This window comes from Pagrus major, chromosome 1 (assembly GCF_040436345.1).
Source record: "Pagrus major chromosome 1, Pma_NU_1.0".
NCBI classification, from domain to species: Eukaryota; Metazoa; Chordata; class Actinopteri; order Spariformes; family Sparidae; genus Pagrus; species Pagrus major.
The window spans coordinates 27,903,045-28,038,490 of NC_133215.1; the positions used below are offsets into that span (position 1 = coordinate 27,903,045).

Consider the following 135,446-nt stretch of genomic DNA (forward strand, 5'->3'; position numbering starts at 1 on the left):
CCCTGAGGGATCAATAGAGTTCATTTCATCTTCCTCCTTTACCTCCTTTCACATCAAGGGAGCAGTAAAAATGTCCTCTGAAAGCAGTGATGCAGGCCCCCCGTCTGAGCTAATCAACTAACACAGAACGACATATTTTTACCTGGAAAGTGTTGCTCTGTAATTTCAATCAAAAAGCTGTGAGATGCATCATTTTGCAAGTTCTCCACTTGCTGTGCCTGACATATAATCAGTGAGCATACTGTTTACAGCTTAATTTGGATTAAAAAAAAAAAGTATTATTTTGAAATCAAAGGCACAATTTTTACCCAGAGAAATCTGTCAGACAAACAGGAGAGCAAACAGAAGGAAACCCACAGTCCTCAAGGTGCAACACAAATTTCTACGTTTGTACTATGCTGGGCAGTAATCCAAGTCTAATAGGTCAGCAGCGCTGTGGGATAAGGATCTGTAAAGTGTCTTTAGTCTAAGGGCCTTCGTTTTCACTGGAAGGCGATGCACTCGGCTGGGTGAATGCTCACACTCGTGCAGCAAGAGCTCACAAATACACAGAACCATGTACCGTGACTCTGACCTCCCCCTGACATGAAGAGGGCAGCGGCACCGAGGCGCGTCCAGGTTTGGAGGGCATGAATCAAGATCACCATAAACAGAATTAAAAAGAATAAATACTTAGCTATCATAGAGGCCGAGTGATTTATTCCACACATTCACAGCGCTGGCTCAACAGCGGCCCCCGAGAAATCAATATGTAATTATAGACATCCTACCCAGGGCCGTTCCTCTCTCAGCATCCACCTCCCACCACCTGCCCCGCACCAACACCACCCTCAAAACAAATGTCAGAACAGCACTGGGCCCGGAACAAGAAGAACAAGAAATAAAAGACTTCTCCCTGGTGAGCACAGCCGTGTGTTTTAGTGTGTTCACCGATTGTCCATGCACAGTGTTGTGTCTTGGAGCCATTTTGCATTTTCCTTTCTTTTGGATTTGATTCAACTGAGATAAAGTAAGGGATGCAATAGAAAGTAATAGTGGGTCCACACTGTGAGATACTGCGTCACAAAATGACACACAGCACTGTTAAAATAGTCAATTAGTTTAATTAATTATTTTTTCAGGCTGTGAAACCCCTTAATTCACCCTCAGCACAAACATTTTTTAATTTTATATCTTGTCTGACCTCGAATAAGCCAGAATCCAGCAACAGGTATAAGAATAACTATAATATCTGTATAGAAATAGCCAGTCTTCTCACTGATTGTCTTGTTTGCTGATGTAGGTCATACAGAGGCATCAGTCATGGTTTGGGGTTTTTAGTTCATTTACCTCTTGTAGGTTTTATCCTCATGTGTCATGTTTTGTTGTACACCTCCTGTCTCTGTGTGTTTTCCCACCTTTATTAGTTTCACCTGTCTCTTATTAGTCTTCTCTCCCTAGTGTAAGTCTGTGTTCTCCCCTCACTCCTCTTGTTTTACCTGCGTTGCTGCCTGTGTTGTGTGTCGTCCTGATTTCTACTTTTACTGTTCTGTTTTTGCTCTTAGATTCTTGCATTTAACAGCCCGCCTTATGTTTTCTTGATTCATCTGGGTTATTAAGGTACAACTAATGTTTATAATACTTTTAAATGCTAAAGTTTAATTAACTATAAATGTACCATTTATTAATGATGACTATTATAAAGTGTTTCTGTATGTTTAACTATCAAGAAAAACAATATATGAATGGGTCTTTGGATGACATATGTTTCTTATGTGCATCCTGGACTCAAAGTTCAGATCACTCTTCAGGTTTTGGTCCGTGGTGTCTCCTCAGAGTCTGCTGCAGTCACAGAGACGGGCCTCGGCGGAGCTGTATGGGCCCCGACACATTGATGAACAGCTGTACAGGTCTGAACTCTGCTCATCGCTCTGTGCTCACTCCCTGCTAAATCAATGGGCTAACCAGTCAATGCTTGCCCACACTCAAGCTATTGCCAAGCCCTTATCTGGCCCCGGCAGTTTAACACTGACCCCCACACAGGTAGCAGGAGACACACTAATCCATCTCTCCCAGGCCAGACAGACTCATCTCATCACATCCCAGCTATCTCCCTCCTCTCTATCTCTCCCAGCCTCACCCATTCAGTTACTCAAACACATTTTCTTTTCTCTGTTTCACTTTCTCCCTTCATGTCTCACACTGTTTCATTTCCCCTGTATCTATGTACTCATCCATTTCCCTGCTGCTGCATTTCTCTGTTTCCTGATCCATCTCTAAAACCCCCCTCCCGTCTTCCACGCCTCATCCGAGGCTCTCTGCCCGGCCTCCCTGCTCTCACCGTGGGTGCCTCCCGGTCTGGCCACGGGAGACGGAGCTCTGGTCAAATTGACACACACATCATTGCCTATCAATATCTGCTCTCAATGAGGGCTGAAATGATTGGGAACTGGAGCTGTTTTGATTCGCCTCCCCCTCCTTCCGCCTCAGGCTCCAGCGTTTGATTACAAAGAGCTTCTGTCGAGCTGCACAAGAACGACTGAAAATATCTCAGTATCCATAATAGCCATATGGAAGTGGAGTCATCCGATGCAACACACCTCTCAGATTATTGCAGAAAAACAAGTGTTAGCAGCAGATTGAGACTGCAGCAAAGCAGCAGACAGTGAGCGTTGGAAACGGCTATCGCTTATGGCGTTGTGGAAACAGTTAGCTGATGTGAGAGCAAAAGACAACATCTGAACATTCGAACATTCACTTCACATGAGCATTTTATCTTTGTGAGACTATGCTTGATAACAAAGCTCTGTAAGGGACAGTATGAAAATGATTGCCGTGGGGAGAAGGGCGTCTCTCATTCTATCTTACAAAAAAAGAGACCCTCCCCAGCCTCATTTATATTTTCACTGCACCTTCCTTTTGACATTGAAAAACAATGCAATACCTGCCCCCCATGATCCCAAAACACTGTATTCATAGCAAACATAACAAAGAGGTAAAAATACATCCATTCTCTAATGTTGAATAGAGTCGCTAAATAAATGAGTTTACATCCAGCAAATTTGCAAACCATGAACCCTGTTAGCTCGCAGCTGAATGAGCAAAATAGGAACAGATACCCTGCAATTTCTGTCGCCCCTCTCAGGATCCCAAATAATACAAATAAATATGAACTGCACCAGATTGTATTGTAGCCTGCACGAGGTCAGATATCTGAATGTCATAAACCAATTACATGATGTCTGAATTGCATGAGCAGGCGTGCTGGGGACAATGTTGGAGGAAATTGCAGTAACAAGAGAGCAGTTACATTAAGAGGCAGTATTTATGTGCTTAAACTGTGTCACTGCTGTTTGTGATTGTGTTTTTAGTTTTTATTCCTAAGTAATGAGCAAAAACACAAAAACACATGCTGCAGGCAGCAGACAAACCCCTCAGTTTGTTCAGTATTTGGAAAAATATCCCATTATTATGAGACGCTTAGTCATTGTTTTGAGATACTACTAAAATGTCTCATTATATTGACTTATAGGATATTTTTTTCTTCGCATTTTAATCTTCCTTAGAACTGAGCTCCATCTGACATCAGTGAGGTTTTCAGTTCATTGTAGCTTTGTGATCTTGAGGGTAGTCAGACTGCAGATGGGCGGACATGTAGCATTTAATAAATCTCCAACTATCTGAAATAAGCTGTTTTTTTCTCATTTCAACTTTTCTTTTCTATTTTCATTCATTGTGCATTTGAAACGGAATCAATAAATGTCAGTGTCGTGGCGCGAAAGCGACACTTAAGCGATGTGATGCAAGTCAGAATGATCTCTCGGCCTGTAGATTAATTTCCTGAACTGTGACAGTTATCGTAGAGTTCAGTCAGTTAATCAGACCACATGTGGGAAATAATACATTCTTTGATTTTCAACAAGCCAAGAAAACTTTCTTTTATCTGCATCAGCCATCCATCCTTTCATCCATCCATCAATTCATTTAGTCAACAGAACAAAAAACAGGAATGCTTTACTTCCAGATGAAATGTACAGCATGATAAACATTAAAATGCAAAAGGAAGACTTATAATAATAACTGCATAAAACAGAGTATTCATGCTTTGCCAAATTCTGTGTGTAGGATCTGCATTAGTACTCTCATCCTTCTCTCTCAGCTCTTTACCTCTCTATGGAGGGATCTGAAACACACACCCATCCCTAAAGCATAGATGGAAGCAAAGACTTGCCAAGAGAAATGCAGAAATAAGCTATTTGACAGCGGTAGCTTTAAATACTTCACATATGGGACCAGGGAAAAAATGTCTCACTGAGACTAACAACAAGTAAGGTGAAAGAGGGTGTGAGCAGAGAGTTTGGGAGGGAGTTCATTGTGTATCCAGAGCTTTTTAGGCCTGCTGTCGTACAGGATGTCTGAGGACAGCGATATGATACGCTGAATTGAACAAGAATTTAAGGGAGAGATATAAAAATTGAGAGTTTGGGAGAAGCGGGACAATGAAGTGAACAAGGGCGAATAAAGACACGGACAGGCAGGAAGGATGGGTGAAGGCGCTGGTGGATACTTCTAATCTTAACCGGAGTTTACAACAGTTTTACTATGAGCTGAGGCTTTTTTTTTTTTTTTTTAATCTTTTTTGCCCCTGCCCATCAGTCCGCCACTGAGTGAAGCAGTGGAGGCCGTATCGCCAGTAGGCATTGGCATTTAAGATTCATTATGTGCAACCGCGCCTGTTTCAACAGGGAGAAACTCAGCTGTCACCCTGATATATGATAGCAGTGTTTCCCCCTAAAAACTGACGGCCCACGGTAATTTGGTATTTAGTAAGTGATGTTTATCTGCCCTCATTCCCCCCCCCCCACTCTCTGTAATAGCTGCGTGTTGACATTCTGGTTGGCTTTAAGGAGCTACTGTAAATAAGCAAGATAAAGTCTCAGTGGATGTATTTGTGTTTTGAGAGGGACAGTTTACTACAGCCTCTCTGTTATCTGATGAAGTGACATCAGGTCCCATCAGCAGGTGTGTTGGACGCTGGCTTCCCGGGGTTTAAGAGAATATCTGCGAGTCGACAGACTGGACAATAGTTCTGCTAGTCTCAGTGCTTATTCACACAGGTGGTGTGATTTGAACAATCTATAAAGCTGGAGCTGCTGCAGTGAGGAGAATGTCTGAGTCAGTGAATGTCTCACAGAGAGTATTAAGCGTCTATTACAGACATCTGTGAGCTTTGAGGAGCCGCTTTAGCTGAAGTCAGGTGAAGGACGTTAAGGTAGCAAACTTCTTCGACGTGTGTCCCTTTGGACCGGAAAAGAATTCATGCCCGACCCACCCTGATGTAAAACAGTTCATTACAGTAGCACTAGTGCTGTAGCAGCAAGGGTTTTTGGATGCATTACATCATAATAGTTTGTTGGCAGATCAACCGATATTTAACCCAGCGGTCCTGGCCGACGCCACTCCAGTCCCAGCGTTGTGGGTTCTGGCAGACGCCACATCAGCCGGTGGTCCTCAGTTGGCGTCCCGGCTGACCTCCACCAGTGGTTCTCCATCGGCCTCCAGAGGACTGCCCTGCCCTGACCTCCTGGTCGCCCCCCGACTAATTCTGAAATGGCCGCCTGTGTAATTCATATTCAAAACAAATGGCGTGCAGCATATCATATCAGAGCTGTTATCAGAGCTAACTGTTAGCTAGTTAGCTATGATGATAACACTCCGCTTAGCTGACTCTGCCCAGACTGAGATCTTTGAGCACAGAAGCAGAGTTGTTGTTGTTGTTGTTTATTGGAACACAGTGGACAGGGACTAGCTGGTTAGCATGCTAACTTCAGTAGATATCTCAGCTATACAATAAATAACCATTTTTGACATTTGGTCAAAACTGTTATTTGTCATTATGTTGATAATTTTAATAATTTTTCGAATGTATGGAACTAAAATTCTTACATATTGCATCTTTAAAGAATCACTGCAATGACTTCAACACTGTATTGGCTATATGCTACAGAGGAAATACTGTTCACCATGTAGAACTGAAAAAAAAACTGCTTTCAACTGCCATTTTATTATAATATAGAGACTAAAGATTTCACTGAGCGTACATATTTTCTTTCTGTCAGGCTTCCTGACAATCATGCATCTTGAGTTATCCACCTTTAAACCCTTTCTCAGAATCTGAATGCCTGCCATTCTCGCAGGGGTCTTTTTATAGCCTAGCTGACACACCACAACCTCAGCCTGTAGTTGGCGTGCCAGTGTTTGTTTTGTGATAATGTGAGCATGAATAAATGTTACGATTGTGCTCATGTGTATGTGTGGCTGTGCAGCTGAGGTTACGATATATACATTCACTTGGCATGCACAGGCGTAACACAAAGAGTCTCTGTTTGTGTCTGCAGAGTCATATCAGCTATTTCAGCCTCGTCTCTCGAGCCTACATCAGATTCATCCGGCACTGTCCACTAGAGGCTTTTCCGCAACAGATCTTTGTACCAGTGAAGCAAAAAGGCCTCAAATCAGACCAGCTGCATCCTCTGCTTTGGGCTATGTGGCATAGATATGAAGGCAGCTCCAGTCTTCCTCCATACAGGCTGTTTTCATTCACCCCCAAGCAGAGCCGCGTACAGCCCAGCATGGCAAATCTCTGCTGGTTGCCTCGCAATTTCTCATCATCATTCCTCACCTGGGGAGCTGGATCCAGCCAAGGATGCATATGTGATGGGAGGCTGAGAGAGAGAGAGAGGGGGAGAGAACAAGAGGGCAAGAGAGAGGGAGAGAACAAGAGGGCAAGAGAGAGGGAGAGATGGGGAGAGGGAGATGAAACTTTCATGAGGCGCAGGGTTGGTGTGAGCAACCACAATGAAAATGCAAAGATTGAACTTTTCTCCAGGACTGAGGGCGGGGTGATGAGAGTAAAGACAGCCGGGGGGCACGTGGGTGAGGGGAGGGGAGGCAGGTGAGGGGCTGGGAGAGTCAGGGAGTGGAAATAGCCCCTGGATGTGAGGAGGGATGAAGAGGACAGGGTTTATCACTGGAATTCTAATCTCACCGCTTCTCTTCTTCTCCCACCCTCTTGTATTGTTTACCCCCTTTAATCTCCTCCTGTCTTTATTCCCCATCGCCTTCCTTTTTCATTTTTTTTTCATCCACCATCTCATTCTGAACCTCCTACTCCTGTTATTCAGCATCTCCACCGATGCTGCACCATCCTCCCGGACGTGGTGGGCGCAGGAACGAGAACTCTGACCACAGGCTGGAGGAAGCGTCAGGAGACCGGGGCTGGGAGGTGGCAGATGTCTTGGTGGTACCTTGGAGGATGTCTGAGTCCCCAGAATGTCTTCTATTGTATCTGTACGCACACACAAGTGCACCGGCTCCACAGTTCTCCCTGTCCGCATCATCTTGTCTCCCCTTTCCAGGAAGTGTGCGGTGCAGCGTTATGATCGATGGGTTGCGTTCTGAGACGGAGCAGCCCCCACTGTTTGTTTGTCTCTGTTACGCATGGCTGCAGAGTGACAGCTGGGACCGGTGCATGGTTGTGAGTCTGTCTGGCACAAGAAGTTGGGCCTCTTTGGTTCAACTCGTCTTTTGTTCCAAAGGAGGAGAGAGAAGAGAGTTTCACATGGCTCAGATATGAATACCCTTTGGTAAACCATATTCACTGTGGGCACTTGAGGAATTTTGAATATTACATGCTGCTGCCGGAATTTATGTCGTCCAAGCTTGATTATGCAGCGAAAGAAATCAGAGCGATGTTAGCTTTGCAAGTGTGTGTGTGTGTGTGTGTGTGTGTGTATCTAGGATGTTTGCCATCAGACGGAGTCTGTTTGAGGAGGGAAAAGAAAGCAGGGCAGGAGATGTGTGTTTAGCGTGTGTGTAAGGGGATGAACAATTTAAATTATTGCTCATCTCTGTGTGTTGTTTCATCTCCTGTGTGCACATGCTAATCCATGCTCTGTGTGTGTGTGTGTGTGTGTGTGTGTTTGTGTGTGTGTGTGTATGTGTGCTACCAAGGCATAAAAACAGAGCAATCAGCAAAAACAGAAGGAGATGTGTTTTCGATCTGGAAGTCTAACTCAGGAAATGAAAGGGGGCTTATCTGAGTTCATCTGATAATAAATTCCACTTTTATGGAACCAAAATGACACCATCTCCTGATCTTGACTGACGATGATTCTCGGAGTCACTCATTACCATTATCTTGGCACGGTGCACTGGAAATTAACCAAAACTACACTGATAAAACCACACACTGCAAACACTGTACCACAGCTAATCTGACAACATTTCCTGTGTAATCTAGTTCCAGAGGCAGTTCTGTCTGCCCAATTTGTGAGGCAGAATGATCACAAAAGACTCTTCTAATACCTGCCTCGCTGGTGACAAAAGTTTATTTTGATAGTAATCGACGTTTTGTTGTCAAAAATGACAAAACAGAGGAGAAGAGCGAGGGATGATAAGCTCGAGAGTTTTTGAGGAGGTGTTCTGCTTAAAGCACACATTTTTATGCTAAAGTGTTTTTTGTGTGTCAAAACACTGTAACATCCTTTGAAAATTATGACACCAATTATACCAATTCTTGTCACAGGCTTTGTTTTACTCTTTTCTAAGTTCTCCAAACTGAGTTTCAGTGTGAAAATCTCTTGATGAAAGTGAGCTATGAGTGTTAAAGCTGCATTATCTTGATTGTAGCCACCGGGGGCAGTATAATTTACAAAAGGACCCAACAAACACTACCTTGACATACTGTGTAACTACCATAGCATTTTATGTTATTATGGATTTGAAAATGTCTGAAAATATCCAGTTGAGCCCAGTTAAAGGTGCACTATGTAGTTTTGGGGAAGAAATTTTAATCAGAAGAGAAAGATCTTCATTGACTGATTTTTATGCCTAAACAAACTAAATAAACAAACTTTCATCATTTTCATGACCGAGTAAACTGAATAAACAAACTGACCTTAAAGGACAACATGATTTACTGTTTTACTTTGTTTATATGTGGCGGACCCTGCCACCTTAAACAGTGTTCTGGAGACCTTATTTTCTTCTGAGAACAGCTTGTTTATTCACTTATGGAAATAATAAATATTTCTGAGTTTGCATTATTACCTCATTAATATTGTAAATATAAGAATTCTGAGTTTGAATTTCTTCTCCAAAACAACATAGTGCCCCTTTAAAACTGATTTATCCTGAATTTTATATTTCATTGTGCTAAAGGTGCTGCGTTTCCTGCTGCAGGTTATTACAGTGCTCACTGCAATTTTCAATTAACAATAACTCCTTTCACAACAATAATAAAATTGAATTGCTGCTCAAGATTGAAAATGAAGAAAAGCAAATGGGCCGCCAGTTACTCTTCAGAGTCCCACTCTAATCTTATTTTCACATTGATTTTTGTGTTATCATTTTTGCGTCAGCTCTTTACCACATTTTCAACGATGAAACCGGCGCTGGTAATATCAAACCTCTGAACAGCGATGAAACACCCACACAGGTGTTTCCACTTGTGGCTAATTAGACCTCCACTCATCATCTTCAGCTGTTTTTGGCAGAAGATTTTATGATGTTTCAATATGTGAAAAATTCATTTTTATCAGGAAGCCATTCAAGTGTCTGGAGGAAAGTAAGAGAAAGAGCTCCTGTAGTCAAACAAACACATCCGCTGTTGGTGATCAAGCTAACACAGCTACAATTATCGTTGTACACCGGCTGTCACTGGTGAATAAGTAGACTTTTTTACATTTAAATAAATATTTAAATAAACATATGGGTGCTTTTCCATTGGCACTTTTGGCAAACCATGCTGATTTCCATTACGAGTTTAGCTGCGCCAAGTTGCGACGAGTCACACCCGAGATGCACCGTCTCCAGAGTCGGGCCAAAGTGACCCATCTCCGAGCCAGGTGTCTCGGCAAACCCTTGATGTCACCCCCCTTCTCCTCCCATACAAGCCTGTGTTGTGAGCCTCAGCTCAGGAGAGACCAGAGAGAAAAGACGATTTTAAAAGTCTCTGTGTGTTCAGCTCCCAGTCCTTTCATAGCTGCCAACTGAATCTCTGTGGTTTGAAGTTTAGTTTCTCTCCTGTGTCCCTGTTTGTACTTACAGACATCTGCTCTATTTTACCGCTTCACCATGATGTGTTTGTGCAACATTTTGCTGCCTCGTAATAAAAGCTCTTAAATAACAAAATAATGGATAATGACTCTTAATGTGAACATTTCAAAGCAAAATGAAATGTTACCAAATTAGCTGAGCTTTGCTAGCAGTGATTGTAGATAATACTGCAGGGTGGAAGACTTCTTTGACCTCTATTCACAGTCATGGATCAGCTGCTTTTAAAACTCCTCGAGTGTGTCATCCCTGCCTACACAGCGTGACAAACCAAGTCAAGCCAAACCAGCACATGTGTATGGAAAAGCTCCAATTGGCCACTATAATTTCTCCTAGACCAGCACCTTCCAAACACAAGTTAACCAGCACAATAATCTTAAATCACACTCACTTGCTTGTGGTCATTGTGTGCACCACATTGCTTTTGTAGCAGTTTCTCTGCCGAGGCACAGTTTCTAGAGACACTTGTAAACTTTACAGCATCGAGCTTTTGGTAGTCATGGCCCCGTTTTCCTTTTTTAGCAGCAACAGCTGAAGGCCAAGGTTTTCCAGGAAAGTGCCCCACTTGTGAGATTGTCTAGCTTGACAAGAATGACATTTGCCAGGCAAACTACTTGCCGTGCCTTTTTAGCAGCACGGTTAAGGTCGAGATAACTACATGAGGGACCGCTACATGGACCGGTGTTCCAATCAAAGCTCATGTCATCTGAGCTAGCATCGTCATTCTCATGCTCCAGTTGTACTTTAAAAGATCTGATTTATAAATGGCAGAAAAACAAACTCCTCATCATCAGTAGCTTCAGGTATATCTTCATTTCCAGAGCTGCTGCTCATCAAAAGCCTCCAATATCAAAGGAAACACTGCTCTGCACTGTACCTGTCACCCTGGTGCCGCACCATATTGTGATGGTTAGCTTATATAAGCAACCCTTTGCATGTCTGTATTTATTCATAGTAACAGTGAGACAACAGTGCCATCAGAGACCAAACAGGAAAACTCTACTAAGTAACAAGTTTTGATAATGTTTCAACATTAAACCTGCAAGACTTTTACCTAGAAATGAACATGGGTTACATCAAGCCCTTGTCAAACGAGTCTGCAGTATGTGGATGAAGCCTATCATGACTTTTTAAATCTGGATTTGGCAAACCATTAGCAATGCATTTTACTGCCGATGACAGTGATTGTGTAATTACTCTCACTGCCAAGAGGAGAAGACAAAAGTTCCAAACTGCATATTTAAAGCTGGAGTTCGGACGACTGTCGAAACCAAATTTGAATTTTGAAGGTATCCAACCAAAAAAATCCCTTCAGAGCCATTCCTCTGAAACACATGAACGCCCACTGCCTGACTACACTGACTACACGCGGACTGCCCGTAGCTCTCACTGGGGTATATGTCGCTATGTTCAACAAGCTCTCTTAGCTTGCTTATTCATATGAGTTAAAACATTAACAACTCTGTTAAATGCCACAATCGTATAAACACAAGCAAAGTACATATGTACCTCAGTCCAATCAGTTACGCCTTACTGCTGCAGTGTGCTTTGTGCTGACTGGTTTAGCTTGCCTCAGAGGCTGCACGCTTTGTGCTGATGTTTGATGTTGCTGGTGCTATAGCTCCGATCTATGGCTCAAGGCCTGTGTGCTTTGTGCTACTGCCACTGATGCTTACTCATTCTTTGGCTCGGGGGCTGTGTGTTTTGTGCTACTGAGATAGCTAAGGTAGCTACTGAAGAGCAGTCTCAGGGGCTGTGCCCTGTAAGCACAGCACATCATTGTCATCACTAACCTCACCCAACTACCTAATTTCTCCCTCAAGCTTATCATATTGAGCATAAACAAACATGGCTACTGTTATTAATCACCACTATCAAGCTAGTCTGTCAGTTTTGGAAATTTTTTGCTGCATTTTCGGCATTCAATTTGTTTATTGCTATCGAGATGTGAAGAGATTGTCTACAAATATAAACAAAAATGCTTTCAGAATAACTTACCAACCCTAGCTTTAAGCAGAAATCACAATCAGTCCGAGCCAGACAAACAAACAAACAAACAAACAAACACAAGCAGAGTGTATTCGCACAGTTGGTGCATATACACTGCTAGCTAGCTAACAGCTAACATGTATCTTTCATACCCTGGTTGTTTGCGTTAAATAAAGACCACAAAAACACTCTAACGGTCAAGTATGTGCACACACAGCTTTGTTTTCAATCATCTTTAGCTTTCCTCATGGGGGCTCAGCAGTCAGAATCAGGGCCAATACCTTTTCATTGCTGCAACCAGAAGCAGTTGTAATCCTCTGAAGCTACAGCAGGATTACCCTCATGCACCATCTCAGTCAACAAACTTGTGTTTTTTATTGAATTATTTACAGGATTTCGACAAAGGATTGGATTTTTGCATCGAGACTTTTGCACCTGGAAAATATTCATAAAAGACAACAGTTAAAAACAGACAATAAAAAATGTATCTGGCCGGCGGAACGATTGAACATACAGCAGCCCCGCGCCGACTCACCACCACCAGCATCCGCGGAGACATCAAACGATTCCTCATCGCAGTGGGGAAAGTTTTGAAGCTGGTGGAAATTATACCACTGAACACAGCTGTTGTATCATCATATCATCATCCTCATGAAACATACACAGGGAGATGCTGGCTGGCACGCAGGCTTCACACTGCTTTCGTGGATAGATAATGTATGACTGCTACAGCGCTCCAACTCAACATCCTGCAATATTAAATAGTCTCATCGTAGCTGTACACTTATTGTACATTTGCATGACAGATGCATATGCGTACACTGTTAATGCATTTGTGTAAGCATGTGTGAATGCATACATTATACTTACATGAGCACAATTAACTCCCACACAATGGAAACTATACACAGGCGCACAGATAACGATTGTCACCACCTGGTGCTCGAGCCTGAAGATAACAATATGCAGTATATTATCGCTCACTCACTTAAATATAAATGTGATCACAAACATACCACAAAACAGACGTGCATGAGTCCCAGGATGAGCACATATGAACATATGCATGCGCAAACACAAAAAAGCACACACGCATACACATCTCTCTGACACACACACCTGTGTATGCAAATAAATCCCTCCCCCCTTGAGACTCTCAGACATAAATACTTGCACAGGTAGCAGAGTAGCCTGGGGTTTTCTCTGAACCTTTCGTCTTAACCTTGATGTTCTCTCCAATTCCCACACATCTGCTTAACACGTGTAGCCCTGAGCATTCACTTCCGCCTGACAAGAGCAAATGGAGAGATGAGAAGAGAGGGAGAGAAGTATTGGGGGGGGGATCAGGTGTCTCCAGAGACTCTGATTGGCATTCAGAAGCACAGCTTCCCGTCCTCGTGCCCTGCATCCCTTAGAGGTCCACCAGGCCTTCGTAAGGTGTTGAGAAGCGGACCAGAAGTCCTTCGATGTTCCTTACAGATATCCTCGGTTCCCCTCTGACAGGAGTTGAATGGCTTCTCAGTGAGAGGCACGATGAATGATAATGATTCTCAGGTTTATCGGTGATTGGTTTTGAGTTCAGTTTGATTACAGATGGGGAATTCAGTTGTGAAGTTAATTGGTATAGCTCTTAATCCACTCAGATACTGACACTTTGATCACCAGCTTACGATCCTCAGTACATTTTAGGCCTTTAGCATTTGCATTATTGTTTTGGTGTACGCACTCACTCACCCCTCCACACTCACTCTCTGTGCAGCGTGTCTCTGCTGTAATATATCCAGCTGACATGTCTGGATGTTGAAATGTACAAAAATGCTAAATGTGGCTACATTTTATTCTCAACTGTCGGTGGAGAAATGTGTCTGAAAATTGCTGCTGCACTTACTGTCGTGGTTGAGGCTGACCTTTCATCAGTTGGGAAAGAAAAAGGTAACCTTTGCAACAAAGTACAAAGTAAATATAAGGGGTTTTCACCAATTTTCGCTGTGCTGAAAAGTTTCTTGCAACCCAATCGCAAGAATGAATGTTGGCAATGTACGTTTCATTTCAATTTTCTAATTTATGTTGTGACAACGCTGTGCTTATACACTGTTACACTTACAAATCTTGAGATGCATTCACTGGCTTCGCAGACTTCTTTGCCTGTAAGTCAGCCACCACCTCCTGATATGAACGCCGGGTCACACATAACGTGAACATGATATGACACGTGTTGTAGAAATGCCAGTATGATGCCACCTACAAATGTGAATGTATTAGCGGTTTGCAGAAATGTTAGCTGGGCCCGTTTCCTGTCTTTTTTTCTTTTTTGCATCCTATAGATGACGAGACCTTGTTCGTGTCATTATTACAGCCGAGCCACAGAGCATCAAACATCTCATTTTCAAATAAATAGATCCGGTGAAATAAATAGAAATAAATATCCGGTGATGTTTAAAAAGCTCCTCAAAGGCTTTTACATATTGTGTCTGTTTGTTTGAACTGTTTCCAAGTTGTGACTGTTGACACTGAATATTTCTCTCTGCAGAAGGTTAGAGGAGTCGTTAAGGATTCTTGACATACCGTCAGAACAACGGTGAATGTTGTTAAAAGACCTTCTGAGTGTTTCCAAAAAATGATGGGTATGTGTTTTCTGGCAGTTCTGCTTAGATTAGCTTGGACTTCAGTGTCCATGTCACGTACTAAAGCCTTAATGCCTTGAATAATACCTACTAAACAGCGCTTAGAGAGATATTTATTTCAGCCCTGGGAGACATCACAGACCTGGAGAAGCGAGGATGAAGGGCAAACATTTCTTTTATTTCTGGTCACAGACAGAGAAAATCAGAAGGAAATATCTTTGGTTACAGGAAGAACAAACCCTGAGTATTCCTGCCACTGTATATGATTGTGTGTGTGTGTGTGTGTGCATGGTGGGGGTGTTATTGCTCAGGGCAGAAAATCAAAGGGAAGAGAAAACAATACAGGCTATTCTCTCCATTCTCTCCCTTGGTGGTTCACAGAGGCCGGCTTTTCTGCAGAGATGCGCCGCCTTCTCTTAATATTTTCTCCCTCATTCGGTTCTTCTGTCCCATCTTTCCCTCTGTTTTTCTTCTGTGTTTTCTCCTCTGTCACTGTCTCCGTATCCCCTCTTTCTCTCACACTTTGTCCCTCTGGAGAAACAAAGCGAAGCTGTCTCAGCTTACTCAGGGGTTTGCAGCATGTAAGAGAAGGCTGCTTGTGCCTGTAACTTAAAACGGTGCCTAAAGTGAAAGGAATTAATAGTGACATGCCCCCAACGCACACACACACACACACACACACACACACACACACACACAGATGGGTAAACACACAGACACACGTCTTCTACAACTCATTTAGAGCATGCACATTCAAGTCATGCCCTCCTTGTAACAACACATCCTGGGATAGATGTTACTGCTCTCAAACCACTTCACCCCAACTCCCAGCTCGGATAAACAGTGCTTGTCATCTTGTTAAATATCCTCTATTGCTCTCTGTTTCCCGTCTGACTTTGACTGAGTCCTCACTCCATCATTCTTCCACTCCATCAACGTGATGTGACTTTTAAAAGAAGGAGGAGGAGGAGGAGGAGGAGGAGGAGGAGGGGTGGTGGGGCCCCTCGTGGACAGACTGGTTCCTGTCCGACCATTTGTAGCTTCCATTAGCCCGGCCCATGCAGCCTCACTGGTTTCACACTACATTTCCCTTCATTCACTTTAACACTCCATTGGGTCTCAAAAAAGAAAGGGGTTGGGTGTAATTGCATTTTGAGTGATGTTTGTGTCATTACCTTGCTTCAAAGTCAGCGACAACAACAACAATTTAGCGACACGCGCTCAGCCTGCCTTAAAAGTCGCAGCTGGCAATTTGGAGCGGAGATGGTCTCAGCCGAGAAATGAAGGCTGCGGGTTACAGGAGTCACTTTCAGCAGAGCTTAGCACTGATCACACATCCTCTCCAGTACATTAAAGCGCAACTGGAATTTAAAATCTCGTTTTTTTGGAAAGAAATGTACATTATAAAACACAGGCCTGTCTTTACACTATATTTTCACTATAAGAACTTGAAGGCAGCCACATTAGTTGACGTGACCGAACTCGACCCGTCCACGGAACTCTTTTCTCAATGACTAGACCTGGTCCAACGGGTCCTGAAGGATGTATGTAAGAGAAAGAGGATAAGGGAAGAACTAACTAAAACATCAAAAAGGGAAAAGACAATAAATAGTGAAAAGACAAACAACTACAAAGATAACAGCCATACAAACCCTACTCGTTCATGATAAATGTAGACACAACATGAATATGCATTATTTATATTTGGAGAAAAGAAAAGAAAAGAAGAAATAAAAGGGAGTTGAGATTTCAGTTTTTACAAAGGGGCAGAGGCAGATTCAGGACTTGTGAGGGTCAGGGGCAAAAATCAATAAGAAGGGCACCAGCTGTATGTGGTGGGGCACCAGTGTGCAGAAAGGGCACTGGAAGGGCACATGTTTTGTCCACTACAGGGCACCTACAGGTTTATCATGTTTTATCTACATGGACATTTCACTATTTGAAGACAATATGTCATGAATCAGCAGCATGAGAAATGCATGTTTCTCAATCTGTGATGGTCACATTGGTTTACATTGTTGTGCAGTGTTGTTGCTTCACATGGTTTTTAGGCTACATGATGTATTGAATACACTTGAGCATTGCAGCTGACAGCAGAGCGCTTTTAATCTGTTTTACTTGAACGCTGCTATTGTTTTGTCATTTGTGATTGTTGTCACACGGCCTGTTGTTACAACGGTGATCCCAACCTATTCCACTGCTGCTCCTATTATACATGCCTCCGATTTTTACAGCGTGATTTCCTCTTGGCATGATGATGCACAACACTTTAATGGCTGTGTTGAAGCGCGACTTCATTTATAAGCCAAGCAGATTCCAACAGTTGCATAAACACAGCTGTTGTTTGTTTTTGTTGACAAAGGCTTGCGAGTGCCAATTGTTCCTCCGTTTCAGATTCAAAAGATAATAAAATTATGTGCTCAATTTTGTACTCCAAAAGAGCTGCGGAGCGCTGACCAGAAATAGACTGCTGTCTGTCAGATTAATGAGGGGGTTGTTTGCCGAGGCGAGAGACGCTCAGCTGGACTGACTCATCAAATAACCGCGTTCCAACCCAAAACACAGCTTAGGTTCAACCTGTCAAAAAGTCAACAATCATCTCATGCTTTTGACGTCCTGCAACGGCACGGAGACCTGGCACTCGTCCTCGTTGCCTGTCGGCGTGCATGCGCTTCGGCCTGCAACATGCACATGCGAGCACAAGTGCAGACCGTTTGACCGTGGTTCTGCTGTGCTGTGCTATGCTAATCTGCTCAGACAACAGGACCAGCCGTGGCCAGAGGCTGTGGGCTAAGGACAGAAGGACCTTGACAGCGCTGAATCTGTGAGAGTGCAAGGATGCCTCCACCCACACTGACTGGTCGACCTCTCTCACCGCGTGACTGTCAAGACAATTATGACTGCGCCTGTAGCGTAGAATTAGATTTTTTTTTTTTTTTTTTACAAAAAAAAGGCTGACCTGGAATGTAGATAACCATCTCATGTGCGGGCTCAGAAACACATTGGGTATTTCGGCATCGACGGGAGCTGACTCAAATCTTCATGTCGGAATAAAAAGATGAAAAGAGAGACAGGCGAGCTTAATTGAGTGACAGGACGGTGAACACGATAGCAGCGTGACAGTAGCACAGAGATAGTAGAGGCGGAGATAAAAACCAAGAGAGAGGGAGAAAGAGAGCGAGAGAGATATGGGCAGGCAGCCAGTGGTGGCTCTGGAGGGAGGCCGGCAGTTGAACAGCACGTCAAGCAGCTGGTCAGTCCGCGCCATTTGCTATATTGGCCTTAAAGCACTGCTGAGATGAAAGCCTCCCACAACCCCAGCCCTCACACACACACACACACACACACACACACACACACACACACACAGAGACGCTTCCATATGCCATCCTCTGAGCACATGCACCTGCACTCCTGTGGCTAAAAGGCAACTACAATTATCACATAATAGATCTTTGCCCCGTCGCTGGAACCGAGCCAGCTGGATATCAGATGAACTTCTTCTTCTTCTTCTTCTTCTTCTTCTTCTTCTTCTTCTTCTTCTTCTTCTTCTTCTTCTTCTTCTTCCGGTGGATGTAAGCCCAGAGAGAGTGTGTGTGTGGGGGGGGGGGTTCACATTTGTGGGGTCAGTCCAATATTAGTAGTCCACATGGAGCAGATATCACATGCATCAGCTATAATAGCCCTCATTCATCACAATGCTCACCGAGGAAGACCGAGCTTATGCATACGGCGCTGCCCTGCCAAAGACGTATTGCTCGTTGTCAGCATGAGGGGCACTTCACAGATTAGATTCATCACTGACCTCATCAAGCGCACAAAGAAAACAAATTGGTGGAAAATGTACAATGTTTGTCATTAGTTGACATGTGGCCTATTTTCCAGCCTCTCTTGTCACTCCCTAATTTGAAGCGTAGACGCCGCGAGGCCGCCGCGCAGCGCAAAGAAATGTAGCGGCGCCGCTCCGACGGGAGCGCGCCTCAACTTGTATCTAGACAAACAAATCAATAAGAAGTCCACTCTGTTCCATTATCAGACAGAAAAGTAAACCACCAGCTCCAGCAGCGAGAGCATAGCAAGCAGCAGAGGAGAGTCGTGACGGGGAGGAGGAGGAAGAGAACAATATGAATTCCAAATTCATTTGAGAGCAAACACTTTACACTGGCATCTTATTGACTGAGGACAAGTTGGGTGGAAACTATTAGTGTTTAATGCTGAATTCAGCAGCGGCTCTGCACCACCAGAGTACCTCTGCAAAAAACATCATGGCATTAAAGTTTGACCTTAGTTCTGTCTGAAGTTTGGAGCAAACTTTGAAAAATTGATACGATATTTCTCTGTTCATGTCATCTCCAAGGTTGTACTCACTCCAACTATCAAGAGGCAGGATTGGTCTTTCAGGCCATCTGTTGTGTACTTGTTATATTTTTTTTTTGTGTTTGATTTCATATAGTCGTTCATGAATGCAATATTTGTCTTGGAGCGACTCCAGAACAACAGATTTTGATAGATGGTTTCCCTACAGAAAGGTACAAGAAGAAAATACTGTTGCGTAAAGAAAAAAGAAAAAAAAACTGCCTATAATATTCAAATCAGAAAACTTTACAGTTTGAATAAAGCTGTGATCTAAGTGTGGTAATTTGCCTCCGTAGAAGAGGTCACCGCTAATCAGCCAAACCAGCAGGGGCATATAATCTCTCTCACCTACGCAGCTGAAAGTTGGGCTGCTCTCAGGGCTTCTGTGGCTGGCACATACATTTCCCAGGCTCTCTCTCCCTCATTACCTGCCTCCTCTCCCTCTCTCTCTCTTTATCTTTTTCTCTAAACACAGTCTCTTGCCTCTCTCAAATCATCGCCGCTGTTACTATTTTTACCGATCTAACAAGGTTGCTTGGTCACAGAGGACTGTGGGGAGCTGCGAAGGAAGGAAAAATGTTCGCCGAGATCGAAGACGCAGACATGCTACTTCTGTTACGCCTGCCCTCGGAGTAAAGGGCCCTGGGGCTGAAAGTGGAGCCCCGCGAGATGGAGAGAGACAGGAGGAACAGAAGACAGAGCGGGAGAGGAGCCGCTGCAGTCCACAAGATGGTTGGACAGACTCTTAACCTTGAAGACGGATGAAAGGAATCAGCCCGGAGCTGAGTGAATAGAAGGAAAATCAGGGTTTAAATCAGGGTTGTGTGCTGTCGTTTGGGGAAGAAAAGCTGAACCTTTGAAAAGACTTTGATGTACTGAATAAAGAGGAACTACTAAGTAACTATTTGAACTGATCTTAGCCTCTCATCACCGGAAGCATCAGTTGATCTAATGATTGTTTTGGATTTGTGTCATCCCTCTGTGAATAGAGCCGGGCTGTTTCTCAAGAAAGCGAATATGTGCATTTCCCAAAATGTTGAGCTTTTCTGTTATGCCATACATCATGTACTTTGTTATTTAGGTAAAAAGCCCTGCAATGAAAAATAAAATTGTAAAGCTTTCAGTTTTTTGATGAGATTGTGTCCCATTAAGTCCAGTCCAACCCCTACCTTAGGTATAGTTATCTGATTAAATACACATACTGACATGAGTAACAGGGGGTCATGGGAGTTGTTGTCTTCCTTATCAAACGGCCACCATTGCTGAGAATATGTTTTTTAGTTTAGTTTATTTAGGAAGGGAAAGTGCAAATTACTAAAACACATACATAGGTAAAAATGCCAGAATTAGCTTAAACGCTATTTTTCATCTGTCGTCCCCTGACCCAGGTGTTAAAAAGGCTTCCTGAAATACAATGAAGCAAAAACTAAAATAAATAACAAAAGAAGGAGAACAAAACAGAGCATAGTTTTCTGTGGGAGATAGGAGCTCCTATTGGCGCAGACCTTTTACATGCAAAAGAACATACTGTATATACAACACTGATGGGAAGGAAAAAATGATAAAGCACAATAGGTCTCCTTTAAAGTTCTCCCAGGAAGCCATAGCAACAGGCGACCAAATGAAACACATCGTTACTTTGACTAATCTTGTGAATCTCTCTGGGTTTGAACACTGGTGGAAACGATTGGGATAATGTAAGAACACAGATAGTTTTACAGATGAGAAATGCAGAAATTCTATATATTACATCTAAATATTTAGCATTATGTTCGGTGTATACAGTTTATTAACAGGAATAATAAAGCTGTTGAATCTAGATGGCCATAGTGCAGGACACACTGTAGTTGAGATTGTACATTAGTGGTATGAAATTACAAAAATCAATTGACACACAGTGAACCTGGGGCTTTACGGGCCCCTCAGGGCAATTGGTAATCCCGCGTTGGTGTCAGCAAGGTTTATATTCAGCTCTGAGGCAATTGAGGTCATAGCTGTTGTTTTTCTTATATATATATATATATATATATATATATATATATATATATATATATATATATATATATATACATATATATATACATATAATAAATATTCTTTTATATATATATATATATAAAAGAATATTTATTCTTTTTCTTTGTGAAAGTTTGGCAAATGATAAGTAAACCACAAATACAAAGCTACCAAAAAATGAACAAATAAAAAATGACAAATATATTTAAAGACAAATAAATGCACCTTGTACCGACCATATATATATATATATATATATATATATATATATATATATATATTATATATATATATATATATATATATACATATATATAGTATTGTCTATGCAAGCTGACCTCACAGGTATGATACTGTGACAGAAAAACACCCACACCTTATGTGAGTCCAAAGTATCCTCATCGTATGTGGTGATGATTTCATTTTTAATAGAAATACTGTGTGAGCTAAGCTCTGAAGGGGCCAGGTCGTATGAAATACAATATCTTCCTATTTACATAGAGGTCAAACACAGTCCATTTGATATAGTCCACTGGCTTCTATGTCATATGAATAACTCATGCTCAGAGGAGAGGAGCAGACGTCAATGAACAAGAAGTCATTTTCAGTCAGTCTGTCAGACATGGAGACTCATTCAAACCTATTTAACTGTGCTTTACATTATGTCCGCTCAGCAAAAAAAAGAGGAGGGGCTAGATCTGGGAAGGATAAATTATTCAGTGCTTTAATGAAGGTGCGCAGGGCTGAATTTGCTCTGCAAAATGGTGCGTCCCCCAGAGAGGAAGTTCACTGAGTGACTTGGGACAAACAGAATAGCTGTAAGGTCACAGAATATCAATATTAATAGATGTAAAGCTACAGAGAGCTGTGCTATCCCCTAAAGGTTAATGCTACTGACAGGTTACATGACACGACATCCATACAGTCTGGCTAGGAGAGGGGAAGGTTGGTTTTAGAGGTGCCCTCTTTCTGGGACATTATTCCATCATGGTGACAACCTGCAGGGACCAATTAGAGCCCAAATAGACAACATGGATGCTGACAGACGAAAGCTGCTAGATGTTCAAATATCATTTCAATCATGTTACAAAAGAAAAACCTGCTGTAGCTTCTTTGTCTCAGCTCTGCAAGTGATTCTTGAAGGGTTTAGGGGAAAGTAATGCTAATACAGGGTGTTTGATTCTGTGTACACTGGCCATGCAATAACTTGCAAAGACATCTGACGTTAGATGCATTTGTATATATTGATGAATTTAAGGGCATCATTAGGAATGTGGTTGTTTTTTTCTTGAGATCTGTGTTTGAATACCTGTTCTTCTGTTTTATTGTGATTTTTTGTGTATCACGTTTCATACGTTGCATTTCACTATGTTGTGATTTTGTACGGCTGCTCCCTTGACCAGGTCACTCCTGTAAAAGAGATATTGATCTCAATGTGACTTCCTGGTTATGGTTCCTCTGTTATGCGCTTGCTCTTCCACTAATACAGGGGAAAAAAAGTATTTTATGGCTTTATGGCCACAAACTGTTCACACCAAGGAGAAAGAACAAATCAATTATCAGAACAAAAGACAACCTTTGATTGCTTCAATCGCTCTGGAAACCATAGTCGTAATCATTACAGTCGGTAATCCAGGTGAAAAAAATGACCCCCGCTCTCTTTTGACTGCTCGTGTTAAGAACAAACGTAAGATGTGATTTTACCAATGCTGTTTTAATAGACCCACCTACTGTTTAATGGCTATTAATGCAGTATATCACTTTAGAATGAAACTTCATTTCCCATCGAGTGAGCATTGCCAAAGCATAATAGCAGTGTCATTTTACGTGCTTCCTATCACCCTTAACGCGTGACAAGACTAAACCCGCTGATGTATTTGCAGTCGAGCCTCATTACATTTTTTGAAATGAGCACAGATTACATATGATTATGTTCCTCCACCACAAATTCAATTATGTGAATAGGACAAAAACCAGAAACGGCCTTTTCTCTTGAAGGCCGTGGCGCTGATTCTGCCTTATTTCCTCCCTCAGAAGACTCAACTGTATGTTCTCTGTACACTTTGAATGTCACAGAAAAAAAAAAACATTTTATCATGTGGAAGTCATTTCAAAAAGAGCTTCTTCCTGCAGGGACTGGATTTGGTGAGATTTTTGGTGCATATTTGTGCTCTCACTCTGCATGCTTTTGTTTTGCCTTTCCACTGCTACTGGAAGCCCTCTCGCTGTGAAATGAAGCCAGAAGGTGATGGAAGATGAAAAAGATAAAAATGCACTTCCCTCACCCTCGCAGGTAGGCAGAAGCATAAACAAAGGAAATAGAAATAGAGTGTACACACTGCCTGTACTGCTCCCAGTGTGTACAGGTGATGCTCAATTAAGGATGTGTAATTAAGCTTAAAAATCACATATGTCCCCAGTTTCCTGAAATACTTATAGGTTGCCTTCAAAACAGAAAAACACAGATGATTTATTTATTTTTGCTGGTAGATTTTCTTTTTTTGCTTCAAGGAGGCACGGTGCATACAGCGGAAAATTGGTAGAGAAGCAACAATAAGAAAATACTCCAATTAGACTGCTGTGATTTAACTATGAATAGCATGCCAATAATCAATCTTTTCATTCAAGTAAGTAAACAAGATATTTCACTATCTTAAAAAGAGAAAATGTCACAATGGTAAACAACATCTGCTGCTTTTGTTGCTAAGCAACAAAAACATGCTGGATCTATAACCGTGATGTGCTGATCCGCTAACTCGACAGTGGTCTTTGAACGGGACACTGGACCCAGAATGATGGAGATTTTGTCTACAACGGGACGTAAAACACTTTAGTACTACAAATCTGGAGCTCAGCCACATTCCAGACAACACACCAAATCGCCCGTCTGATGTGCAAATATCTCTCTACATCTTTTGATGGTCTTCCACTTTACTAAACAAATGGCGTAAAAGCACTGTCTTGTAGAAATGTTCTTTCAGCTGACTTCATTTTTCCTCATCTCTTTGCCCTTTTTGAAGCTGTGGCTCCACGTTATACTGGATGGTCTGTTTTCCCTGGTGGTGGTTTCAGCTTTGTACCTGATAAGAGGTGCTGTGTTCCTCCAGGATAAGCTGTCTGATGTGAGAAAAGCTTAGTATCCTGGAACACATCTATTTCCTCAGGAAACACATTCATGCACATGTGCACACGTGCCAGTGGAAACTGACATACAGCCATATGAGATAAGGTAACTGACTTCACATCAGCAGGCTCAGCTACCAAATGAGCCAATCGAAAACGGCGAGCTGTCACCAGTTTGCTACTGGCACTGACACCTCAAGGATGTGTCATATACTGGGGAAATATTTGGATTCACACTCCAGCCTTTTAAAAGCTTTGTAGTGACCTTTGTGACCCCTGACTGTGGTGGTATCAGGGACATAGAGCAATGATGTTGGTGTCTGCAAGTCCACTAAATGACAGTTTGCTAAGCTCCACACATAAATAGTAGATGTACCATCAAAATTCACAGTCATTTTTTAAACAGTTGGTCTAAACGGAGTAAAAGTATATTTTGTCAGCTGAAATGACGACAAATAAGCTGTAGCTTGTTGCAGAATGCTAATGCTAAAACTCAACTCCATGACGTCTTTCTCCAGCTGACCTTTTAATGTTTCCAGATGTTTTGTTTTATTTTTTGATTTTTTTAAAAAGAAACCCTCAAACAGATTTAAAATAGGCTCATGATGGCTACACAGCGAAGGCTACAGTACATGATGCAATGCTAGAAAGCTACATGTCATGGGGTAAAATATGGTAACACTTCATTTGTGATATAAGTTCCAGAAATGTTTCACTTTGGTAAAATTAAGACCCAAGCATGGTGAGACTTTTGTATGTTGCACTGGTTGCCAACCTACAAAACAAAGTTTAATATAAATAAAATGTTCAATGCACATAGTGTTTTATGTTTTTATTCCAAATGTAAAAATGATGGTCGTCTGAAAAGTATGAGGTTTGGTATCATTACATTGAATAATTTAAGTGATATATGTGTTCACATTCCCATCATGGGTCAAAACATTGCTAAATTTGGCTGAATTGTAAAAGCAAAAAGTGGCTTTAAATGAAGAGCCAAGCTGAAAGAGGCCGTTCTTCATGCTGAGCTGAGCCGAACGATCTGGCTCCCTACAAAGAGCCGGGACTCCCAACTCTAGTAATGAGGTGGTAATTACCAAGTCACATATCGGAAATTTCTTTAAAATTATCCCCAAATTACCACAATAATTGCCACAAAATGTAATGAAAACACCATTTAACAATAATATTCTGCTATTTTCCAACATGCAGTTATTAAAAGATGGTAATTCTTTTAATAACTGCTGGAACACATTTCTAGGAAAATTCTCCAACTTCTGCTCTCTCTCTCTCTCTCTCTCTCTCTCTCTCTCTCTCTCTCTCTCTCTCTCTCTTTATTTCTCACACACACATACTTATTATACACAGGTACTTAAATGGTAAGAGTGACATTAACTTGAGTGGTGTGAAGACAGTATTATGAGGGCTAAATAATAATAATATAATAAACTTTATTTATAAAGCACCTTTCAAAACCAGAGTTACAAGGTGCCTCGCAGGCAGACATTTAAATACACAGGATAAACAGGCAGATAAAAGACAGGTATATTAAGATGTTCAAATAACCACAATAAAAACAAGTATAATGAATAGAATTAAAAAGGGAAAATTAGGGAACATTTTGAAATGGGAACTTAGTCACTTGATTCTTGATTATGAAGTTGTATTTGTCGGTAAATGGTTACACATTGTGGCTAACTACATTTAAAAAAAAGGACATTAAGAAAATGTATCCCAAATTTGGACTGACCTGCTGAAGTGATAGAAATTGGTGAACTTCAATGTACTTCAATTTAGTGACCTTGCAAAGTTGGGCAGAAATTAGTTAGAAATGAAAATGGCATGATCAGCAGAAGTTAAGCAGAAACCAGTTGGAAATTTCCTGAAGATGTATTGAAATGTATCAACCGCTTAATTGGAAAATAGCAGAATATTATCTCTAAATCATGACGTGCTGGTTTTCAATAAACTTTGACGTAATTATATGGTAATTGGGGGTTATTTCAAAGACATTTCACGTTACTTGGTAATTACCACCTTCTTTATATAAAAATTGCAGACCTGTAAAATGAAATGTTACCCAAAAAGCATCAGCATCCTCATGTTCCACAGCAGCCTTATAAAAGTCAGCAATGCATTCAGCATTGTTCCTGTATTTCAGGGTAGAGCTATTCAGTCCTTGCATACAGTATTATGATAACAATGGTTTAATATATTCCTTGGCTGGTCTGGCATACAAGTTAGATTCATGTTTGAATGTTTGTGTCACTTGTAAAAGAGAGGAAGATTTGATGATGAATAATAACCGCCAAGTTTAGCAAACTATCAGACGAAGTGTAAACTTCCCTAAACTGTATAAAGAGCAGGACAGAGCCGCGAACATTACTGAACTCTGATATAGTGGCACATTGGCTCCCACACAGTGGATGTTCCTGTCATATTTTTTCAACATCTTTTTATTTCACAAGAATGTACAATAAGCAGCAACTGTGAGTAAACATAGCAGCCTCACAGAACACTGAATATCCCCTTATTCCCCGTCCCGTTCCTCCACCCACATATGCCCAAGTAGACAAAACAACACAGGAACAAAAAAAAGCAGACACACATAAGTTGTGTATGAGAAGAGCAGAACAACAAAAACAAAGAACTGTGACATTGCAAGTAAAAATAACATATGTCCATAATTTATGATGTGCATGAATCTGCAAAGGCTCACAACCAGAAACTGTTGACAAAATAAATATCTTGGATTCTGTGTTCAGTCCCGGTTCGATACCCAGCCGTGTTCACCATCCGGCTGGTAAACCTTGTGGAGGTGAGCAACTTTCCTCGTGATGACTCCCACAAAATGACCTGTTCAGAAATCACACTGCCAAGACAGATTCCTCCTTCATGTTGTTGATGGATGTTCCCGTCCTGAACAGGTGCTTTTCTGACCCAACCTGTCACCTCACTCAATAATGTAATTAACTTGAAAATAAAGCAGTACTTCTTGGTAGTTGCTAGTTAGCCAGGCACGCTAACGTTTGCTCCTCAGGTTCGAACAGCTGCTGAAAAAAATCTCCTGTGATTTTGTTTTGAAAAGGCGAAATAAAGCACCCTCCAAATGTATTAGCTCTCCAAGCACATCATTTCAACATGCAGAGTAATCCAAAGATTGATGCCCTGCCTGCTGTGCCAAGCTACTGTTGCTAAGTGATGATCAGACAATTGATGTCCGGGCGTGTATTTTTATTTTTTCTCCCAAGGATGGCGAAGTCACGTCCATCCGACCGATGAATTCAAACCCTTTAAAGCCTCAACCTAACCCTAACCTTTGTTGATTTGACGTCAGGGATATTTGTTGGCTATGACTGGATGAACAATGTTCATTAACTATTCATGACTTGACCTCGCCATCCTCTTTAGCACATGATCGCTTAAAACAGTTTTACACTTGAACCAGTGACGCTTTCACTCTTCAGGACGGTGACATTTTGACACACTTTGACACAGCCAGTGCAGATTGCCCGTGCCCTCGGCTGTCTGATGTTATGACATCTTGAACATTGCATGAACCTCCTGGCAGCTCTTTGCAGCCACATAAAAAAGTCAACAAATCTCTCTCCCTCCCTGTGCATACAGTCACATCAGCCTCGTACGAACCACGCCGGCTGCTTTAGTCTCTTGTCGTATCACAGTGGGAGAAAAAAGGCTCCCTCTGGTCCCCCGGGGCCATCGCTGTCAAGGACACCTGTCTGCTGCTGTGTTTCGCTGTGTTCTACTGCACTCCAGTCAGCACGCTGCCTGATTACATAAAACACTGAATGCATGAGAGTGTCCTACAGCGGGACGCCTAAGGCTTCAACAGTCATGTTGTGCAGCGCCTACCCCCGGCTCCCTCTCCCTCCTGTCCCAGACTCACTCCACCAGCTGGCTGCTCATCTGTCTCCCTCTCTGTCTCTGCATCGCCGTCTCTCTCAGAGGAGTCGGGGGGTTTGCGAGGACGGCTTTGCATGCTCGCTCGAGTCTCCCAGCGACTTCCTCTGGTCAGCCGATGTGTGTGCGTCTGTCTCTCTGAGTGACAAAGAGGTCGGCTCTAATTAAAATCAGCATTTGTTGCCGCAGGGAATGGTAACCATTGTTGTGGCCACAGTCGGCCCACTCGGTGCCCCAAGCAACAGAGCCACAGCTAATGAGAGGGGAAGACGTGGCTGTGCTGCCAGAGGAGCATGAGCAGCTCTCCGTCTCGTTTTTATTTTCCCTTTCTGTGTCTTTAATCATCTTTACATTGAGCTCATAAATGCTTTTGTTTTTCTGCTCCCCGTCTCCCTCCGACCCTCCACTCATCCGTCTCTCTTTGGCTCTTTGCTAATTTAGTAGACCTATAGGTGTACTTGCTATGCTTTGATTATGTTTTCCACTCCCTCTCCCGTTTTCTGACTTCACCCCCACTTTCCAATTACATCGAGTTTTGTCTTTTAACCGTTCTTCATCTCACTCGTGGTTCATTTTGCTCTCATTAATGGCGGCACGCGCGTCTCCTCCCTTGTTCCTGTCCTCCTCTCTCTCTTCTTTGCCGTAATTAACAACTTTACATTTCTTTCCATCGCAGCCTCTCTCTCTCTCTCCTGTCCCCCACTCTCTCTTGATGATTCGAGAATTAACATTTATAAGATGCTCAAACATCTTTGGAGTGTCTGAGAGCACATAAAGACGTTTTGAAATTCCACACAACATTTATCTGTCTGCGGTCTGCAGCCTTATCTCCGCAGCGTTGGCTCTGTTTGCCTGCAGAAATACCACCAAGTTAATAATTTGCGCTGCGATTCAAAATACTTCAAGAAAGCCGCGTGATGAGAATACAGATTAAACACTCGAACATGGATGACAGAATGGTTTGGCGACTCTTCTTTGTGACGAGTGCTGCAGTCTAACAGTGTTATGCTCCTGTCTGAATGATGGCCTGACATTAACAAATTACTCTCCCTCATTTTGCCTACGTTTGGATAGACTATACTTGATTGCTTCTGGTTGCGACTCTTTGATAGGAGAGAAGCATACAGGGATAAGCCTAACAAACGGTTAAGCTGAAAATGAACAGCTATTGTAAAAGGCCCATATGTAACTCTAAAAATGGCAGGAATGTCTAATTGCCACGTCGATTGTGAGACCACAAGGTCAGCGCCTCGCACTCTGAGAGAAATGTCTGCCTTTGTCTCCTGCAGAGCTGTTGTTTTGGGATTTACATGATATGCTTTGTCTGCGCGTCAGTCGAGGCATTCCTGGAGATGAAAACCACAATGCGGTGCTCAAAATGATAACTTCTTTTTCTGTGTTTCAGCAGCCACCGCAGCATATAATTCACTCCCCAATCCGAGGCGTGATATATGCAAAACTTTGGTCTGATGTCAAAATTCGCATCCAGCAATTTTCTTTTCTTTCCTGCCCCCAATTATCTTATTTTGCCCGACACTCAACATTAAACCGGCTATCAACATGTCAGAAAGCTACATCTACTGTTTACAGTCTTATTTATCCACCTCGATGGCTCGTTGCTGAGAAACAAAGAGGAAAGACAGACCAGAATCGCTTTGACCGTGAATAGCTTTAATCAGGGTGTCATTGTGTTTCTTTAGCGTTAATAAATGAAGTGTGGAGTCTATTCTCTCTCTTCTTCTTGTTAAATAACACTGTATCCTGTGTCCCAAAGCATTCTGAGCCTTGGTTTGCAAATAGCAGTTGGCCAAGGTCTACCTAGACATGAAACAAAGGAACAAAGTTCTTCTTCTGCTGTCAATTCAAAGCTTTTTAAATTAGGCCCTTTTTTTGTGGGCTGATAATCGTTTATCCTGGACTATCTGCAGACTTTAGTAGCCTAAAGCTCAATCACTTATTCAACACCACCGAGTAAACAGGATAAGTGCTTGGAGTCGGCAGTCTCTTCTTCCATTTACCAATAATCTGCAGTAACCCTCCCTTGTGTGTCGGATCTTGGTAAAGCACTCCAATCACAGTACAGCAGCTTTCATTCAAAGCACCAGTTCTTGTTTGAAATCACTGAATAAACATTTTTATTTACCTAAAGCGGAGACTTTAAAGAGACTCTGTGAGAATTATAGTTGAAAACATTTAGAAAATAACTAAAATCGTCAACAGAATGTGAATAAATAGCAGTTTTGACATCATGATGTCTTTGTATTATGTTGCAGAGATATCTGCCTAACTTAGCATGCTAACCAGCTAGCTGCGCCCCGTCCTGGTCCAAAGCTCCTGCGCTAGCGGTGTAAACACTAACGCTCCCCTGGTCCCCTGAGCTCCCAGTCAGGAAGCTGTGCAGCTAACTGAGCTAACTAGCCGAGGACTGCTACAGATGGCAGCAGTTAGCAGCTAGTCTGGTGATATGCTGCCCCCTTTTTGTTTTGAGCATTAATTTGACAGGTGGCAAATTCGTACATAATGCACCTTTAAGTATTTTACATGTCAATTTTCCATCTAATTCTATTCCATACGTTCAATATAAAGGGTCACATTTAATGTGAATTTTCTGTCACGTTGAGCCAATGTGTATAAATTCAATGACTACACATGTGATTAATTACAGGAGATAGAATAACCAAATGCACTACTTTTATATATAATACTTGAATAATAAATGCTTGAAAAACACATTATGTTTATGTAGAGGTTCCTCTAATAGCTGCTAAAAGCTAACTTCCTGTCCGTTTTGCAGTTAGCAGTCCCCTCCCTCCTCTCTACACCACCACACTTGCCGACTCCTTTCTTTATTTCGAGGCAGCTCTCTTTGCCTCTTTCTTTTTGTCAAGTGTATTTCTTCGTTTGGCCTGTTTTGTAGTATAAGCCGTCATTGGGAGTGCTGGAATTGGGAGCTTTCCCCGTTCCACCATTGCCGGTGCAGGTACCAGAACAGGAGGATCCCTCTCAGCAGACAGGACCGCCTCGTTATGGAGTTCTCTGTCCTGATTGGATAAATTGGGCAGGGATACCAGAAAATGTCTTTTCTCTTTTTGCATGACGAGGAGGAGGACGGACATGGGTGACTGACCAATTATTCTATAACAGTGATTACTGTTGGAATATCGAGCTATTTAACACTTATTTAAATAAGAAAATAACACTTACATCAGCTTTAACGTTATAATAATATAATAATTGAATAAACACATAATATTTATGTGTAAGTCTGCATTATTTAATTTAATCAGACCAAGTTTTGTAATATATGCACATTGACTCAACAAAGAAAAACTCTGCCTGAGGCAGATGAAACTGCAACCTTAACATCAGAGGTGTCTGTTTTGAGTTGGTGGAAGTTAAACATGAGCAAACTGAGACTTTAATCGATGGCTCTTGTTCATCACAGTGTCACAGTTGTCACTTAGGGCTTCCTCATGGGGCGATTCTAGTGTCATGTGTCAAGGCTTTAAAGCTGTCACATTCATACACCAAACAAATAGGGAGCGGCATGCCACTAGAATAACCGCTAACTGCTGCTGACTGTAGCTGCTGTTAGCTAGTTAGCTCATTTGACTGTGCAGCTAGCTGTCCTATTAGCTGACTCCGCCCAGACTGGGAGCTCAGAGCACCAGGGGGTGCTGTTTACTTCTTTTTTCTTTTTTCTGATTTCTGATTTTTTCTGGACTATCACCTCTTGAATTAAAAACTAGCTAGGGGGCTAACTGGTTAGCATGCTAACTTTAATAGAGATCTCTGTAACCCAAAAAATAGACGTCTTCGACATACTGTAACATCAAAACTGTGATTTGTTCACATTCTTTGGATCATTTTATTTAATTATTTAATGCTATAAAGTAAAATTCTTGCAAATTGCACCTTTAAGAGATAACTGGAAGATTTGAATGCATGACTGTGGTCAAAACCCCTTCTGCTTTAGTGTATATGACAGCCAAAGGGAAACACGAGACAAAACTATAAAGTAGAGATGAAGAGGTGTTGTTCAGACTTTCATGAAGTGTAGCAACAGCAACCCAATCCAGAGATGTGCTTGTATTCTGAGTCACAGCAGTGCTGGTGTCAGTCAGGCGGGCTCGGGCTGCAGCATCCTCTTAGGGTTAGTTTTATCACCAGTGCCACAAAATAAAATGATGTCATTATTTTTAATCCAATTGAAATCGAAAAGAATAATTGCCATGCATGAATGTTTGAAATGTTAAGACTTATTCTCAGCATAAAAAAGATTTACCAGAGCATGAAATGTGTGATAACCTTGGTTGGAGTCACCCTCCGACTCTCCAATGTCAGAAAGATCTTGAGCTCTTGAGTGTGTCTTTATGCACCAGCAAGTTGGTGTGCCAAGTACACTTCCCCCATAATGAATGAAGAATTCTTCATATATCTTCGAAGCCGTATTGAGAGCTGAGTGTATCCCACAATTCATCACAGTCTTTTGTGCCCCGTCAGTCCAGTGGATGGTCGTTAAATTACGAAGCTATGAGATGATTCACCATGTGGTAATAATGAACAGAAGTGAAGAAGAAAATCATCAAGCTCATCACATGTTAATGTAATTCTTCTCCATATGGATATGTTGTCTATATTGATGAATGATGAAAAGAACTATGTACACTGGCAGGACTATAACAACAAAACTTTTGGTGATTTTCAAAAAAGCAACAAGAGTTTTATTTATGTGAACAGCACTCCGAATAGAGAGTCTTACATAATGATTATCATCTCATCACGCAGTAAAAACTATCTTGTCCTTCAGTATATTGAAGAATATGTAACACCGGACATAACGAGTGATGAGTGGGCTTTCAGAGGTGTGCATTAAACCATGATGAATGGTGTGAGGCAGCCCTGACACATAACCTTTGGAGGCCTGCGATTGGCTGATTCAGTGCTTGAGGGAGAGCGTTTTTGGTCGACATCACTTCAGTCCCTATTTCACAACACTCTGGAGTCATTGCCGTCGGTACTTGAGTCACAGATTTAGCTGTAAGTTTATTTTTCGCACTCCATACAAAGTGCCCGAGCCTTACTTTTCAGAACAACTTCTTGACTCATAAGTCAAAGTTTAAGATTATTCTTCGGGCTGTTTCCTATACTCTTTATAACCGGCTGAGGTCTTAAGCTTGGCAGCGTCAACATCATCCTGCTACTGTACAACCCAGGAAGCAAAACCAAAATTACCTCCTTGGTGTAGGTGAAGTGTTGTGCTGCGTGTCAGCCAGAGAAGCTCTGCTATCTCTGTTACTCATGGTGTTTGCATTTCAATGGAGCTCAGGAAGCGTTTTTAACAAGCATCTCTGAATCACTCTGAAGAACTGAGCTTAAAGTTTGATTGGACTAAAAATATTCCCACCTCGGAGTAGGACTTGAGAGTTATTTATGAAGCCTCCTACACAAACTCTCTGCAAGTGCCAGACAGTCTCATGTGTGAATGAAATCATCATTTTCAGCTGTCTTGTAGTTTTTCCTGGTAATTACCATCTGTGGTCAAGACTAACACGATGATCTACATACAGTATGCAGAATTTAATGCAATTTTTAGTTAGTATATGTCGTGAGAGAGGCTTGGTTTTCAACATGGATTTATTTACAAGATGTCCTCCTCTAGGTTACAGAAATTATTCCATGTGAGCTATTCAGTGACAAATCCGGGGTTTGAGTGGCATCTTTTTAATCATGTTAAGCGCAAAGAAATGATTGAACATGAGGTCTTTTTGGAGCACTGAGGTGCAGTGAAGGAGCAGAATAATCACTGTGGTGGCTGCATATTTTACTTGTTGCAGTTCAAAGGTGCAATATGTTAGAAATCTAGTTGAAAACATTTTAAAATGTACTAGAATTATCAACAGAATGTGAAGAAACAAGTTTTGATGTCATGACGTCTGTGTATTATGTTGCAGAGATATCTACTAAAGTTAGCATGCTAACCAGCTAACCGTCCCAGTTGTGTGAACAAACACCAACAATTCCCTGGTTTTCTGAACACCAATCTGGGCCGCTGGCTGCACAGCTAACTGAGCTAACTAGCTAAACATTCAAAGTTAGCAGCAGTTAGCAGTTACTCTGGTGATATGCTGCTCCCTATTTGTTTGCAATATGAATTCAGCAGTTGGCACCTTCCATGTTACACTGCAATCATTTTGTTTTTCTGGAGAGTAGACGCACAATTGTGAGGCCATTATAATATCAGTAAAATAAATTAAAAAGAAGCTTATTTTATATTATGTTTTTTCTACATTCATTCATTCATTCATTCATTCATTCAGTTCAAATCCATCTGCTCTCTGATCAGGTCCCAGGTCAGCTCACAGGGCACTGGAGCTTAAGCTGAACCACATGTTCAAACTTAACTTGAAAAGTGTTTTTCAAATCTCCACTTATAATTGTTTTCTTTTATGTGGAACGGATGTCCATTGTTTATTAAAATTACCTGTTTGAATTTCTCTTTGTCTGCTCTTCTGTGCTGTACATGTATTAGCTATCTCTCTTGTGTTATGTGAGGATTAAAATACTGTGGATTAACAATCAAACACCTCCGTTTAATTAGAGTTTAACTACGCTGAACGGTTGTATTTGGCTGATGTGAAGCATATTTGTGTTGTTTGCAGGCACCTCTGTATTATTATTAAGTGCTCAGTCAGGTATAACAGAGCTTTCAGAAGCTTTCAGAGTGCTCCAGTCTTTTTCACGGCTTGGATGTTAATGTGAACGCTATTTACAAGTTTGAGATATGTGATAAATGTCATGTGTATACTGGTGGGGGAAAAATAATAAGGAAACCAAACAACCGAGTGTTACACTGGGGGATTTAAGCGTCAGCTTTAATAGTGGCTCAGAGCATTGGGCAGAGAGTTGCCCACAGTCTTTCACTACCCGCTAAATTAACACTCTTATTTTGTTGGTGTTTTGATGAGCTGGGTCGCGCCACGTAAGTGATTTAAAATGCATGCAATTGGTCTGTGAGGTTCAAAGGCTAAAAAAGCTGTGCCAGTTTAAATAGAAATGCTCTGTCAAAATGTTATAAGTTATGCATCCAGGTCTGGATGTGATGGCGTCTCAGTCCGGATCCAGTCAGCGGCCCAGGCTGTTAGTGGTCTCTGGGATGATGGAGATGGATGGCGTCCCCCATCGTCCCTCCTCAAATTGCCTACTGGCAGCTGGCAGCATACGGTACCCAACCAGGGAGGGTGTCACAGGGGACACATCTCTGAATCCACAGCAGCTACTGTACAGCACACAGCTGTAACTTACATCATGTGAGGCAGGAAAGGAAAATTACATTTTGCTGTTGGATTCCAGCTGGGATCCAGCGAGTGCGTGTATAAAATGGAGATTCTCTTGCCACTCTTACAGAGGCACTACAACAACGTCATTCAATCAGGTCCAAAAGGTGCCGAGGCAACAGAACTCCTGGCTACGCCCCTGTTGAGATCAGAGGCCTGATAATACTGTGGTGCACATTTCAACATTTGCAGGTATATGGTCATTATCAGAACCCTCTCATGGAGGGATGCTATAATTTAGAGAACAGACAGTCTGGAGCTTCATCTCTGTCTCCTCGCTGAGCTCCACCACACGGTGGCCCTGTGCCTCCTTCTCGACGCTCCTCCTCGCCTCCGCCACTGTAAAAGCTCAGCCTCCCTCCCTCCTCCCCCACCATCACCACCACCACCACCTCCTCCTCCTCCTCCTCCTCGTCCTCCCTCTACTTCCACTCCTTCCTCCCGTCGCGCTGCGCACAGCCACAGACGGTCCTCCAGCTCCGTGCAGCCCGGTGCGAAGATGGTCGGCGGCTTGTGTGCTCGCAGGTTGGCCCGCCGGTCTCGGTCCGCCCTGATAGCAGCCCTCACGGTGCTGCTGGTGCAGACGCTGATTGTGTGGAACTTCAGCAGCCTCGACTCCGGCGAAGACCGGGAGAACGGAGGCGCCAGCGTGCGGGAGAAGAGGGACCGGGTCGCAGGCAACAAAGCCGCCGGCAGCGACTATTTCCAGCACGGGGTCCGGCAGCGGCAGCGGCAGCGGCAGCATCTCCCTCCGCCGGGGAAGGGGACGGCTCGTCACATACAGCAGCCGGTAAGACAGGCAGGCGCTGCCGATGTATTCATATCATACCCCCGCTATTAAAGACGCTGTCTCGCCCGGGATGAAGCCCGGAGGGGTTGGCAGGCAGGTCAACACATCTACAGTTTGCGATTATTTTTTTTTATTTAAGGGGGGGGAGACGAGCGCACGGCCGGGCCTCAGAATGAATGAATGTTTGCTTGTTGTCACCGCTGCTGCTGCTGGGGACACGAGAGGATGTCTGAGCTCCTCTGAGCCGAGCAGCCGAGCATCCTGAGCCGTCTGGATGAGTCCAGACTCCAGGTCCAGTGTGTGAACTCAGCGGTGTAGTTGACTCCAGGCAGGAGTGATGAGCATGGCAGGGCAAATCCTCTTCACAAGACACTGGCTGCTCGACCAGCAGAGTCACTGACTGGGGCTGCAGCCTCTAACTGTCACGGTCTGTTTGGCGTTGTAAGTCCAGTACAGGAGCTGCATGGCTCAGCAGAAGCTGCCGTCTGAGCAAGGCCAGATTGAAACATAACCTAATTTGCAGAGTTGTTTTTTGATGAGCGCACAGAGATTAGAGCCATCTGCAGTTTGTGGAGGCACCGAGAGTTTTATTGGTGGTGGCAACATGAGACGCAAAGGTCAAGATTGTGGAGCAAATCTAATGAAAGTGAGCAAATGGAGTTAAAGATGGGATAGTGTCTGTTCAGGAGGAGAGGAGCTGATGTCGTGTTGCCTCTTCAAAATGTAAGAACCGGTCCCCCACTCCACTCATGCTCCCTGTGCCCAGGAGGCTCCACACACCGAGCAGCTTCCCAGCATGCCATTAATTTCCCCAACCTAATGTCTAGAATTAAATTCTCCAAAATTGGGCTTCTCACTTTTTTCGTGGTCTCTCAAGCAGTTAAGGCTGCCCTGGAGAAATTGGACGCAGTTGTCCCTGGCAAAGCGAGCAGCGTTTACCCCCTCTACAAAGCTGCCAGCCATTCAGCTGGAGCCTGCTCCTCTGCCACCATGCAACCAGTAGATAACCGGCTTTGATGCAGCATGATACACTGTGGCCTCCGCGCTCCGTCAGTCACTCGGAGCCGGGCACTGTATCATCTGTCTCCTCTGCAGATTTGACAGTCTGACTCACTCGCTTCGTCTGGTCGGGCTGCTTGTCCCACCTGCCGGCGTCTCCACAGTCCAAAGTCACGCAAAGGACGGGTTATATTTGATTTGTTGGAGAATCCTCTAACGAAGTGCACCTAGAATATCTCCACGGGGACTCACAGTGTGAGCTCTCTCCTGAGTTGAAGGGGCACTGTGTAGTTCTGGAGAAGAAATTCAAGATCAGAATGTTCATATGTACCATATTAATGAGGTAATAATACAAACTCAGAAGTATTACTGCATAAACAAGCTGTTCTCAGAGGAAAATAAGGTCTCAGAACACTGTTTGAAGCCAGAAATGTGGCAGGGTCCGCCACATATAAACAATTGTGTTGTCCTTTAAGGTCAGCTTGTTTTTTTCGTCATGAAAATGAAGAGATTACAATTTCCTCCCCCAAAACTACATAGTGCACCTTTGGTGTTTGATGCATGGCATTACTGCGACGTCCCAATGAGGATTGTAAATAAATGAGTAATGCGGTGACATAACAGGAACCGCGGCTCAGCCGTGTCAGAACCTATTCACGCTGCGTCAACACCGATTTGTCCCAATGCGTTCCGCTATTAAAACACACTGTGGATCTGCACCCGTGACCTTTTAAAGAAGGGCTTTCATCCCCATCGCTGCGAGGCACTTCACAGCCCGTATGCCAGTCAGTCCACCAGCCAGTCGACTCGCCCGCTGCCTGCCTGTCAGACTGTCGACTCCCCTCTCTGCAGTCCTGTGGCCCCCGGACTCTTAGCATTCAACTGGTCACCCTGGGCCACATGCATTCCCTCAACTGGTTAATCACTGCCTTTTCATTCTCTTTCCCCTAGTGGGTGGTGTGCTCGTGTGTGTGTGTGTGTGTGTGTGTGTGTGTGGGTGTGTGTGTGTGTGTGTGGCTTGGCAAGGCAAAAGTTGTCCAGCCTAAGGGTGACGCATAAGTGCCAACTGATGCTATATGAGGCACCACGCCTGAGAGAGAGGGAGAGCAGCACTTTGATTTGATCCAGAATAAAAATGAGCCAGAAGCCAGAGTATGACAATAACAGGATTTCTATGTGATAGCTCGTGTTGGATGGAAACATTATGCATAGCTTCCGATGTGTCATCCCAGCAGGCAGGAGCTACACTTGTCATTAGTGGTTGTCTCCTGTTGTGTCTCTTGAGGGAAATGCTGCTCGAGAGCATACGATGTTTTCTTCCAGTACAGTTTAGTCATTGTTGTTCCCATCGCCACTGCCTTTATGAATCTGGATATGAACGAATGAATGATATTATTCTCGGTGAGTGTTTTCACACAGGCAGTGGCTACCTGTTGCACATTCCCACATCAGAAAATGTCCACACTTATTAATTAGTCTGTCTTGTTTTGCCTGACATCAGTTTATTACAGGAGATAGCATCACAATTATTATTAATAGGTGCTCATTAAGGCGGTGCTGGTGGATGTTAAAAAAACACAAACTGTTAAAGTGCCAGAATTAAACCAATCTAGCTTCAGCAGGAGACTGAGTCAAGCTTTAAAACAGCGTCTGGCTCCCAGCTTCACATCTGGTCGTCAGCGTTTTCTTTCCATCTGCCGCAGTAGTCATATACTGTCGTGAACCCCTTGTACCCAGCGGGTGTCCAGCTCACACATGTTGCAAAGAGTTTCCCAGTTAGTCATGGTATTAAACGAAACATTACCTCTGATGTACACGTTTTCCATTACATTGAGTTTGCCTAATGGTTTCCTGTGGCAAAGATGGCATTACAAACCACCTGAATATGTGCGTTTACCTCACGGTTCCACTGTGTGGTGGTCGCACATACATGACAAGCTTCACCACTAAATGTTATACATTGTATTTTATGATAAGATGTCCACCACAGTGGCTCACTTGGCTATGCAGCAGACCTACAAAGAAACGAGTGCCACCAGCAGATATTTTACTTGAGCGAATTTAAAGAAGCGAAAAGTAGAACAAAAGACTTCAACTCCTGTCTCACCACCAGCTCTGTGGGGTTCCTTTATGGGACTTTAAATAGCCTGATTTTACTGTTCTTACATAACTTTAAATAACACTTCTTATTCTCAAATAGTGATGGCTACTTATGCTGCAATCAAGGTCTTTGAAGCTTATTTTCAGGAGTTAATGAGAATAAATGAGCTCTAAGATGTTTGGTAAAGACGGTCAGCATTAACATTAAAGGGGCTGGGAATGAAATATCTCGGCGAACACTCCAGTCATGCTGGGATTATCGTTTAAATTGCAGTCATGTGCAGTTCAAGAAACAATGCACTGTACATATGTTTTGCATTTAGGAGCTCTGCTAAAAGCTATTGTTGCTACCAGTCTATTCTCCAACCATCACCACAACCACAATGTGATTCATCCCACTGTGTCCATAATCACAGTGCTGACTCACACTCACACACACACACACACACACACACACACACACTCACACTCACACACACACACACACACACACACACACACACACTCACACACACACACACACACACACACACTCAAAAATATGTATGTACGTAGATGCAGGGAAGCAGCTCCACACAATCGCACCCACGTACACACATGTATTTATAGTTACGAATCCTTTTCTTCCCAATTACCCTTTTTTGGACTTGGCACGTTGTGTTACAACATACATCGTGATGAGGTCATAGCTAATGACTGTACTAATAACCTAGCTCTGAACTGAATCAGACTACAGTTTGGGATCATCTGATATTTGGTTTTTAATGTGGTTGACTTTCAAATTCAATATATACCCTGCTCCCCTCAGAAGTATTAGGCTATTGTTGTTCTCTTTGCCAACATAAAATGGAGTATACTAGCAAGCTGCATTTAGGCTATTTCTGTCCACTTTGCTAACATAAAGTGGTGTGAACTAGCAAGCTGCACTTGGGCTAGGGTTGTTGCTTTTCAAACGTAAAATGGAGTAAATTAGCAAGCTGCATTTAGGCTTCTGCTCTTCGCTTGGCTAACGTAAAATGGAGTAAACTAGCAAGCTGTATTAAGGCTATTGCTGTCCGCTTTGCTAACATAAAATGGAGTAAACTAGCAAGCTGCACTTAAGCTATTGCTGTTCGCTTTGCTAACATAATATGAAGTATGCTACAAAGTTGCACTTAGGCTATTGCTGTCTGCTTTGCTAGCATAAAATGGTGTAAACTAGCAAGCTGCACTGAACAGATAATAGGCTATGTTTTGTGTTCAAATCAATTTGAATTTGGTTAAAGTGTTTCTTCTCTTTCAAACTTAACTTTTTGAAAGTAACAGCACTAATTCAGCCTGTATATTACAGAGACGTATTACAAAATTACACTATTCTGTTCCAGCCCTCTCATTTTTCATTCCCTGAATGTCTTTTCATTCACTTTGTAACATAACCACCTTTCTCACCTTTCCGGCGTCATTCAGATTCAGTTCTTTGTCACATTGCGTTCCCGGCACTGTAGTTTGTTCCAGTGCCATTTTATGTGCCAGTCACTGACAGTGCTGGTTTCTGTATCATAGCAAACCACTTTAGCAATTGGCAGTCAAATTGGCACTCCCCAAAAGTAAATCGTCTTAGAGTGTGAGCTACTCTGCTTTAAACAGACATTTGAACATACATAATTACAGTCCAGAGACACCCCAGAAGATGCACTGTGTGATTTAAAATTTCAAACGTCCCAATCATTACACCAATAAAGTGTTACTCTGTAAAACCTGTAATGAGGGAAAAGTAAAGTACAGCCTGCCCATCAGTCCGTCCATCTGTCGTTGTGAATTCGCGCACACAGAGCTTCTTTTTCAAGTGCCGTTAGTCTCGGAGAGAGAGGTGGGAACATATTGAGATCTGAGGGAGGAAGTATGCACCTCAGACTTGAAAGAGACACATCGAAAACCCAAGACACTTTGATGTTGAAGTGTAATTTGTATACATGACACCATCCCTCAAAACATTTCATTATTCCCATAACGCAGTATACATCCAAAACCCTGCTGTGCTTTGTTTACTCATATGCAAAATATCAATGTCGGTATGAAATCCTCAATCCTCCGACTACGTCGAGTTTGTACACTGGAAGTTTGGGTCTCCATAGCAGCTCAGACATCACAACACAGACACTCGCCTGCGAAACAGCTCTTCTAGCACAGGTTCTGAATGTACTGCAGGCCTCTTCAGTGTGGTATCCATGTAATCTGTTTACAGCCCCCCCCCCCCCCCGTCCTCTTTGCTGACTTCGTGTAAAGGAGGAATACCCTTTCAACTTATTCAACAAGTGTCAGGATGTTAGAAACACTCCGCGTACACTCGGAGCAGAAAACACACCGGCATGACTCACACAGCCCCGACAATTATGTTGACTCTTGCTCAAGAGATGAGAGTAGAGCAAGTTCCATTATCATATTATATTTAATAGGGCAAATGGGTTACTGCATCATCAAGCTGATAGCAAACAGTGTATTGAGAGTTGAACATCTGCACAACGTGTACAGTATTCTACTTCAGAAGTGCTCGAAAGTAATGAAGTCATGAAGAATAGAGCAGAAATGATTTGAAATGTCAGTACGAGAATGGTTCCTGTCTGATTAAAGAATAAGAGGAGTGTCAGCTTGCTACGAAAACAATTTAAGAAGGTTATCAAGGTTCAGTATACACCAACCATGCAAAAGTAATTATCACAAAGTTAGACTGAGTGAATGGTTTTCATTCTTGTTCTCTCATTTTCCCCAGAAAATCCTCGGCTGAGGCTTTGCTGCTTTCCTCTGCTTTATGTAAGATTTTGGTTTGTTGTCGTAAAAAAAAACATCTGTTTTTCAATACACATCGACTCAGAATATTTAAAAAAAAATGTCAGTCCTCATTTTCTGCGTTATCGATACATAGCTGCCGGCTGTGCTTTCTCGCTCTCTCTTCCTTCCAACGGCGAGTTGACACACACATCAGGGTTTCTGCCAGTGTGTTGCAAGCAAAATGCTCCGTCAATACAATGTGTTGATTAAACAAAGACGTGTTATATAAGTCGCACAATGTAATGGATGGTGACAGAATAATGAAACAATTTGCGTTTGCATTGGTTCCCTATGAACTTTGCTAGTGACTCTTTTTTGATTTGTTATTGTTTAGATGAATCAGTAATAACACAAGCAATGCAGCTTTAAATTAGTAAATTAAGCTTTTCCATGATAGAGATGTTATGATGGGTGAAAGATAAACAGAAAATCAACATTAGGGATGGACCAAGACGATAATTGGGGCTGATATTAAACATTTTTCCAGTTATCGGAATCTGTGACTTTTTCTGTCAGATAACCGATAAAATAAACTAATTTCAAAATGTGCTACTTTGGCTCTGATGCAACGTCCTCTCACACAATGTCCCGCCCACAGCACTATCTGATTGGTAACACATCACAGTTAATAACCTATTATAACCAATAAAATAATATGAATCTCCAAAGTAACTAAATGTATCAAATAAGTGTAGTGGAGAGGAAGGTGTTGGGCCACCGTGAGCCTCCTGAACTGCTCCTTGCCTGTCCAAAAGGTATTCCCTCATTTGATGTTTTCATATCAGTGGTAGAGAGCGTCGTCCTACATCGTCGTCAAAAATAGGGATTCAGTAGAGTTGAGATCTGGTGACTGCCGAGACCGTAGCGTCTCTCCTCAGGCTGTAACTCATCCTCTGCACTCCACCATTAAAAATAGCAGAATAAAGGGAATACAACTTCCATGTCGTTGTCAGAGGACAAAGAAATGAACCTTAAACCTTGAATATCTGCACGTTTATTCATGTTTTTCTGAAATCTGTCACCTGCCTGCGTGTCTGAAAGCTCCAAACCCTTTACTTTAATAGATATACGAACATGGAAATGTTCCAGCTGCCGTGTCTGAAAGGGGCACAGTTGGGAGAAAGGAGTCTTTTTCTTGACAGTACATTTACAGAGTAATGTGCTCGTCTGAAAGGGGCTTAACAGACACAATTTACTGTCCTTTCTCTGCTGTTGGTCTGTGTGTGCCTGCGTGTCTGTTTGTGCTTTGAGCTCTGCTTGATGCCTTTGTGTGCCTCATCTGTAAAACTGCAAAATCAAAGATCATAACAACTGTTCATCGCTTTCCTGTCAAGTCTATTCAAACAAACCTCGCCATTACCACCAATTAGAGTTGCATCGCTCTGCGTCAGCCGTCCACACACACACGCACACACAACTCCGGCCCAGCCGTCTCTCCTGCCTCCGTGAGACAGCCTGCCTCTCTCCCCCCAATCTTCCCCTCATCCTCCCATCATCCTCTGCCGCCGTTACAGATGGTTTCATTCCCCAACACATTAATAACGCATCATCCAGATGAATGAAGCTATATAATACCTAGCGTTGCCAATAATCCCATAGGTAAGAGGCTTAGCAGACAGCCCTGAGAGAGAGACAGAGAGACATAGAGGGAGAGATGGGAAGGCGAGGCTGTGGGGGGGGCTGAATTAGGTTTATCTGAAGTCGGGTATCCATGTTGATATTTAGCACAGAGCTAAAAGGCTGCACACACACACACACACACACACAGGTTTGGACTAGACCATCACCATATGGAGGGGTTATTAGGTCAATCGCTCAGCTCCCTTGCTGTTTAGTAGTTGCTGTGTTATCCCTTTAAACAGATCTGCTGTATTTCGTGAAAACAGATCAGTGCCAACTGCTGTCGGACCACAGTCCACTTGAATGACATCATTTTGAATTCATCATCATAACACTGAACAGATCAATAAAAAAACAAATGTTTTATTTTAAAAATAATACTAATAATAATAATAGGCATTTTTAAATTCAGTGCAGTTGTTTGAATTTTAATTGTAAGTGGAATTAAACTTTGATTAAAGATTCCAACATCTCGTGACTGGTTCTGGTTTTCTTTAGCCACTGGGGCCGGTTTCAGGCAGAATGTGATATATTGGGTCCTGAGGTACAATATTCAAAACTAATGAAAATAAAATGAAAAGATTGTGAAATTTAAGTCTCACAGTAGCATATGATCGGCTTTTTATTTTTAAGTCCATGCACACGGCATGTGTCTCAGAGCCTAATCTGAACTGAAAAACAAATGAATTTCAACCAAGAAAATTGAATTTAAAGCCCCTGAAAACTTGGCTGAGGCTCAACGAATTAAAATTTATAACAGAGAGTCTGTGTTACAAACGTAACGCTGCACTGTGTTGTTTTGGAAAAGAATTTTTAATCAGAGGAGAAAAGATCTTCATTGACTGATTTTTATGCCTAAACAAACTAAATAAACAAATTATCTTTGTTTTCATGACTGAATAAACAAACTGACCTTAAAGGACAAAACAATTTCATGCTGTTTTAGGTTGTTTATATGTGGCGTACCCCGCCACCTTTCTAGCTTCAAACAGTGTTCTGGGACCTTATTTTCCTCTGAGAACAGCTTGTTTATTCAGTTATGGAAGAAATAAATACATCTGAGTTATACTGTAAATATCATTAATATTGTAAAATATCAAAATTCTGAGTTTTAATTTCTTCTCCAAAACTTACAAGAGTGCCCCTTTAATGTGTGAAGTAGTTTGAAAGACGTGACTGTTAACCAACGGGGTCAAACGAAAGGCTACCGTTGTGTTATGGGAAATGTAGGATCCAACGTCTTTCTTACTACAGTATGATCATACTATGAACCAAAAATCAGGATATATAACCTATATACACAGATTTGGATCAATCTTTTTTTATATAATCTGTCCCTGACAAGTCCCTCAACTTTTTGGAGCTGCAACAGTAAAATGCTTCAGTATCTCTTAATAATTAACCCAAACTTTCAGGGGCTTTAAGATAATGAGTGAAAGGCACATTTCAAGCCATTAAGTTAAATTTCTAATAATGCCGTACAAACTCAAATCTTGAACCAATGTATTCAACAAATGCAATTATTTTTTAATTGATTCCTTGTGTGGATGAAACACAACTAAATAAAACCTCTGCTGACATGATCTTTTATTTATAGCCAGCAGAAGGTTTAGTGTTTTATTTGTGTGTGTTATGTTTTCCTATAAAACAACTGAAATGTCTCCCTACTGTGTAAGCTACTGAGCTGGGAGGTGAAAAAGGATGAGATGCTGCACTTACACAGGTCAGATTGTCTGCAGCTGCACCAACACACCCTCTTTGTCGCTGATTTTTCAGCCTTGATCACAGCGTGTACGGCGTCTATAGGATCTATAATGGAGCCCTTGTGTTTGTCTCGCGAACATAATGGTCGCATCGCACTCAAAAACACTTGACAGCCTTGTCGTTGGGGAGGCATACGGTAGATTGCCCACTTCTCTGAAATCACTGCGGTGCCGCGACACAGACATGCAACATGCTGATCCGCATGTAACACCCAAATGCACATGAACATGTAATCACACCCACACAGAGTAATAAGACTGAGCATGAGCCACTGCCTTGCTATCTCCTCCTCAACACACCATACACTAATCCCCATGAATTGTGTTATTCTAATAAGACAGGGGGGGTTGTGACAGAAACAGAAAAGAGTACGTGGTAGTGTGGCGAGGACACGGGGTGATGACACGTCGGCTGGGCAGAGATACGGGCGATCCGGCCTGTCAGGGAAAGCTTTTGTCCTTCCAGTCCCGTGGAGCAAGAGGAGAGGAACTGACAGCAGCGCTTTTCTTCTGCTTCTGCTTCCTCTTCTGCTTCTTCTTCCTCCTCCGCCTCCTTTTTTCTTCCTCTCACTACTGGAGCCGAATGCCAACAGCCCAGAAGACTTGTCTCTATCTGTGATTAAGAGAGAAAGTGAGAGGACAAAGGAAGAAGCAGAGATAGAGACAGGCAGAGAATGAGACAGACAGATATGCAAGACAGTAGAAAGCTGGAGGAAGAAATGTTGGGGGGAGAGGGGTGGGATGGTGGGGAGGGGGGGTATGAAAAGATAAACGTCTCATCCCTTCTACAAATCCGACGTCGACTCAAATCCCAGCGTAATCCTCAGGGGAACCCGGGTTTTGGTTTGAAGGCTTGTTAGCGAGGCTTGGGCCCGGCTGGCGAAGACTGCCTGGCTGGAGACCATTTCTGGAAACTAACCCAAGTCCAAATGGCCTCCACGAATGCGAGGATCAGCTCTTTAATTTTCCCCTCTGTTGGTGAAGTTCAGAGGTAAGCTGATGCCAAGAAACTGATCGGGCTGGTTTTATCAAGCATCTCTAAGTAGGAGCTCTAATTTAGGATTACAGTGGACAGGATGGTCGAGGGATTCTGCCCAATAATCCCAGTTCACTCCTCCGCCACTTAAAGCAGGTTGTGATTGGTTTAATTGTTCACCCGATGGACACTTGGTGCTTCTGTTAGATATTTGTTTGTACTGTCCACATCTGGATTACATTTCAGAGTGGCGGGCACTTTTGTTGTTTCGTTATGTTACTCAACCCTACAGACTCTGAGACGTGCCAATGATATAATCAGCCAAGGTACCGGGTACCAACCGAAACGTAACCTGACGCACCAGATGGTTTGTTACAACCATCTAGGAAGTCATCTTCGGAAACTGCCTGGAAAAGAGCAGCCATCTTCAAAAAGTTCTTGGCAGGTGATCTGACAAACCATCTGTCCTACCTGACCGTCTATCTATCACAGGCTTATGCACCACCAGGAGGCTCTGGCCGATATTATATGTGATCATTGTGAAATTGGTGAAATACTTTTGACAATATCAATGTGACTCTTCAACTGCTCGGACTGTATTTTAATGTATTACAGTGTTTTCTCGGACCTGGCTCGCTCTCAAGAGTTAAGAGGGAAGAGAACCAGTGACAGACTAGCTGCACTTAATATACGATACTATTACACTTACTATATATTTCATTTAAAAGCGAAGTGAACAGCATATCAACCTGTCAGTCCTTCATTTATTCAAGCTGTTTATACTACTAATCAACATAAAATACAAATAAAATGCTATAATTATAAATTGTAAGAAAAACCTGACCCGCACGCCTACTTCTTGAGGAGCCGCCATTAAAAAAAACTATTTTCAGGATAGTTGACACAACATTGGGGGCACAACATTTGAGATTTTTGTTAAAAGATAATTATAACGAGACTATACCTTCTTGGCTAGAAGCAGAGAACAGCAGAATGACTGTAGTAAACATTAGATATCACACTTTATTTTAGAAACATTCTCTCTTTAGACAAGCTGAATGCGTGGGTGTCAGCTAGCTGCCGGAGAGAGGAAAGAGAAGGGGACTCCAGCTGGTACTGGTGTACAGATACTGCAGGAACAGTTTCAAATATTCAGAATTGATATATCATCTACTAGTTCCTCACAGGATGCTGTACGGTCCGAGACACAGCCATGGGCGTGCAGCTTCAAGGCCGGCGAGATGGATTCATGAGGTCTCATGAATACCAACGCGAATCCAGCTGCCTTTGGTCCGGCAGCTCCTCTTCCTGTTCGGACACATTCAACATTCGGTAACTTCGGTTTATTTTGTGAAAAAGAAACGACAGAAAAACATATTGATGTTTCTCCAAGTAAAATATAAAAAAAAACATAATTTTGATATTGGTACCAACACTCAAACTGAAATGTTGCAGCTGTAAAAAAAATAAAATAAAAAAAATAAAAATAGCTTCTTGGTTTTAAATGATTCAGTCAATGTGGAGAAGGCAGATAAGGAACATACCAAAAGATGTGGGAACTGTACGGGATGTTGGAGGCTGCGCCGGAGACAGCCTGGACGGACTCGTTCGGATGCACACACCTGCGAAACATCCACACAAATGCAAACACGTGCGTACACACTCCCACACACTCTTCAGCCTGTCCTCTGTGCTAAAGGCGCACACCTACAGAATGCATAAAATCATAAAATACTCTCCCTCCTGCATCACAAAAAAACACTCACCCACACAGCTCGCTCTCAAACACGCACACAAAGCTCCATCTCCGTGCTCCTTCCACCTTGGCTCGTGCACAACACACACACACACACACACACACACCCTCTGAGAGTAAATAAAATTATAAAACACCCTGTACACCACATGAATAGCTGCTCTTCAGTATTCATGTTCACCACCCGGACCAGCCGGAGAGCTCGTACTCATTACTGAACAGGTGTTTTCTCCATCAGCAGTGAATTCAGATCCTGTCTGTCCTTCCTGCCTGCCTCCACTCCACCCAACGCCTCGAGTGCGTGCAGATCGCGAGGTCTTAACGCAGACGCACGCTCGAACGCCGTCGCACTCTTATCCTTCCCCTCGACTACTTCCTCGCCCTCTTCATCCCTGCGTGCCGCCACTCCTCCTCTCCCCCGGTCGTCCCCTCCTGCCTCCTCTTCCTCTCCCGTCTCGAGTGGGGGTGTCTTGCCGCGCCGCTGAGTCGCACGCTGGTCCTCCAGACGCCGCAGGCCTCCCAAATCAGCTTCAATGAGGAGCCCTGCAGAGGCTGTCGCTGCCGGGGAGAAATTGCGCTGTAATTGAGCTGCTTGATAATAATACGTTCTTCTCTCTGATTTCCTACCAGCGGTGAATCATCAACACCATCATCATCGTGCCATCACATCAGCGATGCTCGGCAGACGCTTCAACGCCGCCGCCGCCAGAGTTGACCTGCTCTTTCTCTCTCTCTCTCTCTCTCTCGTCAATTGCTCTCGTTCCACTTATTTTATTCCCATTTCCTCTCTCTTTCACTTTTCTCCCCCTCCATCCTCGCCACTGCTCGCTCCTCTCATCTGTCTCCAACCATCCTTCCCGTTTCTGTTCCATTTCATTGGGCGCCATGCCTCAGAGGTATACAGAAATTACTATGTAGGGGAAAAAAACGTGTGTGTGTGTGTAGGGGGAGGGGAGGGCAGAGGGAGAGAAGATAATTAGGATGGGTGATTGTGTGAGCACAATGTCAAATGCCTTTTTGCGACGTACTCAAGGCGTCTGTGGCGGGAAGCTCGACAATTTCTGTGCAACAGTTTTTTTTCGAGTTTTGGAAAACGATCTGAATTTCAAACACTCTGAGCGTTTAACCTGTAAGCGCCCTCTCTCGCTTCCTCTCTCCGTTCTGTTGCAAAAATATTTGCCCGTTTTGTGCATTCCCACATAAAACTTTCACAGGGCATAAAGGCCTCTGTGTTTCCCTCCGTGGCATTTTGTTAAAGGTGAGGGGAATGTGTGTGTGTGTGTGTGTGTGTGTGAGAGGGGATGAGAAAGAGACGAAATTGTAGCTGAGCAATATTGGAAAGTCGGTTAAGTTATGAGGGAAGTTAAAACTTTGTGGTGTAAAGCGGAAAAAAAAAAAAAAGCTGAGACAGAGGGTTAATGGACTCTGAGACACACAGACTCTGATGTAAAGAGAAAAAGAGGTTAAAGGAAAGGCAGCGCAAGCCAAGACGGATTTTAGACTTTTGTGTGTGTGTGTGTGTGTGTGTGAGTGTGGGGAGTTTACACATGGCTTTCTGTGCTTTAACCGTCCTCCTGAGAATTGCCTTTCCATAGAAGAGAACCATTAGGAAAATCATTGACTGCTTATTGGTGTCAGCACTCTATTTGTGATTGTGTGTGTGTTTGTCTGTGTGTGTGTGTGTGTGTGTGTGTGTGAGCTCCAACAAAGAACAATACTGCTCTCTCTCTCTCTCTCTCTCTCTCTCTCTCTCCTCCAAATGGCCAGTCTAGCTTTTTTCTTTTTCTTTTTTTGACTCTTTGTCCTCGAGTTCCCCCTTTAACTGCAGCGAGTGAAATCCGTTTTACTCCGGCAAATAGGCCTACAACAATCTTTTTATGTAACCCTCAGTTTATCCACGGGATAGATGAATATGTTGGGGTTTTTTCTTTCTTTTCTCGCGGAGGGCCAAGTAGGTCTCACAGCGCTCCTCCAGTAACTTTCATACATACTTCATGGCTCTGTGAGGTTATCTGTGGACAAGGCTGAAATGTGAGTACGCCCCAACCACGTGCCGTACCTGTACCGTACCGACGTGTTGGACAGTACCGTGGGGATGTGTGTAACCGAGTTAGCGTGTTTATGAAGATTAGCCTCCCGCATGTATGCGTGTGTTCCAGAGGCGTATAGGGTATGCAGATGTAATTGTCTTAACTGCTGAGAGAGAGATTTGGTCAAGGCAATTATAATTCAGCCAGGGCACATCTGCTTGCTTAGCACTCAGTCTATTTGCCTAAAAGACACAAATGACTGCAATTTAACAGCAATAGAGAAGGACTGTAATGAGTTGGTAACTGTTTGCCTGATGTGAGCGTGCTGCTCTAAGGTGGGAAGAATAATCAAAGGAATGGCACTATATTTTCACTGGCACCATGTCCAGTGGCAGCAATGGAGATTAATGAGCAAGAGGTTTATTAGCTTCTCAATACTATTCTGCACCCTTTTCTTTCTTGTTTTTTTTTCTTTTTATGTAATAGACTCAGAATATAGCTCATATATTCTGTCCAGATGATTTCATTTTAATACCTGATGGAGAAGGTGGTGGTTATATGACGCCTGCTGCACTGGTATGGGACAATGGGGTCCACACTGGGGTCTTGCATACACGTGACTCAAGTCATTTGGTCCAAGTCTCAAGCCAGTCCCAAGTCAGTTTGTCAAGTCAAGTCAAGTCATCCCCCACCCCGCCGCCCCAAAATACTGCGATCGTAGCTGCAGAAGCGACCTTTATGAAGAGAAAGGACGGAGTGTCGCAGGACTGAGTTCGTCAGTCTCCAAGAAATAAGGTTTGTAGTTAACACAAGCTTAAGAGATTATCAGGTTTTGTTCTACGATATAAAAAATGTCGGAAATAACCTACGTTTGATTGACAAAGCATTTGCAAGTCTTCAAAAAAGGTGGTCGCTAACATTAGCTAACAATTAGAGGTCATCACGGCAAACAGGGAGGTGCATCAGTGTAGTTTCTTTAGCCTGACATTAACTTTTTATCTCTGGTGATTTCATTTACGCCTCAAGCAACATAAAAGTGGTGTTCATCTGGGAAGATTATCTCTAAGCAACATAAACTTGTGTTCGTCACAGAGCTTATTTTCAGCAATAATCCAAAATCCAGTCCTTCCTGCAGAACTGGTACCTGTCTAATCATATTATTTGACAAATGATCTAACCTGTTCAAAAAGTACGACATGGGATTGAATTTGTATTGTAGTTAATTGATATTCTGTGAAATAAATGTAATCAAACAAATAGCACAACTTAATTTTATTGTCAATCAAAAACATTCCCTCCCCATCACTTCTAAACAGTGAAATGTTGACATAAAAATCACATGAAAACCCCAAAGCTCTTTCTGTCAAACTATTAAAATGCCTTTGTAGTAAAGGCATGTTCATGTTAGACCTTAGAGCAAACTCTGACACATGTTGGCATCAAGCATCAAGAGTCAAACAGATCTCATGGAACAAAAGGCCCTTTTATTGTGGTAATCCACCAGCAGGAATTTATTCTGTGAATACTGACAGCTGGACTAAATTAAAACTACAAAAACTAAACTGAAAACATAAAAAAACACAGACAAGTCATTGGAGTCATCGTGTCTCAAGTCGAGTAAAGTCCAGAGTCTTTAACTTCCAAGTGAAAGTCGAGTCTCAGGTCATTTATTTTCTGTCAGTTCAAGTTGGTCCCGGTTAGAGGAATATTCTTATTTCATATTTGATCAAACAAATCAAATACAACATGTTCATTGATGTTCAGCTTTAGAGGTTCTGGTAAGTGCATTTTGTTTGGACAGACCCAGACCAGCTTATTCGCCCTGTTTCTAGTCTTCATGCTAAGCTAAGCTAACATACTGCTGGCTCTAGCTATATTCCATCCAGACAAAGGAGTGGTTTAGATCTTTTCTCTGCAAGAAAGCAAATAAGAGTATTTCTCAAAATGTCAAGCTATTCTTACTGAGCGTTATCCTGGTTTTGATCCGATTGGAGATGTGACATTTATATAGAGCTCAGCGAAACCTGATTATGCTTAATTCATATCTCTGAAAATAGGGTTGTGTCATTATCCAGGTTTCTGGTTGCCTTTGTTATTGAAAGCATGAGAGTGCCGTTTGTGCACCATTTGATTTCCCTCAGTCGTCGAGGACTCTGCATCTTCTTCCACTTTACTATCTAATGACAGGCAATTTGAGACGAGAGTGACAAGCGATCAAATTTACCTCCACATTACTGCTGTGAGACTTTCACTTCAGTGTACATCTTGATCACATGGTTTATTATCATAGATTATGTTGTTCAGACTAACTGCATAAAAGATAACCATCAGAAACCTGTGGAAGTGTTTCAGTTTCACACGCAGGCCTGTGACGATATCTACTTTAGTTTAAACGCTCAAACTTTCCATTGCACTGAGCAATAAGGATCATGTGATACGACAGGATATATTTACATGCAACAGGAAAGACCAAAAACCTGATAATAACTTGGTTGCTAGTCTGTAGGTAAAAAAACGCTTGGTGGGTATATAGACACAGCATTAAAGGATAAGTTCACCCAAAAATGACAATTCAGTCATTATCTACTCACCCCCCTGCCGATGGAAAGTCAGGTGCAGTCTCCTAAACAACTGAAGTAGCTTTAGAATGTAAAAAAAAACAACTAAAAAAACATTAAAATGGCTTCTAAAAGCTCGTCTGACGTAATCCAAGTCTCTGGCAGCCCGGAGATCCCATATTAATTTGCAAATGTACACCCTCTACATGCGGTAGAGCTTGTGCACCCACTTCAGATGGGGTGTGTTTGCTTTTGGCTTAGCAGTCCCCATCTACTTCAGTTTTTTTTTAGGATTTTAGGTTGTTTGTGGGCTATGACACTTCACCTGAGTTTATGTCGGTGAGGAGATAATGATGGGATTTTCATTTTTGGGTGAACCTATTGCTTTTAAGGAGCCATAACTCTTGTTTTTGCCACCTTTACTCACATTAATTATATTTATGTAATGGTAAAGTGGTTTCATATATCAACTTATTTGATTAAATCAAGTGTTTTTCCTCCTACAGTATATAGTAAAGCTACAGTACGTGTACTGCTCTTCTCAGTTCCATGTCTTCAACTCTTACTGAATGTCTGTCACTGTACGCACGCTGTCACATTGATCCTGTTTTTTCTATACCGTGTGTGTTATTACACCACTGGCACCGAGGCAAAGTCCTTTTCATATCTGTTTGACTAGAAAAAATCGAGGAAGGACATAATCCCTGTGAGAATCACTGCACTGTACATGCTGAATTATAAATGCACTGTGTGTGTCGAGATGCCTGAGATCAAACTGTTTGTTTCCAGCAGGGATCGAGCTGTCCAACATGCGCACTGCACATTGTATATATCATGTACAGAAATCCTGTGTTACTTATGTTTAATGGATGAAGGGTTGTGAGTTTATGATGGCCTGTGGCTGTACACACTCTATACGTCTGTGTGTGTGTGTATAGAAGTGGGGTGGAGGGTGAGGAGATGTGTGCCTGCTGCACTAAACATCAAAGGTCAGGGAAGGTGATAGTTTTCTCTCATTGTGTGTGTGTGTGTGTGTGTGTGTGTGTGTGTGTGTGTGTGTGTGTGTGTGTGTGTGTGTGTGTGTTGTGCTCCACATAGCGTCCCAGCCTGCAGCGGGGCCGATGATTCAGAGGACACAGGCTGCATGACGTGCACTGCCTTTGACCCTTCTCTACAGCAGCTGTTAATGTAGCGCTGCAGCTGTGTGCTGTTTATGTTGTTGTGATGGAGGGAGAGTTGTTTAAGTGGGACTAAATATGTACGTTCGTCATGCACTTGTCACTTGTAGTATGCATTCTCTTTGAACGGTACGTACATCTTTGTGTGTTTGTCGTATCAGTGTACAGCTGTGTGTGTTTAGCGCCTGCTGGGTCACCCCAGGCCCTTTGTGCTCTTGCCAGTGCCCTGCTTTGGCTCCCAGGGGTCCCAGAGGGATTTTTTGTTGGGATATGCTGACAAATTGATGCTGCCGGACTGGCTAACTGCTCCTTCTGTGGCTGGCACCGGCCACAACGCGCTCTGAATACCAAGCGATGGCCGTGAGCGTTTTTTTCCCCCCTCTTTGTTTCCCACAAACACGCACACACAAACAATATGACATCATCGCGCAAAACCCAGAATTTCAGATGGGCCCAGCTCAAGGAAAAAGCCCCAAATCCAGCCTAAAATCTGGATCAAAACCTAATCCTCAACTCTGGGGGATCCGATCTGAGTCGCTGCGAGGTCTGGCTATTGGCCATCGCTCTATTCCTCACTGCCCTCGCTCACTCTCGCTTTCTCCCTTTCTCCCCTTTTCTCTCTCTTTCTGCAGCTCGCTCTCTCAAATTTTGGACAGCTGTTTCACACTGTGAAAAAAAAGGGGGAAGTAGCTCTAATTTTGCCAATAATGCCTCAGTCTGTGCATCTGCTATGTCGGAGTGATTAGCACAGCAGAAGCCGTCTTTACTATGGTGACAAGCCCATATGGTTTCCGTATGTACTAGTAAGCATTAGGCTTGATCTGTCACTTTGTATTAGAGTTTGTTTTACATGGCAATATAACCATTAAATCTCTCCCTCAACACAGTGACAACAGGGAGAGCTCGTGTGCTTGATCGTCGTGCATGTGCTCTGCGACTGCGACACGTTTCACAATCCGTGGGAATGATCATTTTTGCATCGCAGTTTTCATTTTTCAGTGAAAAAACTATTACAATCGTGTGCCATTTGTTGGGGTCTGTTCCAAACTAACCTGTTTTCTTACGTGTGGAGAACAGGATCTGTAGGTCAGGACATCTCTGCAGCACCACAGCTCTTCATTATAATGCTCGATGTTGCACTTGTGGCCTGATTTTGATTATCTTGATTAATTGTGCAGCCCTAAAATGGAGGGTTTGTGTGTGTGTGTGTGTGTGTGTGTGTGTGTGTGTGTGTGTGTGTGTGAGAGAGAGAGAGAGAGAGAGAGAGAGAGGGAGGTTTTAGCTGGTCGTCACAACTTTAAAGGGGTGTTTGAGGGTTAGGACTTGGTTTTAAGGCCAAGGTTATAATTAGGTTAGGGTTAGGAAGGTTAGGGTTCGGGTCAGGCCTTTCATTTGGACTGTTATTGTCAGAGTAAGGTGCTACAGAATGTAGAATGAACGTCCTCACAAGTATTGCAAAAGAACGTGTCTGTATGTGTTTGCAGCTAGTGATTCGGTAAATGTGTGATAGATTTTTTTCTGTGATACGCCCTAATGTCACACAGCCCCCTGCACACATTCACCTGCCCAAACACACACACACAAACACACACACACACACACTTACATGCGCACACACACAAAGCAGTCTTTCCATTCAGTGTGAGTGAACCCAGTGAACCCCAGCTACCCATATACTCCTCAGTAAAGATACTCCTTCTCCCTGCATCACACACACAAACAAACACACACATGCACTCACTCACACATGCACTCACTCACACACACACACACACACACACACACACACACACACACACACACACACAGAGGCGGCTCTGTATGGCTCTTTAACAGTTTCCTCTCAGACAGAGGGAGTTGAGCTCCAGCCTGGTTTCAGTTCGCCACACAGTGCACCACTGTAGCCGGCTCGCTGTGCCTTCAGCTTCCGGGCCCTTAGCTGTACCAATAATCAGCTAACCTTCACCACTTGCCAAGGCTAACCACATAATTACTGCACTCATCTGGCCGAATCTCTTCTCAACGCAGAGCAGAAGCATGATCCGGCAGTAGCAGAGAGCTGCTTTAGCCAAACCCTCGAGCGCATGAGACTACAAGGCTACAGCTCAGCCCTCATAACCCTCATTGCAGTTCGGTGAAGATAGAGCCGACTTTCTCGGCTTATCTTTCTCAGAAGGTCATGGATTAGCAATCCTTGGGCCTTGTAGCTCTGACTCATTCTTATGGATCAGCATCGAGCACAGACAACAAACGAGTATCGCAGTAGGAACTGCTCGGAGTTGTGGTAGGAAAGTCTGATTGGTGGTGGTCGGACTGTTGGAACAGGATGGTAGTGGCATTCCTCTGGAGGACTGGAGAGTCACTCTGCTGCACCACTGAGAATGACTGAAGGCACTAATGAATGAGTTTCCCTGGGTGCATGAGAATGGAAGATATATGTATGTCTGCCTGTGTTCCTGAATATCTTGCCTTTTCATAACTAATTTACATATAGAGCATGTATCAGCAAATGGACATAGAGTAGATGACATGAATTTCCTCTGGTTACATCCTGTCCCCATAACAGGAAACGAAAGTAGACAAAGCTGAGCCAGGAAATACTTTAATTGAGCGTCTGTTGGTGCAGTCATTCATGAAACACGGAGACTTTCATAGCCTGCTGTGTTTTTTTTCCAACATTGTACGTCAGAGAGCAGCAGCGGAAGTAGCAACGATGTAAGATCTAAAAGAATTAGATTAGTGTGTCAGCCACATAAATAATTTGTTATCTCCCTGTTATTTTATCTCCATCTCTCTGCTTCATCTGAATGTCTCGCCCTCAGCTTCCTCAAGAAAGACAAACCTCAAACATGTCACAGTGTCAAACAGTGCTGTGTGAAAACCTTTGTCAAGTCCAGTGTAGTGATGTGACTGTGTTGTCTCCCCACCTGATTATGGTTTGCTTCGAGATAAAAGTTTTCGATACTTGCTTTGGTATATAAGAGTTATTATAGGATTATACTATACTTGATGCTGTCCAGGACTTTTAGCACTGTCAACCCTCAATTTCAGAGATACTGCTCCATTAGCTTGTCATATGTCAAGAAAATAAAGGAAAACATCCGGACAAGTTTCACCACTCATCAAGTTCTGCCCCTAACTTTCATTTTCATTATTAATGAATTAGTTAGTTTATAAAATGATAGAAAATAGTGAAACATTTCTATAACAGTTTTCTTGAACAGAAGTCTTTTTTCATTGTTTCTAATGATGATCGAGGACCCATTACCTTGGTAACCAAGAAAATGGAGGACAAGCTTGTTCTGGCTGTGTCTGTCTCGTCAATCGGAAACTCTCATAACTGAGACAGAAAAGTCAATTTGTGGGAGTGTTGTGCTTTTATCACCCTACGCGTTGTAAGCTTGTCATTAGCTGTGTCGTCAGCCCTTTGTTAGTACAGCGTTATCAGATGTCAGTCAAAACCAGCATGTTTTTTCCTGTCAGCGCACATCTCAGCTCCCGAGCACACAGCCAGCGCTGTCTGCACAAGCAAAACACTCTGTGGACACGGGCCCTAATTGGCTAATTATTTTATCTTACTGCTCTGGTAGAATTCTGTGTTTATGGTTCAAGGTGTCATTATACAACACGGGTTGCATAACAAAAAGCATGAAAGTGATTGCAGTGTGCTGATGACACAAAATTCAAATTCAAAATTCCTACTTTGTAAAAAGTGATATTTCCATGTCTTTTTGTATTATAAAGCAGGTCTATGTGCTATATAAATACTGTTAGAGTATCACAACACTGAATCCACAGAGAAATGCACACAGCCTGGATTCAGACACTGTGCCTTCAAATGAGCCGTCAGGACTTCTGTAAAGTTGTGATGTCACAAGTATACAGTCAGTGCCCTCAGCCACGCCCCCAGGGTACAAAAACACCAGCAGAGCTGATGGGCGGTGCCTGCTCAGGCCTGTGAGAGCTGACCAATCAGAGCACACTGGGCTTTTTGGAGACAGGAGCTAAAAATGAGCATTCAGACAGAGAGTGAATAGAGGTGCTGCAGCAACGGACAGTATTGCATAGTAGGCTGATTCAAAATGATCTCTCACTATCCGCTAAAGTTGCACTTGAACACACAACAAAGACCACAACTAATAAGACTGTTACTCAGCACCAGAACTACAGGCAACGCCCGACAGCTGACAGTCAGCGTGGTGTGTCAGGGTGTTTAAACCTACCGGCTGATCGTAAAAGAGAATTGCAACCAGATAGGTTTTACCTCAGTTGTGTGTTAGACCCCCTCAGCAAAGTATTTAAGTCATAGTAAATGTCCTGCTGCGCCGATGGAAAACGTGTAAAAGATTTTGCCTTGTCAGACGCTTTGTAGAAAAGTAATTTCCTCTTGTTTCTGTTGAGGCTGAAGATAAGCCAGGGCTCCTGGTACACCGAGGAACAACTTACACATTAAACACACTTTCTGTCACAGCAGAGAACAAACACACACACATAAGCATGCATGCTATAAGCCGTAGGAACTTTGTGTAAGGTCTCAAGGACCCACTTATGCAAAAGATGAACTTACACCCACATATACTGTACACACTGGCCTACATAAACATGTGTGAATATATACAGACTGGCATACACATCTAAAAACTGACAGCAGCGCTTCGCATTTAATTTTTTTGAACAAAAACTTGTCATTTTCTCCCAACACAGAGACACTGAAAAGGGATTTCTCTATTTAAACCTGCACATTTATTTAATTCCACAAATCAATTATGCGTTTACCTCTGCAGTATTTACTTTTGGCGGAGAAAAAAAGCGGCGTACATCATTAGTAAGATAACCCGCTGAGCGAAACTGACAAGTGCGACAAAAGAGAGGGTAGAGAGTGAATGAGAGACGAAGAAGGCAAATGACAAACATGATGAAATAAAAAAAGTTTTTTGGAATAACGTTGCGTGGGAGGAGATTTGGAGTGACCTAATTAAAATGTTGGAATCCTGAGAGGAATAAATTAAGAAAATGTCAGTTAGGCTGAGCCGGAGGAGGGGAGATTAAGAGGCAGGCTCCAATACTGTCTTATTTCTGCTCTTCTTCTCCTTTATCGCTGCTGCATGGAACATTGGTCTCTCGCAACAACATAGTGAGTTGGTGTTCCCCTGATGTTAACCGTTTGAGTGCATGTGGAGAGCAGTGGTGTGTGAAAAGAGAAGGAATGGTGTTTCAAGTTGGGAAAGTATTTGAGCTTTAGGTGTCAGGTAGAAAAGAAAGTTGAATAGGTGTGTAACTAGTCTGACACGGCTGATGTCCAATCCTTCAGTCTTCCTGACAAAACTTTGAACAGAAAATGTAAATCCGAGAAAATAAAAGAAAGACAGAGCGACGGGAAGCTGCAGAGTTTCATCAAAATAGTCCCACCTTGCAGTTTAAGCTGCTTAAAGGGGCACTTTGTAGGTTTGAAGAAGAGAGTCTAACTCAGAATTTTAATATTTGCAATATTAATGAGATAACAATACAAACTTAGAAATATTTATCTTTTCTCAGAGGAAAATAAGGTCCCCAAAACACTGTTTGAAGCTAGAAAGGTGGCAGGGTCCGCCACATATAAACAGTGTTGTTGTCCTTTAAGGTCAGTTTGTTTATTCAGTCTTGAAAGAGAGTTTGTTTATTTACTTTGTTTAGACATAAAAAAAAAAGTCAATCGATCTTACTCTTCTGGTTAAAATGTCTTCCGCAAAACTACATAGTGCACCTTTAAAGTTTCCACAGCATTATTGTACACTACTAAAGCTACCGGTGTGTTAACTTCATCTAGCTAGCATCCTCGCTGACTTCCACCAGCCGTCCCAGATACATTCCCCCTGTGGGGAGGCTCCATATGGGGCCGGCATGTTTCTGCTGCGCCGGGCAGGATGGGACCGTACGGGCTGTCGAACTGCACGTCGCATGTATTAGAGCAGATGACGGCGGCGGCGATGTGTCGATTGTCAGCACGGAGGAGGAAGGAGATGGGATGAACAATGAGAGGGGGGCTGAGCAGCAGGAGGAGGGAGGGAGGAGAAGAAGGAAAAAGGCCAGCTGGTACCAAGATTGGTGTTAGTTAAGGATGACTAAGTGACATGTTGACAAGAGACAGATAAGAGGACTCCGTCGAACAAAGATGAAAAAGGAAAGTATCAGCGAGCCTCTGATGCCAGCATGCTTTAGTAAAGAACAAGATCTTTTGATTCAACTTCCCTTTGAAGTGATCCATGGAAATAACACCATGTGGCATGCATGAATTTCAGCACTGGATGAAGGAAAAGATCCAGCCTGGTGCAGCATCCCTAATGCAGAGCCTTCGCATTGACTTGCACAGCCGCAGCGTTTTTCCACGTGCTTTGACAGCATCAGACCAGGATGCAGCCTCACAGTGTTTGCACAATAAGCACTCACTTTGCTTTCAGTTGCAAAGTTGGATTCCATCAAAGTTTTAACAATGAAAAGCTTCTGCGCTGAAAAGGACGTTATATCTAATCTATTGGACAATAATCGCTTGCAAATGAACAGAGGTTGGAGTCTGCATTTTCAGGCGAGCTGAAATGAAAGCGAGTCGCCCCCCTAACTCTCGCACTCCGGCACCCAAACCCACACTGTGTATGTAATCCAGGCGTGTAGTGTTTGTTCAGAGGGCATCCATTTCAGCGGTGCACTCCAAAACAACAACAACAGCAGGTCGTTTGTTTCAATCTAACCAGAGATGGTTACAACACCGATTTCTCCCTCAATTCCTCCCAAAAGTTCGCTGGCGGCCTTGGGAGGCTTTACATAATTTCTGTCATCATTCCTTATCCCCACCTTAAATCTCCTGTGGACTCTGAGGTGTGTGGTGCTCAGCTCTCCTGTGCAGCAGTCGGTCTGTGTTGGTGGTTAGTAGTGTAACAATGGCTGTGGGGCTACACTCCACTTAAGCTGTCACGCCTGTAATGAACAGCAGATTTCAGTGTGAAGCAGCTCGCCTATCGGTGAGTGTGCGTGTGTCTGGAAGAGAGAAAACGAGAGGGGAATCTAAAGTATAACGTGGGAAACATTGTAGCTTACGGGAGAAACTGACCAAGTGTTGCAGTGCACTTTTTAAAACAGCTCTGAATTTTTTTTTAATCGGTCTGTCAGTCCGTCTCTTATATCTCAACAATCGTTGAATAGATTGCCACACATTTTTTCACAGACTGTCGTGGTTCCCACATGAATCCTAATAATAATTTCCCTAACATTTCCACCAGCGCCACCATGAGGTTGACATTTCTTGTTTTGAGTGAAATATCTGCAAATATTGTCATGAAATTTTGTAGCCAACTTTTAATTTTGGCCAGTGCTTCTCCATGGCATTCAATCGGCCTCATGTGGCCTTTACACACCAAGGACGTGAAGAATAAACGACACGAATGTGCAAAATACTGCGAAAATGTCTCATAAATCAACTTACAGCAGACCATTTGGTCCGTTAAGATGTATTAATATGTTGAAACACCAAAGTTACAAACAAATTAACTGACTGAGGCAGTGGCAGACCAGCAACCAATTGTTCTGTGTGGTAAAATTACTGTTTTTATCAAAGGAGTCTGGTGGATGTGAAGACAGCACAGGTGGTTATAACAACAGCTCAGCTGTCCCACATATGAAGCAGACTGTCTCTGCAGGGAACAGTCGAGGTTGCTGCAACACTGTCTTTATAATTTTGTGCCCTTTGTCAAACAGTGCTGGGTGATGAAACACATAAACAATTAAAGGTGCATTATGTAAGAATTTTGGTTGAAAACATTCAACTTCAAAATGTGAAGGAACTGATGTTATGTTGTTTATGTATTGTGTTGAAAAGCATGTTTAGCATGCTAACCAGCTAGCCCTGGTCCGTCCCGGTCCAAAGCTCCTGTGCGAGCGGTGTCAACACCAACACTTCCCCAGTGCTTTGAGCTCCCGGTCTAAACAGCTAGCTGCATGGCTAACTGAGCTAACTAGCTAACTGCAGCCATAGTTAGCAGAAGTTGGTGGTTACTCTGGTGAAATGCTGCCCGCTATTTGTTTGGAGTATGAATTCGAAAGGTGGCCAGTTCTTACATATTGCACCTTTTACAGGTAACATGATGGTACTTTTGTGCAACAAGACTAAAAATCGACCTTGCTCTGACAATAAAGCTGCTTTTTCGCCTGTTCAGTGTCAAAAATAATGACAGACGATTTCACCGCACAAGAGCAATGCTTCCAGTGTGTGAAGGCCTTGAGATGGTGAATAAACATTCTACCTGCTAAAACTCAGCATGCCGGCATTGTCACTGTGAGCGTGTTAGCATGCTGATGTTAGCATTTATGGTAGCACTTGGTCCAAAAGTTGGCATATTGATAAAGTGAAAATGTGATAACGGTTGGAAGGAGCCTATTTTAGGAATACGGCTGGACGTTGCTGTATCTGCCTACGCTTCTCAGAAAGAAATAGCTGTCATGTCGTGCTGCCACCTGGACACCTGACGCACCATTACCGCAACTTCTCTGCCTCCAGTCGAGCCTCGCGCCCCTGTCACCATAGCAGCAGATAAAACCATCACATTCGTAAGACAAAACACAAATGCCCTCTTAGATGTGAAACAGCGATGAAATGTCATAATTTATCAGACTCACTGCTGCTCAATTAATTATGTAATCTTGTGATGTCCTCCTGAATATATTCAGTTCAGCTGGAGTTGAAGGAAACATACACTCACATTTCATTCTGTAATGAAAACATGACTAGCGAGGCTCAACAGGATGCTGTTGTCTGCCAGATCCTCTCACCACTTCCCCTTCCTTCTCTCACTTACACTTTTTTTTAATCATTTTTCCTCATTTGCGCAATTCCCTGCATCTTTTTCTCCTTCGCTGTGTCTCATTTGTCTATTTTTCCTCTTTCTGTTTGCCTCTTCCCTTTCTCTGCCTCCACTTACTTTCACGCAGTAGCTCTGTCGCCTCAGCACTTCTCCCACCGTGTGTGTCTGCTGCGCCCACTGAGTGTGTGTGTGTGTGTGCATGCGTGTGTTTCTTCTCCTAGTGACATTTCCGTGCCAGGTGTGACAAATGGCAGGCAGAGAGGAAACATTTATTCCCTGTGGTGAGCTTAATTAGCCTATCAGCTAAGCCTTGGCACCAGCTTGTTTTGAAAACCACACACACACACACACACACACACACACACACTTTGCATGCGCACACATTTATCCTCAAGTAAGAATGCACCAACAAGTGCACACTCATGCATACACACACACAACAGACAAATCACTTCAGTACATGAACCGCATAGATAATTGGACAGTACAATTAAATGATGTCTAAATCACAGCTCCAATACTTATTTTTCTTCTCTGGCTTCTCATCCAGAGGGACTCAGCTGTAGCCAACCTCATCTTTTCTCTATTAAAAGGTTAAATCATTTACAAATTACAGCTCTCTTCCAGCAGTTAGCATATGGTGGGTGTGTAGAGGCCATACAAGGCCAGCAGGCGAGACTGGAAGAGAGACAGTGAAGAGATCGCATGTGTGTGATCACATTCACTGCAGTTTTACATCACATATCCATGCGCGCGTATCTGTGCGTGGAAGTGTGTGTGTGTGCGCAAACATCTGTCCACTTCTGTGCGGCTCCGTTGTCGTGCCAAACCCAACATCTGCAGCTGAGGGATGGGGTGGGGGGGGTGGGGGTGAAGGAGGAGAAGGAGTCCTGATGTCCAGTAACCCTGCAGCCAAGCAAAGGGAGCTGTATCACAGTGCTGCTAATTACACACACACACACACAAATACAAACAAGCACAAACACACTCGCATAAATGTGCTTTCAACTGAATGAGTGGTGTCTGAGGGCCTTTCTTTGTCTCTTCTCTACTCAATCTGTGGACAAATTACAGACATTATTGGCTGCAATAGAGACTCCCTGTCTACCTCGCTGTTTTTCTCTTTCACACTGAGCCGAGGCCCTGGCATGTCCCTGCGCACCCCCGCTGAGGAGAAGGAAATGAAAGCCAAAAATGTTGCCCTGCTAAGCACTGGGATCTGGGCTTTGATGCCAGCCAGGTGGTGGAGGGGATATTAAGGTGCCCTTTAAGGGTAGGGAAGGGGGAGGTGAATGCTGTAATTTGACCGGATTGTGTCGCGACTTGTTTTGGGTGTGGCCCGGTCCGGTAGCCCTGCTGGCAGCAAATGGCTTTTGATGTCGGGTTAAAAGGTTCGGTGGGATTTTGGAGAGACTCCATGCTGTTCTGAGGTGGGATTAGTGTTGGAAAATCAACAATGGGAAGAGGCATGGTGCTTGTTTTCCTCAAACACCTTGGCAGTCTAGCTGTTGAGCTATAATTGGTGCTGAATTGGATGCTATGTTTACTTGTAAATGTTTCTTTAAAGGCTTATTATTGTGTTACATTCTCAAAGTTAGGGTGAAGAAGAATCCTGGTTCAAGTAAATATGAAAATAGATTGTTTTTGGGTGATGACGAGTTAAATGATGTGCTTCTTAAACTAGACAACAGCACATTTCCATTGTCAACATCTCTAGTCCTTTTTACACAGAGATCCTGCAATACTACAACAATGAAGGCCGCCATCACACCACATTTACCTTTTTACACTGAACTAAACAACGGCAGCATAATGCCACCCCAGTGTGTGATTTTGGATAGGTCGCCAGGCGTTACGTGTAACACAACAGTGTCGGTATCTAGTGTGATGTATAACATACACAGTGCTTTTTAAACTATAACTATGCATTAACATGGCAGTAACAATCCTTTGACACCTTTACTGGACATTATCCGTTGCTGTCCTTCTTTCTTGAGGTAGCTGCTAACAGCTGCTGGACGTCTTCAGCTCTCTTATCCCGTCTTTGTATGTTTTATACAGAGTGACGAGGCAAATTCACTCTCGCCTTGTACAGGCTGTGTAAAATGGGCTTCTGTCTTTATAATCTGTACCACTGAAACTCAACCCCAAGCTGGCAGTGTAGATACAGAAGAGGTGTTTGTCGTTGGCTGTTAGGAGTTTGTAGGAGTTTAAAGTTTGCATGTGACCCCGCTGGTTAATCAGGGCAATCCACTTTGTCTTGTTAGGGTTTGGCACTGGTAAAAGCCAATTGTTGGCTTGATTGCCAGGAGATTAAGAGTCGTGACAGAGTGAGACAGGAGAGGGAACAGCACCACGAATGTGACTTTCACCTCTTTCACACTGGACAAAAAACCCACTAACACCCACTAACATCTGGCTTTTGTCTTCAGTGTGTATAATCTAAATTTCTGCCCGTGGCAATTGATTCTGCAGGAGTCACGGGTATTTATCAGCTCTGGCTTCAACCGGCAGATTAAATAGTGAGCTAACAGCTGGGTGGCAAGGATGTCCCCACCTGGCCAGTAATTTACAGGTGTGTTCACAAATGTATTACAATAAGCCGACCAACTTGGTCAGTGCACCACTTCGGTCCAGACTGAGACAGCTGTTGGGAATCTAGCGGTGTCTTGTCAATGAGGGGACCAGTGTCCAAATAATCTGCGAATAACTTGAGCCACAGAGGTCAATCTAGCAGATCAGAGCAGTGTTGTAAAATAACTAAAGGTAACCGGTGCCAAAATGAATTTGGGGTCAAGCAGGGAAATCTGGTGGCTGTGTCATTCCAAACAGGATTAGGATTTAATCAATAGCTCCTCTGCAGTTCCTGCAATTATTTAATTAGTTTAACTGTGTTTGTCAATTATTATAATGAGGAACTCATTATGTCAGAGAGAGACCAAAGACTTGTGATTGTTTTCTTGTAATAAGACCATATAACACTTTCTGTTAATGTTATCATCAGACTGTTGATTTTTCATTGGGTTCCTTGAATTTGAGGTTCCTTAAAACTGTGAAAAGAGCTCAAAGTGGGAAATCTCCTTTCTGCCCCAGGATCTGCTGTGCTGGACAGTGGGGCCCTCAATCTTTTAGATGTTTTAATGATCTGGGTGTCAGACCAAAAGATCGTATCAGCCGTCTCTCCACTCGTTATTGCTAGCTTAGGTGCTTAACTCCTCACCTTCACTTTCTCCTCCTCGCCCTGTTTTCCTCTGATCTTTATCTCCCTCTCATTCCCTCAGACAGATGCCTCTGTAGACTTTTGTGACTTTAGAAAGTTATCGACTGCATTCCTCTGAAACCATTTGTTGTAGGAGTTGATTTCTTTTTTTTCTATTTGCGGTGGCCAAGCATAACTGGAAGTGTGTCGCACCGTATAACCCCACGAGACTGTCAACAGCTGTTCGGAGAAAAAGCCATTGCTTGCTCGCATTTGTTGTTTGAATGCAAATCTGACCACATGATGTTACTCTCAAATGAATTGATTACAATCATTTGGAAAATGATATTCAAGACAAATGTTTAACTGCTCAGCATGCAAAATGCATTAAGCAAATGTAAATGTGACAACTGGACCATTCACACTTTTGAAAAAGTAATTTTTAGTTTCTCTCTGCTTCAGTACACATTTGTGCTGCACCCTGACAGATCCCCCCCCCCCCCCCAATTCTCTCTGCGGATATCCAACCAACAACTGTCTCCACAGGCTGATTCCTGCAACACTGCCTGAACCGTTTCTGTCTGACAGCCAAGAAGTGATTATAAGACTGTGACCAGATTCAAAATATCCCCTCTGGAAATAATTGGAGTCCTAGAGGGGTCCTCAGTTACAGTGTAATGCATCACGCATTTATGCATACATGACACGTCCGTATATGACTTGTTCTGGCCCCGGTGCTTCTACGATTCCTGTGTTAGTCTGAGAATGCTACCACAGGTTCACCCTTATTTAAATGATGGCTTAACACTGTACAGTCCCATTTAGCTAAATGCCTGGTTTACTGTGATCCTCCGTTTGCCTGTTTGACCTACAACAGGCAAGAAAAATGACATTACACTTACTAACGCTCCATTACTTTGACATTTTGATGTTTGTCCACGTCTCACTGGGCGATAATATCAGTTTGGTCTCCACGTCACAGGGACGGAGATGGTAAGCCTCAATCAAAGAGGAGAAAATCATATTTATATGTTGTATGTTCTCGACTGGCTTGCTAATGTTGTCCACAGGTATAAGAACATTCACGAGTCACCTTGTTTTGTTGAGAGTTGGAGGGTGTACACCACACAGTTGAGTCTTCAAAGCTGGGCAAGCTGCCACATGGTCGGTAAACGCAGTGTTTCCCACACATATACTTTACAGAGCCATTCTGTGGGAGAAGCAGCTAAACCTCCAAATTGTTGGGTTAGGGTTAGGGTTACCCCTCTATCAAATACAAAAGACTGAGAAATGAGAAGTTAAAGTAATTGGATTATTTGAATGATTACATTTTTCAGGTAACTTGGTGAGAAATGTGGCCAGCGAAGGTAAAAAAAAAACTAACACAAAGCACCTTGATTTTACTGTTTATTGTGTTGAGGAGGGGTAACCTCCGATCTTATGTTCTCAAAGCGTTTTCAAGTACATCGAGACAGGAATCCTCCACCTGGCCCCTCTTCCCCACATCCATAAAAAACTCACAAAAGACTTGACAGCATGCTTCACTGGAAGTGTTTGTCCTATTGTTGAACAACGCCTCCACGAATACCAATCTAACATCAGAGATCAGAGGTCTGCGGATGACAATTTTTGTCACTTTTCAGAAACTGACAGTCTGGCAGTCGGTCGATTTGAACTCCCCTCTTCTTCTCTCCAGCTGGTCTTATTCTTACTTAACCACTTCCCTCACATTGTGTGTGATTAACATGGTGCAACACGATGAATACCTACAAGGAGAGATTGTCCAAAATTGTGGGGCATTATCCCCACTTGTGTGATGACATTTCTGACAACAGGCTTTTCGGGAGCCGTCAACTATAAACACTTTTAATTTTAGACGTACACGTGATTTTTTGTACAAAGTAGTTCTTTTACCATACCCTGGTTTTAAGACCTGATTTCACACCCACAAGCCTTGTGTTTGGCTCGCATAGAAATAAGCAAATCCAGGTACTTTTGATTAATTTGTGTCCTTCATAGTGTTTCTAGGTGAGTCTAACTGGAACTCTTTCTAAAGTCTGTGCTGTTGGGTTCACAGGAAAAGCTCAAGTCTACACACATAAGCCTCAAGTGATTAACGTTCTGCCTCTTCCACATCTTTTCATCTTGTTTTTCACCCCACCATCGGCCTATCAGTGCAGAGAAATTAATTTCCTCTGCAGGTGTAAACAGAGCAGATAGGGTCGTAACCTCGGTGCACAGCACGTGTGTTCTGTGTAGAGTGACACAGGTCACCTACAATTTATGTCATTTGCAAAACTGTGTTCCCAGAAAAATGCCTCTTGCTATTATCTGCGCCTGATGCATTCAGGTGTTCTTTTCCAGAGCCGGATTCGTCTTTACGCAGCATACAGATGAGAGTGTGACAAGGCACGGGCCTCATTTGAACCCATGGGGAGATATATGTCGTGTGCATCTGAGTAACCAGGCCTAGAAGGAAACTGTAACATCGTCAATAAATGTAATGAACAGGTGCCTTACATTCCCATGGCAGCAGAGATGTAACAGGAAATGCATCAAAACAATGAAGCTGTTAAGATAAGGAGGAACAGCTGACAATAATCACGACTCAAGATCCACTTACTTGTTCCTCAGCTTTTAATCATATTGCACTGTCCTCATCAACAGATTGAAGCTGCTCAGTTGTTGTTAGCTGGCAATGTTTGGACATTTCATGAATCATTTAGGACCTTTAATTTGTACAAAATTTAGTTAAATTCAGTGGAAGGCACAAGAAACAGGTGTCTAGTTTTGGTGCAGAGCTGCATTCAAATACGGAGCATTGTGTGGCCTTGGCAGACTTATGGACCCTCTGTGTGTGCTCTGATTTGTTCAGTCATCTTTCCCTTCAATAACTGAGATGAAAGTACTTACAGGAAAACAGTTATGTAAAATAGTTTGTGTCTTCAGTCGAGTTAGTTATAAGGGAATCATTCCTCACTTCTCCAAATTATTTTTGTTACACAATATTGTGCTTCTGGAGGCTTGTCCTGCCGGCAGAATTTGCGGTCGTATTGTGGAAGTGAAACCAAAGCTGTCACCGCTGTGATATATTTGAACATCATTAGCAGGCTGTAGTCAAACACTGGCGCGCAAGTGAAACACACACACACACACACACACACACATCCACCCTCTTTTTTTTTTTTTCATCCCGTACAAGAGTGACACAGCGAATGAATGGACGGTGCATAAATCCAGAGCTTGTCATTTTGCCTCCTGCCATGACATGAAAGAGCAGAATCACTCTGGCCTCTGCGTGGGGGCCACGCCGGGGTCATGCCGTGTCACTGCCATGTCACACAGATGCCTGGAATCTCAGCTATGTTCCCTGACACACTCCCTACAGACCTTACATCATACATTCACATGTCGTTCCCACCGGCCCATTCATGCAGAAGAAAGAGAGGGGATGGCGGCCTTTCCCATCAGGGGTCTCTTACCCCCATCTTTCTCTCTCTCTTGTTCTGCTCCTCTAAACTACTTTTCCTCTTTTTTCTCCCTCGCTTTATCTCACTCTGTCTCCTCCACCCTCCTCCACTTGTAATCTCTTATAGCCCTCTTTTTCCCCGTTATTCTTAACCCCTGGTCTATTTAGGGCCTCTGTAAAACGTTTGTGTGAAGGGCTATTCACACACACACACACACACACACACACACACACACACACACACACACACACACCTCCTTTGCACCCCTATAGATCAGCTGTAGGATCCCACTGTGCTGCCCAACCACGTGGCCTCGATGCACAGAAGGGACCCTCTGTTGCGGTGCCATTGAGCGGGGGCCACATGATGTCACAGGGAAATCACCTTCATCTCTCGAACATACACACAAACACACACACACACACACACACACACTAACAGCGCAGTGCACAGCCCCTCCCCCGCTCCCTTTTCTTCTCATCGCCATGGTGAATGGAATTGCATGGCTGTGCAGTTCAATCACTGTCAAGTGCAAAGAAAAGGGGTCTCTTGTGCAAAATTTCATGATTCACAATTGATTAAATAGGGGTGTCATTTCATGGCTGAACAGGGAGGTGTGCGGAGAGGAGAGGGGGGTGGGGGTGGGGGGGTGAGGCTTTTTCATGCCCTTGTGAGATATGGCTCAGAAATCGCGTGATGGGCTCCATTCAGAGCTGGAGATGTAAAGTTCTGGGGTGAATTCACAGAGGAAAATAAGAGGCCGGTATAAGAGAGAGCAGGGGGTAAAGGGACACAGTAGGGGGGGTGCCAGTATCTTCTCATGGCTTGTTAAAGGGCTTTCATGCCCTTGAGAGATATAGACCTAATAGACTGTATGTAAGCCATATGATTTAGATTGTTGTTGTCATGTGGAAACTCCCAGAGTTCGCCCAGCAGGGAGGCCGAGGAGGACGGAGGACAGGAAGTGATTTAGAGGAATAAAAGAGGGAGGTTCTGAAGGAGTGAGTGGGCTTCTATCATTTCAGTGTACTCTGTGGAAGGACACTGAATACAGCAGTAATGAGGTCAGAGAAAAATATTTCAGCACTGTGTTGTGGGAAGTGTATTGAATTGCAAACCTCAGACTGTAACCACTGAGGTTTCATGATTGAAAGGCTTTTATTTTGAAGTCAGGACTATGTCCGACCCTGGTGAGGCAGTGTTTAGACCAGCCAGACACAAGATCGACCTGCTTTATCCCTCTAGGGTTCTAATGTTCAAAAATACAATCTAATGCATAACAACATCTAGGAAAATTGCTACTCTATTTTGTGATATAAAGCCTGCCAAGTATACCCTTCCTACAGGTCAAACTAAACATCAGATATCAGAGGGTACTGGAGGAGGAGTCGGAGTATGATGAGTAAATGTTAGCATGAATAGCTGCTAAAACAAACACCACACCAGCCAGGGCTGCAACCAAAGATTTTTTTTTTTTTTATGTGTCCTTGTCAGAAATGTCAGAAATTGTTATTCAGTTTTCTCTCAAAGCCCAAGACGGCTTCCTCTAATGTCTAAAATTCACAGTTAAGACGCTGCAATCAGATCATTTTTACTTTTTGTCTTAAAAAATGACTTTAACTTATTAATCGATTATCAAAATAGTTGTAATAATGTAATTATGTAAGTTTTGCAGTTATCTTCACAAGTGGCACTTAATAGCTTGACTAGTTCATGTAGCATTTTGTCAGGTTTGGCTAGCTCAGTGATGAGCAAAAAAGTTACTCGAGTACATATAACGGAGTAAATGGAACTCATTACTACCCTTCTCTGCTGTTACACCACTGAAGTGGATAGTGAACTACTCATGCACATCATTTTATTAATTATTTCTTTACTTGTAGCTCCCAAAATTTGAGGATTTTATTTATTATATTTGGCTGGGTTTGAGCCTTTATTTTGATAGGACAGCTTGAGGAGTTCGACAGGAGAGAGAAGAGAAGACATGGTGCAAAGGGCCACAGGCAGGAATTGAACCAAGGCAAATGATGAGCGATGATATAGCTTTGTCCATAATCACTTCCTCACTCACTACCTCCCACATAATAGCCACACATGTTGCTGAGCCGAGCTGTAAATTAAGATTCAGAAAACTCAGGAATCATCATCATTTTGTGTCATCACTGACAGCTGCAGTCACACAGCGTTACAATAGGCAACGACGTCCCTTTGCCTTTGTCTTTACTGCCTGCGACTAGATGTTCCAGACCAAACCTCATTCATTCACACAGCTTTTTAACACAAAATAAATACACTTCTACTTCCAATGGAAATTCATGCACATGGAGTCCACTTCGTCCTATATCCGTGCATTTGTGAGTGATGGATTAGCAAGTAGCGTGACGATACTTCTGAATGAACGCCCTTTTGTTTTTCGCGTGTCAGACACATGTGTTGAATGAATAAAATAATGGTGGGCATAGATATGCAAATGTCACCTTTAAAGCTGATGTTTCACACTTCAGTCCAGACTCTACTGTCCATAAACACTGAGGAACTCACACCCTCACATCCAGTATCCTGCCCGGCTTCTGCTGCCTCCACAGCAGAGAAATCATGTATTATTCCACACTCACACTCACACACACTCACACACACACACACACACACAGGCCCCAGGATAAATGTGGCTTGTGGGAGTGTGTGTGTGTGTGTGTGCAGACCTGTGTGTGAGCAATACGGTGTGTGTATTAGAAACAGAGGACAAGTAAGTCCGGAGGTGCAGGTGTGTATGTGTGTGTGTGTGTGTGTGTGTGTAGTAATCCATCTATGTAAGCTGCCGGGATGCCGAGTAAAGATTTTTAAGGAGAGAAGGCGAACCAAACCTTGTGAGACTCAGGCAGCCTGGCTTCACTTTTGCCACATGCTTTAGGGATTTCAGCTCCAACATTGTTCCCAGTGTGAGTTTCCTTGTTGTTGGTACACACTCAGAATAAATCTTGGAGGGTTATTTGAGTTCGCCTCTCAACTCTTTTTCTTCTTAATCCAATTTATTGTGAAAGTTTACCAGAAGAGAATAATCTTGATATCAACACATTCGTGGTATTTTCTTATGTTTCCACTGTTGCGTTCACTCCAGTTCATTTCCACAACAGTGAGCAGATTCTAGATTAAATTATGCCCATTAAGTGACTCATTTACATTTCAATCATTTATCCGATGCTTTTATGGAGAGTGACTTCTCATAAATGCAATAGATGAATTGGCTTGAATTCCTTAATTTCTGATGCCCAAAACAGCCAAGAGTAATGAATTTAATGGTCAAGACTGAGAGCGTAGAATACTAATGTGTGATCATGCTACATTAAGTATTAGTGGCCAGGGAGAACAGAGGATTATTGAAATGCAGGAATAAGGTAATTAATTTGGCTGTTCTGAATATATATGCATATAAATGTATACATATATATGTATATATATATACATATATATATATATATATATATATATGAAAACTAGCCTTATATACACCATAACATTATGACCACCTGCCTAATATTGTGAAGGTTCCCCTTGAGCAGCCAAGACAACTCTGACCTGTCAAGACATGGACTTAAGACCTCTGAGGTGTCCTGTGGTGTCTGGCACCAGGGCGTTTTATAGTGGATCCTCTGGATCCTGTATGTTGGGGGGTGGGGCCTCCACGGATCAGACCTGCTCCAGCACGTCTTACAGATGCTCGATCAGATTGGGATCTGGGGAATTTGGAGGCCCGGTCAACACCTTGGGCCCTTTATTGTGTTCCTCGAGCTGTTCCTGTTCCTGAGCAGTGTTTGCGGTGTGTCAGGGCACATTGTCCTGCTGGGGGGCCACTGCCATCGGGTAGTGTTGTTGTGATAAGGGGGTGTACTTGGTCCACAACAGTGTTTGGATGGGTGGTGCGTGTCAAGTGGCATTCACATGAATGCCAGCACCCAAGGTTTCCCAGCTGAACATCGCATTGTGATCAGATGATCAATGTTATTCACGTCACCTGTCAGTGGTTTTAATGTTGTGGCTGATCAGTGTATATACACACAGCCGGTTCCATAAGCTTATGGGACAAAGTCTTTTTGGGCCACAGTGCCTCACGTGACAATGTTATTACACAGTTTGGCCACCACGAAAACTAGCGTCAAAGCCTAGCGCTCTTCCTGGGGGCTTGGTCAGAACCCCTGCTAAATGACTCGTTTCATCATCAGAATTTGATCCATTCGGTCCGATAACATTTGAAAAGTCCAGAGGAACCGCACAATTAAATCATTTTATCTCTATTCGAGCTAGCTCAGAGCTAGACTGGAAGTCAGCCGGCTCGGACAGTGGAAGTCTGTAGTGCGCACCCTGCCAATGCGGGAGATCTGGATATTTTCTATACCTGGGAAGTCAAGCTTTTTTGGCTTCATACGCCACTGAGCAGCTTTTATAGGAATCAATGTATCCAGGCTTCCCTTGATACCACTCTCAGACATGAGAGCATGACCCTGAGCATTTAGCAGTTTATTTACAGTAAACCCAAACAGGTGCAACAAAGCTAACAGAAAAGTGAAGGAGATGTCATTCAAGCACAGTCTGTACACGCCCACACGGTCCTGACAAGAGGTCTAATCAGCTAAAATCATTTAAATCACCTGTGTGGGTTTTTTTCCAATGAGTGTGCAGGGCCTTAAATATTATAATATGTGCGGTGTCTCAGGATGACTTGACAGATGTGGGTTTCATATATCAACAGGCCATCAGAGAAGATCGGTGCTCTGAGTGGGCTGAGCATTCTGTACACATCAGCTGAGCTCCGGGGAAAAACTATTGCAAGAGATCACAAAAGTGTTGCATGCAAACACATTGTGAGGGAAGCAGAAGTATTTCTGTATTCCACTCCCTGTAGTTAACACATTCCTTTACTTGGGGAACTTTTTCGCTGTTTTTAAGTGTTACTTTTTTAAGGAAGAGGAACTCCTGGAATCTGTCCTGCTGACTGTCGGTATGAGCGCAGAGTTTTCTGTCTCGTGCCCGGTGAAATCCACACATGCAAATATAGTCAGAAATTCAACATTAGCTTGTGAATTCACCTCTGCCCTCTGGTCTTAGTGAACACCCACGAGTCTCAACCCCCGGATGATTGTCTCTGGCACACTTTGATCTTTTTCCACTGGCTCCAACAAGTAGCCGATTACAATCATCTGTCTGTTTAAGAAGAGTCCCGGAGGGGAGGCATATTTTTCTAATATTTCTGCCTCCTTTTCAGATAATGCACCCTTTCTTCGATTTCATTTGCCAAACCTAAAGCTGTTAAGTATTTTTCTGAGGTTCTCACTGTCTGTCTCTTCTAGGTATTTGTAACACATTCGCACACACACACGCGCACACACAAAGACACACTGCCTTTTTTTCACCACTTTCGCTCCGGGGCTTGTCGCAGGGCACACAACAAGAGGCTTCTGTGCATACCAAACCCAGACTGTTCATTCAGAGCTGCCGCTAATTGTGCATCTGCGCGCGCACACACACACACACACACACACACACACACACTTACATTACATGTGACCGGCATTCCTCCAGTTTTAGCCGTCGGGAGAGAGAAGGGGATTGAAAGGATTGATCGGAGGGAGAAAAAAGAAAGAGAGAGGTAGCAGCAACTCAGGAAATATTCATAATACAATGAGAAGCCTAGAAAGTCGACACGAGAACACCACGAGATTGAGGCAAAAAAAAGAGATCTCGTCACGACTCATCTTTGTCTTTCTTTACCCTGTTTCCAACCTGATTGTTCAGTTCAGACTCTTTAAAAGTCTTTCCTGTAGGCTATTTGTTATTGAACTGAATTTGAAGCTCAGTCTACTTTGCCGTTCCTTGTACGAGCGTGTGATACCTAAACTGTGAATCTGAGAAAGCAGAAGAGAGCAGCTGCTCTTGCCCCCAAACTCTACAGCTGATAAGCTACGATAAGTAAGACTTCTAAGAAGTCACTAAGCATTTAGGTCGTCCCGGATCTACCCTGGCTCATTGCTCCGCTAGGTGTCCTGAGGTGCTGGAGCAGCTGTGAGCTAAGTCTGTCAGTGTATCAGTCTGCCGTGTCATGCCAGACGCCGCATCTTACTCTGAGTGTCGCAGGGATTCAGTACAGGTAATTAATCTGAGCTCGTTAGCCACATGGCAGGCAGGTCGTAGCAGAGGCTGGCCCGCACGCTGCCGAGGCGACTCAACATCCACCTACTCACACATTGGCAGTACAGTTTCTTAATGCACTTGACTACATGTTCATGTACATGGCGGTTTGGTCGTCCATCCGCCGGCCTGTGTTGACAGAGTACAGCCTGCCATCAAGCGCAGTAGCTTATCTCACCTCGGCCCCGTAGGAATGATGTCTTTTAAAGGAAGCGGCCAGGGAGGGTGGGGTGAAACTGATATGTGCTGCTACCTTGCTTTCCCTCACATCTACCATGGGACTGCAACAGTAAATGATGGCATTAGGGAGGTGGGGAGGAGGCGGAGCAGATGAACTGCTTTCCTTCCTAGAGCGAGGGATGATACGTGGGCCAGGGGAGGAGGTGGAGGAGGAGAGCGGTGAAGCTGGACAGGTGCTGAGAGAGAGATATGTGCTTTTTTTTTGTCTGTGCTGCACAGGAGATTGGAGGGGAGAGAAAGGGAGAGAGAGAAAAAGGACAGGTGAAATATTTCCCCCTGTGGCAGAGGAAATGGGGGAAAGTGGAAAGGGCCAGCTCAGTATTGAGAAATGGACTAAACCATTCCCGGAGGGGATGCTGAAACTCCCAGCCCCACAGGCCTCTCTCTAAATGTACCTACCAGTGATGGATGATATTAACGTTTACCCCCTCTGCTTTTTCCTCACTCCTCGGCACAGCTCAGGGAGGCCTTTTGTGTGTGTTTGTGTGAGTGTGCACAACCAACACACCGCATGCCAGGCAATCCTGGCTTGGCCTCCTCGACACTCCCGGGGAGTAGAAAACATATCCCCTGTAACAATCGATAGCTACCCCCAGCTCCCAGCCCCATCTGCAGTCCAACTCCGCTCCTATCTCCAGTGGCCGCCACCGCTATTAATTCTGTGCCCCACCGCTTCCTGCTTAGAGCCCAGTCCCTGAGATTAAAGAGCGACGCGGCTACTGGAGTCCTTTGCTCACAGGAGGAGGGAGAGCAGGGAGCACAGTGTGAAGATTGTTTATCCAGAGGAATCTCCTCAGTGCCAGCTGACAAACAGTACTCATTTCCACTTCAGGGCCACACGGGGCTAACCTCAGCTGACTCTTGTCCGTGTCAATTAATTAGCAACAAATCTTTGTGATGCTTTTTTTTTTTTTTTACCCCCAAAGAAAACAATTATAGCCGGCTGAATGCATTCAAAGAAGTAGTTTTAAATACATCAGCCTCATGCTGAAATTAATCAGCCAGATGATCCAGATGAAACTAGGACAGTTTAAGTAGTCCAGGAGTTGTTGATGAGTCATTTGTCAGTCAAAAACGGCAAATTCAGATGTGGGGATTTGTCTGTCTAACCTGATTATGAAGCAAATAGTTTTGGGTTTTGGAGGCTTGATTGGACAAAAGACACATTGTTACCTGATTGTGACTGATTGGGCTGTTTGTCTTTTAAATCTTAGAAGGTTTTTCTTTTTGACACTGAAATGTGCTGCTCTGATTAATTACAGCAAGCGAACATATAATGTGATCAATCAATCAATCAATCAGTGTGACCTGCCGAGCTGAATCAGACAGATTCTGATGTATCTCGTCTCGTTAATAGTTTAGTTACTAAAAAGTCGACTCACTTACTGAATATGTTGCTTGCATGTGTGGTGTAGCATCACTGTTTGTTTGTTTGTTTGTTTTCCCTAAAGCTTAAAGGAATAGTTTGACATTTTGACAAATTTGCTGAGTTCGATGAGAAGCAGTAACTTCCTGAAGTCTTTAAGCTGGTTGCCAGCCAAGAAATAGTCTGGCCCCAAAACAGCCAATTGTTATTTTACGCTTTGTTCCTTGTGTGGTGTAAACAACCCAGATATAACATGTTAATTAGTGAGCTTCAGAAGTGTTAGTGGCTGAATATTGTTATTGTTGGACTGAGCCAAGATAGCTATTTTCCCCTGTTTGAAGTTTATATGGAGCTAAGCTAACTGTCTCCTAGCTCCAGCTTCATATTTACTGTACAGACGTGACAGTGGGATTGATCTAACTCTTGGCAGTTGTTGGTAGAGAAGTGTATTAAGGATGGGCAATATGGATTTTTTTCAGCTGATACCAATAACCGTTAATTTCCTTCGTAGCCTGTACTTGACATACTCCTGAGGGCAAAAATGGCTAAGATGTAATGAGCAAAGATTTCCCTTTCCTTCAGCGTTTTATGTTCTTATGTGCATGTAAAAGATCTTGAAAGTTAAAAAGGTCAAAGTCCGCGCCAACAGAAGCTCCTCTCTCCCACAGATAACACTGCTGCTGAAACGCCTCCTCGTCAGCAGTCCGGCTTTAATTCAGCGACTTCATGAAATCACACCACATCTCAGAGTCACACATTTGCATTTGCATAACTTATGCTTAGCGGCTTGTTTGGACTGTATGTAAGAATTGATTTAGCTGCGCTGTTGTTGGTAGCGCTGCTGGCTCAGGCACGTGTGAGCTGACCAATCAGAGGAGACTCGATATTTGGGAGGTGGGCCTTAAAGAGACGGGAGCTAAAACAGAGGGGGAACTGATAATTTATCGACCTGACTTTAGTTGAGGGTTTTCCCCTATTTCAGCCGTGGTGTGACATCTCCACTATAAAATGCTGCAGAAACCTTACTGTGCAAGATTGTGAAGGAAGTTTTTTACACTTTCTGAATGTATTTAGAATATAAACCTACTGATTAATCAACAGATAAATTGATGATGAAAATAATCATTAGCTTTCTTTGCTACGTACAGTACAGACAGAGGTTAGCCTCACTTGGCCTTACTGTGGAGAATGAGGCCGTTGGTGTGAAGACTGACTTAACATACTTTTGAAAGATTTTGTATATTTTCAATTCAGCAATAAAAGAATGCGGAGAATGCCTCATCATCTAATGTTAGGTATCTGTCTGCTGTAAGCAAAATAGATTTGTTCCATAAAGTCGGGTTGAGAGACATCCGGCCGCTGTTGTTTGCTCACTTGGGCATTTTTCCAATTTAACTGTGTCCCTCATCTTCTCATGTCTCTCGCAGTGGGACTCAAAGCGAGAGTATCCGTCTCTCCGGGGCAAACACATGCTGCCTCTGCTTTACTTGCTCTCTCGCTCCCTTAAACACACACACACACACACACACACACTGAGTGAACATTTTTAGAAAGAAAATCCACAAGAAGCAGACACTGTACACACATAATTGTGAATGCACACAGACTCATTTTACCTCTGCAAACATCCAGTGACTTGCACTGCATGGATTAGCTCCCTAAAGCGTTCCCTTTGAAACTCGGCAAGTAGGGATTTCTTTTTAGGTGATCACTGGCCTAAGCAGCTGTTACACGCAGGATTAGCAGGTTCTGCCATTCAGACAACATGGTCTGTTTAAACTGGCGGGGTGACGACAGTAGAGAAAGACAAGGAGGGGAAAGGGAGAGGTTATGACAGGCAGGAGTTGACATGACGCTGGGAATAAAGGGGAGAGAGCGGAGCGGAGAAAAGGAGGTGCAAAAGAAATGGGTAACACAGGACGAGAGAGGGGGAGATGTGGAGCAGAAGGGATGATAGGTGAAGGGAGACGAGCAGAGGGGCGGAATCGGGATGTGTGAAGAGAAGTGTGAAGGGAAAAGGCAAAGAGTCGAGAGAATGTGAGTGTGCAAGGAGAGGAAACGAGGAAAGGAGCTTAAAGGTATCCAGTGTTGTGAGAATCAGGCCTCTTTCAAGGAAGCCGCTTAAAAGGAGCTGACAATGAGAATATTGTTCCTCCTCTTGTTTTCCATCTAGGTTGTTGTTTCACTTCTAGAAGATCACCCCCCTCTCCCCCTGTCTCTCCGAGTGTGAAAGTGTGTCACCCAGCCACCTTTTGTAATTGTGCCGGTACAAGGTGTTTGCAGAGAGGGGAGGCTGATGGGCTGATAACATGCCTGGCTTTAGGGGTGGGAAAACATTTCCTCTCTGAGTGGCTGGCTCACAATAGCTTCTCGCTTGCTACCCTCATGTCTCTCAGCTCTCCTGCTTCCATTCTGTCTTACATACCTCAGATTGCACTTAGCCTCCTCCTTCTTTGTCCCCTCTCTTCTGTGTCTAGTAAATGGAGAAACACATCAGGGGTCCTTGTTGTTATGAGCTCTATCTTGTCTCGTCTTTTTTTGCCCTCCGCCTCTTTCTCTTACGGGTCTAGCAAGGTGTGCAACAGTGGTGTGGCAGCCGGGACGGCTTGCTTAGTTTTCTGTTTGATGCATCGCAGCACATTTCACTGGAACAAGCCGGAGCTTCCTGGGAGCAGCACTCATGCCTCGTGTCAGCGCTGCTTCGCCTCGCACTCCCCACTTTCACTCGTTACCCTTTTTCCTCTTTCGGTTCTCCCCTGTGCCCCTCCCTCGCTTTCAGCCTATTCTGCTGGAAAGATAGGGAAATTGTACATTCAGACGTTCACACACACACACACACACACACACACACTATCTCACATATGCAGAAGCACAGCGCTGACAAGTGCAGCCTTTCCAGTCACACGCCACACCACTACAATTTCTTCACATTCTCATGTGGCTTGACTGAAAACAGGAATTGTACACATGCATGCACACACTCACGCAGCAACGCAAACACCCACACAATCTCACAGTCACATTCTGGCCCTTTATCCCTCCTTGGTAATCTGTTTACGGAGTGCTGGGCCCATTTGAGGGAGAATTTAATTGAAACCGGGGCTAATCTGATGATGGCACGGAGCAGCAGAGCCCTCAGCCCTGCATCACCTCCAGTCAGGTTGCACCTTGTAGTCCTCCAACTCAATACCTTGCTACTTCATTTCATGCCTCACGCTTCATTGCAGCGCTGCCCACTCATATATGCTACATTGATTGTTAATCCGACGTTTGATATGCACCGCGCTCACTCAATTCTGATCTTGTTTTTCTTGTTTGTGTCCCCCCTCCTCCCCTTTTCTCCCCAACGCTTCCCTTGTCTTTCTCCTCCTCTTTCCCTCTCTCCTCATTCAGGATGGATACTACTCCCACCGGCCGAAGGAGAAAAATAAGGTTGACAGCAACAACGAGAACTCTGTGCCCAAAGACTTTGAGAACATAGACAATAGTAACTTTGGCGCTCGCTCACAGTCACACCGGCAGTCTGTCGGGGCCACCAGCAGCAAGCAGCAGCGGGAGCATCTGCAGGAGAAGGCCCACGCTCAGCGGCAGGCCTGGCGGGACAGCTCCCCGAGTCTGGGCCGCAGCTCAAATGAAGTGCTGCCCGTAGGCCACCAGCCGCTGGCGGTCAGCAACAACGGTTCCTACCCAGGCGGTCAGGGCGCCGCTGGAGTGTCGCGGCAACACTACCGTGCCTCGCAGGCCCAGCAGGCCCAGACGCAGCACAGACATCAGCACCCCCACAGGAGGCCAGCAACCGCAGCACCGCTGGAGGTGACCTACGACCAGCCACCCAAGTGTGAGATCAGTGGGAAGGAAGCCATTTCAGCTCTATCCAGAGCCAAGAGCAAGGAGTGCCGGCAACAGATCGCTGAGGTGTACTGCAGACACAAGGAAGGGCAATTAATGCCTGAGAAGGTCACTCGCTACTGCCCCCTCGAGGGTGAGTAATTAATCATTGGCATTAATTGGATCGATTGTTTGATTTTATTTAATTCAGATGGTTATGTCTGTGACGTTAGTGCAGTCACTTTGTATTCTGCACGAAAATTGTCTCACCGAATGGGTCGATATTTATTAAGCCTCCCAGCATGAGGACATCTGAGTTTAGAATGGTCGTGTTGTGTGAAATGCCACATAGATTTGTTAAAGCTCCTGAAAACTGGCTTTAAATCTTCAGTATTTCTCTATGACTTTTTCATGACCAAATAAGAAACAACCAAAGTTAAATTTAAGTAAAATAAGCTGCATTCATGGTAGATGGCAGATAGACACCTTCTGGAGAGCAATCAAAAAGTCCAGGGGTAATGACAGCACGGCAAAACCAAACTTACATGTTGATATGTTGCTATGGTGAAATTGTATCATATACAAAGAATGTAATATATTAGATACAATTATTTTGTGCCTTAAAGCTCCTCGTTGTCCCAATCAGCCTTGTTTTATTTTAAGTTTGAAGAACATTTTAACTTTCTGTTGCCGTTGCTGATATTCTCTACTGGCCTCAACTAATTTTACTGCCCTGTTCTCGTCCACTGAAACGAGATCCTGCTTGCCGTCTCCCGTCTGCCTGAATCCATGTGAATGCAGCATAAGTTAATTTATTGAGAGAAAAAAAAACATGTCTGCCTCATCAGGTCTGTGTGGATTTGGATCAGATTTGATTAACAGTGGCGGCAACATAAGCAAACAAACCCACAATTGTCATCACATTTTCATTCAGATTTTGCTAACGCTAATTGCTGCACAGAAATTTGTGACATCACCTTTTCCAGCTGGCCCCGTTGAGGAACAGAAATCTCAACTTTAGGCTCATGTAGGACGACCCTGGTGCTCAAGAATTTTCAGGGCCTTTAAAGGGTAACTCCACCAATTTTACACATTAAAGGGTGTTTATAGGTCTAGTATAAAGCCTTTTGTGGCTCCAGACGAAGCTGCATGCAATCTGATAAATTGCCTCCAGTGATGTCACTTGGTGGCAAAGTGGCATTGTGGGTAATGTAGGCGTCTGGTGTAAAGCAGTCACTGTTGGACTCACTATCGACAGTTTAAAACAAGTGATCAAAATTGATATGGCAGAACCAGAGATAGCATCTTTTTTATTCCACACATTCTTCTTCCTTTTCAAAACCTGGCACCTACATTACCCACAATGCAACATAGCCACTGAGTGACATCACTGGAGGCAATTTATCAGATTACAAGCAGCCTCCTCTGGAGCCACAAAAGGCTTTATACTGCTTTTTACACGTATGGAGCAATACTTTCATAAAGACCCGTTAACACCTTCACGTTTGTTTGTTTGTTCGTTGTTTTTATTAGCTGTGTTATATCAGAATGTCAAAAAAGACTATTTGGTGCAATATGACTAATTCATCTCACTGGACAAAGAAGGACACTAACACCAGGTCAGGTTGTGTTCATACTAAGGCCAAACACTGCATGTATGCACTCAGCGTGCTTTAAGATATATGAGCATGAATAAATCTTCCAAATGCAGCTTTTATGCAGAAGCAGTAAAAATAGATGAAGCGGAGGAGCCACTCTTCAGTGCTCATTACTGCAGTGCTCTTTAAACAATAGTTCATCTCAAATCACTTCAAAATAGATTAAAATCAGGAGATCAGGAAGCTAATGGAGATTTTTTGCTTGAGTTGATTATTTGAACAAGACTTGCTAAAGTACAAGACACAAAGAAAAAACCTCCTGGACATAGTGCTGACAGGTTGTCAGTGTCTTTCCTCCTCCTTTCCTTTTTTTAAATCACTTCCTCCTACTCTCTGCTGTACAGACCTGTTTTTTCTTCATCCCAAAAAAGAAAAATAATATCCGCAAAGCTAAGTACAAAGAGTGAAGTCTGACCAGTCAGGCCTTAGTGCATGGTACAATATGTCCGTTTTTTGTAATTGCGGTTCACGACAAAGGCAAAAAAAGTCTTTTTTTTGTAATTGGTGAAGGAAATTGTTGGAGAAAATGGGGATGCTGCTTGTATTCTCTCCAAATTGGTTTCCAGTTTTCATTTGTTTTGTCAAGCTGGCCACAGAACACAGGTTCCCCTTTCTTTTCTCAAACAGACGCTCAGAAACACACTCACACACACTCACACACACAGACTCTATTTCCCTAAGAATTTATGGACATCTGCAGTCTGATTGTGGCTTCTGTAAACATAATCTGTTGCGGCTGCCGCCATCGGTGAGCAGCATGCATCAGCAACCATGTTTTAGCGAACAGCACACACACACACACACACACACACACACACACACACGATTTTACACTCACAGGAGCAGACTGAATGCAGTGTGGACAGCAGGGGAGGAGGAGAAAGCTATTATACATGCTGCCTGTTTCTAGTCAGATACCTTCCTGGCCCTCGCTCACGTTATTGGAACTCGAGGAGGGCACTGTGACTTAGCAACTTTTGTGCATTCCCCTTTCCCAAGAGCAGGAGTATCGTTTGTCTGGGCCTGAGCTCCTGTCATCTCACACAGCAACTCGACATCCCACTCAAACTGACAGTTTGATCAAAGGAGACAAAGAAATTGAAAAGGGCTTTCCCCTGGTGGCTGGGCTGTAACAACACGACAGCTAAATTAAATCACTTTTCTTTCTTAGTCTCTGCCTGCCAATGTCTCTCTCTCTCTCTCTCTCTCTCTCTCTCTCTCTCTCTCTCTCTCTCTCTCTCTCTCTCTCTCTCTCTGTTCCCCATCCAAATTCAAGTCCTAACCTTGTTAGCAGAAAATTGTCCAATTTGATTTGATCGGTATTCTGTCCTTGAGGCCTTGGCTAGATTAGCAATTATGTTAGCTCTCGTATTAGCATCATTGAATGCAGGGCGACCATGTTCAGTCTCTTTGCCTCCCATATGCTAACTTGGCTAATCATGATATGACTGGGCTGCGTTGCTCCAGCAGCGGTAATAGCTGGCAGTCAGCGACCTTGTACCCGTGTAGCTTTACTCTAAAGGCCTTGTACTGAAAATGATTTGTGTGTATCATACTTGATATTTAATATATGTATGATTACAATGAATCAAATGATTTTGTGAAATGTGAACACAGTGACAAACTAAAAGATAATGAGCGCCAAACTCTGTAGCTCCTTTCAGCTCATTGTCTTGGTTTTCTGGTCCTTAACTCAAAGGTGCAACATGTAAGAATTTTAGGTTAAAGCATTTTAAAATTCCAAAAGTTATGAACGGAATGTGAAGAAAAACTTGACGTTAAATCAAAGACATCTATGTCCTAAGTTGAAAAGATACCTATTGAAGTAAGCATGCTCACAAGCTAGCCCTGAGCTTGAAAAATGCTTTCTGCCAGCAGACCCTGTGCTCCTGTGCTAGCAGTGTAAACACCAACACTCCCCTGGGTTAGGTAATAAACAAACTACATTTCGGTAGCATTACTTAATCATCACCACCACTAAGCGTCGTAATACACAATTACACACATTTTCTGTAAATTGATCAATCAGTTAGTATTAGCTACTTGTTAGCAACCACCGTTTTTAGTACACATTAGCGATGTATAACTCAATAGTATTTATTTTGAGTCAATAGCATTTACTTTTGAGACGAGAACCGGATTTCCGGGTTATAGGACGCATTACTACAGCGTTTATAGAGGTGGTAATATAAAAATGTTGTGCTCAGTGTTGTGTTTGCTCTGCCCCCAAGTGGCCCGAAAATCTGTTCTTACATGGGTAAAGAAAAGGAAATGAAATTTGTTATTGTATTCATGTAAATCAAATCCGTGGGTATGATTTATAAGCATGAAAATCTGGCTTTGTGGATGGTATGAAGGAGCAGACACCATCCCCGAGACATTTTCAAATGCAATTTGATACAAGCCCTTTGGGGTATAGCTCAGTTCTTGTTCTAACCTCTCGTATGAGCAGTTAAGAGGGAGGGTGGGTAAGAGCCCGAAGTTACACAAGATGATGAAGGAAGCGAGTTGGGTGATAGCAGATGAGGGAGAGGCGGTTTAAAAGATTGATGGCGATGGAAAGGATGATGAAGAGTGATGAGTTCAAGTGGAGGGCTTCTGTTTTTTGTTTTTTTTCCTGTCTGGAAGAGGCCTGCGGTGCTTTCAGGTGCAGATTCTGTTCAAAAAATACTACACACGAAGCTCTTTTGCAGATAAACACACATACTCAACTAAACTGACAGTACATTTTAAGTTCTTTCTCTCTCACACACACACATACACACACACACACACACAGCAGTGCTCATTAGTTCAGCTAGCTAGCGTAGCACACACTCTCAAAGTGCTTTGTGAAGTGACTGGCCAATTATCCGTGTGCAAAGCAAACCAGTGAACCTTCTTAGCTGGCCACCAATTACCGTTCAATCTGATACGGCCCACAGCAGATTTCCCCCCTGAGCTGTCACACACACACACGCACACACATGCAGAGAGAGAGAGGAGTGAGAAATAAGTATGAGTGACTGACAGGAGCCATGGCCAACTGGGGCCAATTGGAGCCAAGGGAGCGTGTGATTAACCCCCGCCTTGTGGTCAACCTTTAAACAAAGCCGTGTTGGACACCTGCCCTCAAATTTGAATGAATGAGATTAGTTGAACGGGAGGGACGAAGCCTTCTTAGCCGGCCCCTGTCAACTCATAAAGAGAAGACGTGTCGGACACTTGCCCCTAAATTTTGAGTAATTACAGGACCTAAGGGCCAGAAGGGGGAGAGGAGCCGGGAGGGGCATTTTTTTAGGAAACGTGACCTCAGGGGAACAAACAGTCCCCGCCTCGGTATTCCCTCAGCTTCCTCTTCTCCTTCGGCACAACAGGCTCTTGGGAACTGAAGTCCCAAATTATAGTCATTAATCTCCTTAAGGCACATTCTGTGAACAAACATGTCTCATAAGCTGCGTGTGCGCCTTTGCTGTAATAACTGAAGATTTAAAAACAAACAATGTCTGGGATGATGTTGGGGGGGATTCGATGGTGCAGAAGTGCTTCGAGGAAGGTTTTTTTTGAAGTGCAAGTGTTTGTTTGGGAGCGGTTAAGGGTGGCGCGAAACCACACAGTGGAGCAACGCTAGGCTACCGATGGCTCTCCAGAGATTGTTGGGATTGTTTAATTTGATAGTGGCTTTTTCAGGCCGCGGTCAGGGCGGTGTTTTCTCTGCATGCTTATTGTTGTCATTTGTGTGAAATCCAAGGCATCTTCTGGGAGCTTTGCCTGTGAGGAATGATGGCACACTGTCAAAGCGTGCTCCACCCTGAAAGCCCCAGAGGAATCGCTTATAGGATTCCTGTCTGAATGAGGATAGTAGTTACAGTGTGTGTAGCGGCTGGTTGAAATTGTCATAGTTCCAATTCAATCACGTAAGGGAATGGATGAGAGTCATGGCTTTGTGGTTGTCTTTTTTTTTTAATTCCCTGTGCAGGCCCGCTGCTTGTTACAGTCAGTGTTTTTCATGGTTTAATGGCTGTATTATAGTCCGACTGTACATCTTCAGGAGAGCATCTTAATGGCGAGACGTAAAACTCTGATCAGGCTGCATCACACTTAGAGATGATGTAAAATACCCACTGAGTGTTCACTTTCGACATCCCTGTTAATTATTATGAATATGCTAATCATACCACTCCAACTGCTGCTTACCGTGTTGCCTAGCAGCCTCGTTGTTTAGCTAATTCTCTTTATTGTTTAATAAAAGAATAACATTTAATTATCATTAATAACTGTATTCATTATGCTTTGACATTTGCTTTCTTGGTCCCTCGAAGATATTTATACGTGATCCCCATCATATAGTGACTAATTGTGCCGTTTGAGCAGCAGAACAGATGCAATTTGGTAATCAAAGCAGCAAACAACCCCTGATTATATTACTGATGAAGTATCCACGCAATGCAGCGTTAATACAAAATTTGCATCCAGAGCCGTCTTTTTTCCTTTACAGGTAAAGCCAATGTTAACGTCCAGTGGGACGAGGACTCTGCTGAGAGCTTTCCATCGAAACCGGTGAGAATAGCGTTCGTTCTGGTGGTGCATGGACGAGCCTCTCGCCAGTTTCAGCGCCTCTTCAAAGCCATCTACCACACCTCGCACTACTACTACATACACGTCGATCAGGTGAGCCACAAAAGCCGAACAAGCACTCAGTTTAAATCCATCGTCTTTTTTTAACAGAAGTTTGGTTAGGATTTTTAAAAAAGTATTTGTTTTTATTAATGCATTAACTTTTAAAAGTTCTTGATTTCAGGCACAGTTTTAATCAGAGTGCGATCTTTGCCTTTCCAGCGCTCTAACTACCTGCACAGGCAGGTGCAGTCCTTGGCTGTGCAGTATCCAAATGTGAGGGTGACACCCTGGCGAATGGCCACCATCTGGGGTGGTGCCAGTCTGCTGACCATGTATCTTCGCAGCATGGCTGACCTGCTGGCCATGAGAGACTGGAGCTGGGATTTCTTCATCAACCTCAGTGCTGCCGACTACCCCATCAGGTAACAAAGATGTCTGGTAACGAATTGTCCTGTAAGGAAATGAAGTGAGCTGTGGGGGGAAGCATCTCATATAGGTGACAAAAGCAGTCACCAGGGCACAAACATTACTGGACTGCTTTCAGCCAATAAAGAAGAAATTCAATACTCACTGGTCTGAGCTCCTGTGGTAAACTGTGAGCTTTAAATAAAGACTCACTCCAAACCAAACAGATCAATGCTTTCTTCAAACAGTATTTGTTAACACCTTCTCTTCCAAGTGCCTGCCTCCTTGCTTGCACTCCATTGAATGGGTTACATGGTGAACTGATTACAGTTTAATTGCCCAGGGTCAATACCTATTGACTTTCCAGACCCGCTGTGTACTGTACGGTCCGAAAGTCGTCTCTCAGCTCGAAACCATTGCTTTTAAAAAGCTGTAAAAGGTAATTAAAGCCACAAAGTCTGCGTGAGCTGGACATGAAGTCATAGAAATAGGCGATTGGAGGAGGAATTTTGTGACTTTTTTCCATGTCAGTTTATAGTTCTTCTGGGAGTTCAGGGTCTGCTGGGTTTTTGATGTAGCTCTGCAGCAGCCAATTAAAAGCCTCCTATTAAGGAGAGAGTTATCTCTCCTGCACAGCCAGATGTCCACCCGTTGAATTTAGACAAGCTGTAATGGCCAGTGGGTAACAGGAAGCTGGATCTGATGTCTCCACAGCTGGAGCAAAGATGCAGGGGCAAATGTGGACTCAGTTTTGCACCATATCGATGAATGCCGCTGACAGGCCGTCTGTGTGTCTGTGTTTCTGTGTTTCTGCACCAGTGTGTACACAATGTCTGAATTTATGTCATGCCGTCTGCATAGTTCAGTGTGTCTCAGCACCTGTCTCTCTACATGTGTGCTTTTTACCCTGTCTGTACGCCTGTCTGTTGTTAAAGGTATTTGCGAGTGCGCACAGTGGGACACTGTTTTCCTCCCGTCTTTTGCTCCCTCATTTACATGAGGGTGATGTCGTCGAGAAAAGGGCTGACAGTGGAGGTTTTAAGCCCCATCTGTTGGGAAACGAAACGATTGATGGAGCGAAAGATGGAGCCGAGAGGCAGGAGTGACGGGGAGAGGCGAGAGAGCGAGAATAAGCAGCTAGGTGTCGGGGAACAAGAGGAAACGGCACGCTGTGGATCCATGCAATATGGAAATATGGAAATTACACTTTTGTATCTTTGCTTAGCAAGTGCATTTGTAACCACAGCTTGGATTTGACCAGGACTGCTTGCTGCATATTTACTGAGATGAACTTGCAAATCCAGTTCTTTTTAAGTGGCAGACCTGCGTCCAAGCCCCTTTGAGAGGGAGCATCCGTGCTACCCGAAACTGAAACCCTTTCAGCTGTTTTGTCGCTGACAATCCTTTCTGATTTCTTTCGGCGTGGGGTCGAGATGACAGAGACATTCTGCCTCAGGAATAAACACCATTACATCATCATTATGGACTTACTTAAGCACACTGTAGCACAGAGAGACATGTTAATTTCAATCCATCCTATAGGTGATGAGATATTTTGGTCTCGACTTCCAATCCATAGGGTTGCAAAAATACTTGAATTGAGATTGATTTGCTTATATTTAGTGTATTTCACTTGATACGGTGCTGTAGTAAGTAATTTGATCTAAAAAAACCTTTCAACACTTATTACCACCTACTTATTTCTACACTGAACCGACTTATCTCAAGGTTTCTTGTCAGGTAAAATTCTCGTACGGCACTGGCAGATAATTTCCCTTGCTTTTAGTCTTTATCTTCTCACATCAAGTATTTATTGCCTGTGTTTGGATAGTGTTGAGTTTTGCAGGGATAAGGCGGAGGCCTCACTTTTGCGTGACTGCAAATACAACCACACGTTAAGCTGCCAGTACACTTCATCAGAACTGTTTGTCAGATCAGGTCAGGTAGCTTTGAAAACCCTCTGCCCCCGCACTGATACTTTCCATTATCAACAATGTGACAGTCACACCCACTTCACGCCATGATTGGCCAGCTGTGTGGAAGGTGAGAAAGGACTTGTGGTTTGAGCTTTGAGCTGAACTCTGTTTAGTTTTGTCTTTTTGAGTGCGGCTGTTTGGAACAGCTGTATTATCATCACTGGTGGACTGGACTGGTTCTGTGTGCCGGGGCCCTTTTTGTTCCTTCGCCCCTGCCCCTCAAACATCCTGAGTCTGCCACCGTTTTCAAGCATACCTCAAGCCTTATTCTTCCAACTTCTTTGTCAGTTAATTTCAAGCGGTAGCCCATTATTAATATTTATCGTACTACTTTTATTCAGTTTAAAATATATTGTGGCACCGTCCTGTCTTATTCAGCTTTAAGTTTCAGTATTTTTTGGCACAGATTTTTTCAGTGCCAGTTGTTTTTGCATTGTCGCCGTACTGCGCAGGTGCCGGCAGGACTGGGTGGGGACTCCCCTGTGCCGCGCTGCCCTGACTACTGCTGTTGTTATCAGTGGGACTGGAGACAAGCATTATTTCCCCTCTAATTCCCTGATAATGTCTGTCCTGCCGCATGGATGGCTCTCAAAAGCAAACCCAGAGCCCCTCACACCAGCAGAGGGGCTGTGTGTCCAGGGGGAGATATACTGTGTGTGTGTGTGTGTGTGTGTGTGTGTGTGTGTGTGTGTGTGTGTGTGTGTGTGTGTGTGTGTGTGTGTGTGTCCAGAGGGGCCAGAGGATGAGTTACACGCTTGCTTTGTCAGTGTACAACCCTCTTTCCCAGCTTTTATCTGCACAGTCTCCTTGCTCTTACCTCTCTTTTTTCCTCTTTAAAGCCCCTTTCATGGACTTTACAGCAGCTTTTAAGAAGTGGGAGCTTTGTGGGACGATGACTGGCTGCAGGCGTCATATCTTCTAATCTGTTTCACTTTGTCATCTCTGTCAGGAAAGTGTTCCATCTCATATATTAGCTTTGTTCCAGAAGTGATAGGTGTCATTTCCTCTTGTGGAACAAAAAGCCCTTTATAACCTGTTAGACCAGAGCCAATTCATTTGAAAATGTAATTCTGAAAAAAAAAAAAAAAAAAAAAAAAACTTGTTGAATAACTAGCAGGATTTGGGGATTAAGTTAGAGAACTTTCTGTAGGTCTTTCCAGGACAGAGATGATGAATTAACGATCCGTCTCTCACCTGTTTGAGTGTTGTTAGACTGTGGGTTCATAACCTGTCAGCTATTTGAATTCAGCTATTCCCCTCAGGAGTGGTATATTTAAAGTCCTTGTTATAAAAAGGCACATTATTAATTTAACAGCGAGACCGTGGAAGTGAAACAGTGGCACAATGATGAAGTTTAATTGGCTATGATATTGAAAAGGTGCACATTTTTTAGCTGTCGGGTGGGGTTGGAACTCACAGCAGTGTGCGTGTGTGTGTGTGTGTTACTGTAATGTGTGTGTGTGTGTGTGAATACCACTGTGAGACAGAGCAGCCACAGGGCTGACAGTAAGCAAACTAGACCCAGTGGACGGGGTGACCACTCAGGTGGCAAATCTGGAGCTTGACATGAATTCCCCTCGCTCTGTGTGTGTGTGTGTGTGTGTGTGTGTGTGTGTGTGTGTGTGTGTGCCGCGTCTGCGTGCCTGCGAGCATTTGTGTGTCTCTGAGCATGTATACTGCATTGTCAGTGTGCATACTAGCAGATACACAGCATCTATGCATGTGTGTGTGTGTGTGTGTGGGAAGTAGAGACAGAGAAGACTGCATGTGTCTGTACAGCACATCATCAGTTAGGCTTTATGGCTCAGGACCTCCTAAGATAAGCCCTCCAGGCTGTGAAATTGCTCCTTCAAGAGAAAATGACATTAATATGCGCTTGTCCCTCCCCCCACTGATCCTTGAGCTTTTTACCAGGGCCTCGCTGCTCTTTTAGAAAGGCAAGCCAAGCCATCGTGAAAGACTCCACCACAGATGAAATGTTAGAGCCATTGACTAGGCCATAGCCTGCAGAGCAAAGCTTTTAGCCTGTCTGGCCTGTATATGAGGAAGTAGACTGCTCTACAATGTAGGAGCAGCATGGAGTCATTCATCAGAATCATGGAGAGCATAATCTTTTGTATGAGCCTAAATAGTTTTAACAGCTTTAAGGAACTGAGGGACGGACACCGAGTTCAGCCGAGGTCTCTAATTGATCACGACGTGACTTAAAGCCTCTGAGGTTTAGTTTAGTCCCCCTCCACTCAGATATGTGTTTCTGCTTGTTGTTACTTCACTCAGATGTTTACCTCTCTCTGTGCAGAATGATTTGTGACATCCCAAGTGGTATCGAGCCAATCCTGGTCCAGTATGCAATGTACACACGTTTGGGTTTTTCAAGATTTAGACAGAGCAGATGGACAGTTGAGAGATTTTTAACTAGTAAATGAACTGTGGAAAAACCAGATTAGATACAAATCATTATTCCAAGCAGAGTTTTTTAATGTGTCTGAAGAGGATCTTTAAATATTAATGACTAAATAAGCAAGTTGTTCAAAAGTTTGGACAAATAAACTCAGGCTTAGTTACACTTTTCAAACACAAAAACAATCCGTGTCATCAGGGCTGTGTGGGTTTGGTTTGATAACGGCTGATTGACAGCATCCCCCACAACTGTCGTTATATTTTGAGTCAAATGTTCCTAATTCCTGATTCATGCACGGAAGTATGTGACATTTTCCATCCGAGCTCCGCCCACTGAGAAAAGCAAAGATAATGTACAAACACAAATTCGAACACTCTTACGTGCAATAAACCCAAATTGTTTAACCTTTGGAAGAGAAGTGTGTGTTCATGTAGCCCATGATAGTCTCATAGTGAGAAGCTAATTAAGAATATATATTTTCAAGTCTCGTTTGCTTTCTTAATTTTATGTATTTCCAAGGGAAATGTTTTAGTTTATGTGAGGTATATAAAAGTGTTGGAATGGAGCCGACTGCATGTGAAGCCGACTAACCTACAGTCAAAATCCCTGGTGGACTCTTGAACGCCCCTGTGGTAGATAAAACATGATGGATTGCCCTCTAGGGTGCCCTTCCAGCAGACAATACAATAAGTGCCCTCTCTTCATTATAAATATATCACCACTTTTATGCCCTCAAACATCCTGAGTCCACCACTGGTAAAAAACACATCTCTTGGTATGCATTTAAATGTAAGGCATTTTTGGTATACGTTTTGATCTGTGTTGAAATCACTCTGCAAGCTACACGCCCCGAGCTAACAGACTTGTGTGGGTGTCTATGATGAGCTTCAAATCTGATTTTATTGGATATGGATGGACACACCGAGTAACAGGAAGAGTAAAGATGATTTATTTCTATACGTACTGTATATATACCGTATATAGCATATAACAAAAAGAAAACTCAACTATAGTTGACTTGGAAAATGTGTTTTTTATTTCACCGTGTCTTTGAGGAACTTTCTCAGTAACAGGTTAACCAGGCTAATTTTCCTCCATAGCTCACGTCGTACAACAGCATGTGCTCTACTGCAGCTTCCACCTCCAGGTAGCTCTCACCATATGTTTCCCAGTGTAAAGCAAGTCATTTTCTTCCATTTCAGGACCAATAACCAGCTGGTGACCTTCCTGTCCAAATACAGAGACATGAACTTCATCAAGTCCCACGGCAGGGACAATGCCAGGTGAGATGCAAACTTTTCAAATTTCATTTTAATCTCCCCCGCAACACTCGGCCCTTCCTCTCTCTGGCTGCCTCTCACTGTTTGTCTCTCTTACTCACACGCAGCAGCACCTATGCGCACACACAGCGCGCTCCTGCCAGCACAGCCTGGTCACTGAATCATAATACAATTAGCTCCCATCTGTGGCTTCATTAATTAACCTTCTTGGTGGGGTGAGCTCGCGGGGTCGCTGCCAGAACGCCCTGCTCCGCTGCCGCCACCCTGCCGCCCTCTACTTTCTGCTTCATCACACTCCGGTGACGAACCAGTCATCACCCAACACTGTGGGCAAAAATACCCCTGAAACACATGAAAAAAGGAGGAAAACAGCGGCCAGCTTGCGTGCATGAGTCAGCGTGACTCAGCACTACCTTTTTATATTTGGAGTCACTGAGTTTTATTCAGTGCTGTTTGTTAAGAGTGAAGCTGTTTGGTTCCTGATTTGATTCTATATCAACCACAATAAACAGCTCAGTAATCCACCATTATACAGTGTATGCACATATGCTGATGGAGTAAACAAATTAAAGTGCTTGAAAAATGCATGAGTGCTTTTCTAAAATGTCATCTGCGTATGTATATGCGCGTGAGCCCGTGAGCCACAAGGTCAATACCTGCAACAGTGTTTGTCACGGTGGAGAGAACAGAGGGAACAGTCCGACCCGGCTGACCTGAATTTGACTCCTTCCATCTGACACTCGATACGTTCTCAGGAGTAACACCATCCATTATGTATGCAGGGTGTCACTCTTGTTGTGGCTGATAAAGTGTGTAGTGACAAGTGCGAACGACACATTTGTCAACTCATTTAAAGCCAAGGGCAGGAGACATACTGTACTTTAATGCAAGAGGAAGTCGTGTTTGGATATACATTAAAGGTGCATGAGAATTTAAAGGTGCAATATGTAAGAATTGGCCATCCCCCAGAGTCAAAGCTTACTGCTGCTAACTTGTAGCTGCTCTTAGCTAGAGTTAGCTCAGTTAGCAGTGCAGTTAGCGGTCCGGACTAGGAGCTTGGGGACCAGGGAAGTGTTAATGTTAACACCATGGGCACAGGAGCTTTGGACCAGGACATGGCTAGCTGGTTAGCATGCTAACTTCAGTAGATATCTCTGCAACACAATACATAGACATCAATGTCACAGCTGCTATTTAGTCACATTCTGTTAAAAATGTTCTAACTAAAAAAATATTTCCACTTTATGTTGAAAACATTCAAAAATTAACTAAAAGTATAAACAGCGTATGGAGAAATAACAGTTTTGACGTTATGACAACTTTGTATTGTTGCAGATATATCTACTGAAGTTAGCATGCTAACCAGCTAGCCCCAGCGCGTCCTGGTCCAAAGCTCTTGCGAAACGCCAGCACTCCCCTGGTAGTCCGGCGGCCTGCATAGCTAACTGAGCTAGCAAGCGAACGGTAGCTAAAGTCATGGATGAAGGGGTCCAAGTCCCCAGTCTGGACTGCTAGTTACACTGCTTACTAGCTAATAGTAGCTACAGTTAGCAGGAGGTAGCGGTTAGTGCTGTGTTATGTTCCCCCCTTTTTGTGGTATGAATTCGACACAGGGCCGATTCTTTCATATTGCACCTTTGATATAATTATCGTTAACAATGATTCATCTGTAACCTCTTTTGTCTGCTGCTGTTACTACTAAGCTGATCATTTTTGCTTTTCTACAAGTATTCACCCAAAAAATACCCAGATTTATTTTAAGAAGGAGCAGATTCACATTTTCACCCTGATTTTATGACTCTCGATAGTTGTTTCCCAAAGAAAGAGGACAGTGTTCACTGAAGTCTGAAGTCATAAAGGGCCTCTTGAGTGAAGAGAAACATTGGGAGAAAATATAAATGCGCTGATTATACACAACTGTTCCTCTAAATATAAAACGAGAACTTTTATTATGTAAATGCCGATTTCAAAGTCTGATTCTCACCTGGGTTTGTTCTTCCAAAAAATAATAAGCCCTCACTGTTTTGTATATTTGAATATATTCAGTAGTCAGTGCTGTTACCATGTTTTTGTGTGTGTTCGCCAGGTTTATCCGTAAGCAGGGTTTGGATCGTCTCTTCTTCGAGTGCGACACCCACATGTGGAGGCTGGGCGACCGTAAAATCCCAGAGGGCATCTCGGTGGACGGCGGGTCCGACTGGTTCCTTCTCAACCGCATGTTCATCGAGTATGTCATCAACTCCAAGGATGACTTGGTCACCAACATGAAGCGCTTCTACGCCTACACTCTGCTGCCTGCCGAGGTAACACACAAAACACTCACACACGCACACATAGATACACCACTTTCACACGTTCAAGTGTTTCTTAACCTTTGACTGACATGTAAGTACTGTTTGTGTTTACTCTGCATCACTTATAGAAACCGTATACACACTTGTCTTTCATGGCTGTGAAGGCGAGATGTAAAGGCTGACTTTCCAACCGTACACAAGGATTGGATGAGAACTGAATGATCTCTGTGGGGAAATTGGATTTTTATCACGAGCTACTCTGAATCCCTATTCTCTGCTGCTACTCTATTTCCTCTCTGTGAATTGAATGTTGTAAAAAATAAAAGGTATACAATTTTCTAATTTTGTCTCTGCCTCCCCCCTCTGCCTCTGCCTCCCTATCCCATTTCTGTCTCTGTTTCTGTTCCTCAATAGTCGTTCTTCCACACGGTGCTGGAGAACAGTGGCCACTGTGAGAGCATGGTGGATAACAACCTGCGCATCACCAACTGGAACCGTAAACTGGGCTGCAAGTGCCAGTACAAGCACATCGTTGACTGGTGTGGATGCTCCCCGAACGACTTCAAGCCCGCAGACTTCCACCGCTTCCAGGTAATAATAACACACAACACGAGTGTGGAGAAAATGCATCAATCAGTTGGTCAAGAGCAGAACTAGTGGCATTAGTTGGTCAGGGCCCACATCACGCTTCTCTAACACTGACTGCACGCAAGCGTCCAACGTGCGATCAAGTCGGACGCTCGCTGTCGGAAAGATGACTTGAGTCATGTAAGATGGCCTATCTTCCTATATTTAGTTCTTTTTTAACAGAAAGCACACGTTTTATACTGTGATCTTTATCTGTTTCCCTTCTGAAAATGAAATTCAATACAGCCAAAATGTGTATGTATTAAACCTTTATTTAAGCATGTAGAGATGTTTTTCTTCCCAGAAACTTTAAGCTAACTGGTGGTCTCCCTCCAGCCAGCTGGCACCTTAGGAGACAGGATTCTATAGATTTCTCATCATTTCCGTCCATTTAATTCCTCGCCTATGTCATGCTTTCAGTGTGAGAGGCAGGAATGAAAACAGAAACAGGGCAGCAGGCTCAAAACGCCTTGCCGGGTCGTACACTGGTGCGTCCTGCGGCCGGTTAGGACATTTAAATAGGAAACAATGAAATCAGCTGATTGTGTCGCTGATGCTTGCTCACGCCACATGTAGTTAATACACCATTTGAGTTCTTAAGCTCTTAAATTGAAAATGACTGTATATAAAGAGCTTCTCGGGGACGGTGGAACATTTTAGCAGCTACAATCCCAGCAAAGTACAGTATGTGTAGAATAATATGATACCAGCAACTGTAACAGTGTAGACCAGAATATTATATACTGTAATGTGATTAAGTAATGATACTCAGTGTTTTATAGTTCAATATAGTATAGGACATAAAAAATAATATAAGGTGAAATGTAGTTGTATGCTATAAGATAATATATAGCCTAGTATAGTGGAGCAATATAAAATTGCTCCTTGGTTGTATAATAACTGATAAAGTTTTGGTTCAGGTTGAATATTTCAGGTTGACAGAAATAGCTGCAGGAAGCCCTCCACCCCAGGATGACTGAACTGCAATTTCAGAAGACACTGAATGAAGAAACTGGCTCTCCTCCCAGTACTATAATATGAACATTGTGTATAATGCTGCAAGAATGGACTCTATACATGTGCCTATAAGATGTAACCCCCCCATTACGTATGTCATTGATAGACACTCTTCCCATACAAGTATTGAGCTGCCCACAATGCACCCTCTTCTAGCATGAATACGTCAATAGAAATGAAGTTAAAGGCAAAAGGAAGAATTCTCCAAAGAGGCAGCTGAAGAGTAAATTCTTAGTAAAAAAATAAGTTAAGAAAAATAAGCTTCTATTCATTTATTGACAGACTTACAGTGAAATGTAGGAGGAACCTTTAACAGCAGCTCTCAAGTGATCACTTGATCGATCAAATTTATGTCCACAGCAGGACGGACACATACATTTACCCTCCATCTTCTATATTATATTTCAGTCATATAAGTAGGGATGAAACTGCAGGAAATTCAAGACTTGACTTGGAAAATGTGCTGCAAGTAAATGAGATATGACAGAAAAACAACATACAATAAGGCGAATCTAGTACGGCAGGCAAATGCTGACAAAAATAGAGATTTTAAACAAACTCGATATCTACTTTCTACCAGTTCTTACGACTGCAAAACTAATAGTGTAATATCCAAGGATTTAAAGGGTTACATACACAAACAATATAATAGTGCCAGAACACTGTTTGAAGCTAGAAAGATGGCAGGGTCCGCCACATATAAACAAAGTAAAACAGTATGAAATTGTGTTGTCCTTTAAGGTCAGTTTGTTTATTTAGTTTATTCAGTCATGAAAACAAAGAGAGTTTGATTATTTAGTTTGTTAAGACATAAAATAATGTGTCTTATCATTATTATTATTATCATTTGCCTCTTCTGATTAAAATATCTTCCCAAAATCTACATAGTACTCCTTTAATTAGTAAACGTAAATAGTATGGATGGAAATAAAAGATACATTTATGAGCATTTTTTAAGTCAAAGTTATTTTGACTTAAAAACTAAACTTTTAAAGTCCAAAATGTCACTTTCAGCAGTTTGCCAGAAACGGGCCCTGCACCATCAGAAACATCAGACAAACCTTCAGACATACACAAATTGAAATGAAATGAATACATCACTTTCAGTGGATGTTGGCAGCGCACACATCCCGGTATGTCGTGGGAAATCTGCAGCAGTCAATCTCCAAATTCTCCGCCCTCAAGGTCTGTCCCCTCAGCCTCCAGCATCCAGCCTGTTCCCACAGCTTTCACAATCAATATGTGCAAAATTATGTCTCGATTAGTACGACCCTGAAAGGGGAGAAAAATTAATAGCAATTAGATCCTCTTCGCCTTGAGTACGAGGGAGAGAAGAGGTTTAGTTAGCTTTTCAAAATGAAAGTGAGTGAGCGGCGGTGACTGCAGGACCCCAGAGAAAGTCGGTATCGCAGTTTGACTTTTAATGTGCTCCTAAAAAGTCAAAGCTGTGGTACAAAGTGAAAACGTTCTGCCACAGTTAAATATCACTTCAAGTCATATCCTTTGAGTGCTGTGACTCACTTCGTCTCTCCTGTCCTTCACATACCAGTCGAAGCTGCCGCGCTGACCTCACTTCTCCCTCCGCCAGGCCCGTCTGCCGTCTGTCTCGCCTCAGTCTCTGGCAGCTCAGTGCCAACACATTACCACAGGTCCTTGGCACTGCCGCTGGGTCTGGTTGGCACCCCGGTATCAGTAAAGTCCAACCATGGGAACAAAGCAGCCTTTCCAAAAGCAAAGCCAGGCCCTGCTCTTAATAGGACTTAATATCCCATTGAGCTCACAATCTGAGTTTCCCTTTGAACCGGAGTGTTGGGGAAGATAGGGCCAGGCGAAGTAGGCTTTAATTTGGTTTGCAGATGAGACGAATAATTCAAGGTACAACTGTCGAGTTTCCCACATTGTGAATATGAAGTGCACTCACCAGGGGAGGAGGGCGTTCTGCAGAGGGAGAGTGGCGATGTGCTTTTTTTCTTAGTGCATCATTGTTTAGTAATGTGTTTCAGAATGAGGTGCATTTGGGAAGTGTGTTGGAAAGACAGGCTGTCCCGGGCTGGCACTTTTAGGTATGTCAAAGCCCCTCCTTAGTGTTTCATTTGATATCTGTAGCCGATCTGGCGTCGTGTGAAGCCAGGCCGACATTTTTTCATGCCTGAGCAGTCGGAAGAAGAAGCCGCGCCACAGCTTGATTAGCTCTCTGTTCTTTCTTAGCAGGTAGCACCGAGGTGTTCGCTGCCGAGTAACTATCGGTAAATAGTTTTGCGTCTGGGACTGAAAAGGCATCTTTGTGCGTAAGCCAGGCCATGGGGGCGGCAGATTTCATGATGCACCTTCAACCACACAAGAAACAGTGCGGCAGGGACAGAGAGGGTGAGAAAGGCATGGGTGGAGTGGAGGAGGGCAGACAGAGCGAGAGATAGAAGTGTTGGGAAAAGAGATGATGCATGGATGGCAAAATACAGAAAGGGGAAAAGGACGATACCTTATGTCAAGAGGGATCATTTTGTGCCTCTGGGTTAGGGTTTGGGTCGGACATGTGGGGCATCTACTTGTCTTTCGAGCACCTTAAGCCACAACCTTTGTCTATAATTCCTGCATTGAAACTGTCTCACACAGAAGCTCTGGGTGACTTGCAGCTCCAGCAATGGACCCAAAACCTTTTTATCAATAGTTTGTGATGTGAAAAACTTTTCTAAAGCCTGTCTCGATGGGTGATTTATCTTCTCCTCAATTTTTCCTTAACCTGTGACACCCTGCCCTGCATCTGAGATATCACACAGCCATACATACTATGCTCATTTTCAGGTTAATAATTCTATTTTTGGTTACTACTGGAACAGCTTTACTGGCTTTAATTCTCAAAAAACACATCAGTTTTCTCATACTGTATTCCCCCTCTGTCTGAAACACTCTGTTTTAGCTCCTGTCTCTTTAAGGTCCTCCAGTCCCTAATTGGTCAGCTTAAAGGCGGGACTATTGACGAGGCATTTTCAAGACCTTTTACCCGCAAAAGAACTATGTATGTAAATAAAAGAAAATGTACTGCATTGTAGTATAGCGTGTTTTTTCTCATCGTGGCTGCAGGGGCAACACAGGGTATTTAAGATGGATAGCTGCCTCGTTAATCCAAATATTACAGTCAGTGCATTGTTTTGACAAACTGGAATGAGAGATCATTGGTCCACTGTGAGCAGCGGTTCCAAATGTTTTGGCCTGTTTATTTGCTAGCTTTCGTCACCGGTTGCATATGTCTACCAGTCGGACAAGATGTATTTTTTTCCTTGTTTTATTCAAATGAGTTTTAGAGTCTTGTGGAGGAAAAACATGACTTTTTGTGCCAGCAATGTTCTTTTTTCCTCTTGTCTTGAAGGGGAACAGCACCAATCTTACACATCAAAGTCTGTTTGCAGGTCTTGGAGGATACTATGTAAATCTAAATATGTAAAAAAAAAAAAAAAAAAAGTCTTTAGCGGCTTCATGCAGCTGCATGAAATCTGATAAACTGCCTCAACTGATGTCAGTGTAGAGTTAGAAAGCTAACCAGACCTCTGTAGGCTGATCCAAACTGTTGGAGGTCAGGTGAATTGTGGGTAATGTTGGCAGCAGGTTTAGAATGAATGTGTGGGATATAAAAGATGATATCTCTGCTTCTGCTGCACGATTTTGATCCCTTTTTTTAAACTGCCCGTTGCATATAGAGTGTTTGTTCTTCAAGTGAATGAAAGAGAGAGACTGAGGAGACTGATCGAATTTATATACAGAATATATTATTAATATGATGTATATTATAATGAATTCACATAACGGTACAGAAAAGATTTACCTCCGTTTGATCTGCTACCTCTACTCCTTCTCTTTCTTCTTCCTACCCACACGTCTCATGTGTTCCCCTGCCATCCTGGCACACCAACGTTTCCTAATCTTCTCCCTTTTTCTTCTTTTTATCTCATCCCTCCCTGCTTTGCTGCTATCCTCCCCTACCACCCTCCCCCGCCCTCCTCCCCTCTCCCTCTGCAGCAAACGGTGCGGCCCACCTTCTTCGCCAGGAAGTTTGAAGCCAGCGTGAACCAGGAGATTGTGAACCAGCTGGACAGCTACCTGTTTGGACCTTTCCCCCAGGGGACGGCGAGCTTAAACTCGTACTGGGAGAACGTGTACGACGAGCCAGACGGTGTCGCCAGCCTGTCGGACACGCAGCTCACGTACTTCCACGCCTTCTCGCGGCTGGGCCTGGCCAGAGCTGCCGCCTCGCTGCAGGGAAACCCAAAGGATCACAGCTGCAGGTGAGCTTTGTGAATTACACACCGTGATCAGCATCGTGAGACACCTGCACCCACATCCACAGGTGCACTTCAGTTGAATAGGCAGCCACACCCATGTTAGCGTGAGAAACCACATCATTTATAAAAAGCCTTTGACTCTGCTGATGCATCTCTGTCTGGCATCGCATGTCATGGAAACATTATAACAATGGATAGTTCCAGTCAGCAGCTAGGAACTCTGGGTAATGCTATTCATTCTGTAACATGATATGACTCTCTGTCAATTAATCCCACACATAATGAGGCTATATGGGTCATAGCATGGAAAGCTTTCCCTTCAGGCCAATGTACTATTAGTGGGAATGTATGAATTCCAGTGTTGTTAACATACAGTAAGTATGTGGTTAAAATGAAACGGGAAGAGCACACCATGCTTTTATATTTAATGGCCAAATGGAACATTTCAGCTTCGTGTACTTCAGTAAGGTTTCTCAACAGCATATGTCTTCTGTAGCATCTGGCGCAGGAACGTTCAAGGTGAGCTCTCTGTTACTTTTATTCTCACAGCGATTAAACCCCTCGACACAAAACAATTTCAAAACAGTGACAAATTAAGCACGCTGATTCCAAAGAGAAAGCAGAGGTGTAAATTGCTCATTTGCGTACGTGTGACAGAGAAGCCCGTGCATCTCATAAAAAGCGCCTTACCTCGAAACAAAAGATAAAGCAAACAAGCAAGACACCTACACAGGCAGCAAACATTAAGATGACAACTTTATGTGCATCTTAATGACATCGACAAACATTAAGATGACTTCTGCCCACATGAGACAGGATCAGAGAGAGTAAATGGAGCACAGCGTGAAGGAGAGCAGTTGTTCTAACAATATATGGAGACACACTGTGATAGTTTTTGTTGGGAGACATCCAAGCTGCCAGTTCATATTGTTCTACTCAGGAATGTCTCAAACTCAGGTCGACTGACTGATAGCACCGTCATTAGTAGGTGTAAACGGAGGCAACACAAACCTTCTATCAGCCGAGATGGTTTGCCCTCCCACCCTGCTGCATTGTGGGTGTTCTGTAAAGTCCTGCGGGTAAAGCCGAGCAGAGAAGGAAGCATGTTTCCATCTGTCAAACCTCAAAACCATCCATTGGCTACAGCTGTTTCTACTCATACGCTGCATCTGATGAAAGAGAGAGAAAGAGCAGGGAGAAGGTGGTTACATACATGCATGTGTGTCTTTGCATGTATAACATCTTTGTCATTGGCAGGAAATGAGCCTGTGAGAAACCTCAGTCTGTAACGTTTACATGTAAAAGCACCTTAAGATGGCTGAGAGGCCAAAGGTCAAAAAGCAGGAAATAGAGAGAACGACTGTAAATGTCTGCATGCGTGTGTGTAGAGTGAGTTTTGTGTGTGTGTCTGAGTGTGCATGCAAGCAATTTTAGAGTGATCCTGTTTATGTCTGTGCATACATGTGTTTTTATCGCTTCGTATTAACATGTTTTTGCAAGTTTTTATGTGAACATCGGCTTCTCTGTGTCAACCCAGGAGAAATAAAGTTAGTGGATGCACCGATATAGAAAATTCTGGGCCAATACCGATGTTTAAAAAACAATTTGGCCATTAACTGTTTTAAAAAAGACATATATGCTAATTTCCAGATTCGTAATTTTATTTTTGGTTACTGCTAGAATAGGTTTACATGCTTTAATGCTCAAAAAACACATCAGTTATCTCATATTGTCCAGTGCAGCAGCGCTGTATTCCCCCCCTGAAACACATTCTGTTTTAGCTCCTGTCTCTTTAAGGTCCCCCAGGCTGCCCTGATTGGTCAGCTTACACAAGCCTGAACCAGCACCGCTGCCAATGTCCTTAGTCTACTCTGTTATGTTTTCAGCTTCCATTTAGCTTCACTTCTACCGTGAATATAGGCATACATTATGTAAAAGTGTGACATGGTAACACAGTGTGATGTCAAGAAGTCACAGAATTAAAGGCGGGGCTACTGATCAGTTGTTTCGGGCACTTCAGGAGCAGTGTTTTTTCTGCAGGAGAGAGGAGCTCCCATTGTCACTGACTTTTGGTTTTTTAACTTTTGAGATCTTTTACATGCACAAGACATATATAACACACTGAAGGAAAGGAAACAAACGAAAAACATAATATGTCTCCTTTTAAACCCTTCAGTCCTTCATTACATTGTCTGTGAGTGAGCACAAATTCATTCAATTTATAAAACAACCTTTAATATAACCTTCTTTCTTTAAAAAAAAAAAAAAACTACTTCAAAAGCCCTTTACTCTGCATCCTTAGTATACATGTACACATATATTAAGCCAAGTGTCACCTTGTGTGTGAGCTGCCTTGAGCCTTAGAGGTCGAGTCTCAAGTCTTCATATGCAAAGTACAAGTCAGGAGGACGTCTGAGAGGTGTTTGAATGCTTGCATTGCTGTTTTAATGATGTTTTTACATCGCTGACTCCAAATTCTTTCATTGGGATGAACCTGATTGAACACAGACGAGAAGGCAGGTTCTTAATAAAAAGACTGATTTGGTGGTATGTGCCCACCTTTCTGAAATGAGCAGAATATATGAAAAGGAGATAAAATAGCTTACTGCTGCAGAGTGTTAGGAATTTATAAATGCTTTTTTTTTTTTTACAGTAACCTGCGACATTTATTTCCACAGTGAATGACAGAATTAGAGGAAAATAAACCTCTAAACTTACCCAACATTAGCCCCATTTTGTGCCTCTCATGTAATAACAGTGCATGGAGTAACACAGCTAAGCGCCTGATTTTCTCAAAATGCCAAATAATTCCCCAGTGATCTTTCAGAGAGAAAGTAGGATGTTTTAAGATCACACACGGCTGTTTTCTGAAGTATTTCCAGAATCCTCAGAGACTCTTTTTAACCATTTAAATCACACTGCTGCACAATCGCAAATGTTTGCCCGCACTGGGAGCTTGGAGCACCAGGGGAGTGAGGGTGTTGTTTACTATCAGAAGAAAGTGTTTAGGGGCTATCTAGTTAGCATGCTAACTTCAGGAATTATCTCTGCAACACAAAACTGTACATAGTTATCTTCAACATCATGTCAAAACTGTTATTGCTTCACATTCTGTCAATACTTTTAGTTATGATTCATTATTTAATGTTTTAAAGGTGCAATATGTAAGAGTTGACCACCTGTTGACTTAAAAACAAATAGGGGGCAGCATATCACCACAGTAACCGCTAACTGATGCTCATTGTAGCTGCCCTTAGCTTGTTAGCTCAGTTAGGCGTGCAGCCAGCAGTCAAGACTGTGAGTGTTGGTGTCTGCACCAAGAACACAGGGGCTTTAAACTGGGACAGGTCGAGGCTAGCTGGTTAGCACGCTAATCACATTCACATTAGCTGTTATTCAAATTCTTTTGATAGTTTTAGTTCATTTTGAATGTTCTTCCGTACTGCAAAATTCTTACATAATGCTCCTTTAATGCATTAATATTTAGTGTAAGATATTGACCATACTGTCTTTTTGCTTTCAAACCCACAAATATTCTTTCTTTATTAACAACTACATCACAAACAACAGGGAGCGAACTACGCGTTTTGCATGTTGCTTCATCAAATTCGCTCTGTGCCTGATTGCCAACAGGTCTTTCTATAATCAGGTGTTGATTGGAGAATCCAGCAAGGTCACATTCCCAAATACAAATACACTTAGAAAAAAGTCAATAACAACAGGCAGCAGCAACCATTTCCACTGTACAACACTAGAAACATGCTTACATCAGAGTACAAAGCCTGGCTGATCCATCTACAGTAGAACAGAACAACTAAATACAGAATGCATACAGTTCTATAGGACATCATAAATAGATAATAATAAATACATACAAATACATTAAGTTGTAGATGTAAATGTAGCTGATCAACATCACCACCATGTGTAAGACTGAATGTGACATGAATGTAATGCATATACATGAGAGCTGCCCGACACGTCCACGCTACGTTGTGTTACATGTGCTCTCATATAACACCACAGTCGACATTTTCCGAGGCTTAATAGGGTGTCATAATTTAACAGACAGTGTCAGACAGCCGTACCAGTCCTGTCTGGTCTGTGATGCGTTCTGTCGTAAATTAATTACTGCACCATTACAGGGTGGAGACCATGAATAATGCACTATTTGTTCACCATTCTAGGTGTAATACACAGGCAAAATGGCGTTACCAATAATCTTCGATGTGTAGCGAGATAAGTCTATGAAACTAGTCTGTGGAGTGTGTGAGCAGAAATCAGGACGTTGTACATAAATGATGAGAGCTACAATGAGTCACAGCTGCAGTGAGACATAGTTGAGATCAGGGCGAACAAAACGGAGCAACGAGAGGCAAAATGAGCCGTCTTATACTTGAATTTGTGGGCCTCGTGAATTTATTGATCTGGAATTGTACCAATCAAGCAGGGAACTTAAATCTAATCAAGGTTCTGCTTTGAAGTTGTAAATCTTATCCAAGTCTTGGTCTAAAGTCTCCACATGTGAACAGGTCAACCCCAGTGTGAGACGGAGAGGAAAAGGCCGGGACTAAAAAATGGCTCTGACTTTTTCAGTGAACACAACGAGGTGGGAAGTGGGCCGATCATTCATACTCGCTGTTGTTTGTGTATAATGGGGCTGCTGAAGCAGCCCACAGAGCCACCAGCCCGACCGGGATTTCTGCCGGTGCTCCCGATGGCCAGTCCGACTATGAGAGAAGGCCACAGGGAGGGATTTGGCCCTTTTAGCAGCCCGCTGTGACTCGACTGGAGAGACTGTGGAGTAAAAGCCTGAATGGAGCTTCTGTGCAGGCTACGCCCCGACCCCTCTCACTGCCTCTCACACTGGCAGCTACGTCTCTTTTGGGAAAGACCAGGCGGGGGGGAGGGGGGCAGAGGGACGAGGAGGGAAAGCAGGATAAAAGAAGGAGAGGGGAGAGAAGAGGAGCAAAGAGGAGAAGGCAGATGGGAGAACAGAGAAGAGGAGAAAGGGAGAGAGGCACAGAGAGAGGGAGCCGGAGAGGAGAGAGTGTGAGCTGTTATCCTTGTGGGTGTAAATATTTGCTGTTCTGCTTGTCAGGGTAGCATTTACCGGGACGGGTTGACTCCTGGTCCTTTAGTGGAATACTGATGAGGCCACGGGCACTGGGGAGCAGGAGGGACAGTGTGTGTGTGTGTGTGAGTGTGTAAAGAAGAGAGGGGAATAAAGACGAGTTCAGGGAAGCAGAAGGATGAGGAATCTGGGCGAGAAGGAGTCAGAGAGCAGCTGTGGAGCGTTCCCCAGCAGTGCCCACCCTGGCCCCTTTTTGTTTTTCCAGAAGTCACTTGGGCTAGCCGCCCCAAGGGCAGGCCCTCTGCCACGTACCACAAACAAACAACAGACTAATCAGAGGGGCAAGACCTTCGTTCGGCTTCAGCTGACTGGATGACCCAGTTCAACTTTGTTCAGCGGACTTGTGTTCAGTTGGATCTGTCTGCGTGTGTTCAGAACTCTGACTAATGTGAATCTGCTGCCAATACAGCCCATGACTATTCTGTAATTTTCTGCAGCCAGCAGAACGCTGCGGTCTCGACTGTCACATGTCTTCTTTAACCATCCCTTCCACTTCAGAACCGGAGCACATGCTGAATCAAGTGGCACGCTGTAAAAGCAATAATTAAGCACAGGAGAAGCTTGTTATTTACTTACTTAGAAGTTCTCAGTGGTTGTTAGGCTTTTAATAGTGTTCACTCATCCGTTGCTTATGTTTGATATACTGTGATAATCACGTACAAGCATAAAAATAGTTGAAAACGCTGATTACTCAAGCGTGAACACAGCAACCAACAATCGATGCTTAATGGGAATTATCAGCATGGTCGACACATGTCTTTGACATAATTGGTTTTCTGTTAAAGGTCATTGAGTTAATGTCCACCATGTCCCACAATCACAGAGCACATTGACTCCCCGCTAATCTGCACTGTGAGCATACATTAGCCTCCAGCCACATTAGCATGTTCAAGGCCGCTCCTTCGCAGACGTTATCCAGATGGATCTAGATATTCTCCTCCTCTTACACTATTGGCCCTGAAAAGCGGCACAGCAGGTAGGTCAGCGGGTATCAGGTTTGCTAATGGATTCTCTCTCTCTCTTTTGCGACGCTCTGCCAGGTACTTCCCCATGGGCCACCCGGTGTCAGTGCATCTCTACTTCCAGTCGGACCAGTTCCAGGGCTACCTGGTCAAGCACCACGCCACCAATCTGGCCACCAGCAAGCTGGAGACCATGGAGACCTGGGTGGCACCCAAGAAGAACTTCAAGCTGACCAGCCCTCCCAGCAGCACATTCAGCAGGTTGCAGTTCGCCGAGGTGAGTCAGCAGATCGGCTCGCGTGGCGTTTGTTTTTAATTTGCATTTAAGTCACTTGTTTGGCACTAGTCACAAAACAATCAGTCAGCCATTGCCGGCGTCAGGAAATGAGTTCCATTAAAACCTTGAGCACCACATAGCTTCTCCTATGTGCTGCGTATAATTAGACGTGAGATATACAGCTCATTGCCATGGTGACCTTATATTCATTGCTATGGCGACCTTGCCAAGACTCATAGCGGCGCATCTCCACACAATTAAACTGGTGCCTGTAATGGCCTTGTAAAATGTAAATTGATTGAATTCATCCAAGTTTATAGGGATGAGCGCTTCGTGTGCTGCTTATTTGTTGTTTCCTAATAGAACGTCTTCTCACCTTCACACTGGAATGCCTCCCTTGATTGTCTTGTTATGTTAATCTGTGTTTCTGTTTACCACGACGCCTGTTTAGGACACAGCAGCTCGGCTGTGATGTGACAGCAGCAGAGTGTCTTTTTAAAAAGGACAAAAATTAACTGAGTGAATGCAAATTGACCTTTTCCTCTGGTTTATCATACAGAGCTGTGTGGGAAGCACAAATGTCAGCAAACTTTTAAATGAATTTGTTTGCTTTGTTTGTGCCCGTGGAGCATAATTTTACAGCTGAACTCCACCTCATCCAGCCGTCTCAGGGTGAACTCCAGGCGGACCGGTGTCCACGCCGGCCCCTCTCGCTAAGCCCTGTTTGTGTGTCGCGCCTATGAGTGACAGAGAAGTGGTGTGAGCTGTGGCTTTTATCTGGATGCTCAGCCAGAGAAAGCATTCACTGTCTGGCACTGTGCAGCAGCTGTCAGTCAGTCAGTGTGTCCGTCTGTCACTCAAAAGCAGAGCAGAAAGAGCTTAAAGAAGACGGCGCGGCGTCACAGCAGTGGCTCTGTGCTTTTTGTCAACTTAGCAGATATGAGCCATTATACTAAAGCTATATGCTGGAGTTTGCCAGATAAACCATATGGTTGGCTTAACAACGTGTTCCCTGTCCTCCTTTAGATATAAAGGAAGACAGATATGTCTTTCTTTTCACCTCTCTCCTGCTGCCTCGCAGCTGCTTTTATAGGCCTTTTTACTGCATGATTTAGTGTGGAACCACTTACATCCCACACACTTAAAATTAGTATTTCACCACAACTCAGCTGACACTCGCTTGACATTGAGAGGTATATTACCTTTTTTTGGACCGATCTTACATGACTGATTTTGACTGATGGTTTAGTCCTTGTCCTACTACAGTGTACATACTGTACATACTGTGATAGAGGAACTCATTATGATGCAGTGAAATAAACATGTGTGATAAACATGTGTGACACAGCTGATAAAAATCGAACATTATGAGCCTCTATTATGAGTTACAGCACTTTTGCACTGGATACTGTAAGATGTTTCTGTAATTTTGTCAACCCTTCATATTTATAGATATGTATGATAATATGATAACACTCACATGTCTTCATTTACAACTAAATATATGTTTTTTGTGAGTAAAATGTGACTGTCTGAGTGTATGGAGAATTTATTGCTGAAAAGGTTTTTTTGAGTTCAAACAGACAAAAAACAAGGGCAGTGTATGACACATCTAATTCTTATTCTGTTTTCAAAATAGAGCTCTACTTCAAGGCAAGAACATATTGACAGACAAAGTGCTAGCTAGAATGCTAGCTAGTTATCCTATTTGTATTAACAGCTTTAACAAATATACTTTTTTGAGGAGAGTTACATAAAGAGATGGATAGTGCTGTCAAGCCTGTACAGTAAATATTAAGCTATCACCAGCAGCTGGTTAGCTTAGCTTAGAACAAAAACTGGAGACAGGAGCAAACTAGCCAGCTAGGCTCTACCTGAAGAAATATTTTCCAGCAAAACCTCGGAAGGTCGTTTTCACACTTTTTTTTGTTGTTGTTGCTGGCTAAACAAACAGGAAACAATGTGTTAATGTGTGAGCTTGGGCAGATATTTTGTTACTAGGCTTAGCTGTTTCCTTCCTTTATCCTAAGCTAAATAGCTGCTAGCTGTAGCTTCATATGTATCATACGGACATGAATGTGGTATCGATCTTCTCATGTAGTTCTTGGTAAGAAAGTGATGAGGCACATTAGGGGTATCGTGATATACCAGTATTGACAATAACTGTAATATTGAAAAGTTAGATATTAATATCATGGTAATAACCCCGCAGGCTAATATCGATGCTAATTCATCGCTATCGTAACTTTTTTTTTCCCCCAATAAGCATGTAGTCACAATCTGATGTCGTGACAGCGTCAAAGCACATTCCTACTCATCTCTTTTGTTTTGATGAGCGCTCAGCTCGCACCTTCATGACAGAAAATGTCCTCATCCCTCTCTTCTCCACCCTCCGTTCCTCATACATCCCTCCACAGTGTATCTTCATTAGCAAGCAACCAGCCGTCTTACCCACAGTCCCTCAGTAGTGTAAATGGTGTCCCGGGGGAGTCCTCTGCTGCTGCTGGTGAGCACCTGTGTTTGATTACCCCCACAAAAGTGCCACTAATAAGCCTCTGAATAGAGCCTTAAGGGACATTCATGCCCTCTGGTTTTAAGCAGGACCAGATGTAGAGTTGGACTGTCCACGCTGCTGCCTGCTGATCAAATTGACCTGTCTGTTTTTAATGGAGGTGTTAGAGTATGGGCGCCGGCGAGTCGGTGACGCGGAGAAAAGGTTTACGGGTCAGAAGGAAGAAATAGAATAGAGATGGATTATGAGATGGGAGCATTTTTTGTTTCCTGTTAAGTCAGGTAGGATGAGCAGTGGATGAAACATGTAATATGGGTAATTGACTTGAATAATGAGGCATGTGTGGAGAAAGGTCAAATGTATAATTAAGGCCTGGCAATATATCGATAGTATATCGTTATTGTGATATGAGACTATGTATCATCTTAGATTTTGGATATTGTTACATCATGAAGTGTCGTCTTTTCCTGGTTTTAAAGGCTGCATTACAGTAAAGTGATGTCATTTTCTGAACTTACAAGACCGTTCTACTTTTTCTAATACTTGCCTTTACCCACTTAGTCATTAAAGGTGCAATATGTAAGAACTGGCCACCTTTAAAAACAAACAAGGGGCAGCAAATACCCATAAGAAATTCTAACTGTAGCTGCTATTAGCTTCTTAGCTTGGTAAGCTGTGCAGCTAGCGACCTGGACTGAAAGCTCAGAGCACGGCAGGGGTCTTGGTGTTTACACCTGGAGCGGGAGCTTTGAACCAACTTTGGACCTGTCTGCTGAAGTTAGCATGGTTAGCAAGCTGACTTCAGTAGACATCTTTCATCCATCCATTGTCTGTTATCGCTTGTCCTTTGCAGGGCCAGCTGACATTGGGCGAGCAGCGGTGTACACCTTGGACAAGTCGCCAGTTTATCACAGCGCTCACATCCAAACAATTTAGAGTGATCGATTACCCTCACCTGCACGTCTTTGGAATGTGGGAGGAAGCCGGAGAGAACCCAGCAGACGTCTCTGCAACAAAATACACGGACATAACGTCAAAACTGTTATTTGTTCACATTCTGTTGATCATTTTCGCTTCTGTTTGTCCGGTCAACAGCAGAGAATAAATGAGCGTGAAATCCCCTGAAATTAACAGCAGTTGTTAGTATTTGTTGGTTATAAACGCAAACTGATTAATTGGCTCAAGTGACTGGAAGTTTGAGTAGTTAAGAGAGAACAGAATAATTGAAAAAAAAGGGGGGTAGAGGTCAAAACGAGGTGCCAGATCAGCATTAGCTCCACAAAAACATGTTCTTCTAAGTATGGCTATAAGGGAAAGAAGGTCCTGAGCCTGCGACTTGGTGAGCGGCGGGTCATAAGGCTTGATTGGGTATTGGTCTTAAGCCAAAGCTTATTGGGTAGAATCAGCAAGGGACAGGTTGAGTGTGGAGGTCAGAGTACGCTATAGGCTGAGGCTGAAATGGGCCAGTTAAGTTAATCCCTCTTTGACCCACTTTCATACTGGAAGAAGGAACTTGTTGTTACTGGTGGCTCCGTCTATTAACTGCAGATATACCTTGAGTCCAGCGAGAGCGATACCTGACTCAACTGCAGCATCTAAAACTATAAACTTTGTGATTAAGTCTTAAATGTTTAACGCAGACTTTCACCTGATATGGTAACAATGTGTGTGTGGGCTTAAGAACCTCCAGCTCTTTGCATAAAAATACAATAGGTCAACATATACTTTTTTCAGTAGGAGTTGCCTTTTTCTGCCTTGTATTTCTGTGGTAACCAGGTTAAGGATCGAGCTTCCATCACGAGGCAGGCAGCCAGTCAACAAGATGCATGTGCGCCTTATTAACCCGTGTGTACGCTATGCACCATATGTGTGTGTGTGTGTGTGTGTTGGTGCAGTGACCGAAAAGCTTGCGGAGTTGGTGCTGCCCACTCATCTGACCTGAAACGGCACGCAAAAGTGGAACTTGGACTTCTGCGCATAATTCACATCGCTTTTAGTTGACATTTGTTGCCGAATAAACTACGGCTAAGACCCAGGAGCGAGTCACAGGGGGTCCCCTCCTACCCAGTGTGAACATTGTCAGAATCTCCCTCTCATAACTCTAACTTTAGTCGGCCTTGTGCAGCCTCTCTCCCAGTGGATTACAGTGAGATTCCTCTGTCAATACTCCCTTCATTTCTTTAGAAAGAGAGTGCTGCCAATCAATCAGGGATGTAGTGTGTGCCAGCGAGTCAGCCTTGAATAAAGTAATGAGCTGCAGAGGTGCCAGACAAGAGGAGTTGATAAGTAATTTAAAGAGAAAAGGACCAAGGTGTTTGGGGCAGGAATGGCAGAGGTCAGTCCAATAATTGAGATGAAAGTGTCTTTTACGGATGGCCAAGACACACACACACACGCTAATGTCAACTAATGTCTATTGATACTGTTCATTGCAATTCTCAAAGGGTGTTACACAGAGTCAGTTCCAGTCAGCCATTGATCGTCCAGCAGGATGAGGCTGTGTTAATCAGCTACCATTGTAAGGATGAGCGCTTCCTAAAGCCGCCATACCTCTCATATTTCTGCCAACAGCCCAGACATAATTCACTGTCGACGCGCGTGTGTGTGTGTGTGTGTGTGTGCGTGCGTTCAGCCTCCCCCTCTATCACCTCATCTCCCCCATCAATCTCGATCGCTCCGCGTCTCTCATTTTGCATACCGCACGCTTTTGCAATCTCTCACACACGGATCACACCTCTTCAGTTACAGCCTCAACCGCAAAAAAGACATTAAAGGCAATTAGCCGCACTTATGTTCGTCCCGTTCTTGTAATTTGTTCTTTCTTCTCTTTCTTTCGTCATTTCAGTCGAGTGACAGAATCCCTCTTCTAGCGTCACCTAAAAACATCGGTTCGATCGCACAAACAAACCTGCAAAAATGTGTATCCTAAATGTTAATTATGTAAGCTCACAGGACGTAATAATCTTAAAATTGGCTCATTGTCCCACTGGCAGTCCTCCAGTGTGCGGCGTGCTGGCAGCTAGTCCCATGTTCTGCAGCCAGAGGGACTGTATGTCTCATAATTCACCAAAGATATATTTTTGACTTTGCTATTGTCTGTTAGGTTTTTACATTCTCACAATGGTTGCAGAGAATGCAGCCTCCTCTGTCTTTGTTGAAGCTTATTTTAATGGAAGATGGCTGCACAGACTCCCTTTTATTTCCTGTCAAAAAGGCTGCAGTCGCCGTGTCTGCATATAATGTCAGAATGTAAAATGTCTCCCTCTGTTTGGGTTTTCCTCACTGATGTCAGGTTGTAATCTTCTCCCCTGTAGTTTCTGTTTAGGTTAAATGCTGCTCACACTGCTGTTTGTTGCCTGCCTTCTCCTCTCCCTGAAATGTGTTCAGAGAGCAAACATGGATGCATTTGATCTCTACCCCAAGGGGATACGGTCGGGGGGTCTAGTCATATGCCTTCCTCAGCCTGCCTCTCATATTCCTTGCCAAAGACAGGCGTACAGTACCAGCAGCTGTGGACAAATAGTCTCAAACATGCAGGACGGAACAATCGGGCTTGTCAGCTTCAGCGTATTGGAACGTTATATAACGGCTGTGTGGCGGGTTGGGCTGGAGTGTGGTGCTATTTGATAGAAAATGCATGCTGAAGATTATTTCCCATGATAATTCAGTACAGATATTGGTTATCTTAACAGTGTGGTCTAATGGCGACGCATGCACACAGTATATTACTTTATAATATTTATGACCTCTGTATGCAGCAGCAGGAGGGAGCTTATATCCCCTCATCTCTTGTGCTTTTTGCTGTCGCGTCCCTCCTTGTCTTTCTCCTTACCTCATTCTGTCACTCACTCTTGTCTGGCTGCTCACACGCCCTCTCATTTCCCTTTTCTCCCTCTCACATTGTCAGATCGGCACTGAGTGGGATGCCAAAGAACGCATGTTCCGAAACTTCGGCGGCCTGATGGGCCCCATGGACGAGACGGTGGGCATGCAGAAGTGGAGCAAGGGCCCCAACGTCACCGTCACAGTCGTGTGGATCGACCCCACCAACGTCATCGCTGCCACCTACGACATTCTGATCGACGCCAGCGCCGAGTTCACCCACTACCGCCCGCCGCTCAACCAGCCCCTGCGGCCCGGTGTGTGGAGCGTCCGCATCCTGCACCACTGGAGCCCCGTGGCCGAGATGCGCTTCCTTATCTCCCCGTTGGCCTACAACAAGCACCAGCCCATACGACAAGGTGAGAGAGAGATTCCTCTGTGATGTGTAGCAGCTTCACCATAACACAAAATGAATATTGATTGTTTGTACAAATAACCTTGCTTAGCTTATTGCACCGCTGTGCTGTTCCCCAACAACAGATAATCATTCATCGAAAAAAAGTGCTTAAGGTGTTCCTCTAAATACCAAACACTTCGCTTCATATCTCAATGTGGTGGAAGCCCCACAAAGGAAGCAGCCCTGCAATAAATCCTGTGTTTGTGAAGCTTATTACTTTTGATTCTTTACTGTGTCGTTCACAGAGGAGTTGGTTGGTGAATTTTGAGGCTTTTGTGGTTTTTCTATTGTTATACTGTCAAGTGTAGCTGGTGGTGGAAAGTAACTACGTGCATTTACTCCAGTACTGTACATATGTCAAACGTCCATTTCAAACTAATTTATACAAAATAGTTTATAAACTACGATTGAGACTAAGCATATAATTAGCGCCACCTTGACCAGCTATCACAGTAAACTGCTGCTACACGTTAATGCATCAGTAATAACAATCCAGTAACATTTATAAGAATATAACCTTCATCTTCAATCATTCTTATACTTGAGTATTTCCATTTTTTGCTACTTTGTAAGTCTGCTCGTGTGCACGTCAGGAAGTAATATTCTACTTTATACTCGACTACTTTTATCTGACAGTTATAGTTACTGGTTACTTTGTCAAGTAAGATTTGACATAATCCACACACTGTAAAAAAATGTAAATTTTTTGAAGAAAAAACACGTTTAGGACTCAAAAGGGTTTTTTTTTACCTCTGCCAAGGAGGTTTTGTTTTCATCTGTGTCTGTTTGTTTATTGGTTGGTTGGTTTGTGAGCAGGAAAACAATAAACAGAGTAAACAGATGTCCATGAAACTTGGATGGAGGACGGGTCCCGGCCCAGAATAGACCCCATTAGCTTATTGTGCAGATCTGGATAAAGGGACAGATCCAGGAATTTTTATCTCACTTTCTTTAACATTGGGAGATATTTCGACATTCGAGTTAATCTCTCAGGGAATAATGCATGGATCTTGATGAAAGCTGGTATCTGTGAGTGAGTACAAAAGCAGACTGCGGTGGTATGCACTCTACTGAGTGCCGTTCTACTCTTGTAGCGTAAAACAAAATATGATTTAAAGTGGTTAAAATGAACTCTAATACTCTTTTAATCCAATAACTTCATAGATTAAAGGGAACAATTCTGGAGAAGGAGGACTTTTACTGCTGATACTTTAAGTGAATTTTGGTTATAATACTTGCATCAAGTAAAATTTTGATGCAGTACTTTTACTTGTAATGGACTGTACAGTGTAATATTGTCACTTTGTGTACATACTGTAATTCTTCCGCCGCTGTGTGTATCTAACATTATGTCAGACACGATTTGTTGCCGTTCAATCCAGTACAGTCTGACACAGTCAGCACAAATTGTCTTACAAAGGAAGTACTGGCTGTAGGTTATTGCAGAGTGGAGGCCTCTATGTGGTTACTTGTTATAAATCCATGATAGACAGGCTCATTTTAGATTTGAATCACACTGCCCCTCTTATCTAACACAGATCAGACGTTCATATACAGGATGTTGAAAATGAAAACACACAGCTTGAATTCAGATAGTGGGCATGTTTGACCGACAGTGTCTACTTCCAGTTTACATTTTCAGTGTTTACTTTTCAATTGATACCAACATAGTAACAATTTGTAAAGTAACACAGCTAGTTAAGGTGCTCCAAAATGTCCGCTCACACACAGACACACACACGCACAGATGATGCCCTTTCTAATCAAGCCTCTGGGCCTCTGCAGACCCTGGTTGTTTGTCATCAAGTCACCCTTAATAAAGCAACGAGCCGCTCATACCCACTAAACAGAGTGTTAAACAACAGCGCACTTAGTCCACGAAAAACAATGACACAATTAAATCAATCAGCCGGCGTGGATAAGGGGCAAGACAGCATTGTTCCAGACCGCTGGCAGCCAGTTTGCTGTGAAAGTCACATGAGAGTTGAGACGCTAGCTTCGGCATAATTGCGCCTTTCTCCGTTTAATAATCTCACTGAGCCGTTTAAATGATGAGGAGAAGCAACAAATCAAGTTACAGCTTTTTGTCTTTGACCTGAGTCTCAGTGGGGCTGTGGGGGGAGGGGCTGCTGTGTGACAGCCTGAGTTAAATATTCATCTCTGGTTTACGGCTGTTTAGGTTCGCATTATGCAACTATGTTCATCCGAATGGAGAAACTTGCCTGGTACTAATTTAACTGTGTCAGCTGAACATTCATCGCTTGCCTTGTTGTCACTACAGTGTTGTAGCTCAGTTGTAAGATAGTGTCGGCTGTTTATGAGGCACAGATGTAGATTTATTGATTATATGTTGGCATTGATGCAAATGGGATGAACAAATGAGAAACACTCCTACCATAATGTAAGTCAGCCTCTAGTTGAATCAACACGTCTCTAAAACAGCTTTGACAAAACATTAGCTGTACCTTCATTAAGGTAAAACAAAAAAACATTGCAGGAAGAGGTAGAAGTCTCCTCTCTCTTTAGTTTGGCAAAAGTAGTAACAGCAGTAAGATTTCAACATGGTAGCTTTACATGAGTGAAGTAAAAGTACATACGTATTATCAGTTCAATTTGCAAAATAGAGTATGATATAGCATAAAATGTAAATAATGTAAAAATTATAAATTATAATTACCTCATAATGCACTAGTGCATCTGTTGTACAGTAAATGTATTAGGTTACTTCCATCCACTGGCTTTTGACTGTAGCCTGCATTAGTTTGAGCTAGCTGTAATTCATTAGCTGGAAACAACCATTCAGTGGAGCGCCTACCTCTGCCACGGCCCAACAGTCCTCTTCATGCAAATCACTCATAGATACCAGTCACCTAAATAAGCCTGCTTATTTTCCATCAAGATCCATGCATTACTCCCTGAGAAATTAATGAAAATGTCAACAACAACAAAAAAACACCCTATCTCACAATGTTAAACAAAGTGAGAAAGAATTCCTGGGTCCATCCCTTTATCCAGATCTTACCCAGAGGTTACTGGGGTCTATTCTGGGCCCAATCACATCCTCCATCCAAGTGTTGAGGAAATCCGTTGAGTAGTTTTTGTATAATCCTGCTGACAAACCAACCAACCAACAGACACAGGTGTACTTTACATTTGTAAGCTAGTTCTGTGTATCTAATCTTATTTTTCTACTGTATAAATATGATTTATATTCATTAAGAGTATAGTAGTTGTAATATTTTAGGACTTCTATTTACTATTTTGTTTTTAACTGGTCATAGTTGAAGATATAGGCATGTTTACTCCTGTGATTGCATATTTAAAGTAAGACTGTAACTTTTTAATTTAGAAATAACACATACTTCCTCTTGCAAATAAAAAGTCACATAATAAAATAAAATAAACCTTTTCCATTTCAGTACACTCAGGAATATTCCTGCTGCAGCCTCACTTGGTCCGGTTTGATCCCTAGCATAATTATGGTGAATAATGTTACAAACTTTAGAGAGATGATGCTCTGCAACTGATATTCTCAAGTCATTCACTGAGTTTAGGACTCTCCTAATCTCTGCATGTTACTGTTACACATTTCAGTGGTTTTATCACAACATTAAAACTACCAACTCACACCAGAGATGAGTGAAAGTTTAATGCACTGATATAATGTAATTGCCACTCTGGCCACAGTGGCCTCTGCTCAGCAAAAGTTACAGTCCCACTTTAAGTACATGGGAAAACTTAACACAAGGAACTTTTAACCAGTTATGAAACGGTCTCAATTCATTTTTAATCTTAATGTTGATGCCTCTATATGATCTATATAAGAACCGTATATGGCCTTTATTCTTTGCAATTATTATTGTACTTCTTAAAGCCTTAAAGAATAAAAGACTTCTAGGATCCAGGCAGGATAAAAAAGTCTAAAACATTTTTTTTTTATGGAGGAGTACTGGGGATGAATTGAGGAGTCTCACAGCCTGAGGAAAGAAGCTGCGCATTAATGTGGGGGTACGGCACTAAAGCAAACTTTACTTTGCTTCACCCACGTCATCTTTTGTCCACAGAGAACCCCGCAATCAACAAGAAATTAACTTTTCTTATAGGAGCGTCAATAACTTCGATTTAGGTCGTTGTATCAGGGTCCAGGTGGACTCATCTTTGATTACATCTGGATTAAGGATCGTGCCATTTATTCCCATTAAACTCACACACCATCAAAAATTGCGTAGTTATTCGTTCTCCAGAGTCATCTACTTTTTGTGTTTATGTGGAGTTTATAGTCGTTTAGTAATAATTGTGAATGTGCTTTCTTCTTAGCTCTGCCATCCACTCGCCTTTAATTTACTGCCATGTCTGGCACCAGCTTTCCCTCCTACATTGCAGTGCCAGTAAAACTTTATGGCATGGCCTTCCACCCGCACTGGCAGCAGCATACACAGCAGCATGTGCACACTACACATTTTTACACACAAAGCTAAAACTTTACACAGATGCATGACTTCATAACACACTCTGCCACCGCAAAGCTGGCTGGCACGGGCTGGACATCTCCTTGCCTGGTGGAGCACCTCATGTCTGACTGCTTCTTTCTGTCACCAGTGCATGAAAAGCGCCAATGTCTGCTCAGCCATGCTTAGAGAGGATGGCTCGCACCCCAGTTAGAGGACCAGTGAGGAATTTACAGCTTCAGTGGAGCTCAGGGTGGAGGGAGTGTTTGAGGATGTGTCTACGTTTTCTGTCTTCCTGCCGGGCCCAACCGTCATGGGAAGAAAGAATGAGGGCGCGTCTGAGTATTTCTGACCGTTTCCAAAAAGTCAGCATCGCAGTGGTCTGACATACCACATCAAAGAATGGGATTCAAGGAGTCCAGTCGGAGAAATCAATCCAAGCAAATTAGCAACCAGTTGAAGCTTTTCTGATAATGAAGCAAATCACGTTCTCTGCTTTGATATTTTACCATTCATGTCTCTCTTTTTCCTTTTCTCCCTTTCCCTTCAACTCCCTTTTGTCTGACCACTGATTATCAACTCCTCACACATCATCTGTCTCCCTCTCTGTTTCTCTCTTTCTTCATTCCCACGTCTCTCCAGAGGATACGCTGAAGCTTCACAACGGGCCAGCGAAGAACAGCTACATGGAGCAGAGTTTCCACGGACTCAACCCGGTGCTCAACATCCCTGTCAGCCTGGGCTACGTGGAGCAGGCCAAGAGGAACGCGGCGCTGACAGGTCCGGAGCTGGAGCACTGGTTAGACAGCCTGGTGGGCGAGATGTGGGAGGCAGCCGACATCTGCGCTGTGGGCCCTACCGCCTGCCCGGTCATGCAGGCCTGCCCCAAGAACCCTTGGAGCTCCCTGAGCCCAGACCCCAAATCCCATCTGGGAGCACCTCGCGCCGACGGGCGCATCAGGTAGCAGCGAGGCCTCCAGCTGGACAGGAGACCACGGCACAGGAGATTCACTGTTGTTTTTTATTTATTTAAGGGGTTTGTTGCAGGTGGGGGGGAGGAAAAGTGTTCTTCCTCTGTCTTGGGAAAAGGAGACAAGAGAAAAAGTGGATTTTTGGGGGGGTTGTTGGTGAGGGTGTCTGGACAGAGAGCGAGGAGAATGATTTTTCAGATCCTCCCACGGGGTTCCTCCTTTTAGGGGATTATGCTGGCTTTGCTATTTCAGTTTCTCAGTGTATTTATTTTTCTTCTCATGGCTGAGTTTTACTGTGATCAAACGTTGCAATTTTTGAGCATTTATTTTGCTGCTGAATGAATTATGAAGTCAGCTTTTTAAGCCCCGCACGGGGCACAGCGGTCATGTGAGTGTGGATTGTCAACACTGGTAGCAGACAAAGTTCTGCTGCAAAAAAAAAGGCCTTAGCTGTAAGACGTATATGTGAGGAGGTAGCCCGGTACGAAATGAAATGTGCCTCCTTAAGTGTATGTCAGCATGAAGAAAACGAGATGATATGTGAGCGTTCAGATGAGCCCAAACAGTCAGCAAAGATTATTTTGATACGACTCAAAATGCAGCACCGCTAAAAGAAAATTTCCTGTTTATGAAGAAGAAACTTTGAACAACAAATATTTTAGCATTATTAAAGCCAATTACTGCAAAACTCCTGACTTTCTGATAGTTCAGTGACTCCGTTTGTAAATCAGTGGAATAAATCAGCAGCAGCAGCACAACTTCTCTCAGCTCAGTGCCTGATCAGGATGTGGAACTGTTGCGGCTGGGCGAACCATCTGCTGCAGCCACATTTTCGTAAATATGGAAAAAGAGAAATGCAAATACAGAGGCCTTCTCAGAATAATTACACCTATTTGGATTATAATAGAAATTAAATGTAGACATTTTAGTGTTCTGAATCATGAATGCTTCATTTAGGGTTGTTGTACAATAGTATTTTAAGACTTAACATTCACATAGTGTAGTTTTTTTTATCAAACCCAGATGTTGTGACAGGCAGAGGACAAAGAGAGAATTGTTTTGTCCGACTTGGTTTTCTCACAAACCTGCCTCAAACTTGAAACACTATTATCTCAAGCTGACCTTAAAACTCTCTTCTTGTTTTCAGTGTCGTCTTATTTTTTTTTTTACTTTCTTCAGTCATTTCAATGACACTTTATGTTGTACATGATTATACATGAAGTTTCAAAAAGTGTGTGAATGTGGGGGGTGAGTCCATGAGTCGCTATTTATTTATAAGTTTATATTAATACTGATATTTTTAGTCAGTGACTAAATAACTGCGACGCTGCCTTGGCAGCATGATAAATATTTTTTTGTAAAGAAAGCCGCCTTTATTTACAAAGGCCAACCCCCCAAACTTATACTGTACCTTTTTATGGCCCGCACCTGTGTGTTAGTCCGTGTTGTCCTGTCTGAATAGATCTTCTTGTCTTGGTTTCTTACATGGCTGTTTGCCAAGTGCATCACAAGAGAAAGCCACCCTGACCTGTGAGGTCAGAGGTCAGCTGACTAACAACCTCACCAAACAGAGAAGGTGAACAAAGACGCTCTTCACAACTGAACACATTGGACAACGTCTGGACACGGAAGGAAAAACTGTGCTTTTTTGGTGTTTTCTGGTTCCTGTCAGTTTCAGAATGATAGTGAGTGGTAGTGATCTTCATGCTGTGACAATAATGTACAATTTCAAGTGACTATTATATCGTGTCTTGATTGCAAAATGCATCATTTATTAGATCGGGTCTATGGCACCTTTTCAGCTCTACATTTGAAGTACCTTTTCTGCCATCAAGACAATCTCTGGACATTTGAGACGAGTTGATTAGACTGAGGGAAGCACTGTACGGCAGCACATCCTGAACAAGAGGTTCGGTCACATATTTACTTTGAAATAAGTTTCATCTGAAGCCAATTAGGAGTCCAATCTGTGATTGTCAACATTGTTTAGCCACCACACGAGCTAAGTGAGTGTTTTTGCACAGGCTAATTAAGAGACATTACCGTTCATTAATGTCAAGTTCACCTTGCCTCTCTGTCGGATGTGTCCATTATAACTGCTGTCACTCCTTCCCTCTCAGATCGACACTGTTCCTGGGTTGTAAAGGACTGTTTTGTTTTTCACTGGCCGCCTTCTGCTGCCCACCTTTTAATTTATAGTGCCACCGTGCTCAGAACAATTACTTCACACGATACATATTATTATGTAAGCTCAATGACAGTTTTGGAAAAAGGTGAATAAAGTAAATGTAACTCATTGTGGAAGTCCTATTTTGTAACAAAATGATTAACAAATGAAGATGTACATAAGTATTTTGTATTGAAATATTGTTTAAAAGGTATTGTACATGTAAATACAGATGTGGTAAAATTACATTGAATTATTAAGAGTTTTTGAAGTGTCAATAACTGGGCACGAAGAGTGAATTGATGGTGTTTATTGATCAAAATACATAACCTGTTTCAGTGTTTATGGACAGCTGTGACAACAACCTTGTCCTATTTGCCTCTCAGAGAAAATCACATGCCAGATTGTTGTTGTTCTTGCTGGAATGTAACGTTGAGCAACTGTTGCACAAACTTCTCTGAACTGACGTTTCCCCCAGACGTTATTTTATTGTTTTGTTGGTTTGTTTTTTCCGGGGAGGCTCTGTGTGCCTTAGCTGACTTTTAGAACCTTCTCTGTCCATGAAAAAAAAAGACCTTATTTTGCTCTTTGTTTTTGATTTCATGTGAAGAATACCATGAGTTTGTCGAGTGATTCACTGGTACTGCAACACCAAAAAGATGTCTGCTGTTGTATATATCATCAGGCCTTCTGTCTTTATCAGCTTTTATTTGTGTTTTTTCCCTTTGGGGGATTTGTTTTGTTGTACTTGACTGGCTTGTTTTACTTTTCTCTGACTGCTTTTTGGAAATAAAATTCTATGGAAAAAACAGTTGTGAATATACGAGTGAGCATGTTGTGTTTGATAACGAAACATTAAGCCCGCCGAAGCATCTTTCCAACATTAATCTGTTGTTGCTTATTAAATGCACGTTGCTTTGCAAATATAGCTGAAGTCATTTTAACTGGGTAATATAATGCTTTTAATACTGTATATATTCACTAACAAGGGTTCATTAAACTTTAATTTTATCATTTTAATTTCAGGGATATTCATATAAAGTGTTAGTGGAAGGACTTTAAGTTTGATTCAACTCTTTTATGCATCTCAAAATATCAGAGGTTAAAAACAAGATGTGAGTTAAAGAATCTATAAATCATTACAGCTGCACTAATCAACATTTTTATATTCACAATGGATCTAATAAATATGTCTAAAGAGAAAGGGGTTGCCCATAGTAACGAGCATTGAATTATCATCCCACCCTGTAATTCCCCTCACCTTTAAGGAGCATTTTAGTGTCTATAAGCTCACTGTTTTGGTTCTACAGCCTGCAACTTAATTGTTTTGGTTTAGCGTCAGTGCTCTCATCAGCATTGTTTCCAGCTGTTGCATGCAGCTGTTTTGAGCAACAACAAAAAATACTCTAATAAACTCATTGTACACTACAAAATCTGCAAAACACCAAACAGCAGACACATTAGGTAAGTTAGCGACTAGCTGGTGAACATATTGGAGCATTTAGCAGATAAAGAGCCAGATTTCCCCCCAGGAGTTGGTGGAAACAGTGTTAGGGTTAGCCAAAGCTAGAAGGAGAGTGAAATAATAGATCTTTTTCACCCAACCGCCATTTTCCTCTGACATCAGGCTCAGGGTGGGAAGCTCAAATGTTGTACTGCTATATTTCAGAGGGAATTTTAGGGAATCTTACAAAAATTGTTAATCATTTCACCACCTCCTTATTGATCAGCAACTACAAAGACATTGACTTTGATAGTGTTATATGATGTGATAGGAATGGCGAACATTAATTCCAAAATATCAACACACATCTTGGACACATTCATTTAAGCCTGGAAGTGAAACACACTGAATGTAATAAAACAGAAACCCAATGTGTTGTTTTACCTTGAAATACAGCCCAGTTTCCCTTCTGATTTTTCACTATCAATCATCTTTACAGTTGCTGATGAGTGGTGGTGAAATGATAATAATTTGTCAGATTCAGAACATTTATATGAATTGCAACCTGGAAAACAGCAGCATAACGTTGTGCCACAGTTCGAGTTTCCCACCCAAAGGAAAATGGCCGCTGTATCTATATGGTCTATAGACTTACATTTCCCAGGTGGTCAAAATCACCAAATGAATGCTCCCATTCTGTGTCTGCTGGATATTTAAATAAACCTGTCAGCCAACACATTAGCATAACAACTTAGATCATTTCCCTAACTGCAGGTTCTTTTTGTTAAAAAGAACGATAATAAAAAAACAACAAATAGACTATAAATGTGAATAAAATGATTAAAAGAAAATAGTTTCAAAAGGCATTCCTCTTAAACTCAACGCTTGAGAGATGTTCCCCCGAAGTCCAATCTTTGTACTCACAGTTGGAAATCATTTCAAGCTTTGACCATCGCTTCATGCCTTAAGTATTTTCCCAGTCAAACTGAGGTAGATGAATCGTTAACTGTGGGTACAGCTAGTTGCTCCCATATGTTTTCACCAAATTAGCCTCAACAGTTGTCCTCTAGCGGAGACTCTCACCCAGCGCCCACATCAAAACACAGCTCCTAAATATGTGGCTACAGGGAGAGTTAAAGCATTGCAAAGGAATGATGACTTCCTATAAATGAGACAATCAAAGTCGTACTGTTTACCCGTAGATACAGACATGTGCCTAACAAAAGCAAAGACCTTCAACAGGTTGACAAATGAATAATTTTTGGTTCTGTGTGTGTGTGTGTGTGTGTGCGTGTGTGTCTGTGTGTGTGTGTGTGTTCCCCAGAGGTTCCCTACCACAGCGTAGCACTGTTGAGTGTGTGACAGGCCTTGATCAAAGGAACACTACACTGCCAACAGATCCCATTTACTGTCCCATAAGACTTGGGACAGGCGGCCTAATTAGTCCTCGCTTACTCTGCTGTGCACTTACATGCGCCTAAGTGTGTGCGTGCATGCATTTCCTGAGTAAGCAAGTTAAATAAGACAGCAAAAAAACATTGCGTGCAGGTTAACATGCACGTGTGGGCGTGCCCGTTTAGGAGGATGTGAGGAAAGATGTGCTGTGACGTCCTCGTGCCGCCGCAGGATGATAAGCGGTGTTGTGTTTGTTTGACTGCCACGTGAAAGCTATCCTGCTGATGTTGGGAGGAAATGACTCAGATTAACGGCAGATAAACAGTCTGATGATCATTTTCAGCTTTTAACTCGAGCTCACTGACACACATGCTACTTGATTAATTAGCACCACCGAAACGGAGAGAGAGTACAGTGATAACAGGCGTCTCTCTCTCCCGACTGTAACATGGCCATCTGTACATGGAGAGCGTGTTTGTTGCCACTGAATACATTCCAGTCACGGTACAATGTAAAAATGGCTCTCTGATGAATAACTCATAATACATCCATGTTAAGTGATAATACAGATAATTGTAAGATGCATAGTTTTACTCACTGAATTATTACTCTTAAGTAATCAGGGAGTCACACTGTTTAACTGGCTGATGTGTTTCTTGGCGTAACTTATAAAATATGGCTATAATTATGGGGGAATATCACCAGAGCAACCTCTTTGCTCTTTGCTTGCTATCCTTAGCTGTAGCTATTAGCTCTTGCAGAGCTCAACCGTGTTTCTGAGGGTGAACACAGCTGCACGCTGAACCGGGACTGAACACAGCTTCCAAGACCGACTGAAGTCAGTTTGAAGTCAGCAGGATACAGTATGGAGGCGATTTACAGCAGCTCTGACCAAGACCATGACTTCAGGGACAAGAAGACACAGCAGGCGGGGATACCAGAGATGTGCAGCGAAACAGGAGTGAGAGAGACTCAGACAACAGCAGATAGCTAAAACAGTGTGTAGAGCTGGAATATTTTCACATCTTACTCTGAATTGAGGACTGGCAATTTACTCCCAACTGAAACTCGCCTTTGGAGGTACGAAGTGGTATTATGACACAGGAAGGTCCGCGGCTAGCTGGTTAGCATGTTAACTTGAGTGCACAACTCTGTAACACAGTCCATAGACATCACAGACATCTTATTCAATTACAATTCTGGCCATATGTTAGAAATTGCTTCTTTAAGATGTCCTGTTGCTGTAAACACTCTTTACCTCACCAGATGTGTACAAATCCACAGGGGAAACTAGTCCACGGAAAGCGGCATACCACTTCTTACTCTTGTTTGAGTAATTTTTTCTTAAAGTGCCCAGCTTTTTTATGATTTTTTTTTTTTTTTTAATGAAAGAATATATTTTTCTAACCTGTTTTCTTTACATCCCCAGTAGGCACAGATGGGTTTGCAGCCTAGGACCACAGGTGTGCCAGGAGCTTCATAAAGTACTGAGAGAGGGACTAACACAATGTTTTGGCCTTTTCATGGGCCAAAATATATCCAAATATCCTCCCCAAATATTACTTCATCATGATGGAGTCTATCCGCCAAAGACTTTCTCATTCTCTTTGTACACATGGCACTAATTCTTCATGTAGAGAGCCTCTCCTGATTGAACTATCGGTATGTTTCAAACTCATAGGAGATTTGGGTTTTTAACAAAAAAGGAGTACCATATTGACGAGGCAGCAGACTTTCAGAACAGAATAATCAAAAAATGTAGATGTCTTAATTTAACATGACAAATAATGTTAAGTATATCAAAATTAAACAGCTTGCAAAACAGTCTAAACTTCAGTCTGCACTACAGCGATAAACTCTGGTGTGTTTCCATACCCTCTAGAACAACAGGGGGACAGCATCATTTGTCTTTCAGAACCATTACAAAGCACCGTTGAATAATGCATCTGTTTTATTATCTGACCTAATGGTTAAGGTTTGAATAGGTTTGGACACAAAAACATTGAAAACATTGTGGTTTGGGTTAAAATGACTACTGGATTCCAACAACACATCTGTATTTCTTGTTTTTTTCATACCATCACCTCACTACCTCCTTCTCTCCTGTCTTCTGTATTCTCTGTCATACTGTATGACTGCATTAAGAAGATTTATAAATGTGACACATGGTATACATACTGTAGGATGTGTACTCAACTCTTCCTCTCTCACAGACATTGACTTAAATCCATTGTAATACGCAACAGGTCATATTCAAAGTCACTATCTGACAGTCTAATACTGACATACTTGATCATTGATTTCACCTCTCATCCCTCATCCTCTATCTATGCAGCCTGCAGTCCTGAGATACTGAATATCAAGATTTTAATGTCCCAGCTGGCAAAACTGAAGTCAGACTTATCTTTAGATCAGGCCGGCATCCTCACGGTGTACTGAGTGCAAAATATGAAAAACGCTGTGACAGTTACAAATTGTATTTTCTAAAGGCCAAACAAAGAGGAAGCAATATTTATTAAGTGTAAAGGAGTCTTCCGCTTCAGTAGAAAACTAAATGAATGTCATTTAAAGGACACAATTGATGGAGGACAATTACAACATAATCAGCATAACACAAAACAAAAGGAATTGAGCTGATTGTTCCAATGAAACTTTCAATAGTTTACTTCAGAAAACAGTCTGCAGTGTTTCAGTGTTATGTTGACTCCAGCACAGACATTGTGCTCTGCTTGATGTCCACACTTCAAAAAGCCACTTAGCGTTTGGAAACAATGAAGACTTTATCAGTAAAGCTTGTGGCCAGCTAACCACGAAGCTCACAGCCAAGTCAAGTGTCAATCCAAGAAAGCATCAAGTGTCCATCTGGACACTAGTGCCAGTCGGACTGCCAACACACAGATGGAGCGTTTTTGATGCTTTGCCATGTTTGAAGAGTCAATCAACCGTTAATCCAAACCCAGCATATACATATCAGACAGTTTTTAAAAAGCACATTTTGTCACGGTGCTACGGTGGCAGTCTGGTTGTTTTTCTGTGTTCTGTTCTCCCTCACCTGCTCCTTTCCCTGTGTGTGTGTGTGTGTGTGTGTGTGTGTGTGTGTGTGTGTGTGTGTGTGTGTGTGTGTGTGTGTGTGTGTGTGTGTGTGTGTCTGTGGGCGTGGCGGCAGCAGCAGCAGCAGAGTGGCACACCTGTCTCAGATCAACTCATCACCCTCCAGCTTTATTACCCTGGTCACTCCATCACTTTGGCACCAGATTATTATGTCCCGTATGGTGACTACACAGTGCCACTCTCTTGTGTTTTTGTGGTACTCAGAGTATTTTGTGTTTCTGTGTTTTTTTGCCTTTGCACTAATGCCCGGGCCTTTGTTGGCTCCTGCAGAAACCTCCAGTGCCATTCTGCTCCGCTTCCCGCTCGCCTGCTTGCCTGCTCTCCTGAGTTCTTCCACGCCGGCTCCAGTCAACCCTGCTTGCCTGCCTGCCTGCCTGCAAACCCTGGTCTTCTCCTCCCCATTACCCTCCGGTGATCATAGTTTGTACAAATAAATCTGTTACTCACTGACTTCTTGTCTCAAATCTTTGCATTTGGGTCCCAAGAAAAAACCCCACCCTAACACATTTGAGCCACAGTCAATATGAAACGTTTTGTGTTTTCTTCCTTTCTTAATTTTTCAAAATCTTGGAGCCAACTTCCCAACATTGCACACTATGTCTTTCCTAACTTCCTTTAACACTAACCTCAATTCACCTGAAAGCTGCATACATTAATATGCAGCTTTCAGGTGCCTCATAAAATAGCCATCCCACTTTCAATGAAACTTACTCCACAGTGGCACGCAGTGCAAATCTAAGTTGACATTACTCATTTAAAGAGAGGACAGAGCAGATGTGGAGGTGGAAAATGTCACTAAGAGTACAAACTGTGGTTTACAGGTGGTAAAAATGATCAAATCAGAATGGGTAAAAGAAATAGGGATGGACTTTTTCTTGTGCACATCTTAATTTGATTCGTTTAAATGTATTCATAACACTCACTGCATTAAGACCAAATTAGCGAATACACAGGTGAAACGTGATCACTGTAAAATAGAAGCAGACTGAACACACATGTTTTGTTGAAGCTTGAGGGAATTTTGGTCATCAATATTTGATTTTGAATGAGGCCTTTGATCTAAACACAGAAACCAGCCATACGATGGCAACATTTGGAGTCCTAGCAGGATGATATTAAGAAGCAAAATGCAAGAAGTTTAGTTGAAAAGATTCTTTAAAAAAATGTCAACAGAATGTGAATAAACAGCAGTATTGACATTATTATGTCTACATACTGTGTTGCAGTGATGTCTACTACAGTTAGCATGCTAACCAGCTGACCCTGGCCCATCCCAGTCCAAAGCCTCTGTGCTAACGGTGTAAACACTAACACTCCCCTGGCTCCCAGTCTGAATTGCTAGCTGCACGGCTAACTGAGCTAACTAGCTAAGGACAGTTTGTTTTGAGTATGAATATAACAGGTGGCCAATTCTTACATATTGCACCATTAAAGTGACTAACAGTAAAGAAAGTGCCATTGCATAACTCAAAGGAGAATACTTGGAAATCACAGAGACTGGCTCATGGCTCTGAGATAGGCTGTAATGTTGTTTTTAAACAGTGCCCCCCTGTCAGGGAACATATAATTAGCTCAAGCAACTGTACACATCTAACCATCCAACCAATTATGTCCTTGGGCAAGATGCTATCTGCGGGGGATGGAAACCAACACCCTGACCCCAAACTGTGATGCTTTTCCCCCCTTCACTTTCTTATTTTCTTTTTCCCTTTATTACTTCCTGCCATTTTCTATTGTTTACTATAATGGGACAAAATGGGATAAATACTGTTTGTTTTTGTTTCTGTACCTGTTGCTTTTGTGTGCCCAGCCCACCATCTTTAAAAATGAAACTTCAGGTTTGTGTTTTTAAAGATTTACTTGGAGGGGGCCTGGGGCTACAGACAGGGTGGGGAAGTCAGAAGGTATTGGGAGACGGATGAACGCATTGTTGGTTCTCTTTTCATGGTATTTGTTGAGAGAAAACAAAAATATTTAACACCACCAGCCTTATTCTTTAACTTTCTGATCTGAAAACACATGGAAGAAACCGTTACAAGAAGTTCAATTACTGTAAAATGCTCCCCAACCACAAAAGTACATGATAAAAAACGTAGGATGTGTTTATTTTCTTGTATTTTAAAATCAAAATGCCATTATATCTTCTTCCTGGAAATGTTCACAGTAGTCATTTCCACCATCACAGTCTGTAACAATCACAAACACCCTAAAGATTTTTCACTTAACGCCCCAAAAACTAGGGTTCCTTTTCCGATGACACTATTGATGCATCGGAGGGGGATATTTATTCAGTTTGAAGGATTTGTGACAGCTCAAGGGTTTGTATGTATTCTTTCATCAGCTACACTGAATATGCGATGAGCTTCACTGACTTTCTCCTGCCGTGTTTGTTATGGTCCATCCCCACTGTTATGCCCTTTTGAACAATTCCTCCTGCAACAGTCACTGAAAATGTTGTTCACTGTGGCCAGTGAAACACTCAAGCTGAGATGAGAATTGATCTGAAACTGTAGATTGGGGAAACTAACATCTGAGGCCACAATCGCTGGCCACTAAGAGGTTTAAACAAACTAGAAATGGTTAGACTTCGATCACCGGCTGGCTGCTAATGACACTTATCTCCCCTCGCTTCTTTCCAGTGGACAGAATAATGACATCATCGTTCAGGGCCAACATGTTGCCGTTACTCCGTGGAGAGCGGCGGGCTTCAGATGCGCATCCGCTGAACACGAGAGAAAAGATCCTTAACAGTCAAATCCGATTTGAAGCACCTCCACACTGCACAGCTCCAACTTATACTGCCGAGCCAATATAATTCCAGCCAGGCAGAAGAAAGGCAGTACATGCTTGTGAGCTGGAGTGGGTGCTAAATATTTCAATAACAGCTCACTGACAGTGAGAAAGAGAGCGAGAGAGCAGGAGGTGCAGCGGGGCCTGGTGCTAGACGCTTTGGGAGCAGCAGTGAGAGGTGACAGGTTGATGCCCGTGTTACATGAGGAAGTGTCTGAAAACATCAGCCATCGGACGAATAACAGCACCAGGAACGTTAAGAGCGAGAAGTGGGGCAAGGCCACAAGGCACGTTGATCAAAGAGGCTGGGGGGAGACACACTTACACACCTGCTGGTACAAGGTGTGTGTGAGCGTTAGGGAGGCAGCAAGAGACGGTCGAGCTTCACAGACAACATGACCACAGGTGAGGAAGCCCAGCTGAGGATGCTGTGAGTTCATACACAGTTTTCATACATTTATGGATGGAGAAGAAGACTGGAAAGTGACTTCAGAGATCTGCCGTACATCAAGCAGATGTTGAAATCCGAAAAAACAGTGGAGATGGTTTATGTGTGTTGGACAAAGGCAGCGTTTCTGGGGAAGTACATGAAGCTGTCGTTTATTATCATGCTGCCTGGTTCAGTGCTGGTCGTACATTTCAAAATCTGGACTCAAATCATGAAAACCAGCAGAGAAACACAAGTCTGGCAGTTTTATTCCCGCTGCATACCCATCCTTCACGCAGAGTCTGGCCCCTGAGTGTCCCCCAGAGTTCAGCTGTGCTGGAAATCTGACGTGCACTCACACTTGAAAAGATCACACTTTGTCACTGGATTATCTTCACAGTAGTACGACCTTCTATCTCAAGGGAAGAAAAGGACGGCATCTGTCTTTCACATTGATCATCTATCTTGTTATTATGTTTTTCAACCCCATTAACTAAGAAAGATACGACTCATAGTAACACACCAGTCTTGGCAAGCTGTAGCATGATGAACACGTAAATATATATATTTGTGCATAAGCCTGTCAGTGGACAGTGGCTGACAGATGTGTAATGCAGGATTTGATGTAACACTGCGGTGCTAAACTTTAATGAGCTGTTACATTTGGGTTATTTCCAGGCTGGGAAAAATGACATCACACTTGGGATGAACGGGGAAGATTTCCATGTAAAACTGACACTCCATTCACAGGAATATAATGACTTTCAAACAGCTGTTTCAGTATACAGTTTAAAAGTTGGCTCTCTTACTTACAGCTAGCTAAACATATCTCCATCTCAGTTCTGGAACAACTGGCTCCACTGGTAGCGCTCACCTACTGTTGATCTGATTGTTGGACATTCACTAATTGATTCATTTGAATTGATCTGATTTTGTCATTGAGCAGTGGCTCATCATGACTTTGTGTCTGTGGTTGTTGTGAGGGTTGCCTGTCCAATGCCCACTTTAATATAAAAGCCTGTGTTCAAACTAGTCAGCCTGAGAGGGAAGGATCACGTCTGAGCCTCTTGTAATAGATAACACCCGACAACACAATAATATAGCCTGCCATAAAAAAGAAATAAACCTGTGGAAAACAATGCCACTGATTAAAATGGAACAGCTGTACAGGCGAAACAGCTTTTATCCTTAAAACAAAGCAGACATTTTCCCCAGGCTCACACTGCTGAATTAACATATTAGGATTATTCAGTCCCAGTCTAACTCAGCTATTGATTCACTCGGAGCAAAGAGCCTGAGGTCGATTTTAAAATGCTGATCAGCTGTGTGTTCAAGTTAAGATGTACAGTGGAAATAAGTCAGGGAGGGAACGGAGGGAGACTGAGAGGGAGACAGAGACAGAGGAAGACAGGGAGGGAGTGTGTGTGTGTGTGTGTGTGTGTGTGTGTGTGTGTGTGTGTGTGTGTGTGTGTGTGTGTGTGTGTGTGTGTGTGTGTGTGTGTGTGTGTGTGTGTGTGTGTGCGTGCGTGCGTGCGTGAGGAGAGTGAAGCAACAGAGAAAGAGACAGAGACAAGGAGACAGCTCCCAGCAGAACTCTAAAACAACAGCGTATCTTGCTGACGGATGATACGCCGAGGCCGGCTGGCCAGCCATGCGAGCAGCCCATTCCCTCCTGAACAACCCGTCACAGAGTAGGATCCACATCAGCAGTGCACAAGAGGAGAGGAGAGGAGAGGAGAGGAGAGGGAAGGAAGGAGAGACGAGACAAAAGGGGAAAGGAGGGGAAGGGAAGGTCAGGAGAGGAGAGGGGAATAGGTGAGAAGAGAGGTACTGGTAGATAGGGCAGGGACGTAGATCAGAGGGGGAGGAAGACGGTGAGCTGGAGAGGAGGCCGGGGGGGATTGAAAAGGGCAGTTAAGCCAACTTTCTCAATTATTCATTTAGAAATCAATACAACCCCCACTCAGCAGCGAGGGTGCTAAAAGAAAGACGAGAAAAAGGTGTACGGTAGAATTTGACATGATTTCGTTTTTAATTGGTGATCGATTATCTAGCTTGGTGATTTCTAAACAGCCTTCCTGCACCTTGTGATGGAGTTATTTAGAGAAAATGTGGAGGGAACAGGATGTGAGTGTTGTGGCGTGAGAGGTCAGACTGTCCTCCGTGCTCTGTTTCATTGCCGTGGTAGTGCTGGGCTGACAATTGAAAGACAGAACAACATGAGCGCTGTGTGAGGAATGTGTTCTTAAATGACCTGCCTGGATTAAGGAGACGGTTGTTAAAGAAGGAAAATAGTCGTAAAAATAGCAGTAAAAACACGTCATGGTTTTAAAGCTGCTGACTGGTATAACAAGAAAAAATTAGACAATAACTGAGGGCAATAGCCTTTTGTTTGTGATCAGATCAACCTATGAAACCCCCTGACTCATCAGGTCCCCGCTGCCCCCTCTCCAAACTTTCCCTTTGTGTGCCGTGGCCAGAGGGATCGAGGGATAGATCTCTTAAATGTCATGAAGACTGATGGCGGGTGTGTTAAAGTGTGGTGACATTACTGCCTCTACTCTCCCTCTTCCTAAGTCAGGCTTGTCTGCCTTCCGCACTGACATTTTCGCCGGCCGTGTTTATGCGGGACTCGCCGGCCAAAATGCCACTAGGAGATTTATAGCTGTGAACACTGGCTGGTGGAGCGAGAGAAGGTGTGCGCGACCAGGTAGAGAGAGGCAGAGAACAAATGAATCTGAGCATTCATTGGTTCTCCATCTTCTCGCTTTCCTTTTTTAACTTTTATCCTCGCCTCTTTCCCTCGATATCCACTGTCATCTCCTCTGGACTGTGAAATTCTCCTCCCCTCCTGTCTACCTTTCATTTTTTGTCCATTACAACAGATTCGCTTCTAATTTTTCAGCTCTTGTCTTTTCTCGTGTACATGTTTCAATATTTTCTTTTATGTTTTTCCATTTTCTCAATTGCTGTTTAAAGTATAAGGCTGGCGATATTATACATTTCTGTTATTATCAGTCAATCACATAAAAACAAAACCAGCGATGCACTCGTTCGTCTTTCAGTGCTTTCAGGCTTCCCTCACCTAACACTGGCACTCGACAGCGAGCCCATTCATTCCTGCGGGCGATGTAAATCTTTAGAAACAGGTCACAAACTCAAACGTTGGGGACTATTTCAGGGGGTGGATGAAACCACATTTGGTGCTCTTGTGAGTATTTCCAACAACAGGACAGTGTAGACTATGCTATATGTATGACACAGAGGAATAAAATATATCAGGCCTTGGCTACACAGACAATAATTGTTAATGGGATTAAGTTATTGTGGGTTTTGGTCTTTTCTTACATTGTGTACAAATTCATAATGACGTCTTTGTGAATATGTTTTTTGAGCAACTTGGTGACGGAGCTACTACTCTTAGGGCTAGCTGGGACATTTGGAAACCACTGTAGCTTAGCTTGCCCTCAGCTAGGCCGAAAGCAGTTTTGGCTTAGCAACTAGCCCGCCGGGCTAACACTAGTCGGTCACAAAAAGGTTAACAAGCCTCTTTTTATCTTTTTTTGTACTAATATCTCCTGTTTTTTGTACATTATTTTGGTCAATAAGGAGTTACTGAACAAGGGTGAAACATTCTCTGAGCTGTAGCTAACTGTCAGTTAGCATAACAGCCACAGTTTATTCAACTAATGTATCTGTGCCATTGCCTTCTGACTCATACCTACACAGAAAACATTTTGAGTAGTTTATTCTTTGACAAACGTGGTTAAATAAAACTTGATGGTGCAACACAGCTAGGCTAATAAGTGAGCTAGCTGTTGGACTCCCTGGCTCTCTCAGTT

The 135,446-nt window shown here is 43.1% G+C and overlaps 1 protein-coding gene across 1 annotated transcript; it reads left to right on the plus strand.

Annotated features, from left to right (window-relative positions):
- Positions 1-35,957: 35,957 nt before the first annotated feature.
- LOC141001914 (xylosyltransferase 1-like) lies at positions 35,958-120,429 on the plus strand. The gene is made up of 11 exons (XM_073473077.1): positions 35,958-36,248; positions 80,719-81,307; positions 87,289-87,461; positions 87,630-87,832; positions 93,395-93,475; positions 95,559-95,775; positions 96,181-96,357; positions 101,425-101,690; positions 107,862-108,060; positions 114,480-114,813; positions 119,942-120,429. The coding sequence occupies exons 1-11, from the start codon at positions 35,958-35,960 to the stop codon at positions 120,262-120,264; spliced, it is 2,853 nt and encodes a 950-aa protein (XP_073329178.1). The 3' UTR covers positions 120,265-120,429.
- The last annotated feature ends 15,017 nt before the right edge of the window (positions 120,430-135,446 follow it).

Excerpts from the sequence above, each read along its gene's own strand:
- LOC141001914 (XM_073473077.1), top strand. The coding sequence starts at position 35,958 with ATGGTCGGCGGCTTGTGTGCTCGCAGGTTGGCCCGCCGGTCTCGGTCC. Across the intron at positions 96,358-101,424 it reads CAGACTTCCACCGCTTCCAG|CAAACGGTGCGGCCCACCTT; the intron begins GTAATAATAACA and ends CTCCCTCTGCAG. Across the intron at positions 114,814-119,941 it reads GCACCAGCCCATACGACAAG|AGGATACGCTGAAGCTTCAC; the intron begins GTGAGAGAGAGA and ends ACGTCTCTCCAG.